Here is a 144,179-nt window from a genome sequence, read left to right on the forward strand (position 1 = left end):
ACAAGCCTCTGTTTGCCTACCACCCTATGGCAAAGCTTATGAACAGCTGCTGGCCTGGAACTCTAACCCAGCCTTTTATAAACAGAGAAACCTAGAAAGCTAACTCAGCATCTCTTCATCTGGGACTCTAAGTCAGCTTCTAGAGTATTCTCAGAATATTAGGAAACAAAATATGTCCTTACCAGTTTCAACAGACATTTGTCCAGAGCAATGGTTTAAGAGTTGGACTCGGCAATGGATCCCTGATCAATCAATCAGGAGTGATTGATCCAGGAGTCTAGTGATAGATGTGACCTGAATCACAGCACCAGAACTGCCAAAGAGAAAAAACAGAGCTGGACAGTAGTGTTTGTGGTAAAAACATGTTTTATTCAAGATTAATACAGTAGGGGAAAAGAAATCTCAAAATAGAGCTAAGTTCAATTCTGAATATAGCATGGGCAAGCGAGAGTTTATGGCCAAGGAGCAAGGTTAGGAGTCGATGGATGAAAACTTTACCAAAGAGGAAACATTAGACGTAAGGAAGATTCTGGATGAATTGACCTAACAGGGTCAGGATCGCCGAGGACAGGTTGATCAGACATCAGCTAGGGTGAGGAACCTGATCAGATATTGAGAGCGATCAAATATCAGACATCAATAGAGGGGGCGAGGGTTCTTGCTAGACTGGCTTAGGGTTTTTGCTAAAACAGGATTTTACAAAGAAATGCACAGATGGGCCTGGGAGACGTTTCAGGAGCCTGACTTGAAGATATGTTCAAGCAACATATCTTTGTCAGTGATATGATTAAAAATGTTTACTCATTCAAAATATCTATTATCATTATAGTAGTCACATGTAGTCAGCAGGGAATTTTCTGCTTAAATTATAAAATGTTTTCACGATTTCACCATCATGCAAGAATAGAAACAATCTCACACTGACTCACCCTGAACCACCAATAGGGTTTATAACACAAAGAGGGGTCGAGGTATATTATAGCAGGGAATAAAACACTGTCTGTACCTGGGGTAAGAAGGCCTGACATCAAGTCCTAGCTCCATACTGGCTAATGCGTAACTGCCTGAGCTGGGATTTCCTTCTCTACAAAAAGGAAAGCACTTAACTTTGAGCTTTTTCTCAAAGAAAAAGAATTAATTAGCTCTGTAATCATTCTGGACCTTCACCTGTCATCTTCTGTAACATGACTGAGAACAGCTGTCCTCAAACTCGAGCATCATCAAAATCACCTGGATGGTTTTCTGAGCCTCCCATTGCAGGGCCCCAACTCCAGATTTCCTGATGCAGTAGGTCTGGGGCAGAGCGAAGAATCTGCATTTCTAATAATTCCCAGGGATGTTGATGCTCCTGGTGTAGGGACTGTACTTGGAGAACTACTGTAATGTGGCAACACCGCAGAGCCATTCAGTAAGGTGGCACCTCAGGGACTGCTAACGTCAGGGCAGAATGAACGAAATCCTATTCAAGAGGTTAACTGAAAGTTAGGAATTTTTTATAAACCTTTTTATTGAGAGTGATTCCCATTTGTGTGTTCCCATCCAGGAAGGAGAGAATTTAGACCAATAATGATATTAATGATTGCTTTTCCTGCTGGCGTCTTGCCTTTATTTTAAAGAATATGCATCCTAAATGGAAATGTCAGATCATGTCCTGAATTTTTTTTTTTATTGGCTTGGTTTGAAACTCTACCACACTTTCAAATGGGGGGTGGGCAAAGTCTCCATTTACAATATTACATAGCAGACACTACCTAAACCTATGTTTCCATTGATGAGCTGATGTACAATATTTTACTTTCAAAGAAAGGGCAATGATAAAAGGAATAAATTTCCCCCTTTATTTGCCATTTTTAAATTTTATTTATTTTTATATTATTACAAAGTCTGTTTTGTGCCTTTGGGGGTAAAGTCAGCTTGTTCTAATTACATTTATAAAATAAAAGCTTCCTCTGTTCCCCTAATGTTTCACCATTTTTATTGCTTCGCATCTGGATATTTTTAGGGCCTAATATGCAACTTCATGGTTCTGTGAGAACACCAACTGACTGTACAAATATGCATTAAAGCAGTGGGAATTTGAGTTACCTAGTCCAGACAATGCTGACAAAAGCATTGTACATATGAGATTGCAAATATGATTTTTAAAACAATAATAATGGCAAATACATTTACCTAGCTGGGAAAATTATGTGGATTGTTTTTGTTAGTGTTCTTTGTTAGGTTTTTGGTTTTTTTTTGTTTTTTTAAAGACTTATTTGATTTATTCATAAGAAACAGAGAGACAGAGAGGTAGAGACACAGTCAGAGGGAGAAGCAGGCTCCATGCAGGGAGCCTGACGTGGGACTCGATCCCGAACTCCGGGATCCTGCCCTGGGCTGAAGGCAGGCACTGAACTGCTGAGCCACCCAGGCATCCCTAGGTTTTGTTTTAATAAGTTTACTAGATATTATTTGTAAATGTGCTGTGGCCAAGAAATATGAGTCATCTGCTTTACTTCTTATTTTTTTCAAAAAAAAAAAATCAACCTAAAATTATCTATTAAAAATTTTTATATTTTTATGTTAATTTCATCTGAAGGATTCCAGTTAAACCTGATCTTTGTGAGAAATGAAATTAGTAGATATTCATATTTTTTTACACATAAGTTATAAAGTGATTGTAGTGTTCTTAAATTGAACTCGGTTATTTGGAATTATCAGGGAAAATGACAAAAATCAGTCAATTACCCAGATGGTATGATGTAGTCAAAATACCAAATTGACAATGGATTTTGTTTTATTCCTATTCTTTATCTGAAGTTTGGTTTATGTGGATATAATCTATATCTCTGGTATGATTAATAGTACAACCATTTGAATACTTATTTTTAAGCTTCAGAGCTTTCATGATTATTGTCCCCTATCCTCATCATTAATAATGGCCATCTGCACTTTTTTTCCTTTAATGAGTGGAGTGATTTTACTTTATCATCAGTATGTTCTGGGAATAGCACTGTGAATGCTATACCCAGACAAAGAAGTGCCTGAGGTAATTATGGAACCCATCTGAAATTTTAAAATTAAAATATTTCCCAAGCTTTGAAATATTCATTTCAGGCATAAGCTTACCACCATTTTTAACCTACAAATATCCAGTAAAACACTTCTATCCAATCAACTCATTTTTTAATCTGAAATGAATAAAATCAGTAAAAAAAATAAACTCTGCTGTTTTAATGCTGTTATTCTAACCAGTGCCCCCATTAGAGTTAAACTTTATTACCTTTTAAAATGTCTCTTACTTTTCCTTTTTTGAAAGTTAAAGTAAACCCGAAGGTAAAAGGAAAAATTAGCCATACTTGCTAGTTAATAATACCTAGTATCAGGACTAATGTCTACACATTTTGGCTATGTCTGCATAATCCTTTAAAGGTCACTGTTTCTTAATAACCTGAATTCTCTAAAGGCTAAATTTGTGTTCTATAGCACCAAATGATGATATTGGCCCTGTATTTTCCATTGTCTCCAGTCTTTTTATTTATATCTCTCAAGATCTATTTCTACTCACAGCATTTCTGACACCAAATGTGTAGAAGTTTCCTCCCACATCAACCAATTTTCCAATTCTGCAGATGCCAACTGGTTGTCCCACAATTTAATTCAATTCTAACACCACCTATAGTCAAAGCAGACCCCACAGGTTAAGAGCTTGGTCCCACCAGATGGTCCCCCACTTCAGATGCTAATCATAAATCCTGGACTTTTTGTACTTCTGACCAACTGGCTATAAACCAGTAACCACCATAATCTCCTTTTCAGGTCCCATAACTTGCTAGAGAGGCTCACAGAACTCAAGAAAATGGTTTACTTACTATTACTAGTTTATTACAAAGGATACAACTCATGAATGGCCAAATGGAAGATATGGACAGGGCCATGAGCCTGGAGCTTTTATGCCCTTCCTAAGGCACCACCCTTTCAGCAACTCCATATGTGCACCAATCCAGATAATCCCCAAATCCTGTAGTTTAGGTTTTCTATGGAGTTTCCATTGTGTAGGGATGTCCGAGTACATTATCGGCCATTGGTGATTAACTCCATCTTCAGCCTCTCCGCTCTCCATGGAGGTCAGGTGGGTGGAGATTAAAGCTTAACACTACTCATGTGGTTGGCTGCTTTCGCAAACAGCCTCCATCCTAAAGGTATCTAGTGACCCACCAAGAATCACCTTATTAACTTGGACTCAGGTATGGTTAAAAGGGGCTTATTATGAATAATAAAGGATGCCCCTCTCATCCCACCAATAAGGAAATTCTGAAGGTTTTAGGAGCTCAATGTCAAGAACTAGAAATGAAGACCAAATATAAATTTCTTACCACATCACAATATCACTTGTCATTAAACACTACAATTAAGGCATAAGTAGGCTAAAAATCCCAAATTACTAGTAGAAGCCACCCAAATCTCAGAATTACACTTTAGGGACAGTGTAATGGGCCTTTTAAAGTCAAGTCTGATACGTTCAGTCATTCTGTTTCATCAGTCAAGGGGTTATAATGCAACTTATTTGATGTCATATCACACCATATTATCCCAAAGTTAGCCACATTAAACTAATCAAATGTGTTTACTTTTTTTTTTTTTTTCATTAGCATTGCTATGAATATCATCACTATTCTTCTTACTTAAGATGTCATGTACGGTGCACGATGTGTACCAGACCACGGTGTAGTTTCCATTTAAAGAAAGGCATTGCAGCCTTAAGTGAGACTCAGAGAAAAGAATTTAGAATAGCAAATCCAGATAATCTAGAAAGCTTTTAAAAATTGGCACAGTGTAATTCTAGTGTCTTATCGACAAAATCTATGCCTCTGATTATGATTAGAATTGCAGCTTTTTCATTACTCACTTTAAACGCTCCTCTCTTCCATGATTATTTTCTATGATTCTGATTTGATAGATCTGGGATGGGGCCCAGGAATTTATAGCTTTGAAAGCTCATCAGGTGATACTTCTATGCAATCAATTTGCAAACTCTTTAATCATATAGGTGAAGAGCTTAAAGCCCAGAAAGTGAAGTGACTTATCCTGTGAAGGTGCCTGAAATTTTACCGTCACAATTTTCTTTCCCAGAACTTTAAGACTTCTTAGTCTTCAATATTTAAATAGAAATATTCTCAAGAAAGTTTGTGTCAACTATATGACAATAAGATCAAGAACTAGAACCCAGGATATGTAATTAGGGAGAGTAGAAATTCCTGGGAAATGAGGATAATGAGATTAAATTCATTTTCACTTGCATTATTGCACTGGAGAGTGCCAATGATGCAGGAGGGAGGTAGAACAGGGAGTCTTTGCCCTATTGTAAGGGTGTAAAGATAAGTCTAGGGGTAATATAACTGAAGCGCTGAAAGTTTCCGTGACTTCCCCAAATTATACAACTTTGTGCCAGAGCAATAGCCAATAACTCCAAGTTAGTGCACCAAACTCCATACTCTTTCTGCCATTTGCTGCTGAGTGATTATCTAATTTCCAATTATACTTCAGAATGACCTTGTAGTGGGGAATATATGCATAAGGGAAAAAATGTAAATATCTCTATCAGTATCATGCACAAATCCTAACCTAAATGATACAGAATATTTGATATTTATAATTGTCGAAATCTCCCATAAACGTCTTCATTTCAGTTTCTTCCTTCCACTTATTTTGCCATCTTTCCTTCAATCAAGTTTATTTTAAAATTGGAATCCTGTTATTTGAAAGCTTCATTTTCCATAACATGGATATTGTGTTTAAGATGAATCTTTGTCCCACAGCCATGTCAAAATTTAGAAGCCTAACAATAGGCTAAGCATAAGAATAAAATAGTAAAATGTTCTTTCTTGCATTTTGTCTTGTTTTGTTTCACTTTTCAGCAAAAATATGCCAGGATAGAATTTCTGAAAGAATTCATAGAATTTCTTAGCCAGGATTTTTTTTTCTTTTTAAAGATTTTATTTATTTATTTCATGAGAGGCAGAGAGAGAGAGGCAGGCTCCATGCAGGGAGCCCAGCAGGGGACTCAATCCCAGGTCTCCAAGGTCGTACCCTGGGCCAAAGGCTGTGCTAAACCCCTGAGCCACCCAAGCTGCCCTCTTAGCCAGAATTCTTAACCTGAAATTCAAGCCCTCTGTAATCTGGCCCAATATCTTTTTTTTTTATTATTATTATTCCAAATTGCTTTTTCACTACTCTTCTCACAACTGCAACATTCCTCTTATGTTACTGGTTGAATGTTTATGTCGCCCCCCAAATTGAAGCCCTACCCCCAATGCAGTGGTACTAGGAGGTGGGTCTTTTGGGAGAAAAATAGGATTAGATGAGGGCAGAGCTGTCATGCTTTGGGATAATATCCGTGTAAGTCTGAGAGAGCTTGCCTCCTCTCTCCACCGTCCACCATGTGAGGATACAACCAGAAGTCAGCAGTCTACAACCAGGAGAGGGCTCTCACCAGGACCTGGCTGTGCTAGCACATCAATCTCCGATTTCTAGCTTCCAAAACTGAGAAATAAATTTCTGTTGTTTATAAAACACCCAGTCTCTGGTATTCTGTGATCGCAGCCTGAACTAAGACACTTCACCTGAGCAACTCAGCGATCCCATGTGGTTCCTGCTCTTCCTTTCAGAAATATTTTTTGTACATTCTGTTTGCACTCCCAATTTCTAAGGTAGTCAAATGCTACCTCTCAAAACATATTACCAACATCACTTCCCTATGTGCCTCAGTGGAACCTATTCTCTTCCTTTTATGAGTTACGCTCATCATTTCTACCCTAAACTGCAGTTGTTTTTTGGACACTGTCTCTCCTGCAGGACAATGCTTTGCCCAGTTGTCAATTATTCCAGAAATAAATGATTGAATTGATGAATGGATTATTAACCAGACTTTTAAATTTAAGATTCAATTCCAAATGTCTTCATTATTATTAAACAACAGTATAATTCCCATTATCCATGTCTACCAACAAAACAAAACAAAAATACTGCAAAAAATAAATCTATATGATTCCTAAATATATCATTTTGTATCTATTTTTATTGTGATCGCTATGAAGGTCACTAGTATCTATATTACTGTTGAAGAATGTAAAAAACAAAAAGGAGTAATTCATTCTCTCACTGTGTACTTTGAATCAATTATCTCTTAATTCCTTTTTCCCATACCCACATTTAAATTTATAAAAGTACAGATTCCCCAGATATAATACTTTATTTAAGATAAGAAACTGTGGTCTTAAGAATTATTGAAATGCAGTAATCATTTCTTGTTAGAGTTTCATCTCAAAAGAAGCACAACCAGCTTAATTAAAAAAGAAAAGCTGAAAAAATAATTACATATTTTGATAAAATGTGAAAGAAATTTCAAGCTGTTTGGGAACATTTTTTCTTGTGATTTTTCTTCCTGAATGTGCAGTTAAGGAAGATATGTTTTTCTAAACTAAATATGTTTTTAACAAATTCTCCTGATATTTAACAATTAATCATAAAAGGGAATAAAATTATAACGTTTATGATTTTTGCCTAAATATTCTGTGTTAGCAAAGAAATATCTTAATTATATTTCTTTCTTATCTTAATTATATTTCTTTTTATCTTAATTATATTTCAAAGAAATTCCATGATAAAAGAGAATCTTAACTTTAAATACAAAATACTAAAATAATAAGGTAATCAGGATATTAGAAAATATGTTAAATCAAGAAAATGACATTAATTCATTTCTTAAACAAAATGTTGTGACTTTATTCTTAGACTTGGGAGTGAAATTATTGTGCTGTTTAGTTAGGATTGTATACTATTTTTCAACTAAATTCAGATTAATTGCTCAAGTGATGTGAGCAGCTGGACATACATTAGAACAAAACTAGTTGACAGCATTGAATGAAACTAGTTATATGACAGATTCTTCAGTAATATTAATATGTAATGAAGGAGGTAACAACAGGCCTTAAATACATCAAAATGCCATTTGTTTCTACATATCTATTTTAAACAACCACAAATGTGAACAATTATTTAGCAACTCAGCAATGTTTATAAACTCAGCAATAAACTCTTTTTAGTGCAGAGAAAAATTAGGAATAGCCTATGTTTCTGACAAACGTGGAACTTTTAAATTATAGCCTATCTATATACAGATATACAGAACAGTATGTAAAGTGATATAAAAGTGTAATGCCATAGAAAACTGTTGAAGTTATACTAATTTTAAAATCAGATTCTAAAATATAGTTCATGATCATATTTTAAGTTAAATTAAGAAATAAATAAAATAAAATAAAATAAAATAAAATAAAATAAAATAATTTTCTAGTTATTAGGTACAGACCAAACTGCCATAACAAGGAAACCCCAAAACACAATGAATGACATAAACAAGATAGAGGCTTATTTTTCACTCATGTCACATCCATATGAACCAGGACAAGCAGTTACTTGATCCCCATGAAGTCCTCCAGGAACTCAGGTATTTCTTCTGTTTTGACAATTCATGATCCTCTATGGCACAGATTTTAATTTTTCTTTTGAAAGCAGGGGTTCACAGATTTAATGAAAGTCACGAACCCTCAGAGAACCTCAGAGAAATGCACATGTGCTTGCCTGTGTACACGCATACACACACACACACACACACACACTTCTACACCATGGCAGGCTGTGTTCAGGGCTTCACAGATCCCTAACTAGGTTGGATCTGCATGGCTGAAGCTAGCTCATCACTAACCCACATAGCTTACGCTGGAAGAGAGCTGCAAGAGGGGCTGGAAAATCTAGTCGCAAGTTGGGTAGCTATGTGCCCTCTTCAAATCTGAGAGGAGAGTGATGGTCTATTTCTAAAGAGAAACAAGGAAGAGGAGATTTGACTCTGGGAACATTTAGCTGCCTCTGCCACAAATGACATAAAAATACTGATATCTACATGTCAGATACTAATAATACTTATGTCTACATAATGAGAAAATGAGTTAATTTGAATTTCCTTTCACATTCACTTTATCTTTTCAAATTCATTTTATGATATTCAACATTTCTATTTTCTTCTGAATTCCTAAAGATGTCCTTTGAGATCTAGTATGTGAAAAATAATTGTAAATGGTTCATATGTACTATTGAAGAGTAGGTCTTCAATTAATAGGGTTCATATATATCTCTTACATTCCTCCCATTCCTATACTAATTTTGTCTAGTGAGAGAATATAAAAATCCTCTAGTACAATTATGAAATAGTCAAACTTTTTCCTTGCAATGATGTAAATATGTGTTTTTCATATTTGAGACTACATTGTCTTTGAACATGATTTATACTCAAAATAATAAGGTATTATTATTATCGTTGTTTTATACTCGTGGTGAAATATTTTCTTTATCATGTACTGACAATATCCTGTTAATGGTTTTGCATCAAATTGTATTTTGTCTGATATTAGTTCACACACCAGCTTTCTTTTGCTTACTATTTGCCTAGCAAATCTTTTCTTAAACTTCTATATTCTTAATATTTCTGAATTATTTTCCCTTATATGTATCTCCTATGCATTATATGATTAAATTCTTTCTTATGTAATCTAATTTCTGAATAATTTTACTTTTACCATCAGTAATTTTTTGTTTTACTTATCATTTTTTGCTTCTATTTTCTTCTTTTCTACAACCTGCTGGATTGAGTTTACTGTGGTTTTTTTTTTTAATTCCTACAAACTACCCTTATTTTGAAATTATACACTCTATTTCTGTTCTTTAAATAGCTAATTTTAAATTTTTAACATGGATACTTAACAAGATTTCAAGTTAATCAATATCTCTATTCTCTTCCTGAATAATTCAAGGACCATAGAATACTTTAACTCTGATCTTCCATTCGACACTACTTCTATATTATTGTAGTCTAATGATCAACCTAATCTATGGCTGAAGTGGAAAAGGGAGTTTTTTTAGCTCTGTCTGCCATATTGACATGAGATCTATTTTTGAACTTTTATCCCTTAAATTTTTATACTTCTATAATAAAAAAGAGTTTATTTCACAGAGTATTTCTAGAGAGGAGAGATGATTAAATCAAATATGAGTCTGTAATTAAAATTTATTTTATTAAATTAAAAAGAATATAAGGCAAATGACTAATTGTCAAAACCACTATGAGCACTACAGTAGTTTGTCCTAATTTAAAAAAAAAAAAACAAAACAAAGTACTTAGGCAACCATTCAACAGCAAACAAGTTGAAGATACAAAAGTTGAGAGTTTTTGCTAGAGAAATAATATCAATGCTTTGTTTTAAGCTGTGAACATTATTCTATCCTTATTTCATTACTGCCTCATAAGAAGTAAAACTTTTGAGCATGATTTGTAAATCTCAAGGCCTAAAGCTATGAAACATGAAACATACAGAGCTTCAAATGGGAAGGAATTAGAAATTCTTGTACCCCTATCTCACCTGTGCTGTATTTCCATCTAATATTCTGGGTATAAGCAAAAAGGTAACTAATCAAGTGGCATTATTTGAGAGAAGCCAAAACTTCTGCACATTCCCAAATCTTCCTATTTAGCCCAAAAGTCTCTAAAAAATCACCAGAAGAGTCACCTTCAGGTTTCAATCATCATTTCATAAAAAAAGAAATACATACAAGACCAATATGTACATTCAGTTGATTAACACATAAAATATAACTCATAAGCGATATAAATGTTTTGTATATATCCTCATTTCGTCTGAATAATGTATCCCTTTTGTTGCTTTCTAAAGTTCCTTATTAAAAACAACAGACCAGTAGAGAGTACATCGGGATAGTCAAAGTCAAGAATCGATATACATCTGCCAGGTATATTTACTAAAATCAAGACCCTAAAGTAGAATATGTTTCTGATAGTCTATGAACTGAGGTTACCAAAATGGCCTTTACCCTTCTTGAATCTAGCATTCAAAATAAACTCCTAGATGTCTCAGTGATGATGATGATAGCATTGAGAGTCCTCTGTACAAGTGCTTCATATAAACAATCTCATTTACACTTACCACATTCCTATGAAATAGGTCATTATTATAAGGTCATTTTACAGGTGCACAAACTGAGACTATCAGAGAGTAATTAACTTGTAGAAGTTCATATATTAAAATATAGTAGTCCTGGGATTCGGCTTGCTTAATTTCAAAGCTATGCATTTAACTGTTAATCTAAATTGTCTTTTTACTCTGAAATGTTTACATAGCATCTTTGCCTTCCTTTCCTTCACTCCCAAAAGACCCCTAGAGTTCATCTCATTCTTTTTTTTTTTTTTCCCTATAGCAAATCCATAGGTGCAGCAAGAACTTTAATTCTCACATACACTGAAACATGGGTACAATTGAAGAGCTGCTTTAATTATTGCCAGCACCCTCTCAGGGATATTGTTCAATGAAAGATAATGTTGAAATCAAAGGTGTCCCTAGGTATGAAATAGCCAATTTTGTAACAAGTGTAATCATGAACAGTCAGTGGCTGTTCTTGGATCTTCTCCAGCACACACCCCTGAGAGTGGCAATTTTTGTCCATTGCTTATTTTAAATAGTAGTCAGTAAGAATTTGGATAGTGATAGAGTGGTTAGTGTTTTCTTGGCTTTTAGTAAGAAGAAAAATGTCAGCACACTTCTTGATGATACCAATTTTGTCGTCTTTAAAGGACTGAGACAGCACTTGTTTATTGTTGAAACCATGTTTGAAAAGAATCTCCAGTACTCTCAGTCTAAAGAAAAGATGTTCTTTTTTTGTCTTTGACTTCATATGTGGAAGACATATTGAATGAAGGAGATGATTTTGTCATATTAGGCAGTCCTTTACCTCCTTCCCCAGTGTGTTAGCAGAAATCAACAATAAACAATATTGAAAAGAAAAGTTATGAATGTTTTAATGGAGTGGAGAAAAACAGCCAAAGAGCTGATTTCTAGAACCGCAGTGACCTAGATGTAGGACCCACTGAGTTCCTACTTCTGTTGTACTTACCTTGACATCTATTGCACTTTTAGTGTAGTGATTATATAGTGTATTTCTGAATAGAAATGCCCATGCACACAAATAGTTGGATTTCTTTTACTTTCATAAACTATATTACACAGATATTCAAAGCAAATTCTATCTTTAACATCTCTCCAGAAAATGTTTTTTATTAAAGTTTCAAAATAAAGGTAATGCCTCACTTGTAATCTTATATTGGAGACTGATGATACTATAATATCTTTTCTCTTTTGGATAAAAGACAAGATTTTTTTTCTCTTTTAGCATTTATCAACAAACAAAGATGTCAAAAAAGCAATAGAGTGTTATAACTCTTTCATACAACATTTTATTCTCAATATATTTGCTAGATTGGTAAAGATCAAAACAATTTTTTTGTAAGAGGAAACCTCATTTTCAAGAGGTACCATTATCACATAAAATCTCCAGTAAACTAGTGCCTTGTATTTCAGTGACTGCCATAAAATTGCTAGAACCTTGTTAAAAGGTAGAGATAACCAGGAAGTGTTTGCTAAGGAGAGAAGGTAACTATTCAATTAAATAGTTGCTTTCAAAGAAACAGAAACTCAAATTAGTCAATCCATCTCTCCTAATAAACTTCTTCCATTCTTAGCAAAACAGTGTTCATTTGGTCAGGTTTTATTCCTATACTTGGAGAAATTAGAGTATGTTCTGAGATATGCTATAATAAATGGTAATATATATATAATATATATATTATATATATCAAAAAAGAATAAGTGAAATATCAACTAAAGCACAGCACATGACCTAATCCACCCTATCCACAGCCCTCTGCACACACAAGCATACCCTCAACGGCCCCACAACCAAATATGAATCTAAAACTCAACTAACAATCAGAAACAACCATATCACTCAGAGCTGATCTTTGATAAATCATTATAAAAAACAAAGAAACTAAATAAAATGCTAAATGTTAGAGATAACTCACAAACGTAACCAATGAAGAAATAAAATACCTGACACACTGTTGGCTACAAAATTATTCACAGGTTTGGTAAATAGAGTTCAATGACTAGCGAGTATATAAGTCACTGATGTGCTACATACCTAGGCTGTACAAAGACACAATGACCTTGAAATGACGCAAAATAATCAGCCTACAACCCTTGTGATGTTTGTTCCTTTACAAAAACGTGCGAGGATTCAGAAAAATATATTGATGTCCATTTAGCTTACCAATGACGCAATCCAGATTCTTAGTAAGCAGTAAAATTCTCTTCCCCAGGGAGAGTTGCACAAATTGTCTTATCTGCTTCTGCAGTCTGAGTTAACTATTCTCAAAAGTTCTCTGAGTGTATTCTGGTTGAAAGGAAAGTTGCCAGTTTTTAAGGTAAAATTTGATGGAATAGTTCAGGGAGAAAAAAATTTTTAAGGACATTCATTCACTTAACATACACAAGAAATTGCATGTTTTCAAGAAATAATGGTTGAAATGTGAATTGCTTGAGAATCTTTGGAAGCTACTGTCTGTAACAAATGGCACTGCTGACCCTTTAGGAATGTGTCTTATGCTACACAGTATGAAATAAAGTGCCTATTTTGCCATTATTCATTAATTTGATCAGGAGGCTATATTGTGATACCCATAGAGATTAAACCGGAAACTCATGTTTTTATTCTTAGCAGTGACTCAGACTTTAGAATTGAGAACATTCTGACAAGGTTTCTGAATGATGCCAAGCAATATCTTTCTTGACAGACATAGATTTCAACATATTTTTCTTATAAATCATTCACAGACTTTAATTTTATTTTGTATTTAGAAAAAGTAAGAAAGTCACCTACTGTGTTTAGTTACAGGGTAGAAACAAGTAGTCAAAGTTCTGATATGACTTAGGAAAAGAGCGCACAGCTTTGGAGTCATACTTAGGTTCTAATGGTCTGTCATTTCCCACACATGTGATATTAGGCAAGTCTGTCAACTTCGTTGCATTTGTTTACTTATCAATAAAATGGTAATAATACATGCCTTACAGGGCTATTTTGAGGGTTAAATCAGGTCACAAATAAGTAATATCGGTAGAGTGTCTGGTACAGCCTTCTTAGATGCATTCAGCGTCGAAAGAAATTCTAATCGTCTTCAGCACCAATATAAGGTTATATACCAAGGCCAGGTCTGAAGTCCTATCAGATATAAAGGGAAAAGTTCAGTATCAGGATTGCTCTTGTAAGGTGTGCTTGATGACAAATTATTCGTTTGACTTTGCTCTTTCATTGAACTGATTTTGATTGGCTTTGGGAAATCAACCAAAACAGTTCCTGAGAGCTGTATTAACACAGATTTCAGTTTGCTCTTTTCTAGGCTCACCTAATATATGAAGGTAAATAGGACCAAAACCCAGACGTGTATATTGAATGCTTAGGGTTTCTATTAATTGTAATATTTACTCAATGAGTCATCAGAGACAAGGGTTACTCAGCAGATGCCAAGAAGAAAACTGCCTATCTTTTCCAAATTGCAGTATGATATTTTAAAGCCTCATCAAAGCCACATGGTCAGTGTTAAAAATTCCAACCATGCCAGCGAGTTAAAAAACAGGCTAGATAAAAAGGTAGTTCTTACATTATGTTCTGGGAATAACACTCATTTGAAATCACACTCCAGTTTAAAAATTAAACTCTAAAATGCAATATAAAACATCGCTACTATGATGGGCATATTTTGTGCGTCTGGAAGAATCTTTTAACATATGCTTTTAAAAAGTGATTATGGCCACACAAGTTAAAATTAGATTAAGCAATAGAAAACCCAGCTTTAGAGCAGAAAGGCAAAAAAGCATATTTTAGTTAAATGTTATATTTAGGCAATACAATTAAAGTATCTGAAAATTAATAAACATCTTCTTGGGTTTCAGAAGAATTGTGTATAAAAACTTTTGTAGGATTTAATCCTGTTGCCAACTAAGATATCAGATTTCGAAATAAACATATTAAAATTAAAACGGTTCTTTCAAAACAGTGAGAATAAAAAACGATTTGTATACAATCAAGACAGGTAATGATGCAAAAAATTGCTCCATAAATCAATCAACCCTCTATACTTGTTTCATTAAAGGATAATATACTGGGATATCATTTCAGCAACATTGCCAAAGCTTTCCAGATTTGATTTCAATCCAAAACTTTTAGCGGGACTCAGCACTTTAAGAAACAAAGCAACAAAGGAGAAAGGAAAATCCAGTGCAGATGTACATTTCCATGATATTTAATGCATAACAGCATAGTTGTAGCATATTAGTCATCATGGCAAGCAGCCTACAAAAAATATTAAAGAAACCTGAAGACAAGCTGAATATTCCTGTTCAGTCCCCCTATAACCTATATTATAAAGGCTTTAATATTTATAAATAATATATTAATTTCATGAGCATTTTTAGTTATATAATTACATCTTTCCACAATTTTTTAAAAATTTGGCAGTAATTGTGGGGGTTGGAGACAGGTGATGTATTAATCAACCATCAGAGACTTAACAATATGCCCAATAAGCCACTAGGCTATTTGAGTCAAACAGTTATATCCTTTTCAGTTGTCACTTCTAATCAATTATCAGTATTTATTGACAAGATACATACACTTCTTTGTGTTGCTTTTTCAGAGTCATCTACATACGATGAACCTAACATACACAATGACATAAAAACTTAGAGAACAAATAAATGCATCTGGAAAAATAAAGCCTAAAGAAGAGTGTGAGTATAGCATAAACAAACACTCTTGGAATTAGAGAATACTTAAAATCTCAGATCTATCACTTACTAGAAATCACCAAATTGAATCCCTCTATTCCTTCTGTTTCACCTATAAAATAAAAAATATAATATTGAAATGGAATGTTGCTATGCCATTATTTTCAGGCATCATTATCTCCCTAGAAAATTCAAAGGTAACTAATATTTATAAGTTATAATTCAGTAAAAGTAACAAAAATAAGTAATTTTCTAATACACCAGAATGACCTTTGAGAAAAATATAATGAAAAAAAAATACTATGCCCCAAATATTGAGTATCTAGGAAGAAGGCCTATTAGAATTATATAGGACAGAAATGAAACATACCATCAAAATTTACTGAAGAACTTTAATATGAAAGGAGAATTGAGAAAATGGAAGACTGTGGACAGTTTTTCTTGATGAAAGAAAAAAAATTAGTACTTCCAAAATTAAGTTTATAATGTCAAGAATCTTAATAGAATCTCCAAGAGGGTGTCTGCATCCTGACAAGTCTCTTTTAATGTTCATGTGGGGAAAAAAATTCAGAGGGCACCTGGCCAAGACCACCTGAATTTCCCCTCAACTTAGGTAGGTTCCTGACTGACTTTAGGATTTTGACCTCCCTTCTCTGAGATTATTTACTTTAGAAATTTTGCAATTGTAAATTCTTACTCTGCCATTCTGAGATGTAAATAATTTTGTCCCAGACTCTTGCCATTTTCATATATCAGGAACATGTTTCTCGAGAACCCGGGAACCATTCCTTTGAAATACAATCATCAAGTAAGGTAGTGCCCTTCTATCCCAGTCTCTGGGGGAGGGTGGGAGCCTCATTTCCACGAAGTACCCCACTGCACATACAGATGGTCTAGTCACGTTGACCAATCCCCCCTTATAACCTGCAATACTTTTCTACTAATTCATCCCAGCACTTAAAAATGCTCCCATCTTTAGGGTCAGCAAAATTGAGTTCAATCTCTCTCTCTTCCAACAGGTGTGACACTTTTCCAAGGTGGCCAAAGCTTTAGAATCCCCTGCAGAGCTTTTTAAACCAGACTGCTGGGCCCTACCTTCAGTTTCTGATTTAGTAGGTCTAGGAAGGGCCAAGAATTTTTCTTTCTAAATCTGTACCCAGATGCTACTGCTGTTGCTATTTTGAAGACCAGACTTTTTTTTTTTTTTTTTAAAGATTTTATTTATTCATGAGAGACACAGAGAGAGGCAGAGACAGATGCACGCTCCCCACCAGGAGCCTGACGCAGGACTCCATTCAGGACCCCGGGGTTGCGCCCTGAGGCAAAGGCAGATGCTCAACCACTGAGCCACCCAGGCGTCCCCAAAACCAGACTTTGAGAAACAATTATCTAAGGCATTTTCACAGCACCACCAGGTTTACACAGTAGATCCTATTGTGTGTCAAATGAAATGTATTTTATAGATTATTGTAATGAGAGGGAACCATGGATTCTTCTTTGTTATTGGTACATGGCTAGGCAGACATTGGCAAACTTGGTCTATTTCAAAAAACATCCATGATCAAAAAAAAAAAATATATATATATATCCATGATCTTGATGTATTGTCTATTATGCTCTATATTAGTTTCTTAGGGCTGGCACAACAAATTACTATTAACTATGTGACTTAAAAGAACAGATTTTTTTTCCTCTCTCACAGTTCTAGAGGCCAGAAATACAAAAAATCAAGGTATTAGCAAAACTGGTTCCTTCTGGAGGAAGGAGGGTGAGGGTGACTCTGTTTCATGCCTTTCTCTTAGCTTCTGGTGGTTGCCAGCAACTTTTGGTATTCCCTGTTTTGTAGATAAATCATTCAAATTTCTGATAGCCTCTGCCATCATGTAGAGTACTCCTTGTGTATTAACTAATTGAATCTGCAAAGACCTTATTTCCAAATTATGAGACTCTCGGTGGACACTGGGCAACCCAATATATGCTCTAACCTGGGGTTTCTCAACTGCTTTGTTGTCAATGGTTACAAGTGGCAAAATATGGTTTCTGGTTCTTTCTTAGCTCTCAGGATGACTGGGAGGAGTGGAGGGCATGCAAAGTCCACATCCCTTGGCACTACATTGAACCTAAGTACTCTGTGTGCCACACAAATATCGTCATTTTCTATGCAGACCACAATGTGAAAAACACTGGAAAGCGCTATAACCAAATGAGCTAAACAAATACAAATAAACTAAGGGTGATAATTTTATATTCCTTTTTCACCACAATCAGCTCATAGTATGCTGTGTTTTCTTAAGAAGTGCTGTAGAAAAGGAAATTAGTTCTCCTGTGCTCCATTCTGGAAAAAAGTCCATGGTCCTACCCCAAAATCATTTCATTGGAGTCTTATATTCCTTAACTTTAAGGCTCCATTATTTTGTATTTCAATAATTGGCAATCTTGCAGGAAACATTTATTAAGTGCCTACTCTGTGTCAAGCTAAGGATGCAAACATCCTTAGCCTGATACAGCCTCTAACCTTATAGAGTTCAAAATTCAGTGGGGGATACAACTCAAAAGGGATAATTACAAAACAATCTGTCAAATTCTGATATTGAGATATACAGAAGGAGCTCCTCCTTATAAAATGTGTCCACACAGATCTCATTTCTTTCCCCAGCATCCTGTGAAATAAGCAAAGGAGTGATTAACCCCACCCTAAAGATGAGGAAATCGAGACTCAGAGAGGTTAGGGAACATACCCATGGTCTATAACTAGAGCAGGAGCACAGGTTTTAGCTTCTCTTCCATTGCTGTCCCACTAACCCCATCTGTCTGTCTCCCACAGAGACCACTCTCCATGGTCTTTTGTTCATCAGGTTCAAGACCAAAATATCACCACTTCAGGCGTCAATAAACAAGCCTTTTGGGGTATGGGGAGCACTAGAGCCCAAGTCCAAGTTCTTTGTCCCGAGGCCCTTCCTTTGAGGGTAGTGGTGGAGTCAGGCCACACGGGACTGAATAAAAGACAGGGCAAAAACATAACTCTGCAACACTTTAAGTCTCATTTTTCCTCAAAATTGACTGCACTGGTGCCAACTTCCCAGATTGTCAAATCTGTTCTAGCACACTTTCCCATCCTCATGCTCATCCAGAAACAAGAGCAAGAACAAAAGTGTTTCTTTTCAATATGTTCCCTAGGCAAGCAGAAGCCCCTCCCTCACAAGTCTGACTGAAGAATGCATCCCAAACAACTTTGCGTTCAAAGTTTCCAAGGAGAAAATGAAAATTTCCAGAAGAGCTGTGATTTCTAGATATACAAAGTAATCATGCGTGTGCGTGTGTGTGTGTGTATACGTGTGTGTGTCTGCCTTCCTAAACTAAAACCAGACATGGGAGATTATGAAAACAAGGAAATATAAAGAAGATGTTTTCATTGCTCTTAATAACATTTTTCACTATTTAATGTCAATAATACATAATTATATTCCTATATAAAAAAATTCAAATAAAAACAGATATATTCAGAAAAAAATCCAGGAGTTCCTTGCACTTCGTACCCACAACCCCAAGTCCGTGCTTTGGGTGCAGCCTTTTGTTCTAATCCTATTGTATATATTTGCATACATAGGTGTGTACTTAGACATAGGTATCTTCAGGGCTTTTTTCATAAATAAATCATCTTTACAAGTTGCTCTGCAACTTGAGGTTTTCAATTTAACAATGCCTTGAAAATTTTACTTGTCTCAAGGCATACAGAGCAATCTCATTCTTTTGTAAAGACTGCTTATTATTCCAAAGTATAAATGACTCATAATGTGTTTACTGACTCACTGTGTTGATTCTGTGGTGTCATTGCAGTTTTTCCACGAAAAATTCGCCATCTCTGGTGGACTTCATTCCACCTCTCTGCCTCATGACTGGCCTTTAAATATGTTCCACACCAAAGCATGACGTTAGGAAAGGATCCCAGTAAACAGGGTGGAAATTTCTATTTATTATTTTCAGTTTTGGGTAGAGCTACATATTTATAGAGATGAAGTCAGTGACACGTGAAAAATAAGCCAATAGAAAATCCATGTGTTTTAATACAATTGATTCTTATTTTTCAATTAGAGTTGCACATATAGAGAAACCAATATAATGATCTCTTCTTGAAATAGCACTCATAAATTACCATTGATGGGAAGAGTTTTACTGCTAAAAAGATTACAGAGTATGTAATTTTAAACATTATAAACAATGAATTCTCCCTCGCGTTTACATTTTCACATTTTATAAAGTTCCAAAGCACTCCCTCAGAGCCAAAACAGCCTTATTTGGAAGTTCTTTGGGAAATTGTTTCCGGACCATTTTTGCTTTCAGGCATCCATTCTCAGAGGGAGCTGGCCCTCCAGCCCCAGGAAATAGTCATCACTTGAAGCCATTATGCAAAACTCACTAAATAGAGATAAATTAGTGATTCACAAGCAAAATCCTATATGACTCTTTCCAGTCCACAGCTTACTCCCCAAATCTCATCTAAACCAAAGAAAGAAAAATAATAAATAAATAAATAATAAATAAATAAATAAATAAACAAACAAGCAAACAAACAAACCAAAGAAAGGGGGCAGCCCAGGTGGCTCAGAGGTTTAGCGCTGCCTTCAGCCCAGGGTGTGATCCTGGAGACCCGGGATCGAGTCCCACGTCGGGCTCCCTGCATGGAGCCTGCTTCTCCCTCTGCCTGTGTCTCTGCCTCTCTTTCTCTCTGTGTCTCATGAATAAATAAATAAAATCTAAAATAAATAAATAAATAAATAAATAAATAAATAAATAAATAAATAAACCAAAGAAAGGTAGTCCAATTCTACACTGAAGAAATCTTCAAAATTATAGGCAGAAAAGCAGTTTTTGAGGGAACAGAGATTGGTTGATACTGCACTGCTTAATATATAGCCAAAAAAAAAAAAAAAGACCACAGGATCAGATAAATGGTTTGTTTTATTAGCTTGTCATTGGCCAGGAATAAATGGCCCCAGGGTTATCACTCCACGGAGTGAAAAAGTCATTTGAGACGGATCCTGCCTCACTGCCCCTCCTCTAACTTTGCTAAGGGTTATACTGGAATAATAAATGTGTAAACTTTTGTTGTAGCCGTATTAGAGTGAATCATAATACCGCTCTGTTGTCATCATTCCAAGAAAGCCCTGATCAAACCTGGAAAAATGACTGTGTATCAACTTTTTCTTCTCCTCTTCTTTCCTTCCTTCCTTCCTTCCTTCCTTCCTTCCTTCCTTCCTTCCTTCCTCCTTTTTTCCTTCCTTCATTCTTCCCTCCCCATTTCCCTTTCTTTCCTTCCTTCCATCTTTCTATCCCTTCTGCCATCCTTTCTTTTTCCTACTCTTATATAGGATTTCTCAACCTGAACACTACTGACATTTGAGGCCAGATCATGCTCTCTTATTGGGGGCTGTCCTGTGCGTCACAGGAGTTTAGCACCATCCCTGGTCTTTACCCATTTGGTGCCAGCAGCGGCCCCTGAGTTTTGACAACAAATGCATCTCCACATACTGTCATATACACCCTGCAAAATCACCCCCTTAGAACACCACTGTTGTAGCATTTGTTAATTATGACATTGATTGAAGCAAAATTCCTAACCCAACCTTTTCCTAATCTACATACCTTATCAGTCTGTGAACTGACTTTACCTTTCGCCTTGCAGGTACCGTCACCTCAGCTATTCAACATCCTGCTCAGCCCAAGAATGGGAGTATAACAAAATGATTACAATAAAAATAATTAGCGGCTTCTGTTTCAAGCACTTTAACATATTTTTATACAACCTCTTTGTGATTCAGTTTCCTCATCTGTAAAAAGGAAATAATAATAGTAACTACCTGAAGGATCTTGCAAGAACTAAACAAATTAACATATGGAAAGCATTTAGTTGGGTCTGGCAGTTAGCAAATGCTGCCTTAAGCGTTAATGATTCTTACCTCTATTGTTATTGTTATCATACTTCCAGTTAAGTCTCACCACTGCCTTAGCCAACTGGGGAGCTGGGATGTAAACATGAATCTACTTTTAATACCCAAGCCTGAGCTCATAAACATTAATGTTGCCTCAAAAGGAGAAACATTAAAAATAACATATTAAGAGCTAGATTCGTAATTTTAAATTTTCTAGAATCCAGATTTTAAGAAGTAAAGAGAGGTACGCCGGGGTGGCTCAGCAATTGAGCGGCTGTCTTCAGCTCAGGGCATGATCCCAAGGTCCTGGGATTGAGTCGCACATCGGGCCCCCTGCAGGGAGCCTGCTTCTCCCTCTGCCTCTGTCTCTGCCCCCCTCTCTCTTTCTCTCTCTCTCCCTATGTCTCTCATGAATAAATTAATAAATCTTTTTTAAAAAATAAGAGAAACAAGAGAAAGGAATTTTATATTTTACTTTAACTCAATATATTAAAATATTAAAATTTCAATATGCAGTCAACATAAAACATCAATGAGATAATTTATATATATTTTTTGGTAGTCCTCAAAATCTGGAGCTTACAGCTCATCTCAGCCTGAAGTAGATACATTTCAAGTGCTCAATAGCCATATGTGGCTGGACTACTATATGGGACACATAGGATTAAAGACAAATCAAGGACACCGTACATGTGAAGAGCCTCCCTCCCCATCATGTGCCAATCATGTGGTTGAATGTATTTATTTCCTCATTCAATTGAATCCTTTTTTTATGAAGTGCCTGTACCTTGCTACTCATTGTATAGCATACACGATTGGAAGTGCTTTGTAGTTATTGAACAGAAACAGAAATGCAAAAATGAATAAATGCATGAATGAATGAGAGAGTGAAATAAGTTAAAAACCAATAGCAGGCCATGGAGATATATATATATATATATATATATATATATATATATATATATATATTATGGATATGGATATATACATATCCTTAGAAAGTAAGCTAGAATGTAGGCAAGTTTGAAAATTGAAAACCTCTATTGTAATACTCATTTGGCTGTTGAAAGAAAAGTGTCAGAGCTATAACAGACGCACAACTCAAGTCTCCTGCTGTCAATCTGATAAAAGCCTGAATATTTTCACATTAAAAATGCACATTAAATTTTTTTATGCATTCACATCCCACCTGTAGAATTACATGATTGTATAAAATTCATTTTAAACTCTCCTGAGGATAGAATGTAAGCAGAATCTCTTTAGAACATTTTACAGAAATATCACAAAAAAATGGACAGTTGATATGAATGCAAAAGTCTGAATTATGCCTAAATAATAGGAGTTTGAGCCTCAGATAACATTCTTTTAAGTGGTGAGTAAATATGCTCAGTTGTTTGAGCTGTTTTGAACATCATTCCTTATACACTGTTTTTCCTTAAAATATGGAGCCCAAGCCAGACATAATAGTCTAGATCATCGAACGAGCACAGGATCCAATGAAATTATTAATTCTTTTAATAAATTTGGCAATTATAAATCTGTTCATTATACTAAATTTTAAAAACCCTGCCAATTCACTTCTATAGGTCATTTTCATATATAGGTCCATGAATCAAACCCTGCCCAGTATATATGTCCATACATATACATAAAATTAAACTCTAACAGTGTCCTATGAGCTCTTATAAGATATAATCTTCTTAAGTTTCAGTCCTGTTTCCAGCTTTTTAGATCAAAATTCATTTTGCTTCTGATGTCTAGCATATTCACTAACTTTCCTACCTTTATGGCAATGACAGATCTGATCAGCACATCCATATCTTCATCCAAATATTTATAAAAATATTAAACAAGGCAAAATTTAGGAGGAAGTTCTGTGGGGTGGCACTAGGTGCAATAGTTCTCAAATTTCATATGCAAAAGAATCACCCTGGGGAGCTTCTTTAAAATGCAGACATCTGGGCCTCTCCTTCAGTAATTCTGATTCAATGGGTCTGGAGTAGGGCCTAGGAATATAAATTTTTAAAAAGCACCTGTGGAAATAAACGAAGAACACTAAATGAGAGCAAGCAAAGGCTATTTATTCAGAGCTTGCTATCGCTAGGGAGTGAGCCCTATCTCTTGCATTTGACAGAGATAGGCAGAGAAGCAGAGAGCCGTTATCCTGGCCAGGGGTGGAGGGGTAGGAGGGGTGGGGGTGTTGGGGGGGGAAGACTTCAGGTGTTGGGGTCTGACTCTTTGGGTGTCTCTCTACCACCACCACCACCACCCCACCCCACCCACATTCAAATGTTGAAACCTCAACTCCCAATGTCATGGTATTAGGAGGTAGGGCCTTTGGGAGGTAATTAGATCATGAGGATGGAGCGCTTAGGAAAGAGACCTCAAAAGCTTTCCCACCCCTTCTGCCATGTTAGAACACAGCAAGAAGGCTGCCTATGAGCCAGGCTCTCACCAGACACTGAAATTGTCTGAGCTTTCAGCCCAGATTCCAGAATTGTGAGAAACAAATATTTATTGTTTAAACCACCCAACGGTATTTTTCTTATAGCAGCCCCGAAGACTAAGATATCAGATATACCCAATTGAAGACTGTTGACATGGGAAAGCTGCAGGCAGGCTAAGAAGAAGTGGGGCATCTTCTGTGACTTGTTAGAGGTCCATATTTGGCCTTCTCCCATTAATCCTAAATTAGAAGCAGAGGCAAAAATTAGGACACTGTCAGTTATTAAGTCCTGGCCACTTGGGGCCAATTGTTACAGGGGCTATTATTTGGCTTCCTGGGCTGTTTGATACTGATAATAGTCTGACTTCCTTGCTAGTTACTCTGCATAGTAGGTTGGCCTATTAGGCTGGTTGCTACAGATTGCGGGTCAGAGTTTTATTTTTATAGGGAGTCTAGTCACTGTCCATTTCTAAACTGTCTCCCATGCTCCAGGAAATTCTGATACAGGAGGTTCTCACACACAGCATGCCAGATGTTTAAACCACTTATCTTTATCTTCCTGGTTGACGCTGATTAAACCAGGCTCTCCTCCAGTTGACATTTCCCCATATGGCCACAATCCATGAGGACATTCAGATAAAATGACCAACTGGAATAAAAATCACTTCTTTGTGTAACCCTTCACAATTTACAGTTTCTACATTTTTTTTCATATTTAATTTTCATACCACCTTCATTTATGAGGGACATGATTCCATATTCTCAAACCAGTGGAGGATGCATTCTTAAATATTGCTAGCAGCAATGAAAAACGGTCCAGTGACTTTGGGTAACTTCCAGTTTGGAAAACCATTGGAACTGTCATGGCGGATACATGACTCCATACATTTGTCAACCTCCATGAAACGGTATTTCACAAAGAGGAAATTTTACTCTATGTTAATTTTTAAAAATCAGCCAAGATATAAGAGGAATCTAAAATAGAATGCAGTCTGCGACAAAGAAATGTAAGTGTATGAATAACATAGGTACACAGGCGGGAGTGAGTAAGAAAAGAGCTGACCTAAGTAAGCTTGCAAAACAGTGATTTGACTATAAAGCTAAAGATAAAAGAATTATACACAAACACAGTACTCTAGTTGGTAAATTTGTTTCTCACTGGGGTATGTGTTAGTAATTCTGCAACCACTATATATATATATATTGAGGAAGTCAGACTATTATCAGTATATACATATTGGGTCAAACAAATATGCAAATAAATTATAAATAACAGAAAAAAAATACCTGGAGACCCTATTCTTGAAAAAAAAAAAAAAAAGACAAGATTTCTAAAACAGATAAAATATAAAATTGTTTGCATCCAGGACAAGGCAAATAAATATTTGTAGCATGAAATTTGAGTCCTAGAGAATAACACATTAATACAAGGGAACTGGGCATTTCTAAGCATGATACAGATAACAGAGCCTGTATTTCTTTCTGCTTTTGATTTAGAACTTCTCTATAGCAAGAGTGATCAATGATAAGATAAAAAATATAATAAACTGCTACAAGTATTTCAAAATAGTAGCAATAAGTAAAATCATCAATCAAAAAAAATTTAAGGCTTTAAACCACCATATAACAAGGCCTATTACTATCAGTTATTGAAGTCAGCACACTGGATTACAACAGGAGATAACAAAATATTTAAGTGTCAGATGATCAGTGGTGATGGTTTTCCTAGAGATTGTGCATTGTGGAAAGAAAATTAAAAAATGGCTAAGTTATGATCAGAATGAGTTTGCTCCTGTTCTTTTCAATGGTATTGAGGTACATAAAAGGAAGGAAGCTGTACTGTAGAATCATTTGAAACCTATCATAGATGAGAAAGATCCCTCTCCTCATTTAACTTCATTTTTCACAGGTGGGATCTACTTTGCAGAGTTGCTTTACCACTTTCCGTGGCATTTATTGATAGTGTTCACTCTCTGGGGAACTGAGCACTTTCACCAAAATTCGTGACCCATATATTTTACTTTAAGTCACTCTGGCTCTCATTTAATGATAGAATTAATTCATGTTTTGCCATTCTGTGCGAATTTCGCTGCATAGAGCCTATGGTTTTCATCAGAAATGCAAAAAGTTCAGTAAGTAAAGCACAAGACCTTAAGCAAAACTAACAGCCTTGCAGTCAGAATTTTGATTGTCTTGCTACTTCCTTGCTATGGGCAATGAACTTACTCTGGGCCTGTTTCTTTGACTGCCAAACGCTGATAGTAATCACTTCCCTGCTCTTTCCACAGGGGTGCCAGGAGGACCAAATGAGATTAAGGAAGATTAGTGCTTTGTTATCTCATTACATAAAAACTAAACAAATGAGAGTTGTTATGATGACTCTAACTATTAACGAGAAAATTCTTGACATGAATGAGAATCAAAAAAAAATCTTTTTATGGACAGAAATGTTACATGATCAGTGATTTGCTGCATGGATCAAATGATGTGATTCTGAAAATCATCAATAGGACCATTAAAATATTCTTCCAAGTATAGAATATTCAATGATAAAGAAAAATCCCGGGGCACCTGGGTACCTCAGTTAGCTGAGGGTCTGCCTTTGACTCAGGTCAGGATCCTGGGGTCCTGAGATGCAGCCTGCCATTGGGCTCCCTGCTGAGCCTCCCAATGGCTCCCCCTCTGCCTGCCGCTCCCCTGCTTGTGCTCTCTCTGTCAAATAAATAAATAAAACCTTAAAAAAAGAAAAATACTAGTAAATTATAATGTAATAACAAAAAATTTATGAGTATCAAAAATTATAATTATGAGAGGAAATAGAAGTCCTGATACTCTCCTTTCCTTACTTAACTAAGAAGTAAATAAAGCACACAAATCCATTCACACAAATCCATTGGGAATTCTTCTCTAAAGGCATACCTCTGGGACATTCAAAAGATATGAAAGTTGAACATAAAGGAAGAGTTATTGATGGTAGAGTCTTGTCATTAGGGAAAGATTGACCTCTCTTCAATCACACCAGGTGGCAATTACTTGTTCTTACATAAAACTAGATCTGCTTTTGTCAAGTCAATGAAGGCAAATAAAACAAGGGGTTTCTTGTGTTAATCCTGGAGATCCTATGATATAAAGAGAAAACCCTGGAAAGATTAGGAGGCCTCATTTCTAGTCTTAGTTCTAACCTGTTATTAGCTACTTTGGACCTCAAATTTTTTACCAATAACATTGCCCTACCTGGGATCCCTGGGTGGCTCAGCAGTTTAGCGCCCACCTTCAGCCCAGGGTGTGATCCTGGAGTCCTGGGATCGAGCCCCACGTCAGGCTCCCCCCGCCCCCATGGAGCCTGCTTCTCTTTCTGCCTGTGTCTTCGCCTCTCTCTCTCACTCTGTGTCTCATAAATAAATAAAATCTTTAAAACAAAAACAAAAACAAAAACAAAAACACTGCCCTACCTACTCCAAAAGGTGTGAGTGTGGAGAGAGAGAGAGAGAGAGAGAGAGAGACAAAAAGAGACAGAATGAGAAAGAAATGTCAAATAAAATAAATATGAAAGTGGTAAAATAATGACGTTTATCAAGAGTGAGATTACAGTTTTACATTTGAGAACTAATTGTACCATACAGTAAACCCAGTGATTAAAAGTCTGGCATGGGGACACCTGGGTGGCTTGGTGGTTGAGCCTCTGCCTTCAGCTCAGGTCATGGTTCCAGGGTCCTGGGAACGAGTCCCACATTGGGCTCCCCGCAGGGAGCCTGCTTCTCCCTCTGCCTGTGTCTCTGCCTCTCTCTCTGTGTCTCTCATGAATAAATAAATAAATTCTTAAAAAAAATAAAAATATAAAAATAAATAAAAGTCTGCCCATAGGGGCACCTGGGTAGCTCAGTCGGTTAGACATCCAACTCTTTTTTTTTTTTTTAATTTTTATTTATTTATTCATGAGAGACTGAGAGAGAGAGAGAGGCAGAGGGAGAAGCAGGCTCCATGCAGGGAGTGCGACCCGGGACTCAATCCCCGGACCCCAGGATCATGCCCTGGACCAAAGGCAGGTGGTTAAGCTAAACCACTGAGCCCCCCCACCCCCAACCCCAGGGCTGCCTGACATCTAACTCTTGATTTTGGCTCAGGTCATGATCTCAGGGTCATGAGATAGAGTCCTGCACTGGGCTCCACCCTCAGTGGGGAATCTGCTTAAGATTCTCTCTCTCTCCCTCCACTCACATGTGCTCTCTCTCTCTCTCCTAAATAAATAAATAAATAAATAAATAAATAAATAAATAAATAAATATAAATCTTAAAAAATAAAAAGTCTGTCCATAATCTAAAGATCAAAGTCTTTAAGGCTACAATTTCTTGGAAGTGGTTAAGAATTTAACTTCTACCATTTCTTAAAAAACATTAGTCCCTTTTTTGGAAGAGCACTGTCTCTGGTCGGAGGCCTTCTTCTTTACTCAGGCATCTATGTCCACCTCTGCTCTCCAGTCTCAAGCCAACTGTGAAGGGGTTGAAATCACTTTGTGGAACTTTCTCTGCCAGCACCTTCTCAAGAATTCCCGTGTCACTCTCGCTGTCCTGGGGCACTGTGGTAACCCCCTGTTCCATAGATCACCTGCTGAAACAAGGCTTAGGAACTTGATAAAGCCGATAAAGCCATGATTGCGCTCAGCCTCAGTTTCCTCACCTGAAAAACAATATCATGCTAGATTATATCTTTGGCCTCTTCCTGCTCTAAAATTCCATGCTCATGTTTCAAATTGACAAAAATAAAACCCTGCTTAATTGGCTCTAAGTAGGAAACCCTTTTGTTTCTGTAACACATGGAGCCACACTGTGCAAAGAAGCTTCGAGCCCCCCAGGGGTGGGCTCAGGTTTGATGGGGCCCGAAGGCCTCACAACTAGGTGGCGGATTTTTTTAGGGGAAATAATACAATATTTTGAATATAAAATTAAATATAGAGAGGACAAGTTTATTTAGAATTAGAGAAGGAATCACAACAAAATTACAAATTTTAAAATGTTGACAAACAGAACAAGCATCAAAAAATCAAAACAGCATAATGTTCTTATTAATGATCTGCTGATATATCTCACAGTACTTTTTTCTCAATTTTTTTGGCTGCATGCTCTTTCCTCCTTCGCATGATAGTTGTATTTTAAATTTTCACATAAAGAGAATGAAATGATCATTTAGTTTTTCCTCTGTCATGGGTAATCGAAAGTTGGGTTTTTTTTTTATAATTGATGCTCAGAATGCATAAAACACGTGCCTACACACACGTGTGCTGTGTTTGCAGTACTGCTACCTGTGTGTGCCCTGCAAACGCAGGACTTCTGAGAACTTCTGTAGGTCTTTTTACTGCGAATGCTACAGTGCTGTGCACATTTCTATTGTGGTGAGGCACTGATAAGAACCAAATTCTCCACTTACAGCTTTGCCCACTGATGAATAAGTATTTCTGGAAGCTATTCTGGGATTAGCATAGCTAGCAATAACTTCACTATACATGAAAGTGGCTCTAAATCACACAAATGCATAGCACGGAGCCCAAATTAAGTGTATCCCTAATTCTTCGACTTCCCATTAATGAATTCTAATAATGCCTGTGGTCATTCCCATGCCACCTGACGGGGGTGGGGGGGGGGGCGGGGATCTGGAGGGAAAGTAGAATTGGAAAGATGCAGAGGACCTAACAAATTCTACTGAGAACATCTAAGTTTTGAAACTCTACACACACACACACACACACACACACACACACAGTCCTCTCAGGGCTTTGGAAAGCACAAGGTGAGAACTGCTGAAAGTTACCCGCTGTTAGCTTCATGGAAATCTTCCTCTGTCTCTCCAGGTGGCCCCAGCTTGCCCTTGTCAGCAGCAGCCGGAGTAGGAGGGAGACTCAGACTCAAAAGATGACACTCAGGAGTTCGAGCCGGAAAGTCACGGGAAGGAGCAAAATCTAGAGTACTTGGAATAGCTCCTAAAGATAGGAGGAATGTAGTTACTGCCTTCATCTTCCAGTGAAGATGGTATGAAAATGGACAGCTGCTTTCCTAGATAGAGGAATAGGAAACGACCAAGGCTGGGCTAAAATTGGATTCTGCTCAAAGGGCCAGAGCACTTGCGTACACCAGAGGCTGCTGCCAAATGCAAAAGGGAGTGAGAGGGTTGGGAGCCACATGACTGATTAGTGGTGTCTGTAGGGCACTGAATTATGAGGTGGTACTTATATAATCCAGATACTGAACTTCCCTGGTTTGATACGTCAGTCCAAATCAAAGAATGCGAGCCAAGGGATTGGAGAGAGTGTAGAGAGATTCAAGCTACATTCTGAATAAAAATAGTGGTCTAGAGGCCAACACACACATACATAAAACTTCAGGCATGTAAGAACAATTAGAGAATGTAGTTCAGATGAAAACACTATGTCCACGCCAGATATATGTTGGGAGAAATGAAAAAGCATGATCGAGGAAGGAAGGCCTTCCCTCCTTTCTTCTCTCCTGCCTTTCAGCAACTCAGTGATTTGGGCAAGTAGAAGCAGGCAGTTATATTCTGTTACTTAGGCCTGAGAAGCCTTTACCAAGTATTTGCAATTCATAACCACAGTACCACTAGAAGAATCTGGAAATGTTTCTAGTTCTCAAAAATAAAAAAAAAATAAATAAAATGAAACACAGTCTCTGCCTCCACGGTGTTGTTTACATGGAAAAGTATATTAGGTCGTAGACCCTGACGTAGAGATTTGCTTGCAGCCATCGTATGGGAACAGCACCAGTAATGAAATGAGGGCAGCAAAATTGGGCAGAGAGAGGTCAGACCATAATGCAGATGCAACAGAGCCTTCAGCCTATTCCAACGGAATGCTCTGGAATGGGAATGACTCTTCGGAGTGGCCCTTAAATAAGGAAATGAGGTCTTTGCCCTCCCACAGTGGACCAGTCATTAGATGGAGGCTGTCCCCGGGGGAGGGCCGAGGGTCGTTCTTGGAGGGAGATGGAGCTGTGGGTCCTTTGCAGCCAGCACCCCCCAGAGCCGGTGGTATGAACGTCATCATCCTGAACAAGCCATCTGTGCAGCACCTTAAAGTGAATGCTACAGACCAAGTACGAAGAGATGAAAATAAGCTGGAAAACAGTAGTACAACCTCTGAAGTTCAGTCCTGGTTGATGAGTCGATTGCAAGGCGAGAGCCACGGACAGCAGAGAGGGAGCCTCTTTCGGATCCTGCTCCTCTGTTTGAGTCTGTTGGAGTCTGAACGGAGATTACAGGTCTCCCACAACTTTTGTTAAAATTTAATGAGTCCCTTGAAGACCGTGAGGCATGGAGCTAAGACCCCAGTGCCCACTCTGAGAACATAATGAAGACAGGTGTGCTGGGACGACAGATGATGTTGTGAGCGCTCTCACTGGAAAACTACAACTGAGGACTGCAGTTCAACCGAAGGCATCTCAAGGGCAATGGCTACCCTTGAAGAGGATGGCAAGCTGCAAGCCCTAGGGAGGGAGAGCTTTTAAGTCGAATTTGCCATTCCTTCCTATTTTACTAGGCCAGCCCTGCTGCTCATGTCCTGTTTTGAATATTCTATTTCTGTTTAACTACATTCTGTGATTCTGTCCCCCGATAGCAGCTGCTCCACACTTGGCAAACTCTGTGGGCAATTCAAGGATTTGTTTACCTTTGCTCTGAAGCTCTGTGACACTTGTTCTTACATTCCGATGGAGGCAACAGAAGGAGAATAAATGCATAACATAGAGAACCAACTACCGTTACCTCAAAAATAGGCTGGCTCGAAGTGTGTTTTCCCTTAACTGCAATTAAATATTTTTTATAATAGTGAATGCCAAATAAGTGCAATGGTCCAAGAGAAAATAGAGAAAACAAATGCTAACAGCCGCCATGTGGCAATCCCAGTTGTATTTGGATATAATCATTAACTTTGATTCTCAAGAATTTACAGGGAAAAATAACGTTATTCTCTAACATTATTCAGAAGCCTTGCAAATGAAGTCTCTGTCAAGTGATTTCAAAATTTGCACTTGAAAAATGTGGGTAAGGATTAGGAAGTTAGCATGTTGGGATTGAGGGATATCTTTGGTTTTTCAAAACATACTGAGCCTTAGCTTTTAAAGAAAACTAGCCAGTGCAGGGTAGTAACCTTACAGTCAAGAATCTGTGGTTTTTTAAAGATGGTATTTCCTTGGAGACCATGATTTTGAACTATATTATTTTTATTTTACGTATGTTAGCTGAGTTCTTGAATCAGTTTTCAATTTCCAGACACAGAAAACTATTCATTGAGAGTACTAAAAATTCTTTTCTCTTCTTCCCACCATTGTATCTTTTTATCTTTACAGACCCAACCAGATCTGCCAAGGTCCTAAATTCAAATATACCTGTGGGTCACTGTTTGACTTTATTGATTTACATGAAATAAGGATCACTTTACCTACTGTTTGCATTGGGTTTTTTTTTTTTGTTGTTGTTGTTGTTGTTCTTAATAAAAGAAAATGACAAACAGTACCTTAATTGTTTCTTCCAATTTATTTTTTGTTAAGTTCTTCCTTTCCAGAGAGCCAGACAGATATTTTTAAATGATTGTCATCTTATACATCTGTCCCAAGATCGGTGATTTTGTTCACCATAGGAAATCCTGATTATATTCTGGGTCATTTTATACTTCACTTGACTTTTTTTTTTTTTTTTTTTGCCTTTCTCTCCAAGTAGATGAGAATGGCTACTCTGGTCCCATTAGGACCTTAAGAAGAGAATATATACATAACCGTTACCCTAAGATTAAATAGGCACTTGTAATATAAAATTCCTCTGTCAATTATAACTTCCCCTCTGTGGTTTGTGAATTATTTTATATGTTTGAAGTACATCCCTACACCAAAGTCAGGCCTTAAAGTTCTTCCCACTTCCTCTTAAGTATGGAAATTAATCATTTGGGACTATAATTAAACATAAGATTCACAAGAAAGGGAATCTAGCACAGAGAGTTTCCTATAGACGTGTTAGATAACACTTAATGAACCATTTTATATCCTGTTAAGACTTTATGTCATGCAGTCTGTGTGTAAAATGGTTATTGAAGTGTTTTTCATATTTTAAAAATTATATAATTGCTCATCTAAATAACAAAGTTGGGAGCGACACTATAAAACAGGTCATAGGCAAGTAATGTATGATATGCGTTACTCTTAGTCATTACATTAATATTGATAATACTCGCAAGGAATTAAACTATTAATTTTTCATGAGACCTAAAAAAAGTCGTATTATTGCAATAATTCAATCACAGAAAACACAAAGGATGCAGGATTCCAGCTGAATGCAAAGAGAATTTAAATATGTATGTTTCAGTTTAACCACACTGGTGTTTGCTGTAGACGTGGCTTAGTTTTTATTCTAGTTGCGTAAAATAATTCAACCAACTTCCTTCTTTGCATACAAAGGAAATATTTCTGCAATACGGTTTTTGGTTTATCTGAGCTGCAGAAACTCCTTCTACCTCTAGCCCTAGTCCATTTTCTGAGCCATATTTTACTCCCTCCTGAAGAGAGTATCATTCTTAACAGAACCAGGACTTTTGCTAACTGCAAAAAGACAACTTTCTCGTGCTTACTCTCACACAATCTGGAGAGTTTTTAATTACAGAGAGCTGCTAGCCTTACCATAGACACACCCAGTTGTAGCCTCCTGTAGGGATTATAACTGTGTCTGAAGTACAGTGTTCTGCTTGGAAACAAACATGACTGAGTCAAGATACTCCTAACTGTAAAAGGGAGGGTTGAAACAGCAACACCAGAAGTCAGTTGATGCCAAAGCTAATTCTTCCCACCTCTTTCACCTCTTTTAACACTAGATCAATCTAGATATCTTCTGAGTGGCATTTAAACACAGTATCTTTGGTCTGGTTAAGTCATCCCAATGCTCCATTTACACATTCCCTAGTGTAGGGCCTGCCTCCAGGAGTGTTGTGACATGCCAAGTTTCTACCTCCTTACATGAGTAAAGAATTTCCTACTGTATTAGTCAGGATGGGTTAGGGTGGACTCTGGTAAGAAATTAACCCTGAAATTTCAATGGCTGAACAATATAGGTATTTATTTCTCACTCACGCGAAGTCTGATGGCCTCCACGCAGTGACACAATGATTCAACTATGTCTATCGCTTGGTCCTGCCTTTTCAACAATTGCAGCAAAATGTCACCTGCAAAAAAAAAAAAAAAAAAAAAAAATAGATGTCACCTAAAGATCACACACTTGCTTTTCTGTGTTGTGGTCCAGAAGTGACACGGGCACTCGTACTCTCAACTAGTTGGCCAGAACTAGGTGTACAATGCTTGATCTGGAGCCAGGGCAGGTGGGCCAGGATGGTTGAATTCTTACTGTATTCACCACTTTCTCACTATAAAAGTAATGGTGTAGAAATTTACAAAGATCAATCTCTTTGACTCATTGACCCTTTAAAAGAAGAGAAAACCAGGAATATAGGCATTTCTTAATATGATTCTTTAGTTTTGCCGTGTTTTGATACTTATGAAATAAGTGTAGATATTGGGTTATATTGAAATATAATCTGAAACTTCAATTAGATATAAAATACTATTTATAGATCGATCAGTTTTCAAATACTTAGTATTTTAAATTTACTTTTAAATTTCATTTAAAAATGTAAAGACTAATACTAACGGAGAAACACTGATGTTGCGATGCATCTTTGAACTTTTTCCTAGAGCTCTGGCTTCTCATCTTTGCATTGCTAAAATGACTGTTTACCTTTATTGATGATTAGTTCATTAGTTATTATTAATGTCTATATTGTATTAACCCAGTCAAGCTATAAATCAAGAAGCCCTGCTGCTCTTTGTCTCTTCCTTCATATGCAAGCAATCATTAAATCTGTCAATTCTATCTTTTTAATATCCCTCACATCCATTCACTTCCTGGCTTCTCCATTGTCACAATATCTTATTTCACATTATTGCCATCTCTCACCTGCATAACTATGAAAACTTTATAACTGGTTTCTCTGAACCTCATTTTACACACCTCCAATCCACTCTCTGCTATTCATCTGGATTCTATAAATATAGCATTATATATGTTTGTGTGTGTATAAATCTATATGTGGTTATATCATTGTTATCACCCTGTAGATGAAGTCAAACTCCTAGCCTAGCATAACAAGGCACCATATGTCCTGCTGAGCAGTCCACCAATCTCACCCACTGCAGCAACTAAGATCAACATGTTTTTGTCTGAAGCACTCTTCTCTGTTGGGAGAGATTCACATGTATCTCCATATGACCTCATGGCTCTCACTCTGACCTACTTCTTTTTATCCTCCAGGACTTGGTTTAGCACTAATCTCTAAACATGGATGAGTTCTTCCTTCAAGCTTTCATACCTTGTGCTGGCCCCATCATAGCACTTATTGCACAAGATGGTATATTTTCCCTTGCTATGGGTCTCTCCAGCTATATCAGCACTGTTCAAATTCAAACCCAAAGAGCACCTTTATCTGAATCATGTAGGGAGCTTGTTAAAATTATAGATCCTAAGATGCCACTTTAGATCTATTGAACCAGAATCCTTAAGAGGAGGTCCAGGGCTCCATATTTAAATACGTTACCCAGATTGTTCTAAGGCCTACCGATGTTGGAGAACCATTACTGCAGGCTATGGGTCTTTTTAGAGACAGACTGATTTGGCTATTTCTCCATATGCATCTCTTTTATGGCTAGCACAGCACCTGGCATGGTAGGCAAGCAAGAATTTAATACATATTTAATACTAGAATTTAATACTAGATATATTAAAATGACCTGAGACTTACACATTTATCATTGAACTGTTTTTTAAAAATATTTATTCATATATTTGAGAGGGAGAACATGTGAGGGGGGGAGGGGCAGAGAGGGAGACAGAGTCTTAAGCAGACTCCATGCTGAGTGCAGAGCCCAACTTGGGGCTCTACATGGGGCTCAATCTCATGACCCTGAGAACATGACCTGAGCCAAAATTAAGAGTTGGATGCTTGACCAATTGTGCCATCAGGTGCCTCCATCATTAAACTGTTTTACCAAGTATTTCTAATTTACTCATTATTTCCTTTTCTCTATGTTTCAATTTATGCTTTATTTCTAATTTTAATTAATATGTGTGACATTTTAAAATAAATTCTGTTTTTTTCTTTCTAGAATTATTTTGCCTTTTCCTCACCATGAAAAGGTGACTTCTAAACATATTTAGAATTTTCTTTTAAAAAGCTCTGCTGAAGTTTTACTATGTGGTTTTCAAAGGTAACCTGTCTATAGACGTTCCAGATAAGTTCAGCTATTACTATATATATTTCTAAGATTAATTTATTGGATGAATATTTAAAAAGCCCTTACCACATGTCAAGCACAATGTCAGGTGTTGAGTATACATTGGCAAATAAGCAACATGGTCCTGCTTGTACACAGCTTATATTATTATTGGGATGCAGGCATTGGATAAGCAAAGAAACACATGCATTGATGGAGGAAGTATGTATATGTATATGCAATGCAAAATATTAAGTTCTGCGAAAGAAATAAGTAGGGTGTTAAGTGGGAATAATGAGATAGTGAGTGTGGGGACTTATTTAATGTCCAGTCCAGGCTTCTCTGGGGAAACAGTACTTACAACAAAACAGAAGTGTAAGTGAAGTCCTCTATGAAAGACGAATGCTCTGACACAGAGGGAACAGCAAGTGCAAAGCCCCCAGGGCAACTTGGGTGATCTGGAACCTGGAAAAAAAACATGAGATGTCTGAAGGATGGTGAGCAGGGAGGAAGGCTATTCAAGACAAGTCTGGAACCATAGGTATGGGTTAGGTTCAAGGTGGACCTTGCCAGCCTCAGTAAAAGAGTTTGAATTTTCTTGTAACTGCAATAGGAAATTACAGCAGAGTTAATTAAGCAGGGGAGCCACATGACCACATTTATATTTTTTAAGAAATCACTCCCCTTGTAGTGGAGAGAATAAAATTTAGAAAAGGAATAGAAGCATTGAAGAGAGGAATTAGATGAATATTTCAGTTGTTCAGACATGTGAGGATGGACTCTGGTGTTGGCAATGAAGAGGAGAGATGTAAGCAGGTTGAGGTATATTTTAAAGGTTAAATCAACAATAATTGCTGATGGGCTACACGGGGGAAAATGAGGCAAGGTGGAATTAGGGAGAAAGGGAGTCAAGTTTTGTCTTTAACATTTAGGCCATGATTTACTACTAGTAGAAAGCCTTGAGAGACAAACAAGTCGGGAGTGGAAAAGGCCACAAGGGTTTAGTTAGGAGATGCTAAGCTCAAGATGCCTCTGAGACATGTGAGTGGAGATTTCAAGGAGGTAGTTGATTAATTCATATAACATTTAAACCACATAGGAGGCTCACAATGATATTAACTTTATGAGCATTTCCACTTTATTATTATTTTCTTAGCTATCAGTGACCACTTTTACTGTCATGTAGAGATAACCTCTAAATTTACCTCTCTACCCTGCTGTGTCGTTCTGGTCTGAAGATATTCAGAAGACAGAACAAATTTATTTAAATTCTAAAGTAATTTCATATTTGAACTGGAGTAAAATTATCATATATATTTAACCCCAAGACACGTCTGTGAGCAAAGTATGAATAAAAGAAGTTGGCCTTGGAATGCAAGACGATATGTGCATTTATTCTCACTTTATTATTGAATAATCCTAATGTCTCTTCTTGCTGTTTTACAGACTAAATTGACTGCAAATTTGCAATGACAGCTGTTTAACATAGGAGACAATAAATCAGCAACTGAGCTCAAAAAACATTTCTTGAGCATAATCTTGATGGTTAATAATAATAATAGTAATAGGTAATTTCTACTAAGGGGTTACCAAGGTATAGACACCAGTGTTTTTTCACATAATTTTTAGTTTGAATCTCATAAAAAGTCTAAGAGGAAAGTACTATTACAATCCCTATTGTACAAGTGAAACAGGCTGTGGAGCAATTAAATAACTGCTTAAATCACAGGGAGTAGCAGAGAGGACTCAAGTGTGGTTCACCTGATACCAAAATTTCTGCTATTAACCACTAAGTTAGGTTGCCTAAAAACTATGAAGCATATGAAGGCATATAGTACATTTAAATTGTTTATAATCCAGTCAAAGGAGAAGAACATGAGGGAAGGGATGAAATTCATTGAGTGACTACTCCTGCCCTGTCACGTCTAAGACACAGAAAAAGCCCTTCCTTCTAATGAAACCACCCTCCTTCTCCCCTTTGCTCCACATACAAGCATATAAATAGGGAGCTGGATTGAGTGGCCTCTAGAATGCTATGGAGGTCATAGTTTACAGAGATGGGGTTAGAACCCCAGATGAGACTGGTTTCTAATCTCAGACTGGACATGGAGGGAAGAACCAAGGCAGACATTCCAGACTCTTAGGTAGCAAGGAATTGATGGCTATGAAACATAGGGAAATGGAGCTTTCCATGTGCTCAAGCCTCACCCATTTAGAGTCTTTGTTGGAATTTTGGACTAAATTCTTAATATGTTAGGATGTTAATATGTATTATTTTACCTCACCTTCCTCCTTCCTTTTTACCTCACTTTCCTTCCACATATCTTCCTCAGAGACTTTAATATCATCCTTAATAGAACCCCACTCCATTATCTCTAACACTTTCAGTGTGTTAGGACTTTGAATATAGTTTATCCTTTGCTTCACAGAGCTTATTTGGTTTGGTAATATAATTTTGCTTACCGAGAGGCTCATAATTTGGGACTTTAATAAGCCAGAATTTATGTTTGCCAACTCTGCAAGATTCTTATATGTTCACTAACTACCTTCCTCCAAATGAATTCTATGCACTAGGGGCAGTTGTAGTTATTCTGCAGAATTAGGAGACTAGCCTATGGTTTGAATCCTGGTATACTGTGTACTAAGTGCATAATCTTGAGCAAGTTATTCAACTTTTATTTTTTTTCCACCCAATTTTTTGTGCCTCAGTTACCATAGATATGAAATGAAAGTGATAATAAGATAAAATCATGGTAGGGTTTGGATGATGTATACACTGGAGTGCTTATACCAGAAAATACTGACACATAGAAAATACCCAACGTCCTAGATCATACATCCTATCTCACTTTGCACAAAGCCTTTTACCTGTAATTACTAACCTACTAGAGATTCCCTTAATTAATTCCTTGTCTCTAGTTCCTCAGTGTTCTCTATGTCACTGAAATATTCAACACAATCCAAGAAAAGAATACCTATTGTTTCACTGTACTGTCTTTTTATCTCATTTTGATCTCTCTCATTTTGATCCACATTTGTATACATTTCTTTATATTGTATAAAGATTATCCACCTATATTTCCCAGGGTTTCTATGTGATTCCAGCCCTGCATGGCCAACAGCATTTTCAATGTTCCTATTTCTTTTTATCCTCATAAACACCTTTCAAAATATGTTTTATTATCTCCATTTTACAAGGAAAGCTAATACATACCCAAGGCTGTATATTAAAAAGAATCATCACCAGGATACAAATCAAAACAATGCTCTTCCCCAAGTTACTCAGAAAAAAATGAATGAGAAATATTAGTTATGTATTAAATTTTTGTTTAAAGATTTTATTTATTTATTCATGAGAGACACAGAGACTCAGACAGAGGAAGAAGCAGGATTCTCACAGGGAGCCCGATGTGGAACTTGATTCCCAGACCTGGGATTACGCCCTAAACCGAAGGCAGATGCTCAACAGCTGAACTACCCAGTCGTCCCTACTTATGTGTTAATTTAAGAGGTGCTTGCCTTGAGTGCAAAAGTGATCCCTAATAAGGAAGTTCAGTAAAGGTACAATTGTATATGAAAGGCTTTAATGGGAAAGTGAGGCCTGAGTTTGTCCTTAGGGAGAAGTTTGATTAGAAGGCATCATAAAGGCAAGTTACCTGATCAAGTACATGGAGCCTGAAATAAAAAGTGGCAAATGCAGAGCACCTATGAAGAATATTTATTGAGCAAAAGTTGACTATTGGGAAACAGGAATTAGGGTTGGATCAAAAAATGGGCCAGTATGCAGAGGGCTATAAAAACTAAGTGAAGAATTCTGAAATCAGTAAAACACAACTTTTTCTTTTTGATGCTTTTTAACATTCCCCTGCTACTGGTATAATGCTTATTCTGCTTGACTTCATTACACGTCTCATGTATCCTTCAAATTTCAGCTGAAATATTTTCTACCCTAAGACAGCTTCTTTAGAGAAAGTAAAGCATCCTCCTCCCATAGATCTTAGTCAGAAAAATGTAGCACTTCTTCCATTAAATCCAATGATTTTTCACCTATTTATGTCCCTCACTAAATATGGAAGCCCTGGAAAGACAGGAAATGTATTACATGTGGTTTTGAATCCCCAGCATTCATCTCAATGCCCAGCACACAGCAGGCACTTAATAGATGGTTGTTGCTTAAACAAATTAATAAATGAATGGTTCTGAAGAAGAGGAATAACAATGAAAGTGATGTCTAATAAAAAAAAAAAACATGCAGAATGGGCTGAAATAGGAGACTCTAAGAGGCAAATTATTTATGTTACAAAATGCATTAAAGTATGATTTGGACAATATACATGAAGTGCCTTATATGACATGCTTTCGCTGAATTGCTATAATCATACAAGAATTTAATCCTATTACCCTGATTCTCTAATGTTAGCCTATCAAAATCAATAATATGAAAAAATTACTGCATTTTAAATAGATTTGACAAATGAGGCAAATGTGATTTCATGTGAATCAAAAGTTATGAGGCAAAAATCCTTCAGCATTTTTTCTAATGAGGCTCATATTCATATGATTCAACAGAACATTTTAGAAAATGACTGTTTAAACTATTCATAACTTTTGGATTTCTTTTTGGTAGGCACTGTCTAGAGCAATAATTTTCATTTATCGTGGAAAAGTCCGTTGTATTTGCAACCTATAAATAAAAAAATTATAGCATTACAAGACTACAGTTTCTTGTATCCGTTCCTTTTATTCTTTCTTGCTAAACCTATAACGTACCAAGACAATATAGCATTCTTTGGGGAGGAAAAAGAAAAAATAAATTTCCATGGCCTTATTTCTAACTGCGGCCTTAAGCAATGGAAGATTTTGAATGTGCCAAACAATTAAAATTCTTCGTTACAGCAAATGAATTGGCCTAAATGAAATTTTATCTATCATACCTGGTGAAATCATTGCATCTCCCTTCCTGAAGAATGATCCAGTTATTAAGAATAGATTGAGTGTAGATTCAAGTTCAATTATACGTTAATATTAAAATATATTTCCTTTTAAAAATGTGTACATTTATTAAATCATTTTTATAGGGGAAAAAAGGATAATTTAATTGATTTCCACCATTGCTCAATGAATACCACCAGCTGCAGGCAAAATCCATTAGAAGAACATCTCTACCAGAATGAAACACAAATACGATGAACACTTATATGCAACATTTGGAAATTCAGGCTTCAGGCTGATGAAAGTGATTCAAATGACTTTCTCTCATTAAATGCTGAGAGCAAAACAGAGTTGATATGCCACTCTAAATGAGCAACTGTTTCAACTGCTATTAAGGGTAGTACAGTGTTTTAAACATTTCTTTTTTTATAAATGAATTACGCTAATAGTCAATGGCATCATTCAACTATGAATGCATAGATTAATATGTATATAACATGTACTCCAAAACTGAAGACAAATAAGGAGAAGTTATGTTGCTAAAAATAGAACTGATGAATGCTATAAGATATTTTTGCTCATTGTATCGCTCCCAAGGAGTAAGTAAATCTAAATTTATTTTTGTTGTATCAAATGGTATAATATTTAAGAAAAACATTTTTTAAATTGCATATTTATTGCATTGGTGGAAGTTCCTCACTTCTTAAGGAATAACACTATAATTCACTTTCCATTTTGAACATTTCATCAAAAAATCCTCTAATATTTTAGGTCATTTCAATAATATTTAACAGAATTAGTCTGGAGAAGAAAGATGGATGAAAATTGGTCAGCTCATATATAAAGAGTGGTCATTGAATGACTCAATGCCAGAGATGGTTTATAGCATGAGTTTTTAAAATAATCTATTTTCTTTTTTAAAAAAATAATTTATTTGAGAGAGTGAGAGCATATGTGTGGATGCGGAGAGAATCTTTAAGGAGACTCCCCTCTCCGTACGGAGCCCAATTCGGGGCTTCATCTCAAACCCATGAGATCATGACCTGAGCCCAAACCAAGAAAATGTAAAACAATGATTTCCTTTATGGTCATACTATGACAGTTCTCTGTTTATTTATTTCTCACATATTACAAGCTATAGAAGTTTTCATGTTTGTTTGTTTTTTTATATCTCTCTCCTTCACTTCACAGAAGCTACCTGTGGTCCATGCCTGCATTCTTTGTTGAGTCTCCCCGGTTAGAGCAAAGTACCTGGCACAGAGTAGTCACTTAATCAACAATATTTATGAATGAGTTATTGAAAATGGGTTTTCCTAAGAAGTACTGTAACAAGAGCTCTCATGGAGCTCACAGCCAAGGGGAAAAACAAAAAGTAAACAGCTGTGATAAGGTGTGATAAATGCGAGATACCAGGTAATAAATTAAGAAATTTACATTTATTATCTTATATCATCCATGTCACTCTCCAATGACTCATGCATTACCATTATTCCCATTGGAAGATGAGGAAACATTTCCAAAGAAGATGAGTAACTTGCCTAATTTCACATAGCTAGCAAGTAGACAAGTTGAGACTTGAGCCTGTATCTGCCTCATACTTCCCTATTCTATGTTTTATGGAAGCTCGGAGTATTCACTCACTGATTAATTCAATTAATATGTATACGAACGCTTATTTTATACCATATGCTGTTCTAGGCACTGGTATATTCCAGTAAACAAAGGAGAAAAAGCCTCTTCCTTCACTGAGCTGACAATCAAAGTTGCAAAGACGAACAACAAAAACAAATCAATAGGATATATAATAAAATCTCTGAGTCATCATTTGGGGAAGAAAATTGACAGAGAAAGGGGACAGAAATAGTCAGTGGGTTGCTATTTAAAATTGAGTGGTCAAGGAAGACCACTCTGAGAGCTGGACAAATTGCATTTGGGGGCACGCTAGAGAAAGGCAGACCTTCTCCAGGTGTATGCAGCCCTTCCTGGGCACCGGCAAGGCTCACTGTTTCCATGGCAATCACCTCAGTCCTCATTTTCTCACATTTGGCTCACTGCAAGAGTTTTCTGATTTGTCTGTCTACGTCTCCTGCCCTCTGCTACCACATTACTCTAGCCTCACACACCAAACAGAGACTGGAGTTCAGCCTCCATTTTGATCTTACCCAGGCAGCTGTACATAGGGGTCAACTCATGCAGTGGCCTCTTTGAGGAAGGGATCAAAGGCCTAAATAAAATGAGGGACCAAGCTATGAGGACATGTGACGGGAAGAGCAATTTAAAAAAAAATCCTCCAGAACTAACTCATGTTTGGCATGTTGCAGGTAGATAAAGACCAGCGTGGGAGTAAGCATGAGGAAAGTGCTAGGAAAAGGGATTGAGACATTGCCTTTGTAAGCCTGATAAGGGCTTTGTAAGCCTGTAATGTCATTAGAGTAGGAAGGAAAAATATTTCATTTAAAGAGGTGAGATATGGCCTAAAGACACAAGAATGAGTCGGTGTTATCCCATGGCTAGAGTCTCCATGTAGAAGGAACCCACGAGGCTGGAGGGCATGATCAGAAATAAAAATAGTTAGGCTACTTAACGCCTGCTATGGAAAATATGTCATACAAACTAGTAGCACCAGCAGCACCGGAGAGGTTGTTAGCAATGTCAAATCTCTGGCTTTTTTCTAGATCTACTAAGTCATCATCTGCATTTTAAATAAGATTAGGTAAATCGTAAGCCTGACAAGGGATGATATATTAGAGGGAATAAATAGTAAGTGGTCTGGTGTTGCTAGATTCCAGGGATTAGGCAAAAATGAGTATAGAGCCTCAAGGAGTTGGACAGTTAGATTGGATCCATTGGGAAGGGCTGTGAGTACTGTGATTAAGAGTCTGGAACATTCTGACAAAGGAAAACATTTCCAGATCACCACAGCATAATAACTGCCTCGCAGTGACTGGGTGCCACCATCTGTGAAACTCAATACTAAAAAAAAAAAAAAAAAAAAAAAAAACAAAAAGTAAAGATATTTCTTATATTATTTCCAAAAAAAAAAAAAAAAAATCAAGTGAATTAAAAATATGGATAGAAATATGGATTGCTTTTATTTCTCTTTAAAGATGGCCATTTTATTGTCTATTTCAATAAAAACTGTTATATATGGTTATTCACCCCATGTTAGTTTATATCCATTCCTCAGAAGCCCTGAAATATGCTGAACAAAATGAGAAACAAAATAGCCCTTGTAGATGTACATCAGTGAGTTGTTTATTCTTTTCATTTCTCATGTTCCAGAGGGCAGGTGGAATTGCAAATGTGTTCTTTCTAGGAATGTAAATGTGATCAATTACAGGGCTTTCCCCCTCTTTTTTTGGCACACAGGCTGTTCCACTTTCTCTCGCTTTTTACTAAAAATGATAAATAGGGATATTCAGAATTCACCACAAGGAGAAGGGGTCAAAATAACAGAGAAATTGACAAATCAAAAAAAAAAAAAAAGGCTTGAATATTAATTTTATCAAAATGTTTTACAAGATGATTTTTAGTTTTCCTTGTTTCTTTTCATCTTTTTTCTTTTATTGTTATTTCAGTGAGTTTAGGCCTTAAGAAGCATCAGGATAGACAGACAGGCCCAGCAGATACCCAAGGGCCTGGGGAGCTGCCCAGAGGGAAGGGATGAAATGAAGGGCACTGTATGCAATAGAAAATAAAAACAGTTCAGTCAGAACCTGTAGACTTCAGAGAGTGCTGACATCAAGAACTTGCAGAAATTCTTGTATGTGCTGGGACAGAAGTTCACTAGAGGAAAAGAGTCAAAGGTAGAGAGGTAATCAGGAGCTAGACCAGGAAAGGTCTTTTTTTTTTTTTTTTTTTAAGATTTTTATTTATTTATTCATGAGAGACACAGAGAGATTGAGAGAGAGGCAGAGACACAGGCAGAGGGAGAAGCAGGCTCCATGCAGGGGGCCTGACGTGGGGACTCAATCCTGGGACTCCAGGATCATGCCCTGGACCAAAGGCAGGCGCTCAACCCCTGAGCCACCCAGGGATCCCCAGGAAAGGTCTTACACACATGATGAAGAGTTGGTCCTCATCTCGACCTCTGAGAGGTATGTATGATGAACCCTCATCTGCAATAGCTTCGTAGATGACTATACTGCTTCCATTGTCGCCCTATTCAAAGGCCCCAACTCTAATCCATTCTTCACAGGGTAGATAAAGGGTAAATCTTGTCACTCTCCTGCTAAGAGTCCTTCAAAGACTTCCCAGTGGATTACAAAGGAAGTTCAAATTCTTTACTACTTGGCCCCCAAAAATCTACACACAGGGCCTACCGCTCTCCTTCTTGCTTATACAGTGGACTCTGATTCCTCCAATGTGTCAAGTTGTTTCCTAGTTCAGAGCATATTTGCACCAAAAATTTTCTCTGCTGAAACATCTTTCTATCCTCTATTCCACCCCAAGATATCTAGCTCCTCTTCATTCTTTGAGTCTCTGCCAACATAACATCTCAAGAGAGACCTTTCCTGATTCTTCCTTCTAAAGTAACCATTGTCTAAAGTTTCCTCCTATAATAGTACCTTATCTGTTCCCTTTGTATGTTTCAACATAATTCAAACTTTTTATCTGCTTACTGTCTCCCTGTGTTAGTTTTCTAACGCTGCAGAACAAATTTGGCTAAAAACAACATACATTTGTTATCTCACAGTTTCTGTGGGTTAGGAGTCTAGGCAGGCTCAGCTCCATCCTCTGCTACAATTAAGGATGTCAGCTGGAACTGGGGTCACATCTGGAGGCTTGACTCAGCTTCACTTCTGAGGTCACTTAGTCTATTGGCAGAATTCATATCCTTGTGACCGTAAGGCTGAAGGTCTCAACTTCTTGCTGTCACCTAGAGACTGCTTCTTGCCATATGAGCTTCCTAACATAGCCTCTCACTTCTTCAAATCCAGCAAAGGAGGAAGTATCTAGAATAAATCTGCCAGCAAGATGGAGTTTTATACAACATGATCATGGGAATATCATCCTATCACCTTTCCAAATTCGATTGCCTAGAAGCAAATCACAGGTCCTACTTACACTTGAGTGGAGGTGATTATACAAGGATGTGAACACCAGGAGGTAGGAATAATGGGGGCCATCCTGAAGTCCTCCATAGTCTGCCCTTTGGCCCCAATGATTTACATCACTTCCACATGCAAAATACATTCATCCCCCTCCCAAGACTCCTACTATAGCATCCTCTTATGGCATCCTAACGACATCAGATCAAAGGTCAACATCTCCTCATCCAAGTCAGGTGCAAGTGATGATGACAATCCTGGGTGTAATTAGTTAAGTACAGCGTTTTTTTTTTTTTTTCTCCATCTGTAGATCTGTGAAACTAAAGAGCAAGTTATATACCTCTACTTCTCTCCAATTAGAATCTTGGTTCTGTGAATGTGGAGACTAAGCCAATCTTGTTCTCTGCTTTATCTTCGAATAAGCACCATACCTAACTCACTGTAGATAGTTAATAAATTCAGCACTATTTAAATAAACAGTGCTGAATAATGAATGTATAATTGAAATCTCAGCAAGAAGACAGATCCTAGTCCTGAGGTCTGATAAGAACCCAGAACCAAAGAATGAAGCTTGAATCTGAGGGCAAATAATTAGAACTAGAACTAGAGGGAGGGAAAAAGAGAAAGAAAAATAGACAGATAGCAGGATTGGAATATGTGATCAGAACAAGACAGGTAACAAAGAGGATGCCACTGAACCAAGTTCTTACGTTATCTCATTAACCCATTTAAAAAACATTTATGTGGATCTATTACAATGCTAAAAATTGTGGTATCAGGGATACAACAGTAAATAAAATGCAGTTCCTGCCTTGAAAAAATTTACAGTATGCTGGGAGAGACTCAACATAAGATGATAAGTGCTAAAATGAATAAACAGAAGGTTAATGAAAATACATGGGAAAAATAACTACTTTTGCATGAAGGGATATCAGGGAATCATTGGAGAAGAAAATGACCTCTAAATGTAGTCTTGAAGATTACATAAGAGTTATATAACCGTTAACAACTGCTCTCTGGATTATGCTGGAAAGGGGAAGAAAAGATGATGTTCCAGGAAGAGAAGAAAAATGCATGTTAAAATCCCGGCAGCGAAAGAGAGCATGGCACATTCAGGAAACTAAAAGAAGGGTTAGAGTATAGTTAGATGAGGAAAAATGCCAAAAAAGTAAGGCTGGGCATTTGATAACAGGGGACTGGATCATGACATGAAATTTGTACTTTATTTTGAGCACAGTGGAAAGCCACATAAAAGTTTCAAATAAGCAGATTAAAAAAATAAAATTTATGCTTTAGAAAGATCACTCTGACTTTAGTGTGGAAAAATCAACTGGAATGGGAAAGGTGTAAAGACAGCCTAGCTGGGAGAAGCTGTTGCTGGAACCTAAGTATGACATGGAGGCTGGAAAGGTAGAAGCAAAGAGCACAGAGGAGAGAGGTGAGCAACTCTGGGGGAGTAAATGGATAGGAAGAGTTAGGAATTACTTGCATGCTAAGGAGGGAGGGGGGTGAAACAGAGAGGAGATGTGGATAAGTTCCAGGTATCTGTCTTGGAAAAGTGGGTGGATGGTAACACCATTTGCTAAGGTAGCAAATAAAGCAAGAGAAGAGGTTGGGGGCTGCATTGGATGGAGGTGAGCCAACATGGAATATTTTAGTTTTGAATGTCTCTGGGAATTCCAGGCAGAGAGGACTTGAAGGCAGTTGGATGTACCTGGCTCTAGAGAGCATGAAAAAGATTTGATCCAAGCTTTCTGTTTTCCCCCCAGGTGAGGGAAAAGATTGGCCACAGAGTCTAAGGACTAATAAATGACTGGTAATGGAAAAGTGAGAGATGAATGCCGCCTGCCGCATAACACAAGGGGCCTCAGAGACAAGAAATCTAGCAAATAAGTTACCTAAATACTTCTCCCAGCTTTTCTCATCTAGTTTTCCATGTTATAGCATGTAGAACATCAGTTAAGGCTTCTTTCTAGTTAGACATGGACAATTGTGTTTATCTCTGCTCCCAATGGAAATAATATTAAAATGTAAATGCTTTTTTTTTTTTAAAAAAAAGTATAAATCCTAAAAACAAAGAGTAAATGAACAGAGATGAGAGTAAGTGAAAAATGTCAATAAGTGTTAATATGCGGAAGGCAAATAGTGGGGTGGCAACTAAACTAGAAGGTAAAAGGAAGTTGAAACCTAAGAACTCACAGTCTGAGCCAATGCTTAAAAGTGAGCTTTTTCCTCATGGATCACTGAAGATTTGGAACTTGAGACGCTAGGCATATTGACTAGCTATAGTGAGTTCGGAGCTGGAAATTAGTCGAAAAATCTGTATATAGAGTAATCAGACATCCTTCTTCCTATTTCCCCATCCTCATCTTACAAAGCAAGGTTAAAGGCTCTTTCTAAGTGCTCAGGAAAACCAGATGTTTAGTCTCTGAGAAACTGATCCTTAGGGACTCTAGACTGAAGGGACTGAGAACAATAGAATATGATAGTCCTAAAGTGAAAAAGGAGGATTAAGTGCAAACACACAATTTCTGAACAGTAATTTTTTTTATAAAATTTTAAGCATTATTTCATCTTAAAGTAACATAGACGTAATAACTCAATAAAAATTTAAATTTAGTAAAAAAGCTATTAAATAATTCAGGAAATCTTTCTCTGTAATGTGTGTAGGGTTTTTTTGTTTTGTTTTGTTTTGTTTTGTTTTGTTCTTGTTTTTGTTTTTGTTTTTTTATGTAGGGAAGAAATAAGCAAAACTATTCAGGTTTTGAGACACCAATATACCTTGGGGCAAAGTTCTTCACTTTGCTAGTGACGTGAGGGAAAAAAAACAAGTCATCAAGGTTGGACTCCGCATCTCTACAACAAGACCTGCTGCCTGATTCTTTTAGGACCATCAGTGATAACAAAAAGATCAGCAGGGACTTGAGTCCCCAGAAAATTTGGATGGATCTTCTTGAATTCCTTATTCCTGCAGTAGAGGATTTTCTCAGTGAAGGGACCTGGGCCGTTCCTCAAATCTGAAGATGTTGGCTGAGAAAATTAGCAGAAGAGCAACCCAATCCTGCTCTTCCATAAAGGCTGTGATTATTCTCCCTCAGCTGATAGAGTCCCTGCTGCCGTCATCTCTCCTGGGCCCTCTACTGCAAGATATGAAAGGGCTCCTACATTGCCTAATGATTCCAAAGCCTGCCACGCCCCTATTTTCCCAACACTACCTCAGAGATTCAAAGTATGAAAAATGCCTCCTTGCCTTTACCCCACTACCTGGAACATGCGTGGCCCTACTAACCTATACAAATCTAACCGCTTCATCCCATTGCTTCTCCTCTCCTGACCCAAATCAGCAACCCTGACACAATGAAATTCTTCTCTAATATCACGAGAAAGAGTTGAACACCTGCTGTTAGCTCTGTGACCTTGAACAATTCAACCACTGTTCCTGTACCTTCCCTTTCTACCTCACAGACTTGAAAGAGAAGCAACATTTTTGGTAATGGAGAATTCTATCCAATTCCTGTCCTTGGATGAAGTCCTCTTTCCTTTTTGTATCAATACTTGTTTTTTTGTTCACCGCCCAATTATTTCTTCATCTCTCCTCTTAGAATTTTCTTTTGTTCCATTGTTTTCCTTTACCTCAATTGATCCAAGCGGCAGTTCATTTTAGTCTCTTTCTTATTTCTAATCACATGCTTCTGAAATTATATGCTCATGAAAACACATACACACAGAAGTGCTCATTCCCGGATAGCAGTTTTACTGTTACCATAGAGACATATCAGTTTCCTATCAAGTGAGGGAGATGAATCATGACTCATGAATATTTATTTCATTTCATTTTATATTTGATTATTCCATTTTTAACATCTGCGGCAAAAACGGATATTTTGTTTTCCATATCTTTTCAGTTCAACTTTTTCTTTTTAAAGATAGCAGTATATTCTCACTCAAAAAAAAATGCAATGAAACTGTCTAATGTTATTTGGGCCTTCATCTTATAAGTTAGTTTCTAAATAAGTTGATAAAGAATTAATATGTATAATGGGAGTAATATATGAGTATTGTTCTACATTTAATATTTGTTAACCAAGATGCTCACCTGCAAAATTATACATAATTATTAAGGGCTCGTCTAATTAATCACAAAGTGTGATTAATTACTTACCTAATATAATTCCTGTGATTTATGTGGATGAAGAAACTTTAGTGATATTTTCTATTACTAAATAAGAATATTTGAGTAACATTCACCAAGTCTTGGGGGATTCAGTTTTTACATTCCTTTATATTTCTGGATCACTTTTCAGTTTCCCAAGCGCTTTCACATATGTGACAGGATATGAGCAGGCAACCTGATTTATCATAGAAATAACTGTTTTGCTCATCTTTCTTTTCTGCGGTGCATTTGAAAGATAGTATGTATATATTTCTCCGCACTTCCTAAGAGTGTTTGAAGTTTGAGATTTCCTTGACTTCAAAGAAATGAAACTAGTTTTTTGTTTGATATTAATTCTAACTCTGAGTTTAATGGACCACCAAAGTCTTTATGAAAGCAAATGAAAATAGAGAGTTTGGGTGGGAAGGAGGATTCATGTGATAAAATAGAGTCCTGTGAGGGAATTCGCAGAACAAGTTACTTTGATGATCAGATGGGGCCCTGGGAATCTGATGTGAAAGAAATGCCTTGGTCCAAGAAAAAATAAGGGAATGGATTCAGCTAAGGACCACAAAAAGGGTACTATATAAGTGTAGAGGAATTTATTGATGACTGACTACCAGAAAGAATGACTTTACAGGACTCCTAGAACATCTCCAAATCTATACCCCAGAACATCCATATAACCAAAGAGGGGCCCAAGGACAAGTAGAAGAATGGTGATGAGAAAATCTCTTACCAGTACTTTGGGGGCTAAACGGAATAAGATTTAGTCTTGTGTGCTCGGATAGACACCCTAGGTTTGAATCACTGTGTTGACTATGTATTATCTCACTGAGCTTCACAAGAGTACAGCTAACTGGGTTGTGCAGGTCTTTAATATCCCCTTTCGAGAAATGAGATAAAGTCACATGACAACATGGTTTAGTATTATGTATGAGTCAACTAAATTCTACCCCTGCATAGACTTTTCCTGACTATTATTTATATAGCACTTTTTCACACTTAAATTTACTTACTGAAGATATATATAGGCTCAGATAACTAAAAAGTCTAGGGGTACAATTTCTTCAGGCACAGTCCGATCAAGAGTTCCCAATAACATTGCTAAGACTTGGTCTCTCTTTGTCTCTTGGTTTTGCACCACTATGAGTTGGCATCATTCCTGGGTCTTACACGTTTGTCAACCAATTAAAATTTTGTCAAAATAGAACGTATGTGCTTTTTGATAGTTCAAACAAAAGTTCTTGAACCAATTACTATTTGATTTTTTTTTTTTTAATTAGCCAGGCTTGACATATATATCTGGCCCTGGGCATGGAGATGGAGGCAACCCCTTCAGCAGTACATGGACTCTGAATAAGGAAGAGTTTGGTTGTCTAGAATAAATAGATACTTATGTCAAAAGATAAAACCAGTAAAGAATTCTGGATTCCTGGTAGCAGTGAAAGCATCATAGGTTTTGGATCTGCTGTGACTCCAAAGCAACTAGATAGCAAAGTCAAAAACCTTTGGATGATAGTTACAAGAAAACCTAAGTGGAAATCAACAAAGGATAATTTGAGACCAACAAGAGAAACTGAAAAAGTTTTCCTACTCTAATAATGGTTTAGTGCAAGTAAAGTCTGTAGAAGCCGAAATAGTCTAGCATATGTGAACCAGGGCTTTCTCCGAGGGCAGGTGGAATGGAGAAACTGCTAGGAGTAGAATCAAAACTAAGTAGTGGAGGGAAGTCAAAGTCTCATATTGCTTAATCTCAGAAATGATATCCCAATACTTTTGCTATATTCTATTCACTGGAAGTGAGTCACTAGTACAGCCTTGAGGGTTGGGGATTACAGAAGAGCGTGAATTGGTGGGTACCATCGGGAGCCATTTTATAAGCTGTCTACTACAGGGTTCATTCTAAAATGTGACAAGAAAGATTTCATAAAAGAGTTCAGCATCAACTATGTCTTAAAACATGGACATCAGGCAGACTAAAATGCAAAGGGCGATCTAGACAGAGGCTATAGCATAAGCAGAGATAAGCACTCTTAAAATCACTTCTTTCTTTCCGGAAGAAAAAGAAAAGAAAAACAAGACTACAGAGTAGAGAAAGCAAGGAATACTTTTGAAAGATGAGGCTGGAGATGTAGGATAAAGTCAAATTATAGGCCTGATGTACCGCATTCTTACCCTTATGGTTGGATGAACTGGATTGCTAGCATTTTCACAAAATTGATCAGTGCTGTCGAGTGTATTTTCAGGATGGCCAACTTAAGGTATTTTTATACCGTTGTTGCTTCCTGTTGCCATTTGTAAGAACATTTCCAAGAATGTGGCCACACCAGAAGCACTGCAGCTTTTGGTCACCTTTTCCCCTCAAGTATGACATATCATTCTATGTTAAACCAGTCTGTTGTAAACAAAGACAGATTCCCTAATTATAATGGCAACATCAAATATGTTTAATTTTCATCAACAAGGAAGTCTTTCAGACTCAAATCATGGAATGACAACTAGTATCCATTGCATGATTCTTATTTCCTTTCCCCTAACACATATTTGGAGTATAATAATACTTGTAAAATATAATTTGCAATAAATAAGCATATTTCTACTATGATTTTTCAAAGAAACAGAGGAAAACGCATTTTTTAGGATCACAGACTCCCTGAGAACAACAGATTGAGAATCCATGATATAACTGAACATGTGCACAACTGTAAAAAGAAGAAACTCTCAACAGCGATTTACAGAAGAATTTCAGAAACATTCGTTTTGCATCAAGAATCGAATCTATGTTTAATAGAGCTTAATATCTGACATCAATATCTTCCTCGCCTATACTCCCATAGCATTGTGTTTGTCACTGTGCTAAGACACTTATTACAGTCTATCTTATTAGAGTTGTTAATTAATATACCTGCCTCTCTCACTAGATAATGAGCCTTGAAGTGAAGAGATTTTTGTCTTACTTGACTTTGAATCTCTGTCTAAACTCTATGCTCAACACAGAGAAGGCTCTCAGCAAATGGTGAGGACTTAGAGTGACTTTAAATAGAGACTCTTAAAATATAGATTATAAAAAGGTAATCCAGGGAGAATTGTTCTTGTTATCAATATGCTACCACATAATGAAACGTTAGTTTTCAAACTGTAGTCAGCCAAACCACCTAAGAGTACAAATGTAAAAATACTGAGAGATTATACATTTTGACTGTGAGGAACTTCTTTTTAACAAATTCATTATTTGTTCATTAATTTTAGGTATTGATAAACTTAAATGCCATATATGTGGTAGTGATGGAGCATCCTTTTTATATTAAGAACATAAGAATCACATTTCTGATTACTAATGATAACTATTGACACCTACTATTTGCTGAACTCTATGCTAGGTAATTAGGACAGCTTCTGACACCAACTACTGGAGTTAGACCCAACTTTATAGGTTGAGAGGACAGTCTTATACAATGCTACCTTTGCATCAGCACAAGTTCAGAAGTCCCCAGATGGCTACAGAGGTTCTCAGAGGTCTGACCAGATGGCTACAAATTCAGGGTTTCTTCTAACCCCTCAGGTTCAACAATCTGCTAGAACAATTCACAGAACTATGGAAAGCATTCTGCTTACAATTATAGTTCTATTATAGTGAAAGGATAAAAGGTAAATTAAAAGGAGCCTAAGAGAGAGACACATAGGGAGAAATCAGGAAGGGTCCTAAATGCAAAGTCTCCATTGTCTTCTCTCCTTTGAGTCAGGAAACATAATCCTCCAGGCACACTATTGTATCATAATACACAAAGGCACTATACAGTGCGATAGGAAGCACAGAGAACTCACCCATGTCCAGAATCCAGTCTTTGTTAGGGTTTCATTATGTTAGCATGATGGGTTAAATCACTGGCTCTGAGATTGAATTCAGTCTCCAGCTTCCTGGCCTCCCTGGGGGTCAGGCTAACATCACATGGCTCAAAGCATCAACATTTTTTTTTAAGATTTTATTTATATATTCATCAGGGACACAGAGAGAGAGAGAGAGGCAGAGACACAGGCAGAGGGAGAAGCAGGTTCCATGCAGGGAGCCTGACGTGGGACTTGATCCCGGGTCTCCAGGATCATACCCTGGGCTGAAGGTGGCACTAAACCGCTGAGCCACCTGGGCTGCCCCAGCATCAACATTTTAATCACTGGGTTAGTCTATCTGGTATGACCAGCCCCATACTGTGTAATAATATTGGGTTAAAATATCTAGAACCCTGGTGATCTTGTTAGCATAAAATATCAGGGTCTACCATGAATAAGAAATACTCCAATCACTAGAAAAATCCCAAGGATTTAGAGGCTACCTCTCTGAAACGAGGGATTAAGGCCAGTCGAATTCATTATTACATGAGTAATTTTCATGCATCACCTAACATAATTCCTCTAATTCATATATCCACCTGTTAAGGAAGGTGGTATTACTCTAGACATGAGGAAATACAAGTTTGGAGAACTTAAGTGACATTTCCAAGGCCATATAGCTCATGAGTGACAAAGCCCCAGGATTTAAAGTGATGTCGTCCTTTTCTCAACTCCTGTCCCCAAATTGGCCTAATCTACTACCTGATTATGCCTCATGTTCAATATTTATTACTAACACTAGAACAATTTTTCCAGTTCCTATATTTCAGTGACATGATCAGAGTTTCAAGGGAAGAAAGAGCATTTTTTATGAAAGATATTTAGCATACTCGGTAATTATCTTCAAAGTCAAAGGAGGCTGAGAAACGTTAAGGACGGAAGTAGACTTGAGTTCTAATCCCTGCCACTTTATAATGAGACCCTAAATCTGTGACATTTATCAAGGCATTAATAATCTCTGGGCCTCAGTGTATATGTATGAATGCTCTCCTATATTCCAAGATTATTATGAAATTCACATAACAATTATGAAAGCAGCGGTCATACTTTTTTTCAAGTTCCTTTTTGTTCCTTTATTTTTCTATGACATTTTATACCTTGTCACATTTCATATGATTTAAATATATAAGTTCAATATTAAACCAGATTGCAAACTCTACAAATAGCAGAGAACCAGTTTTTTAATGATACAGCTCAAATTTCTAGATTAGATTATAGCCATAGAAATTCAAGTTTCTGGGCACTTACGGACACAGTATAAACAGTGCATAGACAGAACCTTAACCAATTCCAATCAATCGCCCCCCTAGGAAAAACCGGAAATATTGAAGAGAAAAAAAAAATTTTAACATATACATTGTTATAAGGAAGAAAATACCAAAGAATTACTGGACCAAGAATCAAGAGACAAGGAAAGTCAAAGACGCCATGTATTTTAGGTTTTGTACTCTCAAGGGCATTATTGATGCTAATGAAGTTGCTACAGGGTGGCAGAGAGGCAGTGGACTATTTTTAATAGATCTGCGGTGCTAGTGAAATGAAGATTGTAGGCCAGGAAACTGGTGGGGAGCAGGGAGAGGCCCAGTGGATCTCTGTGGCTTTGGACTTGGTCCTCTAAGGCTACCCTTACAGCAAGAGTAAACTATGAATAGATAGGTTCTTTTAGGAATTGTAGCTCTCTGAATCATCTCAATCCTGGAGATTTTATAAGTAGAACTAGGATTGCTAGTGTCTCTGGAGCACCCAGTAGATACAAACATAAATCCTCTCTGGATGAAGATAGCATTTACAGGTAATCTTGCAAACACAGTATTTATTATATAATCAAACATAACCAAGGGAACAAAACATATGGATGAAACAAACATAACCAATCAAACAAATACCAAGGGAACAAAACTATATGGATGAAAACCAGCAGAAACAAGCAGTAGAAAGAGAAGAACAACCCTTAGTGTTATTGGGCAGAGAGAGACAAAACAAAGGAAGACAGAGAAAAGAAAGTAGAAGACAGAGAGAAAAAACAGTAATATAGTCTAAACTACATGTAACAGAAGTCCCAGAAAGAAAGGAGGGGGGGGGGGGGGGAGAAAAGCAGTAGTATTTGAAATAAAACATTTCAAAACTGAAGAAAAACATTAATCTAGAGATCAAAAAAGTTCTATAACTCCCAAGCAAAATGAATGAAAAGAAGCCTGCACTTAATTACATAAAAGTGTAAATGTTGAAAATAGAAATAAAAAATCTTAAAAGTAGGAATCCCTGGGTGGCTCAGCGGTTTAGCGCCTGCCTTCAAACCAGGGTGTGATCCTGGAGACCCTGGATCAAGTCCCACATCGGGCTCCCTGCATGGAGCCTGCTTCTCCCTTTGCCTGTGTCTCTGCCTCTCTCTCTCTGTGTCTCTCATGAATTAATAAATAAAATCTTTAAACAAAAAAATCTTAAAAGTAGCTACAGTTGAGGAAGAAGGGAAAAAGAATATATTATCCTCATAGGAATAATAATGAAACTTTCAATAATAATAGAATCCAGAAGGCAGTTGAATGATACTTACAAGTGAAAATGACTAAAAATGCCTTCCAACCTAGAACTCTAGATCCAGTACAAATATACTTCATAATGAAAATGAAATAAAGATATGTGAAGAAAAAAACTATGAAAATATTTCTCTAGTAAAACCGTATCCATAGAAATACACTTAATGATGAAATCTTACAAATTTTCTCTCTGAGGTCAAGAATATACAAAAACACCTGGTCTGTCCATCTCCAATAAAAGATTAGAAATGAAAATACATTGATATTATTTGCCCATCATACAATTATATACAAAAAAAATCTAAAAGAGCATATAAAATTATTAAAATTAATAAGCAACAGTGCCAAGATTTCTAGATACAAGGTCAATAGTATCAATTATATTTCCTTATACCAGCAACAAATAGTTAGAAAATGAATTTTTATAAAGAACCATTTCCAACAACATTAAAATTATCAAGTATCTATAAATAGGGACGCCTGGTAGCTCAGCAGTTGAGCGTCTGCCTTTGGCTCAGGGCATGATCCCAGTTCCGGGATCGAGTCCCACATCGGGCTCCCTGTGAGGAGTCTGCTTCTCCCTCTGTCTGGGTCTCTGCCTCTGTGTGTGTGTGTGTGTCTCATGAATAAATAAATAAAATCTTTAAAAAATTATCTAGAAATAGGTCTAACAAAATTTGCAGAAGACTTCTATGTAGAAAACTATAAAATGATAATGGGATATTTAGGGATTCTTTAGTTTTAAAGAAAGTTTATATAAATCAAAGAAGATACTATGTGAATTTTAAAACTCATAAAGATGTCAAATATCCCCAAATGTGTCTTTTATGGAATTCCAATCAGAATCTGTGTGTGTGTGTGTGTGTGTGTGTGTGTGTGGGTGGGTATGTATAAAATGAGAACTATCACGACGATCTTAGAAAAGAAGAACAAGAAGAGATTTGTCTTACCAAATATCAAACATTTTTATAAAATTATAATAAGATAATGTGATATGAGCATAAGAACAGATCAATGGAATAGAATAAACAGCATATAAATTGACACACCTATAGCAGACATTTGATTTATAATAAAAGTGATACTACAAAGCAGTGGAAGAAAGAGTGTTTCACTGTATGATGCTAAGACAATGGACTATCAGTACTCAAAGTAAATGAAACTTTACATCTATCTCACACTGATTATGAAATTTTTTAAAAAATCAATTCCTGTTGGGTTGTAGGTTTATATATGAAAGAAAGAACAAAATTTATAGAAGATAATATAGGAGAATATCTTCATAATTTTGGGTGAGAAAACTATTCCTAAACAGGATATAAAAGCCTTAACCAGAAAGGAAAGGATGAATAATTAGAACTACATTAGGGAACACTACTAAAAAAGTAAAAAGACAAACCACTAAGAAAATTATTTCAATACATGTGTAACCTATAAAGGTTTGTATCTAGAATATATGAAGAATCCTACACATTAATAAAAAAAAAAAAACAATTTAAAAATTGGCCAAGACTCAGTCAGACTCTTCATAAAAGAAGATATTCAAATGGTCAGTAAGCATATGATAATACTTTAACATTATTAGTCACAGGGAACAACAAATTAAACCATAGAGAGATAATGCTACATACCCACTAGAATGGCTAAAATTGAAAAATTGAAATACAAAGTGTGGATGAAGATGTGAAACATTGGAAAAACTTCCACCATTGATGGGAGTGTAGATTTGTACAAACACTTTAAAAACAGTCCAGAATTTTCTTCTACTAAGGGTCAATATACACATATCCTATAACTCTACGATTCTGCTCCTAAGTATACACCCAACAAAAATGACAACACATAAGCACCAAGAAATATGCATGAGAATATTTATAGCATTGTCTTTGATAGTCAAAAAGCTGAAAACAATTTAAATGTCCATCAATGTTAGGATGGATACGTTACGCTATACACACACACAAAAAAACTATTTACAGCAACGCAAACAAACTACAACAACACATAAAACATGGATGAATCTCCCAAATAGATTGAGCTAAAGATGCCAGACACAAACTCTACTTACTGTTTTAATTCACTTACATAAGTTTTTTAAGGCAAAGCTAATGCATGCATGAGAAGATTAAAAGAACTGCTTGGAAGCAATTGTTATTAAAGTTAGGATAGCATCCATTTTGGGGGGAAATGAGGGAATAGTGATCACATGGGAATAATAGGTGCTTCTGAAAAAAAAAATAGGTGCTTCTGTCTTGGCATTGTTCTTTCTTTACTTAGGCAATAGTTAAGTAACGTTTTGTGATAAAACATTGATCCATATTTTTTTTAATTTTTCCCTTTTTTATGTCTATATTTCACCATAAAGAAAGCTTTATAAAAATATGAAGAGAAGAGAAAATGTACTTACCAATTTCACAGTGGTAATTCCCTCTTTGAAGGGGAGAGAGTTGCACAAGTAAGGTTGTAGAAAGGGGATTAAAGTATTCCTGTAACATTTTATTTCTTAAAAGGCATCTGAAGAAATAATGTCAAAATGTGAGCAGGTCAAATCTCTTAAATCTAGTGGACATGGTTCTCTGCCCGTTGCTGTAGGTTTGAAATACTGGAAAATAATTGTCTTTTTAAAGAATTTTACTACTTAACACTCCATTTTGTAAAATGTGAAAGGGCAATTCTAAACGTGTCTCCCAATGGATCAGTTCAAGGCATAGTGAGTTTGAAATAAATAACCACTCATTGATTAACTGGTTTGTGATTTATTGTAATTGTATTCCTATCGAGAAGACAAAATATTCTGAATTAGCTCTGTGTCTACCCAACACTACTCGCTTTACTTCTCCTCTCAAATAGGATCTAGCCAAGCTGGCCTTGGAATTTTGTTGTATACGCTGCCCACGTTGTTTCTCCTTAGGGTTTTGCAGGGCTGGTGATTCTTTAATTAATCAAGTTTTAGTTTAAAGCCTCTCTTTACAGAAACTTTCTTTTTGAGTGTGGTATCCACCATTCTCTGCTTATATAGCCAATCACTATCGTATCTTCTTTTTACTTCCTTTGGACATTAGTCATTATCTGAAATTATATTTCAATTATTTTTCAACTGTGTCTTCTCTTCATTAATACACAAAGTCTAAGAGGTGGAATATCTCTCTGTAACATTCACCATCATAAGTGGCATGTAGAGTAATGCCTAACACATAGATGTTAAATAAATAACGTTCTTGGATAAAAGATTTCATTAAGGCAACCAGATTTTTGCTATACATTTCATTTTATTCTCTATTTATCTACAGTTGATCCTTGAAAAGCATGGAGGTTAGGAGTGCCAACCTTCCACAGAGTCAAAAATCCACACCCAACTTTTGACTCTCCCAAAACTTAACTACTATGTTGACCAGAAGCCTTATGGATAACTTAATCAATGAACACGTATTTTGTATGTTAGATGTAATATATACTGCAATCTTACAACAGATTAAGCTAGGGAAAAGAAAATGTTATTAAGAAAATCTTAAGAAAGAGAAAATACACGTAGACTACTGTACTATATTTTTACAAACCCATGTTTAAGTGGGCCCATGCATTTCAAACCTGTGTTTTTTGGACTCTCAAAAATGTTATGTTAGATGTAATATATACTGCAATCTTACAACAGATTAAGCTAGGGAAAAGAAAATGTTATTAAGAAAATCTTAAGAAAGAGAAAATACACACAGACTACTGTACTATACTTTTAAAAATCCATGTTTAAGTGGGCCCATGCATTTCAAATCTGTGTTTTTTGAGAGTCAACTCTATTTATCTGTCTTTCCATCCATCCATCCATCCATCCATCCATCCATCCATCCATCCATCTACACACTCATACATGCACATAATTGAGTAATAAAAGATGGACTTGGGAAACTTGGGAAATTTATTGGGATAAATGAAATTTACTAACACAATTAAGGCTGCAAACTATCTGTTGCTATTCTATATTAACTACAAGCTAAAATTATTTTGATCCACATGTCAGATAAAGTTTAAGAGAAACTTTTAAATGTTTTTTGGACTCACAGGAGAAGCAGTTAAAAATAGTGCCACTTGGTATCTAGGTAATACCTTCCTTGTACTCAACCAGGTAATGCCATCTATTAAAACCAGATTACAAAGCATTGCAGAGGAATATAGAACTTTAAATCATCAAAGAAGGAAAACACATTTCCTATTGGAGTATAGTACTTATGAGTCACAAAAATTTGAATTATTAACATTTGTGAAAATTTTGATAGAAAAATTCTATTTTAAAAACATCCAAGCTAGATTGACCACATAGAAAAAAATCTGTTTTCTAATAATTGTAAATTCTGAATGCTAAAATTATAGAATTTAGAATAATTCAATAAATTTTTCATTAATTTCTTAGAATATTGTAGGAAAATTACTGCAGTGATAAAGAGTTAATTCGTAAGAATCAGAAAGTTTCTAGGAAGGAAATGTCGTTTCACATCTGGGATATTACAAAGACCATATTTCATCCCTATGATGACACAGAAAATTACTGTTTTAGAAAAAGGAAGCTACCCAGGCCATTACAGCATTTAACTGATAACATTTTTAAATTAATTGTAGGTTGATGGGGTAAGTTAAATTCAAAACAGCAACCAGCAATAAGCAGGAAATATTTGTCTCTCTCTTAAATCACATAATAACCTTTAAATACAGTGAAGAAATAACTAAATGAAAAAACTATAAAATCATAAATGTAAAATTCATATAAAATTAATATATAAAAATATAAAAACACTATAGAAGGCATCTCAGGATGGTGCCATAAAATACCAAAAAAAAAAAAAAAAAAAAAAAAAAGATGTTTTAAAAGGAGAAAAAAATTATAGGAAGACATGTAACTGAGATAGTAAACCTGCAAGGATATCTTAAAAAAAATAAACATTTTATAAAATTAGTCTCATGAAAAATTATCTTTTTAAAATTTTGTTGATCATTTTTAAAGAAGCCCCTTCTAGAGGCAGATACATGCTTTCCTCCCCCCGCCCCCTTTTTCTATTCCCTACTTCTCCACTGCCATCACCTTAATCCAAGCATTCATGACCTCTTTCTTGGACTTCATCAATAACTTTAAACTTGTCTCCATATCTCCGACTCTTCAATAAATTCCTCTCACTGCATTCAGAGTAATCATTTTTAAAACAGTTCTACCTATATTACGTTGGTACTTAAACCCCTTTGGTGTCTTTCTGTTGCTGTGGAGATATGAAGAGGAACTGGGTTTAGAGATACTTCTGAAGTACAATAAATAGGATTTGACATATGGAATGGGGAAGAGAGAGGAGTCTAAGATGTTTCCCAAATTAGCTTGAGATACTGGGGGAATAATATCATTTAAAAGATCAAGTTTATAGGGCAAAGAAGAAAAGGGTATGGGTTTAATATTAGACTTACTGAGCTTGGAGAACCTATAGGAAATTCAGGTGGGGATCAATATTTGTGGGAAAGGTGGGAATTAAAGACAGATTGAGTTGTGGAAGCCATAGACATGAATCCAACACTCAGGAAATCTTTGTACAGTAAGAAATAAGAACTAAGAACAAAATTGTGAAGAATGCTAACATTTAAGGGGGAAAAGTGTCAGAGTATGAAAAGTAAGTAAAGAAGACAGAAAATAAGGGGGGAAGGGAAACAGGAAAGTTATTTGAGCACTGGAATAAGGAAATCCTGTATGTTGCATTTTAGTATATACTGAGCTCAGTTTTAAATTATGTCTTTTGAAAAAATAAAATGTTTCAGAAAAATGCTTAGTAATTTGGTGTGACCATTTCTTAACTGATTGAACTGATTAAACTTTGTGTTTTTAGACCTCAAGTGAAGAGGGTTGAGCTAATGTTGCTTCTCATTTTATTATACAATATCATTGATCCACGTAAGGCCCGGTCTTTTTATTTATTTTATTACTTTTTATCCTCCATTCTAGTAGATAACCATTGTTGTGCATAATGTATATCTTTCTTTTCTTTGTGTTCTTATAAAATGTGCTTTGATTAATGAGGAAATATTTTTAATCAAATAAGTGATAGTGCATGATATTTTTGGTTCTGATTTTTCCTTTTCACAAGCATAATTTTATACCCATTCATTGCTATGTGTATTTCTAAGTCATTACTTCTAATTGCTGCAGGAAATCCCATGATGTATAACCACCACATTTTAATTTAGACAGTCAGTTTGCTTCCAAATATTAATAATAATAACAGCAATGTTTCAGGAACATTTCCATTTACATATGTCTCCTTATGAACTTATGAAATAATTTCTCTCAGTTATATATTCATGAGCAGAGTTGATGGTCAAAATTCATGCACATACTTAATTTGGGTTATTATTGCCGTCTTGGTCTCTGAATGGCTGTCCCAGTTCATGCTCCCTCCAGCAGGAATAAGGGTTCTTGTATCCTCATATATTGACCAAGAGTTGGCACATCTGTCTTTTCGAATTACTGCCAGGCTAATAGGTGAAAAGTGATATTTCAATTTGCATTTCTGACCATTAATGATTTGGGGCATCTCTTTAGGTATTAATTTTTTTAAGTTTCCTTTTCTGCAAATTGCCCGTTCATGTTTTGTATCCATCTTCTTTTCTATTATTTTTTTTTCTTATTGATTTGAGGGCTTTGGACATTCTGGATATTAGGACCTTATCAGTTTTAGACTGTGCATATATCATCTTTCATTACATTATCCATCTGATACATCTGTCCATGATGTCTGCATTAGTTTCCCAGAGCTGTTATAACAAAGCACCACAAACTTGATGACTTAAAACAACAGAAGTTTATTCTTTCACAGATTTAAGGTTAAAAGACTGAAAGCAACAAGGTGTTGGCTCCCTCTGAAAGCTCTAAGGGAATATTCTTTGCTTCTTCCAGCTTTTGGTGGCACTTGTTCCTTGGCTTGTGGCAGCATAACTCCAATCTCTGCTTTGATCTTCACGTGGCATTCTTCCGCCTGTGTCTCTGTGCACCTGTCTGTTCACATGGTGTCGTGATCTAGTCAGGCTGTAATCAACAACAGACAGTTATTTCTCACCGTTCTGGAAGCTGGAAGTCCAAGATATGGGTGCCAGCATGGTCAGGAGAGTACTCCTTCCAGGTATCAAACTTCTCATTGTATCCTCCCATGGTAGAAATGGTCAACTGGCTTTCTAGAGCTTCTTTTATAAGAGCATTAATGCCATTAATGAGGGTTCTCTCAGAACCTGAGCACTTCCCAAAGGCCTCACCTCCTAATCCCATCACATTGGGTTTTAGGATTTCAATATATCAATTTTTCAGGGACAAATACATTCATATCATAGCATATTCAGACATGGCCCAGGAATACAAACACTCAGACCACAGCATATGGCACCAGTTATTGGCTTTGGAGCCCATCATAATCCAGTATGACCTTCTCTTAAAAAAATCACATCTGCCAGGACTATATTTCCAAATAAAGTCACATTCTGTGGTTCTGCATAGACATGAATTTTAGAGGGGCACTATTCAACAATATCCTCCTTTAAATAAATTTTTAAAAATTAAAATTTTATTTTTAAGTAATCTCTACATGCAATAGGGACTCAAACTTATAAACCCATTATCAAGAGTTGCATGCTTTACCAACTGAGCTAGCCAGGTACCCCAAATAAATGAAATTTTTATCTAATGCTCAGCATAGTGATTATAGTTATTATGTACTTGAAAGTTGCTAAGAGAGTAGTAGATCTTAAATGTTCTCACTACAAAAAAGAATTAGGAATTATGTGAGGGGATGCTACTGTGATAATCATTTCATGGTAAACAAGTATATCAAATAAACAGGCTATAAACCTTATACTTACACAATGTTACATGTCAATTTTTTCTAAATAAATTTTGGGGAAAAGAAAACATAGTGGTGTTGAAAGATATATAAATAGATAAAAATATTTTATAAAGTTGCATCATTCTACTGAGAGGAAAATATTCATTAGCTAAGACTATTAAAGCAAGATTTATATATAATATATATAACTACTGATTGACTTCCCAGCATTTAGCTGGGATTTGTGTAGCTCAAGATCAGCTGACTATACTGCTAGCTTGGCCCCAATTAAGTTTATTCCCATGGTCATAGTAACTGATTCAGGTCTGGACACATGACTTAACTGGGGACAGAGAGAGATTTGCTGAGGATTTCTGAGAAGGAAAATTCTTTACTTTTCTAAAAGAATTACCAGAAGAGATTTTCTCTTCTAGTTGCAAGTGACCAAGGGGACTTAAAGTCCATGAAGCTGCTTCCTACCATGATGGAAACCAGCCTGAGGACAAAACTAATCACAAAGTTAGGGAAATCCTTAGAAACTGCAGATAGATTGAAATTAAGCCCTAAGCCTTGGGCTTTCAGTTACATGATGTAAGTTTCTCCAGGTAAATAAGCAGGTTCAGAGTTCCACTACTCTCCAGCTATATGGCATTAAGCAAGTTCCTTAATTTCTCTAAGCTTCCCCTTCCTCAACTATAATGGGACATCCATAGTATTGAACTCTTAGAATATTGTGAGAATTAAATAGGACAATTGATGTAAGGCACCTGGTCCAGAATTAATCATTTTATAAGTGTGAAGTAATTGTGAAATACTATATTATTATCATCCTGATTTCTATTTGTATCACTAACATTATTATTATCAGACTAAGCAGCAAACCTAGGATGAACTCTCAAATCTTCTATCTTTTGGTTTGTGTTTCTTTTTAAACCAAGTAAAACCAAATTAGCTGTTGATCCTATAGCCACTGCATTAAAGTCTCTAATATACTTGATAACTTTATAGTTATTTATTTATTTTACAGAGAATCCTATGTATACAATGCACTAGGTTAAGCACCATAGACACAGCTTTGAACACAGTCATTCTTAATTGTCAAAGAGGTGAGAAAACTGGACTAAGCCACCATCTACTGCTGATAAGTCAGTTATCCATGAACAAGGCATTTTGACTATATAATCAAGTGAATCAGGATTTCCATGTTCAGAAACTATTGTAAAAAAGCAGTCAGTTTGGGGGTGCCTGGGTGGCTCAGTCAGTTAAGCATCTGCCTTAGGCTCAAGTCATGATCTCGGGGTCCTAGGATTGAGTCCCATGTTGGGCTCCCTTCTCGGTGGGGAGTCTGTTTCTCCCTCTTCTTTTTCCTCTGCCCCTCCCCACACTCGTTCTCTCTCTCTCTCTCAAATAAATAAATAAGATTTTTTTTAAAAAAGCAATCAGTTTGGAAACTACAAGAAAAAGAATAAAAAACAGAGAAGAGCAATTATAGAAACTCTAGCCACCCAAAGCTATTGTGCCCTGAGAAGATAATAAAAGATACCTAACAGAGATGGAAAGTATGGGGTAGAGTCCAAAGAAAAATGTCCTTTCCATCTGAATTAATTTTAATTCTCTTTAAATAACAGGTCTCTTAATGATTGTTTTTAAGGCACTGTTGCAAGAGGCCTTCATAACCTTAACTTACTAATATTGCGCAACATAAAACAAAACATTACATTTAAAAATGGAAATCCAAAAAATATAAGCACAACTTTTTCTTACCAACCTTGGTGAATGGGATATACTCTAGTAGAATGCTAAAACAGGTTGATTATTTTCATGATTTAAAAGTAAAGACCAGGACAGCCCCAGTGGCCCAGTGTGTTAGCACCGTCTTCAGCCCATGGTGTGATTCTAGAGATCCCGGATCGAGTCCCACATCAGGCTCCCTGCATGGAGTCTGCTTCTTCCTCTGCCTGTGTCTCTGCCTCTCTCTCTCTGTTTCTGTCATGAATAAATAAATAAAATCTTAAAAAAAAAAAGTAAAGATCATTGTTTACTTCAGGTGCATGTATTTTCCTGTGTAAGCAGTGGAAGTACTTTATCACAGAGAATAAACATATCAGAAGTATAATGCTGGGGGCGGGGAAGGAGGCTCCTCAAAAACACTTGGGGGAAAAAGTAAGCTGAAATAGATTTTTTTTTCTTTATCAGAAAATAGCAAGGAATAAAATAAGCAAGCAAACGAAGGAAGAAAAAAGGGAAAATAAAACACAACTACATACCCCAAGGAGCAGGAGACAGAAAATCTATGTAGCCAATAAATAACCCCCTTGTCAGAGAATCTATACACCATCCAAAGAGGCCGATTTGGGAAGTGCCGGCAAAGATAGGGAAGGCTCAATCACAGCAGTTATTGAAAAGAAAAAGGCAAAAAGAAACCAATAAAAGAGACAGGAAGCATGCATCTGACTCCTCTGTAAAAATGATTACAAATTGAATCTACTGGTTTCCATGGTTCCAGGGAGTTTTTTTTTATTTTCTGGTCTTGAGATGAAGTGAAAGAAGGAAAGGCCTTTCCCTTTCTACCTAGAATTCTAATTCCCCTAAAACAGGAATTTTTTTTTAATGTACCTTTAAATCCTATTTAAGAGCCAAGTATCCCAAAAGATATTTGCTAATTGACTTTGTGGCAGAGCTCAGACCCAGTGGAAAGAGGATCCAGTCAAGGAAAACCTTTTCCTCTCGTCTAACTATCCAATGCTTCAGAGTCTGAGAGCCAGATAATCAGTACATCAAGTGCTTGTCCAGGGCCTATTGGGTTACATTAAAATCCTGGTTGGCGTAAAATACATGTCACATAGGGCCTAGGCCCTGAAAACTTGATACCAAAGTAGAATGAACCAGACAGTACTGTAGGTTCAAATTATCTAACTGTTCAGTTTAAGAGCTAAATTATGCAAAACAAATAATTGATGGCTATGAATGCATATGGTAAATTAAGTGCATTGTACATAGAAAATAAGTGCATCCTAAGAGAGGAAGGCAGAAGTTATTGGATATGACTTGGGTTCAAAAGATAATTACACTGAGATGTTTAAGAAGATGTTTAAGATAAAGCTTCTGGATGTTGTTTTTAATACTAGAAAATTATTCTTTTTAAGATTTTATTTATTTTTTCATGAGAGACACAGAGAGAGAGAGAGAGAGAGAGACAGGCAGAGGGAGAAGCAGGCTCCATGCAGGGAGCCCAACGTGGGACTCGGTCCTGGGTCTTCAGGATCATGCCCTGGGCAGAAGGTGGTGCTAAACCGCTGAGCCCCCAGGGATGCCCAATACTAGGAAATTAAATAATGGTCCAAGAATAAGTTTTTATTAAGTAAATTCCATTCATATTTCTTATAGAATATTAACTGTATTTTTAGAAATTATGATCTACATATATGTATTTTAAATCAGTAGGAGATATTATTCATAATTATTTAATTATCTCTAAAATCTAATCTCTTTAAAATTAAAAAAATTTAATCTCCTTAAAATTTCCCCTATTCTTAAAATATTCTAATTTATTTGAAAACTTTATTATCTAAAGTGTAATATTTATTCAATCCTAGATAAAAATGCAATTTATATTAAAATATTTTTGTTATTATACTAGAAACTCATATTCATAAAAGAATGTGAAGAAAAGGCAGATAATGAAAAGAAATTTTAATCACCCATAATCCAGCATTCAGAGACAGAATTATTAATACTTTGAAATATATACTCAAGTCTCTGTTTTATACAATACACATTTTTTAATAAAGGAATCTTATTATGTATCTGCCTTTTGCCTGTTTTCTTTAACAATTTATCTTGAGTATCAAAAGATATATATTTAAGACCAGGAAATTTTTAGATTTTTATCTTAGAACTTATCTATACAAAGTTTACTTTCAAATTTGATGCATTACTTACTGGATTTTTTTAAGTGGTTCTATTTTTCTTCTTCACTTTATTCCAAAATACTTGAATATGAGGAACCAAATAATTTTTAACAGTTATGATATCAAAAGCTATCTGAGAATCCTCTTACAATGGAACCGGGTATGGTGCAGAATTTGTACCAAGCACAAGTACCAAATAGAGGACAGCCCTAGATGACAGAGGTCACTATACACGAGTTCATATTCTGGCTCTGCCACTGAGCATCTATGCCTCTTGGCCAAGCCGCTCAGCACTTCAAGATGTATAGCTGAGACAATTAATGTTAAATGACCTCTGAAACTACTATGGTGCTACTTAGAATGCAGGTATAAGATATTCCAGAAATGGGAATTCTGATGTTTAAATATACAGAGATGGTACTGGCATCCTCAAATTTCAGTGGCCTTGGTTTGAAGACAGCTTCTATTGTACAGGTTTCTGAAGGTTTGAGTCTATAATGAAATCCATGCACAAAATAGCAAACAAAATTTTGGCCAATGTCCTATTCTTTCAGTTAAAAACAAAACAAAACAAAACAAAAACAAACAAACACAAAAAAAACCCAAACCCTTTGGAGAATCCATTTTGGCCACTAAAATAAAACCAATCAAAAGCTAACTATATCTATTTCCTTATTTCCATATAAATAACTTTTCTTCCTAAATGTATCTGTCACATTTTAAATAGAAGTCATTTTACAAATATAAGCAAACACCAAAATACCCATATTTTTAGCTTTTAATGGAAAGTATTAATACAAATTACTCAAAAATGACATGTGAATAATCATCAAAAAGTGAACACAAAGAAACAAAGATTCACTCCACTACCTCGAATCTGATTAAACACAGTTTTGCTACTTTTAAAATATGTTACAGTATATCAGTAGATGCTAAATATATATATATATATATATATTTTAGTATGCATCAATTGTAAATTGATGATCTCAGATAACTGACCATCAGTACTATCCAATAAAACATTCAGTAACAATGGATATGTTCAATATCCATGATATCCAATATGGTAGCCCCTACTGCCTTGTAACTAGTGTAAATGAGGAACTAATTTTTTTAAAAAAATTTACTGAATTATAATTAATTTAAATTTAAATAGCCATGTTTGGCTAATAGCTACCATATTGGACAGTGAGATATAGAACATACCTGGGATCGAAAGTTTAATGGCCCACCCTACCCACCTACCTATACTACCCAAAATAAAATATGATAGAATACAAACTTTACAGGTCTACTGAGATTACATTTCTTAATTGCAAAATCCAAAATCAGTTCACCAAGTTTTGATTTGTGTTCATATTTTTGTGCTCCTGTTTTGCCAGATCCCTAAATAAAGGCACTGATGCCTTACACCTGATGATTTACTTAGACCTAAGTACACGTACAAAGACCAGCTCCAAGACAAGGATGCCCAAAATGTAATTGTATCCCTAACAAAATAACCTATGGATAACTAGTGCCAATCACAAAATAACGTGGTGATGGAGGATTTTTAAAAGTTCTTAGAGCCCAAGCTTGGCACAAAATGCTACCCATTTTCAAAAAAAAAAAAAAAAAAAAAAAGCTACCCATTTTCAAGATTTCAAGAAGTCTTGGACAGAAAGGGCATCAAAGGTGAACTAGACACCAGCCCTCAACCTCACGTTATTTCTATCTACCTAAGACCCAGGGATTCTTAATTTGAGCTAGAGAGAGTGAATGGAGTCCCAATAATGATCATGATTTAATCTCCTGCTAAGACAAGGAATGAGAGAGAAGCTTAAGAGAAAAATACATTTGGTTTAGGGAAGTAAATGAATGTATTTCTTAAATCTAGAAGTTGGAGGATCCTACTTTCTGAACTGACATTGAGGCTTGCTCTATCTCCTATAAGAATGTCATCACATTAGTCTCAGAGAAAGTCTTCCAAGGTAGATATTAATCAGTGCATTTGAGACAACAGAACTACAGACAAGTAGTATGGTTCTTATGCTTGTTGGGAATAAATGTTTCTATGTGTAACAAATGTTGATCTGAGATTACTTTCATGTGATGATCACATAGTGTGAAATTTCAGAGTGGAAATGCATATACTACTATGGCATATAAATACTAGATACTAGGATAATCGCCAAAATGAGCCTGCCATTCACTGAATGAAGAAATTGGCTTCAGTGGCCTGCAATTACCTATAATTTTAATTTTTGTTAGTATATTGCACTTATCTTTATTTTAAACAGAAACAAGATGACCATTTTTTGTACAAGAAAACACATAGACATCAGTAGTGTCATAGTAGACACTTGCCATCCTATCTTCCTAGATGTTTATTTTGTGAGTGCAAAAGAAAACCCTAAAGCTATTTAAGCACACATCAATGGCCATCATTACAGAAAATATAGGAAAGTGAGCAATCAAAGTCCACTAGAGTGGAAGGGAGACTGGTCACCCCACTGAGGTATTATTGACTAGTCTTAAATATTTTAAGAGAAAGGATAGAAAGAGTATGCTTTCATGTTTCATACCCAACTGCTTGTCAGATACAGTAAAAGAGAACAAGAAGAAGAGAAGATAATCACGCTAAAAATTCCAAAGATAAGTAGTTGGGGAAATGATAATTCTTTTTGATCCCTCATCAGCTGACTCATTGCCTAGGGGGTTTTTGTAATGTTGATCTCCTGAGAGACAGCCACCCACTGAGAATATATAAATTAGTAATGAGCAGAGAATCAGCAGATGGAAAGAAATCACAGAGAAGGAAGTAAGGATCTTCACTTTGCACAAATTACAAAAATAAGGGAAGATTTTTTCCCAAGAGAAAGCAAAAGTTGTATTGCCTTGGTTAATCAGAATTTACACTATAGGAGTGGATATTGTTATACTAACAAAAAATGAAACTAGAACAGTGAATGTCATGCCTCATGATTACAAGTATTGGTCACACTTAAGGCATCCCAGAGGTCTGGTTAAATAAGGGAAAGCCTCTTGGCCTTGCTGTGTTTGCAGCCTAGTAATAGTCTCTCTATAGTCAAACATCCACCTAAATGGCAAAGAAATAAAAACCATTCTAGAAGCAAAAGACATATTTAAGTGGTTGGCCATGATTGAATGAGTTTATCAAGAGATACAAAACTCCATCAGAATTACTAAAAGCACTCAAAGGACCTGGCTAATTAATACATTAGGGAATCCAAAATGCTATCATAATCACTGAACAACCTATAATTGGTAGAAGCATGTTCATAGATAACTGGCTTCACTTTAGCCATTCACCAACTGGGGTAGACTTTAGCCATTAGCAATAAACTAACTAAAGGAGAGTTGTGGAGAATTATAAGAGAACGAAAGGTCCCAAAGGATAAAGTTGGTGGGCAGTAAAATGAAGCATTTTTAGGATATAGTCAAGAAACCAACTCTAAACTCCAAAATTAACCCACGAGGGGAAAACAAGTGGGGAGCAAGATTTTGAAATATAGTTCACCATAGCAAAATAAATGAAGATGAAGATGGCTTGAAATACCCCTACTTGAGAATGCCACTGCCTCTTGAACACAGGGTTGATAAAGTATTCTAAAATACAGATCCCAGATAAAATCTCTTGAAATATATGCATGCAGGAAATTGAGTAATTACTATATCAAATGAGATTAAAATCTAAAGCATGTTCATATCAAATAGATAACTTAAAAACTTTTAAACTACTAATTCCATTTCCAGTCATGACAGAACAATTGGTATTGGTTTTACTCTGCTACCTTAAACAATTATAAATATATGAACCAATCATTTAAAATAATTAAGCAACAACTATCTCAGGTCAATGATCCTTGGGAGAAAGAGCACACGACATGAGTTCCAAACTACAGCACAGAAAAATAGCCTGAACAAAAAACAAAAAACAAAAAAAACCCTGTGTTCTTGCTGGGTAGGATAAATAGAGACAAGAATTAAGGGCTGCTGAGGCAACAGAAAATTTTCAGGATAAGATACTAGAGAACAGTATGCTGCACAGAGAGGTATCTCCAGACATATGCAGAAATGTCCATTTACGTCTCTGGACCAATACTAACCTGCATACATTCAAGGCAAGACTACATGAGGCATGGTGGAGAATGGCCACTAGGGACTGTGAGGTGAATGAAGGACTCCACAATCACATAATGTCGAGAGACACTGAATGTCTAGAGACATTGAATGATCTAGAATAAGTGGCTTCACTGAACTCCACGTACATTCAGTGGAGACCCCAGAAAGAGACAGTAAAAGTAGGTATTGTTTTGGTTCTAGATTAAGGACAACTCTAGGTCTACCCAATAGCTTCAACAAGATAAAATTTATCAGACAGGAAATTGCTGCAAAAAAAAAAATTCAATACTCTGATAAAGATAGAAAAAAGTACATTCTCAGCAATGAAGTATTCACAATTTCCAAGAAAAGAAAATTACTAGGCATTCAAAGAAACAGGGAGATGTGACACATAATCAAAAGAAAATGTATATAGAAAAACAACTAAAGATGATGTAAATACAGAAATTAACAAACACTACAGCATTAGAAATGTACTAAAGGATTTAAAGGAAAATACAGACATTATAAATAAGTGGATAGGGACGCCTAGGGGACTCAGTGGTTGAGTGTCTGCCTTCTGCTGAGGATGTGATCCCAGAGTCCTGGGATTGAATCCCACATCAGGCTCCTCGCAGGAAGCCTGCTTCTCCCTCTGCCTGTGTCTCTGCCTCTCTCTGTGTGTGTCTCTCATGAATAAATAAATAAAATCTTTATTTAAAAATTAAGTAACTATGTGGATGGAAACTCTCAGAAAATAAAAATTCATGAAAAACCAAATGACAATTCTATATTTGGAAATTCCAATATTTTAAATGAAAAAACAAATTTACTAGATCTTAATCGCAGATTGGATACTACAAAAGAAGAGATAGAACACCAGAACTTATCCATACAGAAACACAGACATATACAGAGAGAGAGAGAGAGAGAGAGAGAGAAGACTGGAAAGTAAAATAGAGTCCCACTAAAAAAATAATAGAGAGTCTCACTGACATCTGGGACATCAAGGAGCCTAGCATACATATATATAATTGTAGTCCCAGAAATAGGCATGAGAAAATGGTGAAAAAATATTTGAAGAATTAATCTTTGAAATTTTTCCAAATTTAATGAAAATTAGAAAGGCACAAACCCAAGAAGCTCAATAAAACACAGGCAAAATAAACAGAAACAGAACAACACTAAAGTCTACCACAATCACATTGCTAAAAACCAGTGATGAGGAAAGAAGCTTAAAAATAGCCAATAGGAGGAAAAATTACATGACAGAGAAAGGGAAGAAGACAAGTTATCTTTTACCTCTCATCTGAAACAGTACACAACAAAGTCAAGGGAATGACACATTTAATGTGCTGAAAGAAAATAAATGTCAATATAGATGTCTATACCCAGCAAAAACATTTTTCAAAAATTAGGGTAAAACAAAGACTTTTTAGACAAACAAACATAGAGTAAATTGTTCCCAGCACACCTGCCTATCAAGAAATGTTAAGGGAGATTCTTTAAGTAGAAGGAAAATAACACCAGATGAAAAATCATATCTATACAAAAATAAATCAATAAAAAGCACTAGAAATTCTAAGTATGTAGGTAAATATAAGACTTTTTTATTTATAATTTTTCTTAGATGATAATCTATTATTTAGGTAAAAGCTAATAACAATGTATTTGGGGAGTTATGTCTTATAGAAATAAAATATATGGCAGCAATAACACAATAAATAGTAAAAAAAATTATAAACAGTTTGGAAGCATAATTATAAAAATGTATTTTTCATTTTCTGATCCCCAGGATAGGACTGTGAAAATGATAAGCTATCACACCCATCATCAGCTTATGCTACATAGCAAATGGTATTTTTTAAGTGTAAATAAGGTTACTAATCCATTCGCCTTAAATAAAAAGATGATCTTTGTGGGCCAAGAATAACCACATGAGCCCTCGAAAAGTAGAGTTTTCTCAGATTTTCTCAGAAGAAGAAATCAAAGACGTTTGAATATAGGAAGCATTAAGTTTACCTGCTGGCTACAGAATGGAGGTGGTCATCTGAGAAGGAATATGGAAGGTCTTGGAAAATGAGATTGACAGCAAGTAAGGAAACAGGGACCTCAGTGCTACAATTGCACAGGACCAATTTTTGCCAGCAACCTAAATGAGCTTGGCAGACATTTCTTTCCCAGAACTTCCAGATAAAAGCTCATCCAGACGAGTATCTTGATTTCAGGTATGTGATAACTAAGCATAGATCCCAGTCAAACTCCCTTGGATTTCTGATCGACAGAACTGTGTGCTAATGAACTGGTGTTAATTTAAGCTACTAAATCCATGGTAATTTGTTAAGCAATTGAAAGCTAAGAGAGTATGATTTGTAAAGTTCTTTCATCATACAGAAAATGATGTAAGATTATTCAAAGGTGGTTTAAGTAATATTATTTGTGAGAAGTTAAATGTGCCTTTTGTAAGCCCTCTAACAATTACACACACACACACACACACACACACACGAAATAGCATTAGCAATTGAATAGTCGGGATATAATGAAATACTAACTATCCTCAGAGAATTCCAAAGAATACTTTGAGCATTCTCAGATTGAAATATCACTTGTTTTAGGGCAAACATTAGTGTCTGGCTTATAGTGGGCAGTCTTTAAACATCTATGGAATGAATGAAGAGATTAGTGCATGAATGGGTAGTCAAGTCCATGGGTTAAGTAATAAAAGTCCAGTGGTTCTAGAACCAAAAATACCTGAATGAAGACATGTTTTAGCCCAAAAGCAATATAAAGAATAATCAGATGGAAAAAATCACCATTTAAACAGAGAAATCGGCAAAGACTTGGGCTTTCAGTATTTATACCCAGCCTGGCTCTAAAATGGATTTAAGTTTCTTGACAAGAGTTAAAAGATTGAACCAATAATAAAGATAGAAAATCAAGTTTAACTCTTTGAGGAACCTCCACACAGTTTTCCAGAGTGGCTGCACCAGTTCATATTCCCATCAACAGTACAAGAGGGTTCCCCTTTCTCCACATCCTCTCCAACATTTGTTGTTTCCTGCCTTGTTAATTTTCCCCATTCTCATTGGTGTGAGGTGGGATCTCATTGTGGTTTGGATTTGTATTTCCCTGATGGCAAGTGATGCGGAGCATTTTCTCATGTGCTTCTTGGCCATGTCTATGTCTTCCTCTGTGAGATTCTGTTCATGTGTTTTACCCATTTCATGATTAGATTGTTTCTTTGCTGTTGAGTTTAATAAGTTCTTTATAGATCTTGGAAACTAGCCCTTTATCTGATACGTCATTTGCAAATATCTTCTCCCATTCTGTAGGTTGTCTTTGAGTTTTGTTGACAGTATCCTTTGCTGTGCAAAAGCTTCTTATCTTGATGAAGTCCCAATAGTTCATTTTTGCTTTTGTTTCTCTTGCCTTCATGGATGTATCTTGAAAGAAGTTGCTGTGGCCAAGTTCAAAAAGGGTGTTGCCTGTGTTCTCCTCTAGGATTTTGATGGAATCTTGTCTCACATTTAGATCTTTCATCCATTTTGAGTTTATCTTTGTGTATGGTGCAAGAGAGTGGTCTAGTTTCATTCTTCTGACTGTGGATGTCCAATTTTCCCAGCACCATTTATTGAAGAGACTGTCTTTCTTCCAGTGAATAGTCTTTCCTCCTTTGTTGAATATTAGTTGACCATCAAGTTGAGGGTCCACTTCTGGATTCTCTATTCTGTTCCATTGATCTATGTGTCTGTTTTTGTGCCAGTACCACACTGTCTTGATGACCACAGCTTTGTAGTACAACCTGAAATCTGGCATTGTGATGCCCCAGCTATGGTTTTCTTTTTTAAAATTCCCCTGGCTATTCGGGGTCTTTTCTGATTCCACACAAATCTTAAGATGATTTATTCCAACTCTCTAAAGAAAGTCCATGGTATTTTGATAGGGATTGCATTAAACGTGTAAATTGCCCTGGGTAACATTGACATTTTCACAATATTAATTCTTCCAATCCATGAGCATGGAATATTTTCCCATCTCTTTGTGTCTTCCTCAATTTCTTTCAGAAGTGTTCTGTAGTTTTTAGGGTGTAGATCATTCATTTGGGGAATATAAAAATTAGTGAAAGGGAATAAAGGGAAATGAGTGAAAATTCAGTGAGAGTGACAAAACATGATAGACACCTAACTCTGGGAAATGAACAAGGGGTAGTGGAAAAGGAAGTGGGCAGGGGGTTGGGGTGACTGGGTGATGGGTACTGAGGGGGGCCCTTGGTGGGATGAGCACTGGGTGTTATGCTATATGTTGGCAAATTGAACTCCAATAAAAAAAAGTAATTAATGTAGTGAGAAAGTGAGGGAGAGATAAAAGATGGAGAGACAGAGACAGAGGGAAAGAGGGCTGGAGATGGGGTCCTGGCTCTTGTAGACACTCCTTCAAGAGCTAACCCATTATTCTTCCCTGATTATGTGAGCAATAAATCCTTTTTCTACTTAAAAAAAAAAAGAAAGAAAATCAAGTTTATTATATGTAAATGTAGAAAGATCCATTATAAATAAACAGAAAACATATATGAATGCTCCTTGCTTTTAGAGACAGGAATTATGGGTTCTGGGCTTACCATTGTTCACATAGTCTTTTGTTTGTTTGTTTTGTTTTGTTTTTTTTCAAGGCATCCAAAATGAAATTTATTATCTTATTTGTAAAGTATGCTTCCTTCTACATTTCTGGTCCTGTCACATAGTCTTTTTGTCATCATGCTACACACAGTGGGAAGAATGTCTGTAATACTTGCAAAAGTTGCAAATCTAATTATAATGTCCAAGGTCAAATAGCCCAGAAATAGAAACTGAGATTTGAAGAAAGTGCTTATATCTCCAATTAATGCATAGTCCATGAGATGAAGCAGCTTTTTAGCAGAATCAGCTAAGAGTTTTATAAACTCCACATTGCTCATACCCAACCACGTGTAAGCAAACTTCCTGCACATCATAATCTCTAACAAATGGCAGGGTGAAGGATGAGGGTGAAGGAATAGAGGTATCTCAAGTGCCTGATTGGGATAGGAGAGAACCTGTCTACCGACCTTATTGAAGTGTAGCAAGTATATTCTGTTCCCTTTGGGAGAATTCCTGGTGCAGGGATACAGTTTGCAAAAATGTAGACTAATGTACTTGGGGTCTTGGCAGTGCTCTGGTTTATTCTGGATGCTACTGCCTGGAATCCAAATCCGAGACCTGCACTTTCACATAATTGTGAAAACTGTGGTGGTTGTTCATATGTCCAGATATTTCAGATAAGAATCTAAACTGTCTCAGGTTAACATTATTAAAGCATGGAGTCTTTCCCTTCCACCACTTCACATAACTGTACTTTTAAATATCTCTCTGTTGGAAAATGCAAGGTATGTGTGGCTTTCTGGTTTATGTGAGCTTGGTCTCCCTCTGAACCAATGAATCTAGATCACTAATTAACAACCAGGTGCAGGGTGTTTTACTAAAAAAAACAAAATGACTTGATTAAATGCAAGCTTTTGAACCAGATACAATAGAAGTGCATCTTCTTTAAATTGGTTGTTCTAAAGCACCTCTCTCTCTGAGGATATCCTATTGGGAAAATGAGCACAAATCTTTAACCAGGCCCTACATAATTCACACTAATTAAACAAGTAGTTTATGGGTTTGAACTCATGACATCGAGTTATAGATTATGTAATTTAAAAGCTACATTCACTTTTTCTAGTAACTAGAAACAAAAGAGATGCTATTTAGCAGTGGTTTAATCCAGTAGATACAAACTGAAATTTGAGGTCGCTTTAATATTTAGCTAGTGGCTTGGCTTCACTTTTCAAGAGGCTATTTACCAAACATGAAACAGGGAAATAAATTCAGAGACAGCACCAAGCTTCATTTGGCTTGAACTGTAAGAATCCTATAGCACACCTGAAACTAATACGACACCGTATGTTAACGAACTGAAATTAAAATTTAAAAAATTTTAAAAAGAAGTATATAGTAACTAAAACATACAGTGATTTACTTCTCAACTCTGTGCCAAGTATTGTGTGGTATACCAGAGGTGCAAAGATGAAAAAGACGTGATCCTTCTCCCCAAGTTATTTCCAGTCTCAAGATAGAGAACAATTCAGGAAGTATGCTAGGTGCTCGGAGAGGTGGCAGTGATCAATGATTTCATAAAGTATAAACGCATGAGCTGGAACCTGAACTATAATTTAAATTACCTATTTTACAGGCAAAGGAAACTCAATGAGCAAAGGCAGAATGATGTGAAAGTGAGGCCCATCTGGAAAAGCATAGAGGATTGGGTAAGTATGGTGAGAAGGACAGAGAAACTGCCCTTTGAGGAGGCTGACTCAGTAAATAGACAAGGGTCAGAATACAGAGGGCCTTGCTAAAGACTCGAGACTTTTTCCTGAGGGCAAATGAGAAATCATGGAAGAGTTTTCGATAGTTAAACTGACAGGATCGAATTCAGCCTGAGAATACCCTCACAGCGGTATGGGGGTGGATAGAACTGGAGAGTGAGAGACTATTGGACCAAAAAATGAAATAAAATTAAAAGGCTAATTTAAAGATTTATTGCTATAAGCCAGATTAAGAGTTGATAGGGTCTTGGGGAGCCTGGATGGTTCCATTGCGTAAGTGTCCCAACTCTTGATTTCGGCTCTGGTCATGATCTCTGTGTTGTGGGATCTCAATGGGGAGTCTGCTTGGGATTCTCTCTCTCCCTCTCCTTCTGCCCCTGTCCTTGCTTGCACACAGTCTCTGTCTCTTTCTCTCTAAAATAAATAAATAAATCTTAAAAAATAAAAATAAAAAGGGAGTTGGTAGGAGCCTAAAATAAATGTATAGTAGTGGGGATTAAAGGAGAAATTTTTAAATTATATTTCATAAGTAAGATTTCTAAGATTTTTTCAAAGATTTCATTTATTTATTCATGAGAGACAGAGAGAGACAGAGACAAAGGCAGAGGGAGAAGCAGGCTCCCTGCAGAAAGAATGATGCTAGACTCCATCCCAGGACCCCAGGATCACACCCTGAGCTGAAGACAGATGTTCAACCTCTAAGCCACCACATGCCCCTAAGATTTTTTTATAAACTATGGTTAAATTCTCATAAATTCCTAAATTCTTATAAATTCCTAAATTGCACAGTCATTAAAAAGAGACTACTAACACAAATGGGCTTCATATTAAATAATAATTATATTTATGTAGAATGCGTTGGGATAAGATTATTAAATATTTAGGAGTATTAAATTTGATAACTTTCTCACAAACATTTATTTTTCCCTTATTAGCTAATTCCAACTCTAATTTTATATACAAACCTTAATAACATTCAAGCTCACACTATTCGTCTTTGAATGACTTAATTGATACACATTTGCTACCACTAGAGAGCAAAGAAAACAGTAAAGTAATATCTACACAACAGTAGATAGTAAGAGGCTATTTACTATTTGCCTCTTCAGTAGTCACGCTGGCGGCTCACTCCTATGTGTTTTACGCTTGCCAAGGTACTTCCCAGACATCATTTAATTTAATCATCCTAACAACTCTCAGAAGTACACAATATTACAGATTTTGCTTTTGAATGAACACTCAGAGATTACGTAACTTCCTCAAAGTCACACAGCTAACCAATACAAGTCAGTATTGGGACTCAAATCCAAGCCACCTTATTGCGGTAAAGACAGCCAACATTCATTGAGTTCTCATTGAGTATCAAACATTATATTAAGTGATTTGTGATATTATTTGAATCCTCACAAAACCCCTCTGGGGTATATGCTAGTATACTTATCCCCACTTTACGAATAAAAGAAAAAAGGAACAAGGAATTTGTATAAACTGTCTTGGGCCACCCAATCAATAATTAGCAACACCATGTTTCTGACCTAAACTCTTGAATTACAGGGGCCACAACCTCTACAACCAAGCTAGTCCTACCGCAACTACCTGCATCTGCTCTACCTATAGCTAAAGAAAACTGACTACTAGGTAAACTAAGCCCAGACATAATGTTGAATTATCCTCCCGGACCTTTGGCTAAACTGTAGGTTCTTAGGTTCCTTTCCAAATACCTATAAACTAACATGCTCTAAGCACTATCTGTACATTTTCTGGCATGCTACCATAATTTGACTTTTTTTCAGAAAAGAAAATTTGTCTGACAGTCATTATGATGAACTACTCCAGGTTTCTCTTGCTCCTAACTAATAAAAAATAATAACAACAACTTAGGGTCTATATTCTGTAGTTCCTACAACAATCATTTTACACGTATCAGGTAATTGTGATCTTACATTGATTACTTTCTGCAGAGGTTGAAAAACTAAAAAACAATAGATGCCTATCAGAACCAAACGCTTAAAAACACATTTAAGTCAAATATGACCAGCTTTTAAAACACAGATATAGTTTTCTCTGCACCAATGTTCAAATTACCAGGGCATCAAAACTTATAAAGAATACTACCTTTAGAAATGCTTAGAAGTCTAGCAACTTCCTTCTTTATAAGATTTTTAAAAATGCCAAGATGCAGGAGGAACACAGAGCATCCCCTATTTCCCTACATTCCTGCATCCTTCCTTTCCTATAGCTAGCAGTGATAGGTAAGTTCCTTCTCATTTCATATATCTCTATTTAGACATTTATTTCAAGATAGTTATACAAATTCCAGAAATGTCAGAGAGAGAGAGAGAGAGAGATGTAGGGACTGAACATGGGCCATGTGAATGCCCTAGAACTATAAATAACTCTGCCTGCTTGGACTTTATGGAAGATGGTCCTCCAGATGGAGCCCCTCTCAGGTGAGTACTGACTTTGGCCGATACTTCTGCTTTTGTGCATCCTCAGCAAATTTGTAATCTTTTGCCAACAGTTCCATAGCATCCTAAAAAAAAATGAGAATCTGGAGAAAGAAAAGAAAGTGATAAATAATGAAGAAAACAGGATCTAGTGAAAGTCAAAATGATTCCTTAGAGAGTGTGCAGGTACCATGTTCTAAGGCTGACTCCAACTCTTTCCAGTTTTTTGTGTCTGTGACATTGAGGTATCTTGGAGTATCTTGCAACTTGGCAAAAAACTAAAGAAACTATGAAAATAGGGTTGTTGTTTTTTTTTCCCAGATTACCTTCTATTGTGAATTATTTTCAACTCACAATATGGACTTTGAAAATAAAACACACATGGTTTCTCACAGATTAAAAAAAAAAAAAAAAAGTGGTGATGGAACATGCAACCAGTACACCCCACACTACTTCAAGCTCTATGATCTCGGATAGATTCCTTCTGGTACGAACCCTAAAATACCTCACATACAAAATATGAGTAACAGCAGCTATTTCATTGGATAAGAATATTAGATGATGCCTCTAAAGACCTGGACACACAGCAAATTCTCCATACATGTTAGGAAGAGGAGGAGGAAGAAAAAGAAGATAGAATTATTGTTTGCTTTCTTTTAGTTTCTAATAGGAAGAAGATAAAAGGATTTTGGATATTCAATTCTGACTGAGAATGCTATCACACAACATCATGCTTTTCAATTTGAAAACCTAAGAATTTGGGCAGCCCCAGTGGCTCAGCAGTTTAGTGCCACCTTTGGCCCGGGGCCTGATCCTGGCGACCTGTAATTGAGTCCTGCGTCAGGCCCCCTCATGGAGCCTTCTTGTGTCTTTGCCCCCCTCTCTCTCTCTGTGTGTGTCTCTCATGAATAAATAAATAAAATCTTTAAAAAAACAAAAAAGAAAACCTAAGAATTCAAGTTTGGTCACTTTTTAAGATGCAAGAAGTAATGAGAGAATTACAAATTGACATGAAGATAATTTAAGTCAGATAAACTGATAAGTTTTTCAAATCATAATTATTATGTGATTAAATAGAAAAATTAAAAAGTAATGATATAAACTTTTAAAATTTAAACAGAAAAAGCATCCTTTCAAAGAAGGTAAAAATAGTATTTAAAGAGGAAAAGCTTTCATGTAAATCTACTAGTAGAAGGACAAAAAGAAAATATATGAAACTGAAGCTTCATTTCTTATAAAATAGGGTAAGAAACCCAAGAGTTGTATGGACATTTTGGCTGAATTATGAAAGAAAGTGTTTTAAAAAGAGAAAGTAGGTAGCTCTTGGTGATTTAGTGAAATGTCCTCAAAATCCAAGGTTACAGGAAGGATGGAAGAATAATCAAAAAGGATTATTGTGAAAAACAATGGCAAGTGTGTTAAATGATGAGTTTTCAGAAGATGCTTCACCCTGGAAATTTAACATCCATTAAAGCCCCTCTTTCTGACTCACTGGTCGGAGTTTTTAATAAAATCTCAGAGAAAGGGTAGATGAGTAATGCTATGAGTCAGAGGTTATTTTTAAGAAAGGTGATATTAGATTTTAAAATCTTGGCGACCTTTAACATTTTATAATGCCTGCTTTTCTAAATTATTCTAAGAAAGTTACCACAGTTTACAGAAAAGTTGGCTGCTTCCTATCCAGCGTGAACTATTAAGAAGCAAAATTTGGCAAAAGGTTTAGTTGTCTTAAGAGCAGTGGCAAAGCACTAAAAAGTTTAATGCTACTTGGGTATTATTTTGCTAAGTTTAGGTCATAAAATTAATTTTCTCAGTGAAAGAGTTGCTTCTTACAAGTGCTGCAGACATTTGGCACGTGCCATCAACCATATTAAATGTTAATCTCTAGCCCTCTTTTCCTAAGATTTAGGTCAGGTGCTGTGCTTTATATAAATTCAAAATTTTGCTTTTAAATAGCTTTTGACAACTGTGACAAATATAGATAGGCAAATGAGATACCAGTCTCAGCTAAACAGTAAATTCTTTTTTTGTCATAGATATTGATTATGCCGTTTGGGAGAGAGTTCAGTTGTTAGGATCTTGTATTTTTAATATCTTCCTGCCAGAAGATCATAGCATCTAATGAATATTTAAAAGTTTGTAATGATACCCTAATACAACGGACTAAAACCTGAGACTATCACATGTAGATTTCAGCTGTTTGAGATTGCAGGTTGCTGCCTTATGGTGGAATCTGGTCAATAAAAGCTCATTCATCTAATGCTAAATTGTTCTCCTTACTATAAACTTAATGGAAGTTGCTGACCAAATTGAAATCACTTCCAATCTTCATCTTTCATCTTACACGATCCTGACAAGATGGAACTGAAAAAAACAGATTTGCAATTTATATCTTTAGAGACATTCATACACAGAGCTACCCACAAATATATCCATGTATAGAACACATCCATTTGCAAAAGAGACTGTTGATTTGAAAAATGGCAGAGGGAGGCTGCCCAAGACCAAGGAAAAGCTGTGTTAGAAATTCATATCAAGTCTGGTCTTAGAAATGATCAATTAGGAGCACCTGGGTGGCTCGGTTGTTTGAGCATCTGACTCTTGGCTTCAGCTCAGGTCATGATCTCCCAGTCGTGAGAAGCCCTACATCAGGCTCCGCCTTTCGTGGGGAGTGGGCTTGAGATTCTCTCTCAAAAAAATGATAAAGTTAATTCCAAAATAAAATTTAGTGAGTTACAAAGCAAACTGTGTATCACTATATTTTTAATTCCATGAAAACTTTAAAAAATAATCTCTTTGTTTTATAACACGCCATCTGTTGACTCAATGAAAGAGGAGTTTTAGAAATATTGTAAAATTGCTTTCGCATTTGTTATTTTTTGAAACAAATGAGGAAAAATTAATTTTGTTACATTTTCTACTCTGAGTCTAGCTTTCTTAGGCCCCTGTACAAACCGTAACCAAACTTTTCTACATGGGTCATATAAAAATTAACCGATTTCTTGATACAAATTCTTTCATGTGTACAGGTTTATGTATCAGGTATCGGTTTTACCTGACTATACCCTGCATCTGTTCCGTGCCTGTACATCATGATAAGAGGTAGAAAATTGTCTCCTGATTAAAGACCACCTGAAGTATCCATGCAAAATCATTAAAGACTATAAACTGAGAAAACCTCTCTGCCTTAGAAACCCTGGCACAGTTAGAATTGTGAGTTGATAAAAAAAAAAAAAAGTGGCAATCAACGTGACATACCTCAGGGGAGGCACAAGAGGTTTTCAAAAATATAGATGCTAATGTTCATTCATTTTAATGTAATTTCTTAAGATTAGGAAGCCTCTTTAATATTTGCAAGAGAATCCATTAAAAATAAAATGCATTTGAAAGGATAAGAACTGATACGTATTGTTGGCTTAATATTTATTGTTGGCTTAATATATGCACTATTAGATGTGCTTTGCATAAGTTAATTTAGTTGTTGTATATTTAAGTCTGTTCCTTGATTATCAGTTCACTTATGCTTAAGGTTTAACAGAAAAGCTCCTGAAAACTAGAGAATATTCCCAAAGAGTATTCACAATTGGGCAGAGGAAACCTAAGAAGGACTGAACTCCAGCACTTATACTAAACTTAGGCCTGTAATTCTTTCCACAGACACAGAGTGATGATTTTATGGTAAGGATACCATTTATTAAATTTATCTGTTCATTATTTTATAACACAATACTCTGCTATGACACGTGAAAACATACAAGTGTATTAATGACCAGCTAGAGTGATACAGAGTAAAATGAACAACCATATTTGATAGGTACACAATTTGATAATGCCTTTCTATGAGCAATAAACTCGTATTTGGCAGGATTACTTGGGAGGGGAGGTTGGATGGTGCACAAAAAATTTTTGAAATAAGAAAATTAATAAATAAAAATATTTCTCAGAGCTTTCAAATATATAGTTATTTTTAATTAACCTAAATGTTTCCTATTTAAATATCCTCCCTTAAAAATTAACGTTCATCAACCTATCAAAGCCCTACCTCAGACCACACAGCAATTGCATTACTTGCATGTGAAAAAGATTGATTTGCTATTTTTCATTTTTTGAGGAACCTCTATACTGTTTTCCACAGTGGCTGCACCAATTTATATTCCCAGCAGCAGTGCATGAGGGGTTCCCTTTTCTCTATATCCTTGCTGATACTTATTGTTTTTTGTCTTTTTGATAATAGCTAATCTGGCAGGTCTGAGGTAATATCCAGTTGTGATTTTGATTTACATTTCCCTGATGATGAGTGATGGTTAGCACCTTGTCATGTGTCTGTTGGCCATCTGGATGTCTTCTTTGGAAAAATGTCTATTCATGTCCTCTACCCATTTAAACACCTCATTTTCTTTAAATGTAAAGTTATTTAAGTGGAAACCTGAGGATGTTAAAGTGAGTCTCATTTAATCTTAATTTCATTGCTAATGTTTAACCATCATTTTAGACTTTAGAAAACGTCTGATCTGCTACACTAGTAGTGTAGAAAGCCAGATCATCATTATAAATCACTACGCCAGGGGATCGTGTGTTTAAAAAAAAAAAAAAGAGCTTAAACAGAAAAAAGAATAATTCCATTAACAAACAAAAAACTGAAAGGTTTGCACCGAAGTGAAAAAGCTGACCAATGTACCTTTCTGAAATAATTGGAAGAACTAGACACAAATTCATATTTCTTAAATATAAAAGTCCATTGATTATGCCTAACATGCGCTTTTTCAAGGAAGAAGCAATAAATGTAGCAGTAAACTGAATATCATCTATATTAATGTAAGGTATTTTTATTTTAGTGCATCTTTCCTTCGTTCATAATAATGAATTACAACAATATAATAATAATAACACAGGGAATAATAAATGCAAACAGATTGAATCAGCTACTTTAATAATATTATACTTGCTTTTTAGGGAAAATATTATGTAGGTTTGCAATTGTTGCTACCAAAATAGTGAACAGAAAATAGATTGGAAGAAACTAAATAGCTTACATATTTACTCTTGTCACCCTGCCTCCTTCAAACTACAACTTCTGAAAAGAAGACATAAGAGAAGCAAAGGAAGTGATCTGAGGAAATATAGCTGCCTTTTTTTTTTTTTTAATCATTTTTACTCAGCTGTAACAATCACTTAAGAACTTGGCTTTTTCCTTGGGGCTAAGTATTGAGGAATAAAGCCACCCCCGTTATTGTTTGTCATCTTAGACAAAGCCACTCCCATAAGCTCCTCCATTTATCCACTGTGCCTTTGAAAATGTTGAAGACAAGCTTTCTTAAGAGATCAAGAGGATCTTAACAGGACGATCTCTTTGTCTAGGCCATCTTTTGGGCTTTCCTGCTATCCTTTACTCTGGCCACTGAACTCCGGCCTTCTGGGTTATGATGAGTCTTCCACTTCCTTGCTTGGGTTCCTGTTTCATGAATCTGGTCTGCCTCCTGGTGAATGAGAATAGCTACCCATCCCCTATCTCTTCTCAGTAAGTGTCTATAACAATAATGACTAATATTTATGGGGCATAAGTACTACATGAATATTCATTCATTCAACAAAACTGTTTACTGTGTGCCAAGCTATACTCTCTGCTAAGCACTGAAAAAACTGATTTAATCCAGACAAAAATCTCTGTTCCCAATGAGTACAAGGAATCTATTAATACAAACAGATAGAGATACTCTGAAAGAAAGGAGCAATTTTTAGGAGTCTATCAAAGGATTCACTTAGCTAGAGAAATAAGAAAAGATTTACCCAAGGAAGTGATGCCCAAGCTGAGACATGAAAAATTAGAAGAATTCATTAGGCACAGATGACAGAAGACACTGCAGATAGGCAAGCAGTATATGCAGAGAGCCTAAATCACAGAGTCAGGGGAAATGGTAAAAGCAGAATGGCATGCACCATTTGAAGAACTAAAGAAGAGGGGCATAGCAGCAGTGCAGAAAGCTGAATCTAAAAAGACAGGTAAGCACTAAATGAAGGAAAAGCCTAGTGAGTTATGTTAGGGATTTAGGTCTTTATCCTTAGAGCAGTTAAAACCACTGAAAGTTTTTAAGTAAAAGTGATACAATTATATTTGGACTTTGAAATGATAACTCTCCCAGGATTAGGGTTGCAGGCTTGCAGAGGTACACAAAAATGGATAAAGAGAGACCAATTAGGATATTGCAATAATCCAGGCAGGAGATGATGGTATTTTCAACTAAAAATAGTTCACTTGAACAGAATTTATGTGCCAGACATATCTCATTTAATCCTAACATCAATCCTATGTATTAGAGACTGTAATGATTTTTACAGATATGGAAAGCGAGCTCTAGAGTTGACATGCTAAGGTCACACAGATTAATATGTAATACGAGTAGAATTTAGGCCGAGGCAGTGAGCAGTCTAACAATAAAACTCACGCTCATCTCTTGTGTTCTACACAGCTGCCCAGAAATGTCAGCAGCAGGGTTGAAAAGAACTGCACAGATTTAAGAGATATCTGGAAGCTGAAACTCCAGGACACAATGATGGATTAGTCATGGATAGTGAGGAGGTGATATCAGTTAAAGTAAGAAGGAGATATCAAGGATGATGTCCAAGGTCTGATTTACACAAGTGGTTGGATGATGGTGCCATTCACTGAAATAGGGAACATCAAAAGTGGATCAGACTATTTTTGCTGGACACTAAAGTGGTAAGAACAGATTTGAATCACTAATAATTGTTATAATAGGGAAAAGAGTCCAGTATGAACTCAGCTCAACCTCAATGTCTACGGAGGTGACTAAGAGTTTTAAAGGGAGAAGGAGGGAATAGGGAGCCAGGTAAGGGATGGCACCGTACAGTCAATGAAGTGAATAAGTAGAAAAAGTGGAATGGAGGAGATGAAATAAGGAGAAACATAGCTATCAATCTGTACTCCCAATTTCTGACAAAGGGCTCCTGAAACCCTTGTAAGTTCCTAAGCAATGAGTATAGGAGCATCTTTTGTTCTAATGAGGTGACACTGGGTGGGTTCCTGAATGAAGGCTGGTCAGCAGCAAGACCAAGCCATAATTAGAAGTTTGAAATTTTTAACCCTATACCTCCACCCACTGTATTCTCTGGAGAGGGAAAAGGGAAGAGAAGTAGAGTTAATAAGTAATCAGGTCTACATGAGGAAGCCTCCATAAAATCCCGTAATATGGAATTTGGAGGATTTCCAGGTTGATGATCACATCCATGAATGAGGAGGGTGACAGACCCCAACTCTATGGAACAGAAGCTCCTGTGTTTACAACATCCCAGTCCTCACCCTATGTATCCCTTCATCTGGCTGTTCATTTATATCTTTTACTGTACCCCTTAATGAACTAATAAGCATACTGTTTCCCTGAGTTCTATGAGTGGCTCTACCAAATAATTGAATCTGAAGGGAACTAGGCCATAGGAGCCTCCAATTCATAGTCAAGTCAGACAGAAGCTGTGAGTAACCTGGGTACCTACTACTTGCAACTGGAATCTGAAATGAGGAGCAGTCTTGTGGGACTGAGCTCTTAACTTGTGGAATTCAACACTATCTTCAGGTAGGTAGATAGTGTCAGAATTGAATTAAATTGTAGGACACCCAACTAGTGTCACAGAGAATTGCTTGGTGTAGAAAAACCCACAACATTTGGTGAGCAGAAATGCCAGAAGTGTTGTGAGTGTGTGAGTAAAGGAGAAACATGGGAGAAACCTAGGGTTTTGTTTTGTTTGTTTTGCTTTGTTTCTTTTGTTTTCATAAAACAGGCTTTGGTCCACATGAAATCCATCTGGATTTGTTAGCTGGTACTAGTCAAAGTTAGGCCCCTACCCTCCTACAGAGTCTGGAAAAAGGGACCTAACTTCAAGTATTGGCTGGAACAAACAGTAAATTCTTTTCATAGGAAGACACTTTAAGTGGGTAAAGGGTCATAGGCTTTGAACTGTTAGAAATCATGTTCGTGTTTTGTTTGCTTTTTTATAGACCAAGGTTGAAGCCTAGTGGAGAATCAAGCTCAGAGAAGCCTGGCTAGAAATTAATCAAGAAGAGAGTCTTTGTCAAGAGTGTTGAGAGGACTATGAATTGAATACTGAAAATGTTGAATTTTTTTTTTTTTTTTTTTTTTTTTTTTTTACAAACTAAGTTCTTTTTGTTTATTTATGATAGTCCCACAGAGAGAGAGAGAGAGGCAGAGACATAGGCAGAGGAGAGAAGCAGGCTCCATGCATCGGGAGCCCGACGTGGGATTTGATCCCGGGTCTCCAGGATCGCGCCCTGGGCCAAAGGCAGGTGCTAAACCGCTGCGCCACCCAGGGATCCCGAAAATGTTGAATTTGAGGAACTTTGAGACATCCAATAGAAATATCAAATAGGAGGTTCAACAGTCTAGAGATTAGACCTTGTTTGAAGATGTACACCTGTAAGCTGTCAGTATATGGAAGATAATGAAAGTCATATCATAGCTGAATTTACTAGGATATGTTGTTTTTCCCCATGCCTAGGAAACTCACTCTATGGGCCCCTAGGTGGCTCAGTGGTTGAGCATCTGCCTTTGGCTCAGGTCGTGATCCCGGGGTCCTGGAATTGAGTCCTGCATCAGGCTCTGCACAAGGAGGCTGCTTCTCCCTCTGCCTATGTCTCTCCCTCTCTCTGTGTGCCTCTCATGAATAAATAAATAAAACCTTTAAAAAAAATCACTCTATGGGCCCATTTTTTCACACCCCAAGATGAAGATTTAGGCAGATCCCATAGCTTTTCTATCAGTTATGAATAATAGAAAGTCACTCAGAAGTTTTAAGAAACGAATCCAATATAATGATTTAAACTCCAAAATCTCTAACTAAGGCCTGCCAGAGCAAAGGATATAGGTGATGTCGTTTTCCTCAGCCCACTTTCTCTTTGTTAGTGACTGTTGCTTTGATTCCTCCTGGAGAGAACCCAGAGGATTAGTGAGAAAAGAACACACGGCTGAAGTAGCTGACATAGTTGGAATGTGGCATCTGTACCCGCAATGGAAACCTATATATCGTACTGATTACTCAATAACTCCACTAAAATGTCTAGTAGACATTTCAAACTCAATGTCTAATATTAAAATTGATTTTCCCTCACCCTCAAAACCTGATCTTCTCAGAATCTTCCTTCATAAGCAAATGACAACTCCCTTCTGTCAGTTGTCTGGGCCAAATATCTTAGAGTCCTCCTTTTCTCTCATAATCCATTTTCAGATCATTAGCATATCCTGTCACTTATCTCCAAAATATAACCGATTCTCATTATTGACAGTACTTACGTTCTGTAAACTCACTGCAAACATCAAATTAGCTAATACTAAATCACTGCTCCTCAGAGAAATACAGGGTTATGTCCCTGTGTGCATTTTGGTCACATTTTCATCAACCAATCAATTTATAACCTTGTTTCATATATGTTTCTGTTTAAACACTTATTTAATATAAATCATTTATCCATTAACATAGACCTCAGGGCCAGCAGCACTGGAAGTCATGCCTGAACAAACCTTATCTAACACACATATTTTTTCTGTATGGCACATCACAGCCTTCTTGTGCTTAGGAGCCCTAGGCAGCACTTGAGCATGCTTGGGATAATTTTAAAGCAAAATAACCAACAAAAGTCACAAAAATGCAAAAGATGTGCCATTACATATAACATGAAAAGGACACTTTTTTATAATATGAGAGATGAAACTAAAAGGCAGAGAGTGCCATTTTGTTGGAACTCAGCTGGTAACATGCACACAAGACAACTCAAATTTTTTGCTACCCTGTGCCCAGGCATGTCCGTGAATGCCCACAAAATAAAGCACTGTGAGTATTTATATGGGGGGGGGGGTTACAAACAAATTTTAGTGAGAAGGCAAAATTGCAAAGCTGGAATAAATACAGATTATATATCCAGAATCTGACCACTTCTTCACGACCATCACCACTACCACCCCTGTCCATACCACAATCATCTCTTCATTTGTAGTAGACTCCTTACCTGCCTCCCAGCATCTACTCTTTCTCCAATAGTCTAGCATCCACAAAATTTGAATTTTTAAATTCAAATCAAGATCATGTCACCCCGATGCCCCAAACCCTCTAGTGTCTTCCAATCTCTTTTGATATGAAATCCAAAGTCCTGGCCATTGCTTCCCCAGGTGCAGAATAATCTGGCCCCCTTCAATTTTAGTGGTCTCATCTCCCATCACTCTCTCCCTTCCCAAACCTCCATTCTGGTTAAGCATGCTCCCATCTCAGGGCCTTTATGCTTGTTTTCTGCTTATAAGGCTCTTTCCATGGCTAGTCATCTAACTTCCTTGGGATTTCTGTTCAAATACCTCCTAATCAGAAATAAGGCTTCCTCAGCTACCCCTATAATAGCACCTCTATTACTTTCTATCCCCCTTACCTACTTTATTTTTCTTGAGTGTACTTACCACCACATGACATATTATATGTATTTTTATTCTTGTTCTCTCTTTTTTCACTGCTGTCTCTCCAGTATCTAGAACACCTTGTACCATATAAGTACACAATAAATATTTATCAAAGGAATGAAGAGTCACTGATTTTCTCACATGAGATGCCTAAATAGGTATCTATTGTGGTAAAGTATTCCCTGGTTGGGACTGGAACTCTTCTTCTGTCTTTCAAATCTTGTGGCGGAATCTAGCTGGCACTATGCTGGCAAGGAAGAAAGCAGTCGTTAGGCTTTGTCCTGGAGCATTTAGAATTTCAAGATTGAACTGAGAATCAGTAACAATATCAGGTAAAGTCTACTCTTGTATATCCAATGTCCATTCCCAGTCTTTGGATCATTGTTACCTTCCAAACAATAATAATAGTGAAGACACACTTCCAACTAACATAAATACAATTATTCTTATACTAACAAAGGCACACTCAACCTTTCTCCCAAAAAAAGAAAGAAAGTCCCATAAATTATTGTATTGATGTCTGGATAATGTTCATTTATTTTCTAACTTAGGAATCTTCCTTTGATAAATGACTTAATGTAAGTAATGAATAAGAATGTTAATCCCAAACAATACAAATTATATGAAATAGCAGAGAAAGGGGAGGAGAGTAAAACAATTAATATATTCAAGCATATACACAATAAAGCAAGAAAAAAAATATATATATAGTTATGATAGCCCTTGTTTCTGAAACCGGTCACAAGGTCATAATAAGTCAACTTTGCTTTACTAAATTCCATTTTCTTTTGCCCTTATCCAGCACCTAAACCAGTCATTGGAAGACAGTTCTCCATGGATCTCTCAAGTTTCTGCCTATCTTGCAAGCAGGAATGTCATTTCAAGGATAGAAGCATAGGGAGGAGTAAGTTTATTTATTCTCCAGTATGATAAAGACAATGCATCCCAGTGGGGCAAAGGTCGGCCAGGCTTACTACGCATTATAAAGGATTGGGTTTCTGAGGCTCAGAGTCCTTCTCTATGATTCCACCCACTGTATGTATACACATCACCTGGTCATTTTGCATCTTCATGTGGGAATTGATGCTTGAGGACTAGCACAAATGCTGACCCTCACCTATTATTATTGTGGTGACTAATAGTCTTTTTGCATGACCTGACAGTCTGTCTCTTGCCAGCATCCAAACTGTAACAGGCTAACTTGTCTGGCAATAAAGTCTCAGCTTCTGCCTAACTCTTGACATTTATGATTCTATATGTGGTGACCCAAACTTTTATTCTTGAAGGGCCTGAGCCATGTGTGGTCCTACTTTTGGGGGTAGCTATAGTTAGTCTTCCACTAAATTTTATCACTGGATATGGAAGTATTAAAAGGCATTCCAAAAAAAAAAAAAAAAGAAAGAAAAAATTCAAGGTTCCCAACATATTCCTCCCTGTCTCCATTAAGAAGGAACACCCTATTTCTCCTTGGTAAACAAGATCAATCACATCTCTTTATTAACACCTTTATACATTTCTTGGTTCAAAGTTTTCTGCTTATAAGGCTCTTTATTTATTTATTTATTTTTTTTTTTAATTTATTCATGATAGGCACACAGTGAGAGAGAGAGAGAGGCAGAGACACAGGCAGAGACACAGGCAGAGGGAGAAGCAGGCTCCATGCACCGGGAGCCCAACGTGGGACTCGATCCTGGGTCTCCAGGATCATGCCCTGGGCCAAAGGCAGGCGCTAAACTGCTGCGCCACCCAGGGATCCCCTATAAGGCTCTTTTTATGACTAGCCTTCTAATTTTCTTGAGATACCTGTTCAAATATCTCCTTATCAGAAATATGTCTTCCTCAGCTACCCTATAGGAACCCAAAGTGGCCAAGTAATAGTTTCAACTTCCAATTCAATGGAAGCTATTGAATCCCATGGTAGAGGCATTGTTCCTTTGATGATTAAGGCCCCTAAGCCAGCAAAGCATCAGATAGGAAACAAAATTTTATAAGTGATCACTAAGGGTAACATTTGGAGGAGCTAAACCTACTTACACCACTTGGTTCTAGGACCCAGTTTAAAGAAAAAAATCACCAGCCATTGGTTGTAGCTCAGGGCATATATAACATCATGTAGGACATCACCTCAGCTTCATAAAAGGCTTTGATCTAGCCAGCACCGTGATTAAGCCTTTCACAGATCATTTTACCTTTCTAGTCTTTAGTAGATTATTCCACCATTTTATTAGGCCAACTGTTTTTGGATGATGTAATACATGGAGACAATAATGAATCCATAGGTATAAGCCTAGTCGTCATTCCTTTGCTGTTCTTTAGTCAGTAGGAATACTATGTGGAAAAGCAAAGTGGTGAACAAAACATTAGATGATGGTAATGGTAAAAGTTTGTGTGTGGGAAAGACAAATTCATATCTAAAGTAAATATCTATGACCACTGGGGAGTAGTATCATATTGAAGGCTCAGTATTGTTCTCTGCTATTGGCAGGCCGATCACTCAACAGTAGTGGCAGTAAGATTAGGCTTGGCAAGAGAAAGTCTACACTGTTGAGCCCTTGTATAGCCTACATCCCTGACCTGTAACCATTTTTCACAGACAATTATTGAGCAAGCCCAGGGTTGGCTGGAGAGAAGAGCTAAATGATACCTATAAAGTTGCTCTACTCGTCCATCTGGTTATTCACAGTCTTCTATGCAGTAGATCCCTATGATCATGAGACACAAAAATCCACACTGTGGCCATTCTAAAGTGGATAGTCTTCACATACCTCTTCCCCAGATTTTCTAGTCAATAGTTCTTCAATTGTATGCCTTTGAAGACCCTGATTATTTGGCCAAAACTTCAGCTACTAGGAATGATATAGTATGTATCTATACCTCAGGCCATCTTTTCTTCTAGGTGAAGGGAAACACAGATGAATGTCTGAACTTCTTCTAGGAGAATTTTCTTTACCCACTGTCCTTCAGGGTCATCTCTGAGTGGGACTAGAATAGCATTATTCATGCCTATGATGTCATAGGGTTTGAAGAAAAAGTGGCAATGCCACAGTACAAAGTATCACCTGGGTACGACTCACATGTTCAAGCAACTTAACTTATACCTTAGCTTCTGCTGAAGTTCAATGTCATTGGTGACATATTACAGCTGTGTAGGCCTGAATTTATAGCTCAATAATTAGATAATATTCATTTCACAATTAGATAGTATCCAGGTGTTCCAAAACTCTGTTGCCCTTCATTACATTCTCCTGAGGATCATTACCTGCATCCCTACCTATCATAGCTACTTCAAGTACCATTGGATCTATTATCTTATAAGGCCCAGGTGGTAGATGCATGTATTTGCCACACTGGCTTGCAGAGCCTTCTTTTGCTTTGGGTATAAATCAAAGCTGGGAGCTTTACTGGTTACAAGAAATAGATTGGTGCAAAATTTTCCAACATATTCCAATGTACTATATGTTAACCTAGAATCCAATGATTCTACATTATGTCACAATCAGAATGGAAATATGAATTCTTAATTCCAAGACTTTTTCTAACCTCTGGTATGGTACCAATAGTGTATATTCTCATCAGAACAACCTAGATAAATCTCTGGCTGCAGAAAGCACTACTGCTTTACCTCCTATGAGAGCACCAAAAGAGCTTGAAATCTTGTTGTCGATCTTTTGAGAAATTACAGAATATTGCTAAAGTTTCAAGCAGAATACACACAGAGTAAAATGGTATAGTTTACTTCCTGTTTCTCTCTGAGGCACTCTAAGGTTAATTTGTATTGAAGCACCCTACAACTGAGTCATTTGTTTCCTGCTCTTAAATTAGAAATGACAAGAAGTCTTAATGCAGAAACCATTTTGAGATAATTATGTCTTGATTATAAGTATTTAAGTTTTCATATGCATGTAGGATTCATCAGAGATTCCAATAAATACTTCAATGCCTGAAGTCTATTATTCTGGATCTAATATGATTCTGGGATAACTGGTTCAAGATGGCAGCATTAATGAGCCAATTGTGTAACACCAGGACACTATAACTTTTCTTTCATTGTGCAAATTCATTTGAATTCTCACATATAATGTCCTTATCTTGGAAATTCAGACTTAATGTCCTTCCTCAAGAAAGCTGAAGACTGTCAGTACTCCATGGTCTTAGGTTGTTAAATAAATCATTGAATCCATTCCTTAGCACTTCCCTTTGACTCAAAAAAGAGAATAGGTCATCTTCATTTATCACTAAATAAGTAACCAAAAACAATATGTCCCATAATTAGACCAGTGATGTGGAATGAGGCATTGGCGATGTCCGGGTGGTTTCCAAAAAAAATGTCAACAATCAGAAGAAGCTTTCTGAGAAGTGACACTGAAATATGACATCTTCTTTTGTATATCAGAGAATTGAGGTCTTTTTTTTTTTTTAAGGATATCTACAGGCAGTGGTTATTTTCATCCCAACCTATTACCTACTGATTACGTAGTAATGAATACTGATCAGCTTAGTAAGCAGAGAAAGAATTTTCTAAATTAAATCACTCTGACTAGCTGAATCATATTTTGGGTGGGACATCAATCACAATTTGACCTTCTCCAACAGTGCTGTTTATAGACTATAGCCAACTCTCAAATAAGCATATAAAATAACTCATTCTTAAATTGTCTCATATCAGTGAAGTATGAGCAATGTGTTTCTGCAGAGAGGGTAAATTTTAAAGAACTAATGATGGATTATTGAGTTATAGTATCTATCTTTACAAATGAGAAAGATAACTCACAAAGGTCTTTGCCATTAAGATAAATGCTATAATAATTCATTTCATATAGATTATTGAACCTAATATTCCATTGCATTCTTCATTCTTTAAAATTAATTTCCATTGAAAAATTTTCCATTTATGCACCAAGACAACAACCACTGTACATAAGAGGAAAGCATGCTAATGAAGCAAATCTGAACTGAGAAGAAAAATACTCTGAAGCTACTCCTAATGCTTTGCCCTCCGATGTATGAAACTGGCATGACTTAAATTAACAAAAGAGGTCAGTCATTGTGGAGCAGATGTCCTTGCCCCTACAAAATTGAAAGTAATGAAATTATATTTTAAGCACCTATTTTACTCATGAATTTCTATAGGTTTATTTCAAATAGATTGAGTGGCCTAAAACATAAAGCTTATCCTTTGGCAACTACATTAATAAAAGCATAAAGAGGAAGAAATTTCTGAGTGGCTTCCTCAACCAACATTGTATACAATAAGATTTTGAAATCAGAATTATTTCGTAATGTATTTTAAAGTAGTTATTACTAAATAAACATTAATTCAAAAGAAGTTATCTCCCAAACAGTGCACTCAGTTCAGATTTCAATAAGGGTCTTATATTCATTATTATCCCCTTTTTTGTGTGAATCCAGTATCTAAGAGAGAAAATCATCATTTTTAGTGTTTAAGTTTTTAAGATAAAAAGATAAATCTTAGAACAATATCCTAAGATTGCATTCAATTATTTATAATATGAGACCACCATATCTTAAGAAAATCTCATCAAAGCTCCTTAAGACCTTAAGAGTATTTAGTAACTCAACCCTCCTGGGGAGAGCACCTAAAATATAGCTTTCTCATACTCAGACATAAGCTCTATTCTATAAAATATAACATTATAGCAAGTTTCCAAATGTGGCAGAAACTGAAATAGGCCCCCAAATTTATGTTTAATCAGAAATTGTATTATAGTAGGAAGCCAATTTAAGTATTACCTAAATGTAACAGCTAGTTTATATATATATATATATATATATATATATATATATATATATATATATATTAGATATTTATTAGAAGATGCTATTTTTGGAACATAAGTCAACTACTTTCTGTTTAATGACATTTGACTTCACCCCCTCATCACTCTTGCATTTTTCCTATATTTGTCCACTTGATATTTTGTAGGATGTTCATATCATCACTCACTGTTTCCATTGGTCTGAAATTTGGGTGAGGCTTGGCTGCAGAGCTTTGGCTCAGGACCCTCGTGAGTTATTTCAGAAGGAAGATCTTGAAAGCATCTTCATCACTTGTCTGGCACCTGAATTGGGAAGCCTTGAACAGCTGGGACTCCTTGGATATATCCTTATCTTTATGTAGTTTCTCCATGTGGTCACTCCACTATGGCACCTTTAGGATAGCCGAGCTTCTTACATGCCAATTCAGGGCTCCCACAGGATAGGTCTCCAGAGAAAGCAGATGGAAGCCAAAATATACTCCCAAAATGCTCACTTTGAAAACAAGAAATAGTATAACTTGGTTAAATAGAAAGATTCCTGGATTACATTACCATACTTTTAAATGCTTTTAAAATATTTCTAAAATGTATTGGTAAACTTAACTTTTGCACCTTTTTAAGTTCATCTTCATAACATAATAGATAATTAAGGTCTCTGTGACCTCTAAAGAATATGATTACATACATCAGTTCTTGCTAAAAATAATTGTAGATGAAGATACAGAGTTAAAGACTGAACCAAATGCATACTCCACAACAAATGTTTAATATCTTTTAAAAATAATTTCACCATCTGAACTTATTTTTTCTTCTACTTGCCTACTTCCAAAAATAAAGTAGCTGTCCAAAAAATGCATTAGACTGAGAAGTTGGTGAAGGGATTCTAATTGCATTTGAACAATCATTCTGTGAAAGCCACAGCACCTGTGTTGTTACATTATTTCACTTAATCTTCAGGAGAACATTTAGTGATAGGAATCATTTTTACAAGTTTACAAAAAGGAAAAGGAAGGTTTAGAAAGTTTAGTTAACTTGCCTAGGTCCACAGGCAATAAATGAAAGTAGTTCTCTTTCCTGACTTGTTATTTCTAGTACATAAGGTTGCTTCAAATTCTAGTTACCTGGATCCTAGGTATTGGAAAGTTTTCAACAATATGAAAATATTATTTGCAACTGAACCTTGTAAGTTGTTTCAATAATCACATTTATTCTTTAAACATCACTTATTGAGTGGCTTCTACTAACTGTGTATCAGGTACCATGCTAGGCACAATTAACACAACAGTGGACAATAATCTCTGCTCTCATGAAATTTAAATTTAGATTGAGTGAAAAACAGAAAAGTAGAAAGACAAAATACTCACATACTATAATAACTGCTGTCAAGCAAACAAACAAAAAGACAAAATAGAGACTAACAATGGAAGAGCCACATTTTACAAGGTGGTCAGGAATTAGCCAGGGGGTTGAGGTCCCAAATGTGCTGGAACACTAGCAACACAGGTTAATGGGAAAGGTAAGGGACAGAGTTGAGACTCAATTAGTCAAAAAAAAAAAAAAAAAAAAAAACAGATGGGCAACCTGCTTGATAGCCATACTACTGAGAAGGGAAATCAGTTGAGATGCATCTTTATGCTTGGAATTTAAAAATCCAGAAAAATTGTCTTAAGGGAAAATGAGAGGGATGAAGATCTAAAATCCCCAAACAGACATGATCTAAAATCGCCAAAACAGACTAAACAGTCATTAACATAGGTTATTGTCAAGGTAGAACTTTAGCCCTAAAGGTAAGATAAGGGTCAAGTGAGGCAACCATGCAGAAACTATACAGGTTGGATCCAAGGTGGGCGGGGCGGGGGGGGGCGGTCAAAGAAGGATGGGATACATAGTTAATGGGCACAATACTCTAGGACTGTCCGTGAGTGAAATGGCCTTAGGAGAGGGAGGGCCTTTCAGAACCCAATAAATAAGATCAAGTTGGCATATCTGTAATTGTAATAAACCTTTTTAGGACGTAGCTGAGGCCATTGATGTCACCAGACTCCACTCTCAGAGTTAGATTTGATTAGTCCAGAGTGAGTGGGGCCCCACAAGGAGCAATTTCTCAAAAAACTTGTTACTTTGAGTTAATAATAGATTAATAGTTATAAGAAATAGGATCCCGTGTCCATTTTACTTAGCTTTTCTCAGTAATATCTTGCAAAACAAAAGCACAATATTATGACAGGGTATTAAGGTCAAGATCTAGAACATTTCCATCATCTCAAGATACAAAATTTTCCCATGATGTCACCCTCTATAGGCACGCCTACTTCTCTTTCACTTTCACCTCATGTACTCATAATCTTTTTTTTTATTTCAAAATATTATAAAAAAGAATCGTAAGTATGTCACTCTTTGGGGTTTGCTTTTGTTCACTCAGCATAATTCTCCAGCGATTCTTTGAAGTTATAGCATGTATCAAAAATATGCTCCTTTTTTATTGCTTCGTAGTATTCCATGGCATTGATGTACCACAGTTTACTTAACCATTCATCCATGAAAGAACGTCTGAGTTTTTCCTGATCTGGGGTATTATGAATAGAGCTGCTATCACCATTTATGTAAAGCTGTTCTATGATCTTGGGATAAATGCTTAGGAGTATAATTGCTGGGTCATATGGTAGCTACATGTTTAGTTTTTTAAGAAACTGCCAAACTACCTTCCACAGTGACTATACCATTTTGCATCCCCCCCATTAGTGTATATAGTGACCAAGTTCCCCTAATCTCTTCAGCATTTGGTGGGTTGGAAGCCAATACCCACCTGTGACATTTGGATGCCACAGGTCCATTCCAGGTGAGGGTTCCTTAACACTAATAAATCTATTTTCATTTATCATCATTGAAATCTGGATATGCAGATTTGTTATGCAGTCATGTTAATTATACTGTTTTAGAATATTCTAATAAAATTAGAATAACAAATAAGCCAAATATGGTTTTTAATTTACTATTAGCAATCTGTCATTCTTTCATCATCTTGCCATTCTGTAGAAATGAATAGTTAGAAAAATATGTTAAATCTGTCATTTTCTCTACCTTATGCATTCTTACGGGGCCTAAAGCAACAAACTTCTTAAGTATATGACACACATCAGAATGTCATGTCTAAAATTCAGCACAAAGATTTTAAGGTCACGAAGGGTAGAAACTAGAAAAAAAAAAAAAGATTGTCATTTAAAAACTGCTAAATTCCTATCTCATAAAGTAAAATACTTTTATTTTCCTTTGAGAAACACTTTCTTCATCCTGAGGAAACCACCTAATAGGCTCCTAAGTCACTCAAAGTAAAAAGCAAGTATCTGCCCATTTTTCCTGGGGAACAAGTAAAACAACCAATAATCTGAAAGCAGATGTTTCACAGAGTGGATCTAAGTGTTCTGTTTGTCAACATGAATTGTACTGAGTGGACGTCCTAAGCCCTGAACCTGAAGTGTTCGTTGCTTTTTAGTGGGGGGCAGTGAGAATGTTTCTGAGTGGATTGAGTGAAGAAAAGAAATTCTTTTTTCTCTGGGCCTCAGGATACTTGAGTTATTGCCAGGGTGAGAGAGGGAAGTGGGGACTGGGAAGTGTGCGGATTTCTGCACTGGTCACTGAGGTCTGAAGGCTGTGGCAGGCTGTGTTTGGAAATGCTTAGCCTTGTAAGTGAACGTAAGGCTAACAGAAAATTTTCCAAAGTTAGCTTATGGCCACAACTTCTTAATGGAGAATTAAGGGGAGATCCTGTTTCAAGACTGTGAGAATAGTAAAGAGAAAGGGAACTGTCATAACAGCCCAATGAAGAAGTCAAGCAGATTATTGCAGGAAAATTGCAGTCAAGCAGGAAATTTGCTTTTCAGTACATGAAATGCAGAGTGTGGGGAGCCTCCCAGATATAACTAAAGGGTACAATGAGGAGAGCCTAACCCCTGGGGCCTAGGACTCCTCTGGTTCCACTCTGAAGTGATCTGCGTTTTTAACAAGCTCTCTGGGATGATTTTAGTGCAAACAGCATTGGAACCTCATTTCACTGGAAGTCAAAAAGCAGTGGTTCTCATGCTTCAGGGTGCTAAGAAGCTCCTGAAGCTTGCTAAAAAGGCAAATCCCAGGGTTCCAGTCCAGAGGGTCTGATTTATTATGTCTCCCATCTTAAAAAGCTTTCAGATAATGTTGATGCAGGCAATCCAAGACAACACTTGAAGAAACATTACCTGAAAAGTTAAAGCGCTTTTATCAGGTATTAATGAGAGAGCTGCAAAAAAAAAAAAAAAAAAAAAAAGGCATTTGTACATAAAGTAAGACAATACATTTTAGTTCTTTGATTTACATTTTTGGCTAAGAGCTATTAGAGCAATGAGGACCCACAGTCTCATTTTGGAATAATTGCTTTTAGTGTGGGCTCTAGAAGCAATTATCTTAACAAATTCTTCTTAAATATCAACAAAATATGTTGTTCTATATTTTTAAAATCAACAATTTTATTTATTAAAAAATGTGTGTTGAATGTCTACTATGCATGAAAAATAAAGAATTATATAAAACAAAAATTTATTAAAAAATGTGTGTTGAATGTCTACTATGCATGAAAAATAAAGAATTATATAAAACAAAAAGTTAATTTACATGAATGAACTTGTTTCAGCTACTTCACAATCTATGGGTTTTTAGGATGAATAAACATAGTTATTGGATATTTTTATATATGAAAAATGTTTGATTCCATGGGGCTCAGAAAGAAATATTTTCTTAAATAATGATTATGCACATAATTCCTTCTCTTGTCTATTGCAACTGAATTTTAAGTTCTTTATTTATACATTTCTATAATTCTTTTCTCCTATTTGTTATTTTATTGACTGCCTAATTACTTTCAGATATTATAATTTGTAGATGTTTATACTGGATTTTTAAATTCAATAACATTGCATAATGTTAAAAAATTATGCAGTTTATTTTCATATTTATTTACTTAGCTAAGCTAAATTATTTTCAATGAGGAAAAAAAGCATACTTGTTAGATTGGGATATTTGATTCTCTGCTAGAATATATAAATCTTCCGAGTACTAAGAGCTAGTTTTTAAAAATTTAATCTCAAAATGTCAACACATAGGGAAAATTTCAGATGACTTTGAGTCCATTTCTTATTATAGCAGTAAAAGTATTTTGAGGAACAATTAGCTTTTCATCTTAGAGTTCACAATTACAATCAATATTATAAAAAATATTTCTGAAATATGCCTCTCTGTTTTGACTTCAAGTAAGATGTTCATTTATGAGCTTTTATAGGATTTGGTAAGTTCTCAGCTGCTAATACTAGACTAACATTTAAAAGGAACATTTAAACGTTTTTATATAAGTAGTTCACAAAATTGCTTAATATATGCTCTAAGGATTTATTTAACTTTAATTAATTGCTTTATAAATTGTAAAATTCTGTCTAAATCATGATAGTAATTACTGATCAGATTATAGGAGTCCTATTGAACTGCAAGGGAAAGGGGACATATTAAGGCTAAAATCTGGTATCTGAACAGTCATGGTGGAACTAAATAAAAAGACAAGGTAGGTCATTCAAACTGTTGCTGAAAGAGAGAAAAGGTATGGAAGAGCATAATTAGTGGAAAGTAGAGTTTAGGGTGTGAGAAGTAACCTGTTAGCAAAACAGTTAAGAGTCACATTGATACAAATCTGTAGGAAGTTTTTCTTTTTTTTTTTTTTTTTAATTTATTTTTTATTGGTGTTCAATTGTAGGAAGTTTTTCCAAGAATCATTTGTCTTTTCAAATATCTTCACCTGCAAAATTAATGGAGAATTAAGGGGAATTTCAAAATGTTCCATTATCAAAAGTGTTATCAGAAATTCTTAGCTTTCCTTTTGGAGTTCTCTAAATTTTGTGTTTGGTTTGGGTTCAATAGACTCAATGGAATATAAGAAGAAACAGGTACATGTTATTTATAAGCAACAGTTTGTTATTATTTCATCTCTTTATTATATTAAAAGCCTGACAGTGAGACTTTACATTCAGTGCCTGGGGCATCATAGTTTCTAAAAGTTTAGTAGAAACCTAACAGTTTTATAAAATTCTAAATATAAGTCAGAGCATTAACTGTGTAAGAGTGTTGTGTTTGGTGTTTTGTGGCATTTCTCTTGAATGTTCTTGCTGGATTCTAGTTTCACTCAGGCAGTAAAAACTATTGTGAAGAGTCAAAACGTAGAAATAAAATTGTTGATAAAACCCATACCACATGGGTTGAAAATATGAAACTATGGACCATCCAAGTAGTAAAAAATCCATGATCAAAAAATTTAGAAATTCTTCAAAGTCTCAAAGTCAATTATGATTGAAGTCAATATGACTAGGATCTTTGTATCTATCTCTATCCTATTTTACTGAAAACACTATAGATTCATCCTCAAAAAAATAAATTATGGAATGAATAAACAAAATGCAAATTTCTGCCTTTTGGGTATAGATCAGTCGCACAAGTCCCATTTTTGTTCCTACCTGAAAACAGTGGCATCACCAGCCATCTCTTTTTTAAACCGCATATAACACTTCCACTCTAACATTCCATGACTAACTCTTCTGGTTCCTCTCCATTTCACTGCCTTCATCATGAGGTAGACACCACTAGTGCTAGGGCTAAGTGCTAGGGCTAAGTGCTAGGGCTAAGTGCTAAGTCTAAGTGCTAGGAACAGATTCACCATCTATTCTCCTCTTCTTTTCTAACACTGATTTTATATGGGAGGTACATGTGCTAGGTTCGAAGTGCCTACTCTCTGTCTTCCATGTGACTAGGGGTGAACATCTTTGTCTGTTCTGGCCAATGAGTTATTAAGCTGAAGTCAACTGAGTGAGTCTTACAAACACCGTTGTTTTGATCAAAGTGCTAAAACCACATCTTGCCTTTCATTCTCCCCCTTATCTTCTTACCTGGGACTTGGATGCAGTGCCTAAATGTAGAATGGCCATCTTTTGAACAAAAGGACCAAAGCCTTGTGCAAAGGATTTCAGAGCAAGAAGCATATGGAACCCAGAAACTCGATGACTATCTTAAACAGCTGCAAGAGTTCTGGACTGTCTACCTATGGACTTCTTGCCACATCAGAAAAATAAAACTGCTATTGGCTTAAAAACTATAACAGGTTTCTTTTATGTTGAATCAAATGTAACACTAATCAATACAAACAGGAAATAGCAACTCCTCTCCTCACATTAACATATGTATAAATATTTACACTAAAATTACTTTTTAATCTTACATCAATAAGTCTTTTAAAACAAAGGAAGAAATACACATACAGCAAAATAATTAAATATACACAAATTGTTCAAGGATTTTGTTTTGTTGATTTTTGTTGTTTGTTGGTTTTTATTTTTTGATTTTTTTCTTCTTGGCCAAACAATGTTTAATATTACATGTAATGAAAACAAAATCCTACTTACGGTGCTTTTTAAAAAATAGTTGCTGATACTTTGACACTTTTCTCCAAAGTTAGAGTCTACGTGCCTAGGAGTAGACTTGCTTGTAACCAACAGAATTCAGCAGTATTGACTCTGTGTGATTTCCCAAGCTAGTTCAGCAAGGGCTATGCCGCCTCAACCTTATTTGTTTGAAGGGTTGTATTTAGATCTCTGAGCCACTCTCTAAGAAATCCAGCTGTTCTAAGGACATCCTTCTTTAAAGATGCCAGTAGAGAGGTGCTCTTACAGAGTTCTAATCTTCAAATTCTTCTGGCTCCTAAACCAACCACAGGAATGAGCAGGACTTAGCCTCGTCAATTGAGTCTTTCCTGCCCTTTGAGTCTTTTCAGCAGAGATCAGATATCATGGAACAGAGACATGTTCATCATGGAAGCTATACTCATATAGACCTGTTCAAAGTATTGACCTATAGAATTTGTTAGCAAAACAAAATAGTTGCTTTACACTGTTAAGTTTTGGGGTGATTTGTTTTGTGGAAATAGTGGCTACAATACTGGAGAAAGCTTCCCCACACACACACACACACAGATTCAGATATATGTGAGAAGTTTTTCAGAATGAATACACATGGTAATAACAGAAATGGTATCCAAGAGAATTGCAATAATAATGCAAACAATATTTTACATTTATATTGTGCCTTTGAGTCCATAGCATTCAAGACCCATTACAAACTTTATTCCCTAACAGCAAAATACATAGAAACCCTGTTGTGTGTCTTGGAAATTCACATGGAAGAAAGTGAGTTCGAATAATCAGAAACAAAAATCTAAAATCATCAGATAGCACTGAACTTTCAAAATGCATTCAAACTTTTAGTTTGGCAAATAATACCCTTTGCCAGGACACCTGATGCTTGTACTCCTCTTACCTCCTCCCATTATAAAAACAGCAGCAGCATTTTCATCATGATCACCTTTATCTCAATTCTTCAACTCAAATACTAAAAATTCAGATGGTGAAATGCCATAATTTCTATATTACATAATATATTTCTTTCATATTCCATATTTAATGATGTTTCATTTCACCTTTTCCCTTTTTGTATTGTAAACTTAGCAAAGGCAGAGCAAATGTTAGGAAAACTTGATCTATCTCTATGATTCCTACACTTAGCTAGACTAGAAGCATCCCATTTTGAAATTATAATTTTATTGTTTGAATTTTATTGTTTCATTCTTCCTATTGAGAGGTTAAAGCATCCTGTCTAAAAATCTTATTCTCTGAAAGATTTTCCTTTGCTTTTTATTTTTATAACAACAACAGCATTTCTACAAGATGCTTGCAAATGACTTTGTGTATTTTGGTCTATAATTATTTTTCTCTTCTTCATAGTCTGTCCAAAGAGGCATGCAGATATAGATGGGGTGATGAAAACAAAATGTCATGGAAACCAGACTCACTGACAGTCAGCCAAGAGTTTCCCTTAATACTTCTCTTGAAACAAAGTTGAAAATTATGAACTTTTTCTCAAGTCCTGACATTGTCTCCCTCAAAAGAATTCAACTTAGGTCTTTCCAAGGGTTTTGTTTACTGTCATAGACAGACAGCTTATATCCTTCTTGAGGCCTAAATTGCTCAGATTACTGTCAAAAATCACTCAATCCAGTACTTTGTTTGGATATACCTGTCCTAAAATTGTGATACTGATCTCCACAAGCTTTGTACTGAAAATGGAAATGGGATTCTCTTTGCGCTCTTTAAAAAGGTACAAATTTCTAAAATCTGAATATAGATTTTAAAGTTATTAAATGATAGTAAAAAATTTACAAGAATCTGGCAAACTTATTTATGTTAGCTACCATACAGGTATTATAGGGTTTTGTGGGTTTTGTTTTCAGTTTCCACCATAGTAGTTTATAGATTTGTAAAGGGACACAAATAGTGTCAGTCTCAATGTGTTAGATCACCATTTGAGGTTTCAGATTTCCTTATCAATGGTACAATTTTAAACTTGTATGTTTATTTCTTAATGTATTTTAATAACTGCTTAGTCACTACCTATTTTGTACGGTCTTACATGTTCTGACTCTAATACCTTTAAAGGGCTTTGCCTTCTCCATATATCAGTGAGAACTTTTAAATATTTCCTCAAAGAGAATTAAAATTTCACAAACATAATTTATATGGAACTGATTCTTTTTGAGTTAAATGGGATTTTTTTATTCCATGGTTTGTATCTAAAGTGATTTCCAAAGTATCAAATGTCTTGTGCTTTGCACTGTTGTTGTTGGCTCCCTATTAAGTTCATCTGTTGGCATGACTAAAATTCAGAAAACATAACAAAGTATATTGTTATATTTCATGAGTTGATATTTTCCAAAAGTAAGTGCTAAGTAATTAGGGAGTGGACAAACATTTGGAAGATTATTCAATTTTCTAACAGATTTGTTTTAACAGTTGTGGTAGTCAGGACTCTTGAGATCTGGGTGCTGTGTAATGGAAACATGTGTTTATTAAGTTTCTGTTGAGTGTCTTCCAGCGCTTCATAAGGAAAGGTGTGCTGCTTTAATTGAGACAGCGCCTAAAACAACACGATAACATTTTCTTACAATAAATGCCCTGAGTGCCAAATATACTTAAAGAATTTCCAGATTCTGCCAAGAAAATCTAATCAAAAACCTAACACTAACAAGTCCATGCATTATTAGAAAATTAAAATGGTTACTGAAGCCTGGATTTGTAAACTTTTTCAGGTATTCTACTCAAGTCCTTAATTCACTCACCCCCACTCACCAGGATCCCACATTTTTATTCATGCAACTTGTCCCTATATAGTGTAAGATTAGTTGCATTGAATTATGTCTATACATATACACTGTCTGTTCGTTCCAGTAAGATGTGAAGTTATCAAGGGCAGGGATATTTTTTTTTTTTTATCCCTGTAACTCATCAACTAACAGAGTGTGAAAAAAAGACTGTAACTCACCAACTAACAGAGTGTGAAAAAAAGAGAGCACAAATAATTTGGAAATGGAATGGAGTGGGGTGAAGTGTATTAAAGTCTGACACTGAGAGGTATGATAAAGTAGTTTGTATGGAAGTTTACTATTGTCATGACCACCGATGTGGTCATGTCCCCAAAACACATGCTAGAAAGAGTTTCTTAATGCTTTGCTTCATCAAAAATTACAAAAATAGCTAAATTGAAAGATAATTGAAAACACAATTGTTTCCGGCACATTTTGTATTGTTGGGACATTTGAATTTTGCAAATGTAATCAGCAATATGAAAAGGACAACACTGACTACTTTCCAGAGTAGCAGTACTTGCTTCCACACTGCTATTCAGGGATTTCTTCTTTAAAAAGATGTATTGTGGGTCAGCTTGATAATCAGAGTGAAAATAATATATACATGGGGCTAATCAGACTAATAAATGTGCTTCTTTAGTAAACTAAGTTAGACATCTGCAATTGTTCCAGTAAATGCCTAGCCAGGGAGATTATGTCAATGCACATTTCAGAGCTTGAAAGCATAATTCCAAATACAAATGCTGGCCATGACATATAGTCAATGGGATCTTACCAGAGGGTCAGCAGAACTTAGAAAATATAGGTTTCAGGTGAACTCAGACTTATGTGTCTCACTCAGACTGAAGAAAGAAGTGCAAGTACTTTGCTGACACATTCAAGTATGTGGCTGAAATTTTACCAGTTATTATGCTATTTAGTTCATTCCAATAAAATGAAGTCTAGGCAATGTGACAACAGTTCATGTTACCTAATATTAATTTTCAACAAGAGAAAAGTTAATGTATGAGTGTTTCCAGGCCTCCTCCTTATTCAACTAGCAAAAAAAAAAAAAAAAAAAAGAAAAGAAAGAAAGAAAAGATTTCTGGAATGATCGATTTGATCACGTTTGCTCTCCACCCCTTTTCTCCTGAGATCAACCCTCTCTGGCTTTGACTGCAAAACTGGATTGAAGCAAGGAGGAGCAGAAGGAGACTAGGTTTAAGAGTTTGGGGTGGGGAGATTTTCTCAGAGAATGTGGGATGTGAGGCATGGCAGCTTTTGTACACAAGGGAAATAAGGAGGAAAGAATGGTTTTTCTTTTTCAGTGTTACTACCATCTGCTTGCTCTTCCCCATCCTGGTCTTTCGCAGTTTTTCAAAATCAAGTAAAGAACTGAAAGTTTAGAGCACTGCGAAGCCCACCTTTCAAGGATTACGTGGCATAACAATCAAGCCCAGAGGGTTTACAATATTCAGGATTCAGCAACATTCCTCAGGATACAGCAGATGCCGCCAGACTTCTGAAGAGGCAGCATTACATAATGGAAAGAAATCCATGATATAGGGTCAAATAACTTAAGTTTGATACCTGGCTCTCCCACATACTATTAAATAATATTGAGCATGTTGTTCTCCTCCTCTGGTAATAATACTGACGAGGCAGGACTGTATACGTGGTACGTACCCAGGTGGTTGCTGTAAATACATGTTCACTCTAATCACCAAGTATTAATTATTGATAAAAATACTCATACTATTTTCTCACTGAATCTTTTGTCAAATACTGAAAATAATTTGTTCTTCAGGAGTATAATTAATACTCTACTATTAAGCATTTGCTGCTTATAAAGCCCTTTCCACAATTTTTTTTTCTGTAACCCCTCCCACAGCCCTGTTAGGTATGCTGCTGCTGTATTAATAGCCCAACATATGGACAAACTGAGGCTCAAATAAGTAAAGGGGTTTGTACAAAGCCAGCCAGCAAGCAATAGAATTAAGGCCTGAATCCAGATCATCTGGACCTAATCTCTATGCTATTTCAGCTGTAACTCCATTGCTGCAATAAGGCTCCATCATGTAAAATGCTATAAAGATAGACCTAAGTTCTTGAGAAGAGGCCGATCCACAGCGTGGGAATTGACGCTGAAGATATTCATATCAATGAAGAGCCCCACTTCAAGAAACTGTTGACACAATCACTGTCATATTTCCTAAGTGGAAAGGTAGTAGTGTCACTCCACATGTACAAAAGAAATATGCAGCTTCACAAGACAGGAGTTTTTGCTTTAAGGAAGTGAGTATCAGTGACTTCATTACTACCTATATGCCTAACCCAAGCCCCTCTACCTCTTCTGATAAATCAGTTCATGCAGGAAGCTTTCCCTAATTCTTAGCTGCACCCCAGGCTGAGTTAGAGGACCCTCCCCTGGCTCCTCACAGCAATTTTTGGGCACACCTCCTTCATCGTTCCTACATGCACCGAAACTGAAGCCCAGGGATGGACTTTTTGTCTTCTTTACTATAGTGTTCCTACAACCAGAAACTAGTCATTAAACAAACAAACAAAAAAGGAGTTCAATAAAAATACGTACAATAAATGAATGGTGTCTTTGAGTGCTTTTGAATCATTCAATGTCTAGGTCACGAGTACACACACGCCTTGAGAACAGACGTTCCACTGTATCTGTACACTCAAGGCCTGGTATAGATTCTGCTACATACGAACATTTCAAACAGATTTTTTAAAGATTTTATTCATTTATTCATGAGACACACAGAGAGGGGCAGAGACATAGGCAAAGGGAGAAGCAGGCTCCCTGCAGGGTGCCTGATGCGGACTGATTCCAGGACCCCAGGATCTACGACCTGAGCCAAAGGCAGACGCTCAACCCTTGAGCCACACAAGCATCCCCAGGTTTGTTAAATAATACCTACTTAGCACTAGGAATGAAGTCCTTCACGAATATTCAATTTCTGCTCATGCTCTAGGAGGTGGGTGCCACTATCCTGCCCATTTTGCAAATGAGGAAACCCAGGCACAGAACACATTCAGGTGACTGCATAAAGTCACACAGCTGGGAAGTGGCAGGGCCAGAACTACAATCTCAGTGGTGTGGCTCACAGTCCCTGATCTTAAATACATAAGATGAACTACCCAAAAAAAAAAAAAAAGAAATATACCACAGTAATACACTCAGTAATAGGGGACCGTAGTTGTGCTAGACACACAGAGAAGGAAGTGATTCATTTGGCTCCAGGATGGTGGAAGCCTTCATAATACAGGTAACATTTGAGTTCATCATCGAAGGACAAAGTTCACCAGGCAGCAAAAGTAAGTATTTAGCACTGCAGTACATATCACTTATTCCAAACAACATTATTATCTATTTGAAATCTAGAGTTTTCAACACCCAAGAAACAAACAATCCAGTCAAGAAAGGGGCAGAAGACATGAACAAACATTTTTCCAAAGAAGACCTACCCATGACCAACAAGCACAAGAAAAAATGCTCCACATCACTTGTCATTAGGGAAATACAAATCAAACCACAATGAGATGAGAATGACTAAAATGAATAAGACAGGAGACAACAAACGTTGGGGAGGATGTGGAACAAGGGTAACCCTCTTGCACTGTTGGTGGGAATGTGAACTGGTGCAGCCACTCTGGAAAACAGTGTGGAGGTTCCTCAAGAAGTGAAAAATAGAGCTACTCTATGACCCAGGAATTACACTACTGGGTATTTACCCCAAAGATACAGATGTAGTGAAACGCTGGGACACCTGCACCCAATGTTCATAGCAGCAATGTCCACAATAGCCGAACTGTGGAAGGAGCCACGATGTCCTTCGACAGACGAATGGATAAAGAAGATGTGTATATAATATATACAGTGGGATATTACTCAGCCATCAGAAGAAATGAGTACCCACCATATACCTCAATGTGGATGGAAGGGGAGGGTACTATGTTGAATGAAATAAGTCAATTGGAGAAAGACAATTATCATACACTTTCAGTCATATGTGGAATATAAGAAATAGTGAAAGGGACCATAAGGGAAGGGGGAAACTGAGGGGTGAAAAACTAGAAAGGGAGACAAACCATGAGAGACTCCTAACTCTGGGAAACAAAGGGTTGCAGAAGGGGAGGTGGGTGGGGAGAAGGGGTTACTGGGTGATGGGCACTGAGGAGAGCACTTGATGTGATGAACACTGGGTATTATACTATATGTTAGCAAATTGAATTTAAATAATTTTAAAAAAAAGAAATCTAGAGTTTCAACAGTGTTTTTATTTAGCATCAATACTAACTTCACGTACTAGTTTTTAATTCCTTGGGAACATCTACTAGGAAGCAGACCTCACAATTTTTTTCTGTTTTGATAAAGACGACTTATTGGGAAATGCAGGCCTTTATCCTTATGAAGTAGATTATTTTTGCTGATGCTCATGAAACAAACTAGAACAGAGCTGAAAAATATGAAGCAATTTTTCTTCTCCATTACATAAGAGTCGCTCTGGCTTTCAACTCTGTAGAGCTTGACACCGCAAACCGATCGCGCCAGGAACCAACCACCCACCAATCCATCTTAGCAGGTTCATGTCTGGTTTTGCCAAACTTCCATTTGAGACCACATCCAGACCTCAAAGGAGTCAAGCGAAGAATGATAGGGAATGGGGTGATAGGAAATGTGGCCTGAGTTGTCCAGAGGGTGCGACAGGAAACTGGGAGTCACAGGGATGATGTGGAGGTGAGCTAATGCCACTGCAGCAACATTAAGGATCAAGTTCCCCCTGAATGATCCTACCAGAGATTAGACTGGCTCGAGCTGATTCGGCCCCTGCACCCCTTTGGCACGTGAAGACAAACAAGGCTTAGCTCACAAGCGCACAGCTGCTAAGCTTGCAAGAGAGCCAAGAAACAAATGTGAGAAACATCTGCAAGCATGTCACTCAAAAGAGACTTTGGGATAAGTTCACTCTTAACTGTGTGAAAGTTGGGATGAAATGGACCAACACATTTTGTGATTTTGCCCAGTTTCCTAATCGTGTGAGGAGGAACCAGCATGCACAGCTCCAAATCTCTGAAACTCGAGTTCTTTTCCACTCCACACTGGATCACTGGGTTGAATGTTTTTGACAAGGAAATTTCAAACCAAATCTCCGTGAAACAAAGCTATTTCATCTCAGCTTGATATCCTAAAAGAGACATTTTCTCCCGTATTGTACTACACAGCGTCTGTCTATAATCCCTTAGAGCGGAGTAAGAACACACATCTACCCGCTAATTACCTGCAGCACAGTGACTACAACCCCGGCACAGGACAGGCTGACCCACAATTCTGCAAGCACAGGTGAGGGGGAGGAATTTTACTGGCACAGCTGCAGAAGACACCAATGGTTCTGGCGGACGTCCTCAGTACAGTTCACCGGGAAGGACAGGAAATAGCCCTGGAGGACCTAGATGTCTAGCAGTCAAAATGATGCTAAAGCATCAGGTGAACATCAGCCCTCTTGGTGCAATTAAATATTACTCTATTTGGTAAAATACGGTAATTCTGAAAAAAAAAAAAAAAGGAAGTCCAATTAAATAAGCAAATTAGCAGGGCTTTCAAGATAAGCCCTGATCAGGGCAAGAAGTTCTACCTTTTGGACTCATGTGTACAGTGTCGGACATCAGAGTTTTCACCCTTTAAATGCTCCAGGCCCAAATGGAGCTCCTAAGAACTCACAATTAACTTTTTAAAAGATCAGACACATGTGAACTTTGAGTTTTGATTCCACAAAGAATATAAATGACCTTCAGTCAAGCCACACAGACCAGGGGCAAATATTACTGAGAACTCTGGGGAAACAAAACTCCATCACCCAGGGGGAGATAAAGCATTCAAACTCTTAAAATAGATATCATAGCAGACCTTTGTATGAATTACACAGTTTTAAAGGTTTCATTTTATGGTTCTACATAAGACAACTTACCGTTTTAGGTATTGTCGTGTACAGTCTATATGGTACAGAGACCTCGAGAGGAAAGATTAAGCCAAGAACAAATGAATCAAATTGCTGAGTTCAGAGATTTCACTAATATTCAAATTAATCAATATGAAATCATTCTGATAGAAAACAATATTAGCATCTTCAGTAAGGCCTATATTTGATATTTAAATGCAATTTTTTGTCACTTAAAGATTTTTTATCAGTATCTCTTTATCTATATTTCATTAACCCAAGAATAAACGATGAACCTCAGGTAAAAGGCTTCCTTGCTATCAATCTAAAGCTACTCTAAACAATACAATTTATTTAAAAAATTAAGTAACACAGGGGCACTTGGATGGCTCAGTCAGTTAAGCATCTGGCTCTTGTTTTTGGCTCCAGTCGTGATCTCACGGTTATGGCATCAAGCCCCATGTTGGGTTTTGCATTCAGTACGGATTCTGCTTGTCCCTCTTCCCTCTGCTTCTCCCCAAACTCAGCGCTCTCTCGCTTGCTCTCTCTCTCTCTCAAAGAAATAATGAATAAAATCTTTAAAAATAAATAAATAAAAATTAAAAGTTAAAAAACACAAATAGCATTACCAATAAAATAAAACATTTAATGCCTAAAAAAAAAAAAACCTTAATGCGAGATTTAAGAGAGTTTAGGATTCTATGGTCTAAAAGCTTCACCCAATTGCTTAAAATTAAAAGGTTTGACAAACACAGAAGAAATCCCAAATGAATATTATTTCCGTCCTTTTTTACTTTTCAATAGTTTCACTATTATAAATATTAAACTAAATATTTAAACTAAAGAAGAATATATAATTTTAGTAAGTGTAATCTAGTACTTCACTCCCTACTCTGAACTCTTTGGGTTCATATCAGAACTTGCCTTCAAAGAGAAAATAAATTCAACATATATGATTATACACAAAATCAAAAGTACCAAACTCATGTAAAATCAGAGGTTCCAGAAGACTACTTGTAAGAAGACAGTGCTGTGTAATAGAGCTCTAGGTTGGGAATAAATAGATTAGGCTTTTCTTCTGATTTTGTGAGTAGCCAGATACAGAAAATGAACGAACTTCCCTAAATCTCAGTTTCTCTATCTGCAAACAGATACAAAACTATTTGTTCTGTTTACCTAATAGGAATGAGGAATGTTGTCATGCGAACTAATTGAAATAATGTAAATCAAAGGATTTCCAAAACACAGTATTCCCCAATTTAAAACAAGGAAAGAGTGATAACTTCCCCCCACACATACAGACATCCTCCTCCTGAAAACATTACCTGAAATATTCAGTGGGGGGCCCATCACCAGTTGACAAGGAAAACATACTGACTTTTTTTTTCACATTCACCTACAAAAATCAGGAGTTGAACACTAAATTATAAAGTTTACGCATTTATATTTGTGATACGTGTTTACAGCTCTTCACTAATTAGACCAGAATGATTAGAGAATTAAATTCATTTGCAATTCCAGACTGTAGGTTTAAAAAAAAAAAAATTTGAGATTTTCAACTCTCCGTACTCAACGTTTTGAGTGAAAGAATTTTGCTTATTTACCATATGCAATCATGACTAAGAGTGAACTTGCTTGTTTTATTATTTTGTTCTCTTCCACATTCTATGTGCTTATCAGTGACTCTCACACCTCATTACCTGGAAAGATGTGCCTCAGAATACACAATAAAGCATCTCTCAAAGGTGCCTGACTTCAGCAAGCTGCAAGTCACTGTTTTCTCTGTTTCAAATGGAAATTAGTTATTACATTAAGAAGGCTGGACAACGTTGTCGCCAGTCTTTCATGGACAACATTCAAAACCAAATTTAGAATTTGTCCTTGCCTGGCTGGTCTTCCTTTTATTTTAGGAAAATTGCTTAAGGAAATAATGCTGAAGTTTGAGACTTGTTTTTCACAGAAATTTTTATTTCAAAACACTGGGTAGTGGTAGGCAATGTTTTTGTAAAAGCAGCTGCTTAGTCAGCTAATTGTCATGGTTTTAACCCAGTAGATGACTTTTATTCCTTGAGTCCTTAGAACCCTTGAATCCCAAGTATCATTTGGATAGACTATAAAATCCTTTAAGGCACGAACCGTATTTTATTCAACTTTGTATCCCCAACACCTAATCCAGTGCTTGTCATATAAGCAGGCATCCTTGCATAATGAGAAAAGAGGTCCTTGATACTAATTACCGAGGTGACCTACTTCTAAACTATCAAGATTTCTGGAATATTCTGCTTTCTCAGATTTGGACTAACATATTTCAAGGACTTGATTTCCCACTGTCAATCAACTCTCACTGAAACTAAAGTTACCGTGCATTTAATTCCATTCTTGTTATTGTTGCTATTGTTGTTGGTCTGAATGAGGTGGAAATTTCCAGGTAGTGTGTATGGTATGCTAGGAGTGAATACATAAATTCACTGCATTGCATCATTTGTCTTTGAGAAATTTTAAGAAAATATGGCCCTATCTTTAATAGATGTAAATCTCCCGAAGAAGATATCTGCGTAGTTTTTAAGTACCAGTCCTCTTTCATGGGAGAGAGCCTTCTATTCATGTTAGTTGATAATTCATTACTTATATCAGTAACTGTTTTTTTTACTTTGCATATTTACCAGAAATTTTTGATATCCATCTTGGTTTTTAAAATGGAAATTTTAAAAAATGGATATTAATTTAACAAGTGACTGTGTTTCATTAGTAGAAAATAATGCAGAAGTGGAAAGTGGCCCCCTGTTGGCCTGGCTAACAAGGAATAAAGGGAGTCTGAGATCACGGCCAGTGTATGACATTTTCTGCAGTGTATGAGATACTTCCCCAAATCCACTTCTCCACATGGTTCCAGGATAGTGTTGTAATAACAAGTCCAATTCCAGTTTTGATGTTTGACTGTTGACAGCTTTCAAGCCACACCTCACCCCTATCCCCTTCCTGCTCGTATCTAGGCAAGCTGATAAGAAAGCACAGGCTCACCTTCCTTTAACGCTGGCGGGAAGTGCAAACCAGACAAGCTCCAGCCTATGTATGTGCAGGAATCATGCCAACCCTACTTCCTAACTACGATAAAAACCATCCAGTGTCCATTCCCTGTTCTTTCAAGCTATTTCTGAACCCACTTGGTAGCCTCCCCAGAAAGCCTCATTTTGTGAATAATAAACCTTTTCACACTTTCTTACATGCATGGTTATCATCAATCTTGATATCTGAACCACATTTTGGGTAGAAAAATGCATCTCATTTTTACAATGTGAACCAGAAAGGAGAAACAGAATGAGATATCACATGGAGCCGGGTGAGAGGAGGTTGTATTTTGTTCATAGACAGTGCATTTTTGAAAAATTCGTTGAATGATTTGCTGTTGGTTATGATAACATCACTGGTCTTTGGCAAGTGTCTTTCCTCTTCTAAGGAATCACATGGCTCCATGGGGATCCCTGGGTGGCTCAGCGGTTTAGCACCTGCCTTCAGCCCAGGGAGTGATCCTGGAGTCCCGGGATGGAGCCCTGCAATCAGGTTCCCTGCATGGAGCCTGCTGCTCCCTCTTGCCTGTGCCTCTGCCTCTCTCTCTCTCTCTCTCTCTGCTTGTCTCTCATGAAGAAATAAATAAATAAAACATTTTTTTTAAAGGAATCACATGGCTCCCAATTTGCCTTGACTATCATGCCTCATATGAGACATGGCAGGAATGGAGTCCACAGACTTATCTAGAAGAAAAGCCAGCTATATGGGTACACAAGGAAGCAAGAAACAGCAGCTCTAAAACCTAAAGGTGAAATATGTATTCATTGAAGAGTCTCTAGAGAGGACTGTCAGAAAGTAAAACCAAATTGAGATCCAAAGAATGTATATATTACTGGCATGCAATCCCCTTGCTCTGGTTTGTATGAATTCTTTGAGCACTGTGCTGCAACTCAAATTGGCTTTAATATCCAGGAACCTCACAAGGAGAGGCTGTCTCTAGGACTCTTTAAAGCTGCTAAATAACTCTTGGCATTGTTATGTTAAGACTTATACCGTTTTGGCTAACAGGTCTACAGAAATCAGCAACTCCCCTATTGTGCATGAAATCATTTGCTGCTTCTGTGAACGTTTGTACTACTAAATATACTAGTAGCACAAACCAATGACTCAAATTTTCATTTGATGTTTTCATGTAAACTCTGCCAGAATTTATCTGCTTATTATCTTTCCCCGATTCCTCTTCTGACCCTTCTTAACTGCATCTCCATCTTCTAATCCAAGATCAGTGGCTCCTTGCCCCTGAGTTAAGCCTATGTCCAACTCACTCTGGTTTTCTTCTCACTTACTTTAAGATACAGAGGAGCCACTAGAAATTGCAAGGTATTTTTTTTATAAGTTCCAATCTACTGAAAGAGAAGATATAGGAGAACTACGTGGGGGAAGAAATATTCTGCTTGCTGCAGGCTAAAATCAACTTGTAAGGTACTGTATAAAAATATAAAATAGTCAGCAGTGACCTCATGACTATAAATTTCCTGCTGAGACATAGATACATCTCTAGCTTTGTCCTCTGCTCTTGAAGATGACATTGCCATTAGTATTGCCTTCTGATTCCTGATGGAGCACTATGATCCTCAGTCTGGGATATATAAACTTCTGAAGCAGCAAAGACTTGAGTGAACTCCTTTAAGTTCCATCTTGGTGAGGTGAGTGGCCAAGATGGCAGGAAGCTAAGCAGAACACTGACAATAAATATTGGCAATCAAATGTTTTAGAAAATACAATATAACACAAATAAGAAGGCAGTCTCATCCACACGCAAATTACTCACTTGTATGTCCTTTGTTATAGACACGTAAATGCAAAATCAGATTCAGCTATATTCATCCTTTTACTCGTGTATGTTTACATATGACATGTTGAGGCCAAGAGAGATTCAGAAATAGAGTTCCTGCAGCTGCATCAACTGAGGTTTACAGCACGTATGTATGTTCAGGTCCACACCACCCCAGGAGACATTCACGCAAACACGCTACAACTATGCTGCTGCTGGCATTGAGAATCCCTCTGCCATATGCAAGGTCCACTCTGTCACATGCGCTTATCTTCAATGTAATTGTGTAATGTGACCAATTTTTCCCTTAAGTGTTTTGTCTCTTTTTCACTGATTAACAGTTAAATTCCCACAGAAAGTTATTTTGACAGTCTTATTGATGAAAGATTCACCAGAAAAATTAAAATAAAAACTGAAGCACACTTCAGATTGCTGAGTGCAAAATATTGAATCATCTTTTACTATCATGAAATTTCCAAGTTACTGTTTAGTCCTCTTCTAGTCCTCTTCTAAAAAGTTGCATTTTCTGGAGTACTTTTTAGAACGGAGTAGTCATTTGAATAGTAGTATTTTTCCCTCTGCCTAGGATTATGGTCTGCATAAAAGTGCTTTGAAAGCTAGGAAATATTTCTACACTAATTAAAGTATATAAACACTTCAGGCTAAGCGTAGGCATGTGAAGTTGCTATTCAATTTTAGGAACCAAGGACCTTAAAGAAGAAATAAATACTGTGGCATTAAATAGTGTATAATTGAAAGAGCAGGGGAAAAAAATTTCGACATGTGTTAAAATACATGCTGGAAATTTAGGAAAAGCCCACACTTAACAGAATAAAAATCTTCAAATATAATAATTAAGACTATTGCATTGTTAGCTATGACATAACAGAGTGTTTATCCAAAGGTCCTTTGTAAGGTTCATTCTAGGTTTTGTTTTGTGTTTAGAAATGGAATTTCATATATGTTAATTATATTATTCCCCTGCTGTTTTTAGCACTAATGCAAATTCATAAGGCTTGATGTCCCTTCAAAGCAATTGAGATTTCAACCTTCAGTTCACCTACTAGTGTCACTGTGTCTCTTGGAGGAGGACAAAATTAACCTCAAAATCCAAGGCACAAATATTAATTTCATATGCTATTCAACACCTACATGAGAGTTCACCTGATTATAAATTATATTTAGAAGGCTCCCTCTTGCATATTTTCAGATTAAGTCCCTGTTATAAACATGTCAAAGTTCACGGTTGGTAAAGTGCTACATTTCAGTACAGTCAGCGGACCATAAAACTGCCATTACACACAAATTGCTTTGCACCAAAAAGCCCAAGAGCTGTGTCTAAAGCAGGGGTCCTACTCAGTCAGCAGCATCCTACAGACATCGAGAGTAGCAAAGAGACCAAGAGGTCAGGTAACCATTACAAAGTCAGTTAGCTTCTCATTTTGTGATCTACAAGTTAGAAGATCCAGATGGTAATAATTATTACGTTCTTAACAATATTGCCTTTTCTGGAATGGCTTATTCACCCTCCACTGTCTCCTTTTAGTTAAGAAGTTAGAAAGCCAAAGTTTATCTTTCCCAGACTCCCTTGCAAACCTGCATTTCTTCTGTGTTTACTCATATTGCTTGCAATTGTTTTCACAACATTTACCAGAGCTATCATGTACTATATTTTATTATCCCAGATTTAAGCTTCCCAAACTTAATTCTGGAACTCCAGCCTCCTGCGGATCAGTACACTCTATTTGCTTTGAAACCGATGGTTTTGTGTTTATCAGGACAAATGTTACTTCAAGGAAATTATACTGGTGTCAAAATGGAATGATCTGGGAGTTACGAGGATAACTCAAAGTGCACAGATATGTTTCCTATCCAGATGTTATAGTATCTGATATTTCACCACTGGAGCTTCATTTCTTTGGATGCTGTTCCTTAGCATCTGCTTTCAGTGTTCGTTACATCACACTAATTGAGACTGAAGAGTCAAAGGGGCACGTTCCAGCAAGGACCTCACTGCTACAGATGCTTTAGTGAAGATTTTTCTTCATTATTTGTAGTCATACTATCAACCATTTATTGATTGCCTAATGCATACTAAAGTACCAGACATTTCATTGTTCTATTATTTAATCTATACAACAACCCTATAAAACAGGTGATATTATCCTCCATATTTTACAGATGAGAGGAACTTTAGGAGAGTAGTTACAGCGCGCTGGCTGTGAGGCAAGAGACACATGGTAAAATCTCAAATTCATTACTTACCAGCAATGTGTCCTTGGAAAATTTACAGCCCCTTCCCCTATAAAAACAATGGCAATGGTGTTTTTATCCTGAGTTTGCTATAAAGACTAAATAAGCACCTGGCATCCAGTGGGTCTGAAATGCAGAGGTTGTATCAAGATAGATGAGAAAACAATGATCAGAGGCCAAACAAGCTCCCCATATCACTAGTGAACAAGATCCCCACAGCCTGGAGGCCTCCACTAGCATATGGTGTTGTTTTTTGTTTTTTGGTTTTTTTTTTTTTTTTTTTGCAAAAGTATGCTCGTCTCTGTACCTCGAGATCCTTCTTCCAAAACAATCTGCATAAATATAAAACAGGAAGGCAACAGTCACTACAGTAATCACAGCAACAAACACCCTGCAAAATGAACCGGTCTCCCCCACAATGGGCTGTCCTCTCCTCACCTGAACTGCTAAGGTCAGAAGTGGATTTAACGATGGCAGCCTCATTTCTCTTCCCTGGCTTCACGTGGTTTGGTCTGCCAGTGAGTCTGTGACACTAACTCTAGTCTATTAGGAGCTGAGTGAGTCCGTGCCAGCACCAGGGCTGAGTCACGTCAGATGAACGATGATGCAGTCCTCAGACACTGGAGACAGCAATTAAAAATGACCTTTGTTGGTGAATTAAGAACCTCCACACCACTGGCTCCATATCCTCAAATTAGTATCAGGAGAGAAAGTGCTGTGTGGTTCAAGAGGAGAAAATGTAACTGAGGAAGACATGGTTATACTCACAGGGAGAAGAAACAGAGAAAAGGTTCCTACTCCTGCTGCAATCCATATTGGACACAAATCTTCCATTTTGCTTTTCGGTCTGCTCGACTTAGCACTGCAGAGGGCTGTTTGTTTCTAATTTGAACTTTTTAAGTGCTCGTAAAAAAAGAGTCCCTTTCTCGTATTGACATACTCTTTTCTCACCTAGCTATTTATATTGCCCTTCATCCTCGTCTTTTGGGTCTGGCATTTTGTTGGAACTATTAAAATACCCAAACATAAATTCTAAGAAAAAACTTGCTTTTTTTTTTTTTCTACTCTCTCCTATTACGTCCTTTAGGGACACAAGAGACAGTCTATATCTTTATTACCAATTATAGATTATTTTAACAAGATCCTTTTCCTTATAACAGGAAGGCTGTGTTATCATATTCTCTAATATTATTCCCTGGGCCTGAACAAGTCTGATAACTCAGCTTCCAAAGTAAGAAAAGGAAGCAGAAATCATCAACCAGCTTTCCCTTTTTACTGAACGTTCTGTTTTTTTTGAAGAAGAAAACCTTTTCCTTTGGTAGAAAATGCCAGTTGGTTCTGACAAACACTTGTGAAACTTCTGTCTTCTTGAAAATAGCAAATATCTAAAAATTCACAAAAATTTTCACAGATTATAAGAAATTAGTTGGAATAGGTGTGCTCTTAAAGGCCAAACATCCTGCGCTCCAGCCCTGCTTTTGCAGCTGCCTCTGCTGCATCATCATATGGAAGTCCTGCCAAAATCTTACGTTCAACTTGTTCAAAACTGACATCTCTACCCCACCCTCCAAACTTCCTCTCACAGAAAAGGGCATCCCCAGCTCGCCTTGCAGACGTCTTCACATTCTCCTCACCTCCCAACCAACTTACACCCAATTCATCATCAAGTGCCGGCAGCTCTTCGCGTCAATGGGTCTTATCGCTGCCTCTTCCTTCCATTCTCCCAGCTTGGCACTCACCATCCTCAAATGATCTATTGCAGGCACCTAATCAGTGGTCTCCTTGCCTCTTCTGATATCCTTTACACAATCACAGCACAATCTTTCTCAAATGCAGAATAGTTTTCAGCAGCCTACAGAATGTAGTCAGGACAGAGCCTGGCACCCACCTTCATCCCAGGTCCCACTTCATTTCCACAGTCACACAGGGCAGGCGCTCCAGCCCCGTTGGAAAACTCGGCATTGTCCAAAGACACATCATACCTCCTCGACTCTCCTCCTTTGCTGATGGTCCTCCCTGTTGCTAGAATCTCTAACCCATCTCACTGATTAGAGTATTCCCTTCTTCTCAAAGTCCTCCTTGACTTTTTCAAAGTAATATCACTCTTTCCCTTCTTAATGTCCAGGTAAACATCCTATTTCTTCATGGCATATTTCTTTTTTACAAAACAATCAAATAATATCCCTTTCCTGCTTAAATCTTTTGGGGCTTCCATTAAACTCAAAATAATATATTAGACACTCTTAACCATGATGTACAAGGCCCTGCATTTTCTGACTCCTGTCTGCATCTTCAGATTTCATGCTACCCTGCTGTCCTCCTGGATCTTTGGGTTCTTGCCACACAGTCTCATTTTTACTCTTTGAGATTCAAAGCTCCGCTTCACCTCACCATCTTTGCACTTGCCACGCCTCTGCCTGGATTACTCTTCGCACACAACTTCACTTGACTGACACCTTCAGGCCCTCAGAAGCACTTTTCTTCTGGCACCTGGATGGCTCAGTTGGTTGAACGTCTGCCTTTGACCCCCACCATGTCAGGCTCCTTGCTCAGCGGGATGTCTGCTTCTCTCTCTACCCCTCGCCCTGATCATGTGCTCTCATGTGCTCTCTCTCTTAAAGACAGAAAAAGAAAGGAGGAGAGGAGAGGAGAGGAGAGGAGAGGAGAGGAGAGGAGAGGAGAGGAGAGGAGAGGAAAGGAGAGGGGAGGACAGGGGAGGACAGGAGAGGACAGGGGAGGGGAGGGGAGGGGAGGAGAGGAGAGGAGGGAGAGGAGAGGAGAGAGAGAGAGAGAAAGAAAGAAAGAAAGAAAGAAAGAAAGAAAGAAAGAAAGAAAGAAAGAAAGAAAGAGAAAGAAAGGAAGAAAGAAAGTCAAAAGCCCACATCGACTCAGTATCACAAACCTCTGCATTTTTTTTCTAGCACACATTGCTGTCAATAACTATACTTATCTTATGTGTATACATTTACTTTCTCTTCATGCCTGTCTCTTTCCAACTCAATGTTAAGCCCCTTGAGGACAGATTGCTTATTCTTTTGTTTACTGTGGAATCCTCAGTACCCAATACAGAGCCAGATACATTCAATAAATGTTTATTAAAAGAACTAAATAGAAAACATAGAATTTTAGTATGGATTGTCTTGTCTTTCAGTAATCATCTATCTTTTCCCCAAAATTATAACCTTCTCGAGATAAGAAACTAAATATTGATCATACTTACCTTCCCTCACAGCACCTAGAGTATCAGATTGTCATGGTAGGTATTCAGTAAAATTTTCTGATTGGAATTGAATTGAGTGACTTTATCCCTCATTGAGCTATCCTATCTCCCCACTTGTAAAGAGCAGTGGATCCAGGAAACGTTGGCCCCAGCCACAGCTCTGCCACTTAAGAGCTGTGTGATTATTGTCGGGTTGCTAAACTTTTCTGAATCTCTGATTGCTCATATGAAAACCAAAGATTATAAAAATGCCTCTTCCCAATTCACCATGTAGTTGTGAGTTAAGTCATATGTGTGCTTTTGCCTCTGATTAAACTACAAACTATTCAAGGGCAGAGGCAATAATTGCTACTTCTTTGCTTCATCTATATAGAATAGCCTCATACTGTGTACACATAGATCAACAAATAATAATTATTTACTGAGCACCTACTATGTTATGACAGACTGTAATAGGTACCTTTTATATGATACCTTATTTAATTTAATCCTTAAACCACCACATGACACTAAATATTGGTCTCCCTCTAGAGAAAGGAGAAAATTTAACACCTACAGAAGATGAAGCAGTTTGCATAAGACCAACTGTTAGTCACTGCAAGTGCTAAGATTTGATAGGAAATCTGTGTGAACAGCTAATTATAAATGCTAATAGTTATTTATTGTATTTTTAAAAGTACCCGAGATCCATTCTTTTCCTGAGAATTCCCCAACTACCTTGATAAATTCGTATCTGCTAGAAGCCCAAGAAATCCCTAGAGGCTTTTTTCTTTAATTCTGCCCACTCATGATTCTCAAACAGCTGAGAAGCAAGCACATGGCCTGAACTTGGCCATGTTCTCAGGGGCATGAAGTCTTGGTCATGGTGAGAGTGGATGGAGGAAAGGAGGGGAGTTCATTCTGAGCAGCAACAGTTTCTGTGCAACACTGTCCTCCAGGTCCCAGCCAGCAACAACCTCTGTATCAAGCTTCTGTTCTGTATCAAGCCTGGCTCTCCAGTCCTGCCCTGAGTACTGTGGAATCCCAAAGAGCCTTTTAATACAATGGTTTTGTCCTTAAGTTTCCCAAATTCTGTTGCTAGCATAAACAGAACGCCAACTAATATACTGTGCAAAAAGAGAAATAATGGGAATTATAATGAATTCTCCAAAAAATTATAATGAATAAGTATGCTAATGAACAAATACCCCTATTCATATGGAAGCATGTAAAATATGAGATAATAGACGAAGGACCACATTAAAAAAAATTGCAAAAAAGGAATGCCACAAGATAGTATATGATTAATAGCCAAATTAATAGCCCCAGCTATAAATCCAGAAAGAGATCAGAGGAAAAAAAGAACACAGAAAGGTTGCATGGTCCATAAAGCCTTTGTAGTTAAATAAATACTCAATGAATGAAATCTGGATATTATTTCCTAAGGCAAACCTGAGAAAAATAATGAATGCAATTCTCTCAGAGATACAAAGAGTGGGGTGTTGGAATGATTCAGCACATAGTCATCTGAACTACTATTCCTCAGAACTATGAAATTCAACAAAGGCCTGTTAGAGGAAAACAGGTTTCTGCCACAATGCTCTTAAAGGCTTTCAGTCAACAAACTTTATCAAGCTCTACACCTATATCAAGCAACCAGTGTCCTAGACATCAGTAAGGTGCTAGGAATACAAGAGTCAAATTCAGCCACCTAGGTGTGCACCATCTAAGGGAGGAATAGAGACACAGAATATTATCAAAATAATCCATATTGCACTTAGAGAACTGTCCAAAGAGACAGACATCTTTCCCAACTGGCGGGCAGGAAAGCCTTTTAGAAAGGGATGCCTAGCTAGGTCTTAAAGGATGGATAGAATTGGTGAAGGGAGAGGCAAGGAAACGGCATTCTAGGAAGAGAAGCAAATCTGAGCAAAAACAGAGACAAGAAATGCCAAGATGTATATAGGTATAGTGTGAGGCAGATAGCAACGAGAGATTAGCTCCAAGTGGGAAACACGGGATAGATCATAGGGGGTCTGGGTACTGTACACACAAGAATATAAAGCCCTAATTGACTAGGCCTGAGTCTCACACCTACCTTTGGAAGCTGGAGAGGAGTCAATGTCACTCAAGTTACATGAACTGAAGTGATATCCTGGAGGAGTATCAGGAAGCTATTTCCAGAGGAGAAAATAGATGCTTAGTGGGAAATGGCTGGTAATACCTATTATTCTATTCTGTTAAAGAGAAGACTAAAAGGACTTCATTGTAATCTACTAGGCCAAAGAATTCAATAATAATTACACTTCTCACTCATGAATAGTAATTTAAACTTCACAGTGTGTAGGAATCTGAATAAATCTGCTAGACAGTACCACCATCAGGGCAAAAACATTGTCTATCTGATAACTACCATGCCTGGTACACAGTAGGTGCTCAGCTAAGTCTGTTTAATAAATAAATAAAAGATTGCATATAGTGCCTCATTTCATGTTCACCATTTCATGTTCACCTCATTTCATGTTCATCGTATAAAGTTGATATTTTAATTTCCATTTCATATAGATAAATTATTTAAGTGATTGATAACATTTTTGGTGAGGAAATATGTACTCAGATGATTACAAATATGTAATCAGTTATTCTTAACGCTGAGTAAGAATAAATGATTCAAAACCTAGAAGACAGAATTTTTATTGTATTTACAAAAGAACCTCTTGACTTTGGGGCTTATAAAAATTAGAACTATTTGTCCAGAAATCTCCTACTACAAAGATGTTTTAGGCAGAGTAAGATGTAGATTTAAATGAAGACTGCTTTCCTCAAAGCAAGGAGATGGACACATTGAGCTTCAACAAATTAGTCTAAAATTTCTCTTGTAATGGTATAGTTTCCCGGGGGGGGGGGGGGGGGAGGAAAAAAAAAAACAAAAAAACACTAGCCTTCTGAATGGCTGGTTTCTTTTGCTATAGCGACACCTACTGTTATAGACAATACTTTGTTTTTAAGAAAAAATATTTGGAAAATATATTTAAGCTCTAATAAAAAGGCTGTTAACATGAACATTTTATTTCATTGATTTAACTTATGAATTGTAATATTTAGGAAAGTTAAAAGAAAATGTGTATAATTTATGTACTTTGAAATTAAATGAATATATTTGAAATGAATATATATTTGAAATGAATATTTCAAAATATTCATATTTTGAGTGTATATGAATAAAGTATTTATCAAATAGTATTAAGTTATTAGCTTAATAAAATGTTCATTGCCAGATCTATATACATATATATACATAGCATACATATATTCATATTACATATGTATATATAAGGCATCTTAAAGAATAATTCCAATAATTTTAATATTAAGCCTAAAAATCTTTAGACATTTTGTCAATTTAGTAATAAGCCTGTATATTTCAAATGCACTATTAAAATAATAGAGTGCTTGAAATGTTCAAAATGATCCTAAAATACCCATTTGAATAGTATTAAAGATAGCCTATGTGCTCATTTATGTTCACTTTATTTAATAAACATTTAGTTCTAATTTTGTTTCTCTTCTTTAAGGACTAGAAAGGGGCCTAAGAAGACACTGGGCCCACTTTACAGGATCTAAGAAACTTGCATTCAAATTTACTTACGATGTAAGTTGCTTCTCTATTTCCATAGCTTTCCAGAAATGGAATGTTGAAATCTTCACACTGAAAATATCAGTATCTTTAAGACAGCTTCTTTGTGTTTTCCTTTTGGTGGAATAAGTACAATAATCTACTTAAAGTTGTCTGGGTTAGGAGTGAGTTACTATTATTATTGTTATTAACATTACATTACTAATTAGACTTTATTGACTACTTACTCTGTGACCAGGTCATGCTACCTGTTTTATAAGTTTATGTTGCTATCTTGCTTAATGCTCACAACAGCCTAGAGAATTCTACGTTCTCTATATTCTAAATAAGGAAACTGAAGCACAGAGATATCACATAATTTTCCCAAGGTAGATCATCTAGTAAGTGGCCAATGAAACTATTAAACTCAGGGCAGTCAAACTCTAGAGTCCAAAATCCAACCTAGGATCACCTATATCTATTTTGACACATGAAAAATACCATGCAATTTAAAGGGGGAAAGGGGAAATTCCAGAAAAAGTAGAGCATCCTCAGCATAGTTATACTTCCTCTCTACAAACCTATCATAACCAAGTGAGAAAAATTCAGCATAAAATAATCAATGCCACATATTTAATCAACCCCATAGCACGATTTCTACTTGCATAGACATGCTTTTTGGAAAACATACACAACCACAATAATATAATAATATAGAAGTAAACTATCATATAGAAACTAGGAAGCATGGGACGCCTGGGTTGCTCAGTTTTTGAGCATCTGCCTTTGGCCCAGGTCATGATCCTAGGGTCCTCGGATGGAGTCCTGCATAGGGCTCCCTGCAGGGAGCCTGCTTCTCCCTCTGCCTATGTCTCTGCCTCTCTCTCCGTGTCTCTCATGAATAAATAAATAAAAATCTTAAAAAAAAAAAACTAGGAAGCAAAAAATCAATTTGTCATGATGATCACTGGAGCATATCACCTACTATAATATCTTAACATCAGTTAAGAGTGGGATGTAAAGATTAACAAACTCAAACATTATTAGAACTAAAATGAAAGAGAGCCTCAGAATTAGGGATCATTCCTAGTATCCCAGGAATGAAATATTAAGAGTCAAGGACACTTCCTGAGAAGCAGTCTTCAGAGCTACAGAAATTCTTATTTATTTGAAGGAATTTCCCTGATACATATTTATAAAGATATCAGTGAGTACATATGATGATGAGATCTACATAGATATGGATATCTATATCTGAGCTGAGCCTTCCTGCCTGGTCCTCCATATCATCACAAAACTAGAATAACAAGCAAAAGAAAAAAAATCTATCAATATGCATATTTTAAAGAGAACCTAGGCAGGTACTAAGAAGAGCAGAAAGAAATGCAAGAATGGAGAGCAATGCAAACAAGTTGGCAAAGACAGTCTACATGAAAAAAAAAAAAAAAGTAATTAACAGTATCAAACGGAAAAGAAGAGCTTCGTATATTAAATAGAATTTGGGAAGGAATGACAACTTCTAATTTGGATCATTACACAATATGCTATAGAGTTACAAAATAGATAAGGGATATGAACTGGATTATTTTTAATTGATAGTATTTATAAAGACGAGAAATAGGGGAAACATTCTAGGCAAGGAAGAAGAGTCAAGTGTAGAACACAAGGTGAAGTCAAGACTGCTCAGGAGGCATTCAGAGACAGTGCTTGGGTTAGTTTGCCTACACAACAGGGGTCCTAGAGAGGCTGCAGGATTAGTGTCAAATGGTAGATCCATAACTTACCATGAAGGATGCTAAATAGCAGGCTGAAGAGTTGGTACTTTACTCTGTTTGGTGGTTAGATTTTATAAGCTTTTGATTATAAAGACAGCACTGTGCAAACAGTATTATAGGAATCATATTCATAGAAATGTAGAAGATAGACCAGGAAGGGTAGAGAAAGATGGACCCAGATGGAAGCTGCTACATTACTTCAGGTATGAGATTGTAAGAGTCTGAATTAGACTGGTCATGCTGAAGCCAGTAAGAAAAAACATGGATGTGAGTTGCCAAGATTAAATTTAAAGGGTCTGGCAAATAGCAAGGATCCTGGTGTTTGGCTTTAGTGTGGATGCAGGCTACAAAGAGCAAGCAGAAAACAAAATAGAATAATGACTCTGATAGATCAGCTATCCTGCAGCCTCAAGCTTTCAGAAATGCACCCAATCAGGTAGGGGGTAAGTACCTCTAGAAGAGGAAAAGAGAATAACAGCAAGATTGTTAAGAATAGAAGAGCTGAAAATTACACAGAATGTGCAGTGATTGGTCAATTTGTTACATAGAATGAAAGGATATTCTCTAAATAGTTCGTAATGACTACAAGAGCCAAGCCAATTTGTGCAAAATCCCAGCCGTCTGGACCAAGCAAGAGAAAAAGATATAGGAGGGAAAAGAAATAAGAAGAATAAGCAAGTGGCAAGCAGCCAAGGAGACAAGCAAAAGAAGCGGCGAGGGAGAACAGAGGCATTGGGAGTGATAGAAAACTGTCACCCCGACAAAAGAGAAAAACAGAGTCAACAGTTGCAATGAGGTGTGCGTTCAGCTCAGAAGTCTAGCATGACTACAAAATCAAATGTGCATTGCTTGGTAACCACCCCAGTGACTGTTTCTAGGAACACATATTAAGAACTCTGTAGTCACCAGTCCAGACTTACTCATGAAGGCAACGGACAGAACACTGGATATTTGACATCTGGAAAGGAGAAGTGTAGCAAAGAAATTAGTGAAAATAGAACACAAGCCGTTATGAATAACCTCCCAAGACCCTTGCGGGTCCCTTTTATGGAAACGTTCTTCCTCGGGATCTCCCCATGGCTCACAACTTCCCTTCATTCAGCCCCTGCACAAATGTCGCCTCCCCTGTGGTCACTAGCTAAACTAACCACGCAGTCAGGACCACCACTCTTTAACTCCCCAATATGCTTCATTTTCTTTATAGAACTTACTGTTCTCTGAAATTGTGCTCTTACTTTTGAGTATTTTATTTCCTGCTCGACCTAAGACGTAAGCTCCATAAGGGCAGGTACATTACCTTTGTTGTTCATCGCTCTATTCTGTAGCCTCGAAAAGCACCTAAATGTTTGTTGAAGAAATGGATAACCACATCCTCACACTCATGTTCTAAATCACACACACCTAGGTTGAAATTCTGAGTCGGCCATCTACAGGTTTGTAGTAGGCATGTGTTTTCATCGCAGCATGTTTTGGAGAAGCTCACATTGCTAGTTTTGGTCCAACTGGCTCTGGATTCTGGCCCTTCCTTCCAGCTCCAACGGAGCACTTAATATAGGATGGGTTACTCGGAGGACCCAGTGACCCTGAAAACAGTGGTTAGTTTGTGGATTGGCATGGAATGCAACCTATTTCAATTCAGACTCATCCCCAGAGCGTTGACTGCAGCTATCCAATTCACATGTTCTCTGAGCTCTCTTATAAGTAGAATGTAAGCTTGGAGCCACCTTTAACCATTTTTGTTACCGCATGGGAAGCAGCTGCCAAAAAATAAATCCAAAATGAATGGAAAGCTGAGAGATGTGAAGAAGAGACACATTTTTAATGACATGGCTTGAACACCTGGATCCAAAGATGCCTAGAATTTAACCTTTTCAACTTTGCAGGAACATAAGACAATCAAAACTCTTATTTAAGCTAATTTGAGTTGGATTTCTCTCACTTGCAATACGAAGAATCCTCATAAGCGAAATTGTGAGAATCTGGGTGAGTCTCACCTCAGTTATTTGCAGAACAGTGATGATAACACCTACTGGGCAGGCAGAAAATCAGTAATCGTTTAAATTATAAAAAAATAAATAGCAATAACAACAAAGTAGGTACTCGATAAGTGGGGAAAGCGGCTCATGAATTGTTTATAGAAGACATAGCAAGAGTAGCAGCAGCAGATTGTAAGACATAATTGCAAGTATTCAAAACAAGCAATGGAAAAACATTTTCATGTCAGATCTGTGCATAAGAAAGACGATTGATGTGAGCTAAATTTAGCAATCAGCGCATGAGAAATCTAAAATAAGCATCACACCAGAGGGCAAGACAGGTCATAGACAGATATGGACAGAGGGGAAAAAACAAGAAGGTTAAGACTATCCATCAGGTCAGCAAATTAGAGACACTGACTTGATAGGAAGTTAGAAAGAAATCAGGTTTTAAACACTAGAGACAAAAATTAAAAAGTATTGAGACATGGGTGAGTGAGGGACAACTGAGATAACATTGCAACCATCCGCAATGATCCTCTTATAGAGACCCTGGGCTGATTTATTGGACCAATGCCATGTCCTTGAAACATCAGGAACTGTGTCCAATATATTTTATCCTGAGTTAATTTGCCCAATTAATAAATCAAAGCTAGGTACAGACATCCTCTTAAAATGTGAATTCCTATCTTTCTCAAGCAAAGAGCAAAGCTTTAAAAAATTAATGTTCTCTGAAAGGGAAAATGACTATTTGTGAATGACTTGAGAAGAGCTAACCCCTGCAACTAGCTAACAAATCCTCACGGTGTGCGATCCTCCCCATTATCTGACATCCAAAGAGCCACTGGTCACACTATTTGTCAGTTTTTAATCAACCAAATATTGTTGAGCATTACTGTACCAAGCAATTATGTGAGCAATTCTCAGTGAGAAGATGAATGTATCTCCCTATCATGTGTTCAAAGATAATTAAAAATAAATATAGAGGTATATATGAGCAAATGCAATTAATTTATCGACAAGGATTTTCTGATGAGTAATTTGGTATTTTGAAATAAGACACATCAGAGAAGACTCACAATAGCAGCTTGAGGTAAAGCTTCGGACAACTTTAAAGCCAAAGAATTATAGTTCCCTAGTGGATCAAGATTGAAATAAAAACCTCACTTGTCTTCTATAATCCAGCCCCAATGTCACTTCCTCTAAGAGGCTCTTTTGACCCCTTTCCCCAAAAGAGCTGATCTCTTTCTCAAAATTGCCTTCTCCATATGCCTATTATGGCACTCTCCACAGTGAAGTACTCTTTGCTTCCTTTTGTTTTCCCATCTACCTCCATTACCCCAACCCGCAAAGTGTGACCTTCTCGAAAGTACATTCTCACAATCCTAGGATCTAATACAAAGCCTAGCACCAAGCAGGTGAGCAATGAGAGGCTGATAACTGAATGGATGAGCAACCTAATTTGAAGTGTTCCACGCTGCTGTTCAAATGACTCTATTCTGGCAAACCTTACCATTATTTGGACAGCTGCCGGTGACTCAAGTTCACCTAGATTTTAAAAGAATGAAAGTGAATGGACTGTTCTAGCATTTGCTAATCTTGAAATATCTCACAACTTAGAAAATACCGTCATCTAGGAGCTTCCAAAGATATTTTCTCCTTGTTACTTACACAGTGCAAGCTAATTCATGGATGAATGAAAAACATTTTTTTGTGTTATCATCTTTTCATGTGTTTAGTGAAAGTTAATTTCAGAACTAAATGCTTAGCTGAAGATAGCAAAGCTGTTCTACTGCTATAATATTGAAGAACTCACCCCGAGGAAGCAGGGTTATTGTCTGTTCATATTTTTAGCATTTTCCTGCTCCCCATTGTTACCTCATTGATTCAACTAATGGACCAGAGTGTTTTTCAAAATATGAAATGCTATTAAGCAGAGTTCTGAGGAAAGTTGATTCATTTGAAGAAATAACAAGAATTCTAAGCTCATTACAATAGTAAAGATGCAATTTCTGGTGATATTGCTTCTACCGGCATTCCATTCAGAGTCAAATGTTATGCAAAACTTAAGGAAAAAGTATGACCTGAGGTCAACATGCAGAACTGGTAATAAAGAATAATGAGTGGTTATGGTTAAGAGCTCACAGACTCATGGGGTTGTCATGCGTCAGCTTGAATCCACCACTTACAGATGTGGAACCTGAACAGGTTACTTTATCTGTTTAAATAGCTTCATTCTTTGTAAAATGAGAATAACAGCAATAGCATCCATGTTCAGATTGAATCAGATAATCCATGTGAAATAGAGCATTCAGTACATTTTTATCTAATACTATTATTGTTATTAGTCTATGAGCATGAAGGTATTTTAGGTTTGCAGATTAATCAAGTCTTTCTAAAGGATTCTGACATTTATGTTGAAATGATAAGGGTTATCCCTCCTTCGCACCCATCAATCAACGCCCAGCTAATAAAGTAGATGTGTGGTTCCTGATTCAGTAGACAATAAATAATATAGAATCGAATAATATTAACAGATGAAAGAACACTGGCTTCTGCATAGAGGAGGAAAAGAAAAAGAATTCTTGGCAGAAGGTGAGGGAATCATTTGATAAAGTTTCTTCAGCTCAAACATGCTGAGCTGAGTAGGTACCATGTCCAAACATTGCCCTGGCACTTACGTCCTTGAAAGATTAACTAACCTGTGTGTGTACGCATTTGCATTTAATAACTCTGTCTCTTTTCATAAAGGAATTATGAAATGCACTGATATAGGACCCCTAGATAGGGTTGTCAGATTTAGCAAAACATTAGATAATTTTTTAGTTTAAGTATGTCTCGTGCAGATCTCCCCGGGTTGGTATACGGTGAGGTGGAGGTACTCACTATCTAACTAATATGGGTAGCCCTGCCATATTTCACCAGTGGTGAAAGGGAGAATGAATTTTGTGAAAATACCCATTTAAATGGGATTTTCCAGGAAGAGGTCAGCATAAGTTAGGGGCAGAAGCACTATAACAGCCTCAGTCGAGAAGATGTTGCACAGATACTCTCGAACATTATTTCCCACTTTGTGAGACCCACTTTGTGAGACCACAGAACTTTAAGATTTAAGTTTTGGGCACATAGTAGGCCTCAAAAAATACATTTCAATTCAATGATTAGAAACAAAAGTGTCATCAGATTTTACGATTAATTCTTTTCTCAAAGTAAAAGGCAACAGGCTTTGGTACTGAAAATTCAGCAAAGACCCTTAAGTTCACCGCCTGCTTTCGTATGTTTGTATGAAGCTTTTAAAAATAATTCCCCTATCTATATCTAAGCTTCTTTGTGCCCATGCTATTATATGACTAGAATCCTTCAAAACCATTTTCCCCAGTCCTTTAATATTCTAAGTGTCTGTGCAGAAGTCAAACTTATGCATTTGGAATTGAGATTAAATTCCCTGAACGCTTTGGGCATTGTTGAGTGCTGTCATCCCCATCACGGCTCAGCACCAATGCCATTGGATGAAGTGGGGGGAGGGAGCAAAAAATATTGCAGCAACTGAATGATATGTGGGACGTGGAGATGTAATAGTGACAGAGCTTGACGCACAGTCGTACTCAATATGACAGAGCATGTAATGCACCTGGAATTGGGCCCCGTGTAGTGACTAACAGGTTCAATATTCTGAGTTTTATAGAATTCTGTATTATGTTTGACAGCTCTGTTTCACACCAATGGCTGGTTCCATAATGCTAATGAAGTACAAAGATGAGAAAATGTCACACACACACACACACACACACACACACACAGAACGCAAAAAGTGTATGCAAGCTTCAAGCTCATAAAACCTAATTTCCTATGGGAAATTACCATTTTCATATTGTTATGACATTTTCAGGATTCTGTGACTGCAAAATCCAGCTCTTCCCCACATATGTTTTGAAGAGCTCATTCAAGGGGATAGATTGGGGGGTGGGAGCAAGGCAGGGGTCTACTAAACCTGTCTGTACTCCCCCTGCCCATGCGTTTTTCTACTACTTGCCTTATTCATCGTGATCCCCCACACCTGCTCTTAAAAACCCAAGATGTTTTCCCCAATCTGGTTAAAACATAAGGCGAGGTTCTAAGCAAGACCAAGAGAGGTAACATTCCATCTATCTCCTGGTAACATCCATTCATAGTGATGAATTATTTGTGCTATTCTGCGTATAAAAATGAGAATCCAGCTCACTTTCTAATGGCTTGTCTCTCCCCTGTGTGGTTCTTGCTTTCTCCCTGCCACACCATCTGCCCCAGTTAAATTATTGCAGGGATTGTCTCCTGCCATCTCCTAGGACCTATTGTGCAAAAACTTCCAGACCCCTAGCACCACGCTGTCCTCCCAGAAGGAACGTTCCCAAGGCCATGTAAAAACGTAACGTGGATCAGAATCTTGGTCTCTTCTGCCTCTGCCCTCTCTTCCTTTTCCAACTTTCTTCCTGCTTCAGCCAAATCTACATTGGCTTCCTGGGTCCCCCTGCTTCCCTGGCCTCTCGATTCACAGCTGGTCTCCTTTCTCATGTGCAGCCATTTGTCAGACTGATTAATTATCTGGTAGCTGCTCTTCTGACTGGGCCTCCGGGTCTCGTCTTGTGAGCTGCTCCCAGAGGTAGCCCTGGGGACAGTTTTCTGTCATTTCCTGGGTCTCACCCTCCTGATTCTGGTCCCAGAGCATTGGAGGTAGACACCTGTTCTCAATTCCCTAACAATAACAACTAGTAATTAGAAAGCACTTCATAACGAGGCAGTGTATCATGTTGGACACAGTGCACGCTTTGAAGTCAATCAAGGGCTTGAAATCCTGACTCATGCCCTAATTAGCTACACAGCCTTGGCAAATTTACTTAACCTTCCCAATCCTCAGTTTCTGCACCTGAAAAATGGAGTACTGGTGCTGTGCCCATAAGGAGAGCAGTGAAATGAAGATTTGTAGACTATGTTTCAGAACTATGCCCCTCAAACTAGGCTTTTTGATAACAAAATATATTTCATCATATACCTTACTATCTTTCACCTTCCTTCCTGAACAAATGAGGGATTTCAAAGTCATTGAGTTATTGCTCATCCACTCATCCTCCATATTCTATTTTGTACTCAGGTGAACATTTTTTTTTTTTTTTGCAAGATTGTTGAAGCTCACAGTGCAATGCAATGGGAAATTTTACTTTATTACATATCACTTCCCAATGGGAATATTTGTGCTTGCAAAATGCATTGGTCTCCTGGGTTTCTGTTCTATTAATATAGAACAGAAAAATTAATAATAATTTATTAAATGTAATTGAAATGTATGTATAAATGAGAAATTATTTATTATTAAAAGGCAAAGATATTTTATTTAAAAAGAGGCAGACTGATTGCTGCCAATGTGTTTATGTGTTCTTCTGAAGTCACTAAATTCTCATACATTATGGCCACTTGCTCTCTCATACCTCTACTAGTATCCCCACTAAAGGGGCACAGAGGTAGAGTCATTTGGTATATCATGCTTCCACAGAAATCCAGGCCAAAAAGTATATTAACCAAGCATGTGATAATGATACAGTGATTGGTCACACTGGCTGCCAAAAAATTACCTTCCTTCAATCCTTTCAAAAGCTTAAGAGAATCCCATGTGTCTGGATCCTGGGCACTTGTCACCAATAACAGATGATACATCACAAATATAGACCATGTGGCCAGAAACCACACACCACACTCCCTGGTGAGAAGTCATTCCCAGAAACACTTCTTAGAAAGTGAGTTTCTAAAAGTGGAAGTAATGCAAAATATACTGCCACCATTACTTATTGATGTTAATAACTGTAATGACCAAAAATATTACGCTATAAATGTTTGTTTTTTATAAAGGAAATTCCAGCTTTCTATCACAACCATGAATATTTGAAAGCTTACTTGATAGGGCTATAAAAATTAGGGCAACAATAATAACAACGTCTATTATTGAACATACAACATATACCAGATATTCTATAATTTAATCTTTACAATAACTCTTTACCAACTCTTTCAAGTAGGTAAGAATTATAATAAGGTCCATTTCTTACAATTAAAAAATCCTTTTAAAATTATTTTTACTTACCTTATTCTTATTATAACCTTATTTCTTATAAATAAGGAATCTGAGACAGAAGATAAGTAATTAGTCTTCATAGCTACTGCTAAAGCCAAACTCAATTTCAGGTTTTAGTTAAAGAATACAACTACAAATCAAAACAAGAATATCATTTTGGTCATTTAGTTATTAGCCAGTTTACCCTCAATACCCAATGCAGCAGTTAAATCTAAAATGTCTTCAGAGGTCAAACAGATAAATGAATGAGTTTCTGCTATTAAATGACAGGAAATGGGGGCAGCCTGGGTGGCTCAGCGGTTTAGCACCGCCTTCAGCCCAGGGTGTGGTCCTGGGGTCCCAGGTTCGAGTCCCACATCAGGCTCCCTGCATGGAGCCTGCTTCTCCCTCTGCCTGTGTCTCTGCCTCTCTGTGTGTGCGTGTCTCTCATGAGTAAATAAATAAAATCTTAAAAAAAAAATGACAGGAAATGGGACACCAGCATGGCTCAGTCAGTTGAGCATCTTGACTTTGGCTCAGATCATCATCTCAGAGTCCTGGGATCAAGCCCTGCATCAGGCTCTGCACTCAGTGCACAGTCTGCTTGAGGATTCCCTCTCTCCTTCTCCCTTGTCTCTCCCTCACTCACACACCCTCTCTCTAAAATAAATAAATAAATATTTTTTTAAAAATTAAAGTATAATGACAGGAAATGGTATGGGCTGTGGCAGAACTGGAGAGTATGAATTCCCTGTAAAGACATTCAAATTCAACATGTTTATAACACTGTAGCAATCAAACCAAACGCATCTAGTGGGCAGCCTCAATACATAGATCATGTGCTTAAAACACTCAATTTCCAGACTGATTTTAAGAAAATATAAGCCACAGAGTATTTTCCAAATATTCTTTGCTGGGTCTGACTCTATGACCACTGGAAATAAAGCAGATATGAGACTAGAAGACAGTGAAATGTTAGCTCTCAAGGAAGAGAAGGTTAGAAAAGAATATCAGTATGATTAGAAATGACTGCCATAGTTTAATGAATAGAAAAATCAATAGTAACCAAGAATACTGAAGAATAACTTATCGGGGAATAAAAGCTAATATAAATAGTAATAATAAATATTCTCGTATTTGAGAATAATTACAATAATACAAGTAGTTTGGCATATTACCAGAAAAGAGCATTTCTGTGTGTGGAAGGGGGTAGAGAAGGCAAAGTCGTAAGGAAGCAACTAACTAACATGTATGAAGTGCTAGCTGTGTGCCATGCTTTTACTAGAAGTTTCATCCATTCTAAAAATATCAGCAAAAAAAGAAAGCATCCTAACAAGTATTTATAAAATCCCACAGTGTCAAAAGCCAAAATCCTTCTTTTTAAAGATTTTATTTATTTATGTATTTATTTGAGAGAGGGAGACAGAGCATGAGCAGGGGGAAGGAGGCAGAGGGAGAAGCAGGTTCCCCACTGAGCAAGGAGCCTGACACTGGGTTCGATCCCAGGACCCTGAGATTATGACCTGGGCCTAAGACAGACACTTACCCAACTGAGCCACCCAGGTGCCCCAGCAAAAATCATTCTTAAAAATTAGTGATAAATACAATTATAATAATGAAAATATTAATTCATTTGTCACCTCCTATAACATCAGAGCATATAGTTAAAGGAAAACTTGCTACAGAATTTTGGGCACAAATATTTATATTAACATGTTGCTCCTATAACACATTTTATAAAAATGCTCCATAAACCAGTAATAACATGTCATTTATGAAATTTAGAAACAGTTGCTTATTTCACAGCTGCCTTTAACATGGAAATATTAATACTTCAACTTTTATCAAGTGTTACCTAATAGCAGACCTGACCAATATCTACATCTTACATATTTATGCATGAATGACACCTTTTCTTTTATAACAATAGAAGTCAACAGAGGTCCTGGCATGATTCCTAGGGTTAATAGCTATGGGCATCAGGCTCATAAAAAACAAACTAGGAATTTACCAAACTGAAGAGAACTGTAGGAGGCCTCTTGGATATTCACCACAACAAAGAGTGATGAGTATCCAAAAAAGACTGCTGGGAAAGGAACCCAGAGTCAGCTGGTGTAAAGGTTAGCTTTTTCATTGTCAAAAGAGAAAGATGAACAAAGTATATAGTAGAATGTTATTGCAGGAAAATAGATCTATGGGAAATAATCTTCAAGGGGAGATTCTTTTTAATTTAAATTTTACTGGGCAAAAAAAAAAAATACAACAAACTCTAACAGGGCTAAGGAACTGAAGCAGATTTTTAAAAACCTGTTTCTGTCAATATTGTCCTATAATTGTATATTTCAAAACAATGCTATAAGCTTGACTGGTAATTTATTTAGCAACTTGAGGCTACATGCAAATGGTAACGATACAAGTTTTCTAAAAAGCATCCCTAAAGAAAGCAAAGCCCTCCTGTCTTCTTTTCCCAAACGGAAATAATAGATTTTATTTTGAACTAAACAAATCAAAGCAAATCAAGCATAGTCTTGAATCCCAGCCTCAGCACTTATAAACTACATGACTCTAGACCTAAACTCTGTGCATCCCATATTCCTCTTTAATAAAATGGAACCAGTGATATTCTCTTACACAGTCACAAAATCTAAAAGAAGAAACGAAACTGTCTATCACAACACCTGGCTCAGAGAAATCCGTCTACAAATTCATATGTGCATTCATTCGTGGAACAGATACTTCTTGAGACCCTATTCTTGATACTGGGAATATAGAGATGAACAATTCACAAAAGGTCCTTGCCTTCATGGAATTTACATTCTAGGGGGGAGATGGACAATGAATAAGAAAACAAATACATTAATATAATTTCAGGTAATGATAAGTGCTTTGAAAAAATAAAGCAAGGTAAGGGGAGAAAGAATGGAATGAAGGGAGTGATGGAAAGCAGAATTAGATGGAATGGTGAGGGAGGTCTTCTCTGGGGAGGTGATATTTGAGATGACTTCTGAATATGGTAAAGGAGAGAGCTCTGCAAAGTCTAAGGGGAGAGAATTCCAGGCAAAGAGAAGACCAAAAGTTAAATCTTTTAATTCTGGATTGAATTTGGCAAAAATGAATAGAAAGCCTGTGTAGCCGAAACATAGTGAATGAGGGGAGAGGAAAAGGAGATGAGACTGTTGGAGTAGTCACTGGCAGTTTACAAAAGATCTATATGCTAAGGGATCACATTCTAAGAATGATGTAAAGCCCATTAGACTTTGTCAGAGTGACAAAGTTTGGGTGCCAATGCTCCCTCAATCACAATTTGATCAATCATTAAGCCTAACCAGCTTGTGCATCTATTGGAAATCTCTGAATGGTGCCCAGAATTTAGAAGTAGCACCGTTTATCAACATTGTTGTGCACTAAATCAGCCACTCGTAAGTGTGTCTTACTTACATATACTGTCTCAGCTAGATGACTCACTAAATCACACATTCATACTAAAGAATACTGCCTATAATGTGTATAATTAATACTTGCCATAAAGTGGAAACAGTAGAAACAAAACATCTAAAGAAAAAAAATTTTGCAATTTGTAAGCAAGTAACCACAGGTCGTTCATCCTTTCTTTCAAACCACTACTATTACTTTTCTACCTGCTGAGAATCCATTAAATGACTGATGTGAAAGAATTCAAAGGAAATCTGCAACAACACTAACAAAACACATGTACAATAGACTTCTTTAGTTTAAAAAAAAATGTATTTGTCCCCTCAAAAATATACCTTTACTACCTGAGGAGAAGCAAAATGAAAGGCAAATGAAAGAAAGGTGTCATGCTGCATAATTTTGAATTCTTAAATGTTTAGAATAAATTTATTAATCTTGATACACTTGATCTATTTAACTAAAGAAAGAAAACCATAAAACCTTAATGACATGCATCAATGGATAGAAAACTAACTGCAAATTACCTAATTTGGTGGATTTGGAAGTATGGAAATAAGGGCAGTTTTAAAATCAAAGCTATTACATTAACAACACATCATCATGCAATAACAATATTAAAAAGTTGATCTTAATCCCACTCCAGAATGTACCAGAAATAGTTGTCGAAAGCAACACACAGTTTGAAGTGCTGCTAAAATGTGCCTCCATCACTGCTCATTAGCAGGGAGCTCTCAAAAGTCTGAATGCAAATCACAACTCATGTTGGAAACCAGCAAATGTCTACAAAAGCTGGCTAACAGACAAGGGGAAAAAAGATGAAGAAGCTGATAGGGCTAGATCCAGGGCTGCAGGCTCACAAGAAAAGTTGGGCACTTGGCACTTGGACAGCACCACTTTGTATCAACATTATACGCAGATCAGAGTGAAAGACACTTGCCCAAACAGATATGAGTAAATTCTTCAAGACTTCATGTGACCCCATTCTCCAATCAACAAACATGGCTCTGAATTAATTTAACTAATCCTGGAATTTACCTAGTTGCAGATATAACTTTTTGAAAAATATATGCCTGAAAACAGATGGCAAATTATGCTAATGTCTACATTTCCATCGTTTGGGGGAAACTAAGCATAAAGACCTTTGCAGACCAGGAACTAGAGATCTGGGTTCATAAGGTGGTCACCTCTCCTCATGGCTATTAGATGGCAAACTTGAGGCTGCTGGTTATGTAATACTGATAGCATCCTCATAATCATAATGGGTAATATTGAACATTCAAGTAGTCCTATGCATGTCCCAAACTCTTCACATGTACTATGTCATTTAAATATCACAATGCCTCTCTGGAAAAATGCCAAATGGAAGCACACACTGGATGGATATTTATTAGTGAAAATGCATCATCCATACATTGTATACAATTTCCTAGGGAAATCCTAAAATATATTTGTACATATCTCATCATTCCTTGTAATTAACTATAATGCTGCCTTAATATTTTATTATTTATCCATCCCTAGTAGAAATTTAGTTTTTAAAAAAATCACATGTATATCATTAGGAATGAAGGACTTCATGCATGGTCCATCAATACAGTTACACATCTGGTGATTAGTTCATTAATCTCAATGAGCTCAGAGCAGAAAAGGCCAAAGATGCCAGCCCCAATCATGTTCTCTTATTCATACATTCACTCATTCATTCAGCAAGTATCTTCAGGGCTGTTCTTTTAAAAACAAGAAGAGCATATCTGACTTTGCTGTTGTTATAAGCTTAGTGGGGAAACATAATTACCCACTGATCAACCATAACACTTTGAATTACCTTGAAGGTGCTTGGGGGAAAAGTAATTCCTCTGTTAGACAATCAGGCTGTAACATAAATTGTAAAACATAACTGTTATTGGTTAGTAGGTGTTGAGCAAAAAAAAAAGCATTTTCCTTGGCCAGCTCTGAGTGTGTAGTATACAAAGGACAAATAATTAAATTCGTTCCTTTGAATTTTTACTTAAACATGTGTGATATACAGTGAGACCTTTAAGAACACTTTTTCAAGGGTGGCTTTCAATTCATTTAAAGATAGAAACTCTAACAATGAATGATACTTTATTAGACCTAACTAAAAATATTCATTCTTTACCACATCCTGACACTAGCAGAAGGAACAAGGGATGTTTTATGAGTGAGCGTGGTAGTTTCCCTCCATGATATCAGCCTCAAAAGGCCCATTTATTGTCTCAGCCCAAATGATTCCTATAACTATCTATTGTAAAAAGTAGCACTTGCTATTATTTGTCCTAATCGTGACCTCCTTCAGGCTTTAAGGTCTGCAAAAACCAGTATACTAAAATTTGGTGTACTTGTTTGTATGAAAATCACATATATTTGGTGTGTCAGTTTGCATCCAATTTGGAGTATATCCAGTGAGTGTATAGACAGCAATCATATTTTCCCCAAGTCATCACTTTTTTATCAGTCCACATGTGGAAATAACCCTAACCTTGATTGATTTGGCTTTTCTCTGAGCGTTTCTTGTACAGTATTTCTTTTTAAAGTGGCAGCTACTCTACACAAGACTTTCCAAATGCACATAGTTCTGGTTTTTACTTAAGCTAGAGTGATGTTCAAAGAACTTTAGAAAGGCTACAGACAAGGACCTAAATAAATAATTAAGGTTATTTACTACCACAGTAGTAAGTGTTCCCATCCTATAATTCTAAAATTTTCAAAACACAGCAGATCTTTATAAGAAACGAACTCCCTGCTATATTGTAAACCCCTAGGGGAAAAATGTCCTAATTTCTTTTTTACCTCCAGTAAAAAAAAAAAAGGAAAAAAAAGATTCTCAATGCATTTTTATCAAGCTAAGTTTGTACTAATCATGTTATTTTGAAA

The 144,179-nt window shown here is 36.6% G+C and overlaps 3 long non-coding RNA genes across 3 annotated transcripts; 1 reads left to right on the top strand and 2 right to left on the bottom strand.

The window, feature by feature from the left end:
• Positions 1 to 10,139: 10,139 nt before the first annotated feature.
• On the bottom strand, positions 10,140 to 113,694 carry LOC112650750 (uncharacterized). The gene is made up of 11 exons (XR_007407198.1): positions 113,452 to 113,694; positions 98,103 to 98,407; positions 36,775 to 36,878; positions 34,221 to 34,312; positions 29,908 to 30,076; positions 28,638 to 28,779; positions 26,681 to 26,835; positions 24,237 to 24,341; positions 23,438 to 23,688; positions 15,796 to 15,837; positions 10,140 to 14,160 (listed from the first exon to the last, which is right to left on the bottom strand). It is a non-coding gene; the product is annotated as an uncharacterized LOC112650750 (long non-coding RNA).
• LOC112650751 (uncharacterized) lies at positions 63,786 to 95,509 on the bottom strand. The gene is made up of 2 exons (XR_003130413.2): positions 95,012 to 95,509; positions 63,786 to 64,028 (listed from the first exon to the last, which is right to left on the bottom strand). It is a non-coding gene; the product is annotated as an uncharacterized LOC112650751 (long non-coding RNA).
• Positions 95,673 to 98,215, top strand: LOC112650752 (uncharacterized). The gene is made up of 3 exons (XR_003130414.3): positions 95,673 to 95,862; positions 97,039 to 97,173; positions 98,082 to 98,215. It is a non-coding gene; the product is annotated as an uncharacterized LOC112650752 (long non-coding RNA).
• Positions 113,695 to 144,179: the final 30,485 nt, after the last annotated feature.

Source organism: Canis lupus, chromosome 29, assembly GCF_003254725.2.
Source record: "Canis lupus dingo isolate Sandy chromosome 29, ASM325472v2, whole genome shotgun sequence".
In the NCBI taxonomy this organism is placed as follows: domain Eukaryota; kingdom Metazoa; phylum Chordata; class Mammalia; order Carnivora; family Canidae; genus Canis; species Canis lupus.